The 125,494-nt window shown below is 42.8% G+C and overlaps 2 protein-coding genes across 9 annotated transcripts; one reads left to right on the forward strand and one right to left on the reverse strand.

Annotated features, from left to right (window-relative positions):
- Window positions 1-7,357: 7,357 nt before the first annotated feature.
- gpam (glycerol-3-phosphate acyltransferase, mitochondrial) lies at window positions 7,358-83,476 on the reverse strand. Of its 7 annotated transcripts, XM_078223221.1 has the most exons (23): window positions 63,168-63,266; window positions 56,089-56,175; window positions 53,182-53,304; window positions 51,993-52,115; window positions 46,049-46,122; window positions 42,723-42,836; window positions 38,203-38,352; window positions 36,060-36,159; window positions 32,679-32,815; window positions 31,341-31,440; window positions 30,011-30,223; window positions 29,119-29,232; window positions 28,154-28,239; window positions 26,957-27,072; window positions 25,932-26,002; window positions 22,027-22,291; window positions 20,999-21,135; window positions 20,725-20,802; window positions 19,423-19,548; window positions 18,361-18,481; window positions 16,136-16,204; window positions 14,861-14,919; window positions 7,358-14,004 (listed from the first exon to the last, which is right to left on the reverse strand). In XM_078223221.1, the coding sequence occupies exons 3-23, from the start codon at window positions 53,281-53,283 to the stop codon at window positions 13,891-13,893; spliced, it is 2,469 nt and encodes an 822-aa protein (XP_078079347.1). In that variant the 5' UTR covers window positions 53,284-53,304; window positions 56,089-56,175; window positions 63,168-63,266; the 3' UTR covers window positions 7,358-13,890. The 7 variants fall into 7 exon arrangements, with proteins under 7 accessions (XP_078079347.1, XP_078079345.1, XP_078079352.1 ...); XM_078223219.1 differs by lacking the exons at window positions 56,089-56,175; window positions 63,168-63,266 and adding an exon at window positions 83,276-83,476; XM_078223226.1 differs by lacking the exons at window positions 56,089-56,175; window positions 63,168-63,266 and adding an exon at window positions 83,276-83,432 and having other exon boundaries at window positions 52,014-52,115.
- Window positions 83,477-83,681: 205 nt separating this feature from the next.
- sfxn4 (sideroflexin 4) lies at window positions 83,682-120,306 on the forward strand. Of its 2 annotated transcripts, XM_078223227.1 has the most exons (15): window positions 84,047-84,356; window positions 87,644-87,733; window positions 89,565-89,630; window positions 96,403-96,477; window positions 96,636-96,662; window positions 99,982-100,036; window positions 101,338-101,363; window positions 101,731-101,784; window positions 103,918-103,980; window positions 105,270-105,338; window positions 106,514-106,604; window positions 107,354-107,469; window positions 110,106-110,191; window positions 112,049-112,166; window positions 117,688-120,306. In XM_078223227.1, the coding sequence occupies exons 1-15, from the start codon at window positions 84,321-84,323 to the stop codon at window positions 117,763-117,765; spliced, it is 1,050 nt and encodes a 349-aa protein (XP_078079353.1). In that variant the 5' UTR covers window positions 84,047-84,320; the 3' UTR covers window positions 117,766-120,306. The 2 variants fall into 2 exon arrangements, with proteins under 2 accessions (XP_078079354.1, XP_078079353.1); XM_078223228.1 differs by lacking the exon at window positions 87,644-87,733 and having other exon boundaries at window positions 83,682-84,356; window positions 117,688-120,296.
- Window positions 120,307-125,494: the final 5,188 nt, after the last annotated feature.

Raw genomic sequence — 125,494 nt, forward strand, 5'->3', positions numbered from 1 at the left:
CAGTAAATTGAATGGCCATTTCTTTGGGATCTCAGAGTTTCAGTTCAAAGGCAAGTCAAGAGGGTTTTGCCAGTAAAAGGGAGTAAGTGTGCTACAAACATGCAACTTGGAGAGAGATTGATGATGTGGAACCAATCCATAGCCCTGACTGGCTGTTCTTGTGGACAATTTGCCAATGTTGTAAAATGTTGATGCCAATGTCCAGCATGCAAGAGCCAACTTCTGTGAAGCTAAGGAGAAGGATACACTAAGACAACAATGGTTCAATCAGCTCATTACTTTGGAGAAAGCAGCGTTAATACTGCGATCACATTCAGGATGAGGACTAAAGCAATACATGGATGCCCCTCAGGAACAAACCATCCCATTATAAACTAAGTCAGCACCTGACAATACCTCTATCTTTGCAATTGGTCAGAACATGAACTCACTTCTCTTTTCATACAGTATGAACCGAAACACCTTTAATTATTTTATGGCTTATGCATTGTGTTGAGAGCGAGCGTAGGTGGGAGCCAGTGCTGAGGAGAGGGAGTACTCGGGGTGATATAGTTTAGTTGGTAAGAGGAAGCAGGAGTTTGTCAAGGATAAGGATTTAAAGAGTGAGTTGGTAGTGAAGGAATCAAGGGTTACCTTTCATGTCCTGAATTAATTTAAGTTTCTTCCACACAAACTACATGGTGATCAGACAGGTAGGTGACAATTTTTTTGTGCTCCTAGCTGATCTTGTACATTTAGAACATTGCACCTCCCGTTCAGTGGTGATGGTCTAGTGCCATCTAGTTTCCAGTGCAGCTACTCATCATTCTCAGTGTTTTACTGAAGGCAGAGATACAACTTTGCATTATACATACAGAAAAGTGGTACTCATCGATCATCCTGGATTACTGAAATAAGTTTAGCAAAGCTCCCAAGTTGATAGGAGTACATCTAGCTCTTCAGCTGTCTTCCTTTACTGTTTCTTTGCCTGTCCCCTCTACCCCCATCTGCACCTCAGTAGAAAATTTCTAGTTGCTGTAATTCTGGCAAAGGCTTTGCAAAACAGATGTAGGCAGTTTTTTTTATTTTTTCACAGGATGTAGGCATTTGCCATCCAGGATATCATTTGATGCCCATCCCTAAATGCACTGAAAGAGGTAGTGATGAACCCACTTCTTGAACTGCTGCAATCCACGTGTTGTCGGTACACCAATAGGGTTATTAGTGTTGTAGGGAAATATCCCTTTACCAGTGCAGAATAGAAGTCGAGTCGCAAATCAAGGTTCAAAGCGTGTCTTTATTGTACAATTGCTAGGATCCTAGGGAGATCCAACATAACCCGCTCCATAACAGTGGGCTGGGCAGCTCGATCTCAATCAAATCACATCAGCAGTGTATCTTTATAGAGTTTCAAATTCGAGCGGGAACATTTAATTTGAGCGGGAACATTGGCTATATGTGTGTTATCTTATGTATTAAAATGGTCTATCAGTTTAAAAAGTCCCTAGGAAGTTTCATCGATTAGCATTTGTATGGTGTGTGTTCGTGTTAATGGGATTACTTGGTCCTGCCCCGGTGTCTAAATGCGTTTCCCATTATCTTCTCTATGTGTCCTCTTATCTGAATTGATCTTATTGTTTCGTGTCTGTGTTTCCTGCTTGTGAGATTGAGTGTTAATGTCATCCTGTCCTGTTGGGTGTCTGGAGTATTTCATTCTAACCTTTTATTCTTATATCTTAGTTTATCAGATTTTTATGTCTGCCTTGGCCGAATTGGTAATATTTCAGTGATAGCTTGGTTTTGATAACCCACTCTATGTCTCGTTTCGTAGGGATCTTGATCGTCCTTGGCCAGTTTAAAATGCAGCTGCGCGCTGTTGCTAGGCAGATTAGGGATCTTCCGTAGTCTTTGAAATTCGTGAGTCTCTCAGCTGTGCAGGGGGGGACCCGATCGAATATCCATCCGGGGGTGCCCCTCTGCATTGCTGGCCCATTATGAGTGGTGCCAATTAGTCCAATAAGTAAATATGTTTGATGATATAAAATATGGTTTTCTGGAAAATTTCCTCCTTCATTAGAAAGGGACCTCCAGGATATCGACCCAGCGGCATTGAAGGAACGGTAATACATTTCCAAGTCAGGATAGTGAGTGACTTGAAGGGGAACTTGAAAGTGGGGGTGTTCCCAAGTATCTGCTGTCCTTGTCCGTCTAGGTGGTATGAGTTTGGAAGATGTTGTTGAAGGAGTCTTGGTGAGTTGCTGGCTGCTGTGGATCTTTTAGCATTCTCCCGCTGGCTGTGGTTGTTAGAGGTCAATGATTACTGCCACTGTGTGAAGGGAGTGAATGTTTAAGATGTGGATTGGGTGCCAATCAAGCGAGCCACTTCATTCTGGATGGTGCCAAGCTTCTTAGTTGTTGGAGCTGCACTCATCCAGACGAGTATTCTATCGCAATCCTGACTTGTGCCTCAGACAGGCCTTGAGGGGTCAAGTGGTGAGTTGTTCACTGCAGAATTCCTAGTCTCTAGTCTACTCTTATAGTCACAGTATTTATATAGCTGGTCCAGTTAAGGTTCTATGGTAACCCCTAGGATGGTGATAGTGGGGAAAGTCAGTGATGGCAATGCCATTGAATGTCAAGGATGGTGAGATTCAGTCTTGTTGAAGATAGTAATTGGCTGGCAATTGTGTCACACATGCTGTTTGCCTCTTATCAACTCAAGCCTGAATGTTGACCGGGTCTTGCCTCATATGGACATGGACTCATTCAGTATCTGAGTCATCTTGCATGGTACTGAACAGCATGCAATCATCAGCAAACAACCCTTGTGATGGAGTAAAGCCTATTGCTGAACCAGCTGAAGATGGTTCAGTCGAGGACACTGCCCTGAGGAACTCCTGCCACAATGTCCTGGAGTTATATAGGAGTGACCTATATAACTATCTTCCTGTGTGTCTGGTATGACTCCACCCAGTGGAGAGCTTCCCCGATTCCCATTGACTTCAGATTTGCTAAGATGCCCAAGTCACTTATTTGGGGCTTCTACCGATCTTCCCCAGAAGCTGCAGCAGATCATTGGGAAAAGCCTTATGGAAATTCAGAATTATTACCTTTTCAGACTAATCCATTTCTTTGTCTAAAAGCCTAACTCATCCATATCAAATCTCTTAATGACTTTTTTCAGGACATTTTCTCTGATTGAGGCTCAGATGATTGTTGCCTTGATACTAAATAGTGAAAATACTAAGTGCAAGCAAACAGTTCATTAGCTAAAGCTATTGTATAACTCAGCCAGCAAAACCTGTGCATTTGTTTTTAGGATTAAGTGAACAACAAAGCACTCTTCAGAATATGAAGTCCTTCTCTAGTGCCCAGACTGGAAACTGACATATTGTCACAGAAATTATGAATGGTCAACCACTGTTTACCCACCACATGTTTTGTGCATTACGTAAGTCAAGTCTTTCTCTGGGTGAGCAGACAGTGCTTTGTTACAAAGCCTCTTACAAAACAATTCTCAGGGACCTGAGAATTGTCAAGTGGGCAAAGGGTAATAAATGTCTGGATAGCATCAATAAAGTTATTGTTCACTTTTTCTTCAATTACATTAAATGTTCACCACATGTGCAATGGTACCACTTGTTTTAACACTGACATTTTGCAATGAACTCAAAACTAGTTCAGTCTCGGGTTAACTTAAAATCCTACTTGAAACCAAGGGCGGCATGCTGGCATGGTGGTTAGCACTGCTGCCTCACTGTGCCACGGACCCGGGTTCGATTCCTGGGTTTGATCACTGTTCTGTGCGCAGTCTGCACACTCTCCGTGTCTGCACGTGTTTCCTCCGGGTGCTCTGGTTTCCTTCCACGGTCTGAAAAAAATACTGGTTACGTGCACTGATCGTGCTAAATTCTCCCTCAGTGTACCCGAACAGTTACTGGAGTGTAGTGACTAGGGGATTTTCACAGTAACTTCATTGCAGTGTTAATGTAAGCCTAGGAGGAGGAAGGCAAAGATGACTGATCTGGTTGCTGTTGATATTCACCTCTTCTACTTTTTTTTTAGTCCCTGGGAGCAACTTGCTGTCTTTTTGTGCTCAGTTTCCTTGTTCTCTTGAGGTCCTTAAATCATTATACACAATTGGGATGAGTTACATGCCCAAACTACAGTTGCAATTTCTCTCTGCCATTTCCATGAACTGATACGAATTCTCCTCATGCCAGCACAGCATTTTCTGCAGTAATGTGATTGTATTTTAGTTTACTTTTTATTCTAGACAGGATGATTTTGTAATAGCTAAATGTCCACAACAGTGATTGGCGACTGAGAATTAAAAGCTGAGGAAAGATGAATCCAGCTCTGTACATTATGCTCTTTACAAAAGCCGGAAGCAAATACTGTGGAATCAGATGATCCGCAAAGATCAGCATGAAATTGTTCAGGAATGCCAGGTAGAAAACCTGGAAAAAGTTCATGATAATGAAAAGCAAGAGGTTCTTCTGCGTGACATTAATAAATAAACTTTAAAAAAAACTTAAGACTACATTTGCTCTGCCACTTTGCAGGAGCGAGATGAGATTCTCTCCGTACATCACCATGTTAATTGACTGCAATATTTGAGCACAGCAAGTTTTGCGTCCAATCTGACATTAGCTCATATTGTACTGCGTCGCTGAGTATGGCTGGAAATGGAAAATAGATACTGCAATTTATTTAGAAAAACTGGTGAAACTGTTTAAATGCATTGGAGCATGGATCATCTCAATTTATACTGCTGGCTTTTAATGATTCCATTTTATATCTTCAAAACGACTCTGTCATACACTTGCTGTGTGACTCCCATTATAATTTTGATCAATGTGCAGCCATTAAATCTTATCCAATTTAGCTCACCCAATGGCTCAGCCTGTTTATGTCGATACAGATCGGGAACAGCCCAGGCATGAAGTGTGCTGAGTTTGCTCATCTCCATAACAGTTGGGTTATTGCAAAGTTACTCCATTGCTTGGAGTCATGCCAAGCATGAAGGAAGATGGTTGCGGTTGTCAGCGGTCATTGATCTGAGTCTGGAACATCGCTGCAGGAGTTCCTCAGGGTAGTGCCCTAGGCACAACCATCTTTAGCTGCTTCATCACCTTCCTTCCATCGTCAGGTCAGAAGTGGGGATGTGCAGTGATGATTGCACAATGTTCAACACCATTTGTGATTCCTCAGATACTGAAGCAGTTCATGCCCAAATGCAGCAAGGCCTGGACAATATCCAGGCTTGGGCTGATAAGCAGCAAGTAATATTCACATCACACAAGTGCCAGGCAATGACCATCACCAACAAGATAGAATCTAACTACCTCTCCAGATGGACATTCAATGGCATTACCATCACTGAATCCCCCACCATCAACATCCTGGGAGTTATCACTGACCACAAACTGAATTGGGCCAGCCATATAAATACTGCGGTTCAACAGCAGGTAAAGGCTAGGAATCCTGCAGTAAGTAACTCACTTCCTGACCCCCCAAATCCTGTCCACCATCTACAAGACACAAGTATGATAGAATACTGTCAACTTCCCTGAATGAGTGCAGTTCCAATAACACTCAAGAGGCTTGACAATCCAGGACAAGCCGTCCGCTTTATTGGCACCACATTTAAAACCTTAAGCAATCACTCCCTCCACCCGACTGATGCACAGTGGCAGTAGTATATACCATTTACAAGATGCACTATGGCAAATCATCAAGCCTCTTTCAACAGCACATTCCAAACCTGTGACCTCTAGCACCTAGGGCAAGTACAGTAGACACATGGGAACACCACGACTTGCAAGTTCCACTCCAATCCAAACATCATCCTGACTTAGAATGATATCACCACTCCTTCACTGAGTCAAAGTCCTGGAACTTTCTTTCGAACAGCACTGTGGTGTATGCACAGTATGAACAGCACTGTGGTGTATGAACCTGGTGTTGTTAAAACTCTTACTGTGTATGCACACCACATGCACTACAGCAGTTCAAGAAGGTGGCTCACCATCACCTTCTCAAGGGTTATTAATGATGGGCAACCAATGCTAGTTGAGCCTGTGAAAGAATAAAACAAAAATGTTGTTACAAGTTTAGAGTCTTACCTCCAATATCTTCTTGGGTAGTTTGCCATTCATGCAATGTTGCTAATCATCTATTATTTAGGGTATGGTCATATTGTCCTCGGTGACAATGTAAATGGAAGTATGTAACAACATGACTCCCTTAATTTACAAACTAGATATTCAATCTTCTGAATATTTTAAAAAACAAAAAAGTACAGCACAGGAACTGGCCCTTCGGCCCTCCAAGCCTGTCCGATCATGATGCCCTAACTAAAATAAAACCTTCTGCCCTTACTCGTCCATATCCCTCTATTCCCTCCCCATTCATGTACACATCCAGATGCCTCTTAAATGCTGCTCATGTGCCTACTTCTACCACCTCCTCTGGCAGCACGTTCCAGGCACCCACCACTCTCTGAGTGAAAAACGTGTCCTGCACATCTCCCTTAAAAACTTTCCACCTCTCATCTTGAACCTGTGCCCCCTTGTAATTGACACTTCAACCCTGGGAAAAAGCCTCTCATAATTTTGTAGACCTCTTAACAGGTCTCCTCTCAGCCTCAGTCTTTCCAGTGAAAACAATCCTAGTTTATTCAACTTCTCCTCCTAGCCAACACCCTCAAGACCTGACAACATCCTGGTGAACCTTCTTTGCACTCTCCCCAAAGCTTTCATGGCCTTCTGGTAGTGTGGTGACCAGAACTGCATGCAATACTTCAAATGCGGCCTAACCATGGTTTCACGTAGCTGCAACATGATTTCCCAACTCCTGTCCCGGCCGATGAAGGTAAGCATGCCATATGCCTTCTTAATCGCGTTGGCCACCTGTGTAGTCACTTTTAGGGAACTGTTGACCTGCATGCCCAGATCCCTCTGTATATTAAGGTTCCTAAGGTTCTGCCACTTACAGTATAATTAAGTTTTAATAGTGTCGCAAGTAGGCTTACATTAACACTACAATGAAGTTACCATGAAAATCCCCTAGTCATCACACTCCGGCACCTGTTCGGGTACACTGAGGGAGAATTTAGCATGGCCAATGCACCTAACCAGCACATCGTTCAGACTGTGGGAGGAAAGCGAAGCACTCGGAGGAAACACATGCAGACATGGGGAGAACATGCAAACTCCACACAGACAGCGACCCAAGCCAGGAATCGAACCTGGCTTCCTTGCGCTGTGAGGCAGCAGTGCTAACCACTGTGCCACCTTGCCGCTCCATGGAGTGTTTGAATCTTTTTGAGGGTAGATGAGAAAACACATGTCAAGACAAACTACATAAGAATTGTTAAGCTGCTTTATTCCACAGCAAGTGAACATACAGAACAACAGTTTTGATTGGTCACTTGTTTCAATCAGTACAACTCATCTTCGTACAACACAGAATAATAAACATGCCAGTCTCCATATAAATGGGTGCCTTTACTTGACTTAAACAAAATAGTTCCTGCCTGCCTGCCTGCATGCTAATTTCCCAAGCCTACCAAAACCTGCCTTGGTTTTAAAATGGTTTTTATTCCAGAATTGTGTTCATTGCCAAAAAGGGAGTTCTGACTGGACCAGAGACTTCCCAATGGATGTGAGGTGCTCATTAAATTACTGGAGACAAGCTTAAAAAAAAAAATCAGTGTTTAGTGCCTTTTTGAAAAGTTTCCATTTTAACCACCTTTTTCTCAGCGTCTTTCTGTTCAAAATTGAGTACACTTTGCTTCAAATGCAATCTTTAAGCATAACTGTGGAAAAATGGTCAAAGACCCTGAAGGTGACCGCAGTCACCAGAAGTATTATTGTAACGCAAATATTTAAAGATCAATGTCATTAGGTTGGTCAACAATTTCTGAAACTTACTTTGACAGAATCAGAAAACGTCGTACAAATAAAGGTAATTTGGTCCATCTCACCAGCGGCAGCTCAAATGAAACTCACCCAATCAACTCCACTTCCCTCTATTGTTTTATATTGCTCTTTTTAAACTATCTAGTTTATATGCTTAATGTGGTAGTCGCTGCCTTATTGATGTCACAGTAAAATATTCCAGTAACGCTCTGCGTAAAAGGAATTCTAACTTTTTTTTAATGCTCTTATTCTTCAAGTAATAATCCTGAGTCTGCGTTCCACTGTTGCTGATTTGCCAACCAAGGAAATAGCAAAGTTGGTCTTTTCATGAGGGGCTCTTCTGACCTCCCACTGTAACTTTGTTAGAAACATTGTAGAAATGGGCATTTGGGTAGTAAGGATTATTTCTCCAGGGTTTCCAATCACGGAAGGTTGGAGAAAACTCACAAAATTCTCCCCCCATCTGTTTATGCTTTAAAAACATTCTCTGCACCAGCTAAAAAAAAACCTTTTAACTTTTCAAGTCTTTCTTCACATCTATGAGCTCTGAATTTGGTGAAGAGCTAATTGCCTATTTTGCTGGGTTGCTACAAAGTAAAACTGCCCAAATGCTCATCACATGAAATCTAGGGGAAAAAACGGAGCAGGAGTTAATGCACACTTAAAGAAGCTTTTTTTTCTTGTGTGTAAATTCTGAAAAGAACTATCCGTGCCCTATGTTTTTAGATGGATTGTTACTGAAAATCAGCTGGTGTAAGAAACGTAGGTTGCATATTGAGTAGTGCACAAACCACTGACAAGTAACCGCTAGACCAGAAACAAGCAGCACAAACCTCTTTTATAAAATTTTATTTTATAAAAAGTGTCAAACAGTTCTCTTCAAACCAGATGTGGGATCTTTGAGATCCGTCTCCTCCAATTTGCATTTCAAACATAAAGATCACAATTAATTATCCGAAAAAAAAGGTTCCAGCGCTTGCACATATTCCCATTCTCCCCTTCCCCATCCCCAGAAAGAAAACTACATACATATAGACAACAGCCCAAAACTGTACAGAAACAATGTCACAGCCCTTTTTTTTTTTTGGTTCTGCAGTAATGATTATGTCCTGAGCAAGAACTAAGTTTCTGTGTTGCGTCCTCAAGACTCCTGTCAAGGGCAAAAGCAGCTTTGTTTTGCACAACTGAGCTTCGGTGGTTAATAATGTCCAAAATGCATCGCACTGCCCCAAAGTGATTTTGCCGAACAATATATACCCATCTAAAAAGGGTAAAATAGCTATGCTTATATAATCATTCATATAACCAAAAAGGTGCAAATCTGAAAGAATGTACATTACTCCCCTTCAACCGATGGCAGGCATTAGTCAATCGCCAAAATCTAAATCCATGCAGTAGCTTAGACCAGAATTGATATGAATACTGCAGTTACCAGTGCTGGTAGCAAACTAGGTCTAGTCCAACTCCTCTAGGTCCAAGAACACTGCAGCCCTCAATCTTAATGTCTGATTTTAACATTTTAATTTCCACCCATTACTAATTTGCAACATCCTTGGACTGAATTTTCACACAAATACAATTTTGCAATTTTCATATTAGGCCAGTCTATCGCCACTTTGCACCATGAAGGAAACAGCAACCTCCTCAACTGAATGTGTCCCTCACCAAACCAGAACTGAAAAAGTGTATGGTTACAGCCGTGTCAAAGAGATTGACCCGATAAGGTGAAACCTGACTTTTGCTTTCTAAATGAATGGAAGAGTTTGTCCTTGAAGTTGTCAGTTTGGTCAAGATCATTCGCCAGAACGTGGATAAGATCACTAACATAATATCCTAAAGACTGAGTTACACCTTTTCCTGTTTTGTACTTTTACCTACGTTTATTCACTTCATATGACGTTAGACAAAAGTTGCAGTAATGTAGTTAGCATACATTGGAAACTTAAAAGTACATAAGATGAAACATTCAGCTATCGTCAAACATGTATTTGATAGAATTCCCTCAGTGGTTCACTGAATATACAATGTGCTATATAATCAAATGCTCTAGTCAATAAAGTTGCTGGGATTAAATTCCTAGTTTGTGCTGATTCAGCTCTTCTCAGCCTCAAGTGCTGTTGGGGGAATAAAACTGGCTGGGATTTCTGCTCTTGATCTCAGTCCGATCACTCCCCCGTCTCCACAGCACAGACCATCTGTTCGGACGTATGCAGTTGCTGCTGTCAAGCAAGTGCAGGATAGGCCTAGGCTGCAAAAACTTGTACAGTTGATATACAGCCTAAGCTCAAGAACCAGGCCCACTCATAAAACGAGGCCATTTTCTGGAAAGTTTATGATCTGATACGATACTGCATCCCAAAGCCTTCATGAGGCTAAGATTAAAAAATAAAACTGGTGCTGGGGAGGGGAATTACTTTATCTCAGGATTTGTTTAAAGTTGTTAGCCCATTGGTTAGCTGAATTTGTGACACTTGCCATCTTGAAAGCAGATAGAAAGTCAAAATGGGTGAGAGGGTCATCGCCACAGAATTTAAATAATCTTGAAATAGATCCAGATTCTATCTATTTTTTAAAGAAACAGAACATACCAAAATGCAGACAACATAGTAAATGTGGTATAAAGACAGCGAACGGCTATTAATGTTTTGCGTGTTTTCATCCTTGACACATTTATTTCCTGTATGGCTTTAAGAAGGATTGGAGCTCTTTCTTACTTTTGGAAGCACCATATAATTAAGGCTTCTAGTAATCTAGGTTATTTCACAGTCCTGAGCCTAACAAATCAGTGCAATTGTTTCCAGCTAGTTAAAAACCTGCTGCATGTTCACCTCATTGTATAAAATATATTTCAATTCACATCACTGTTTTAGAGAATGTGAGAATTGTGTTCTCACCAACACTCGCAACAAAAACAAAACTTATATGAGCCAACACCTTTAAGCTGTCTGTACTTCCAGACTATCTGACTGCTAGAAGGAAAACCTTTACTCTTTTCTTACCCTGGTACTGTAACGCAAAACTGATTTCAAAAGGCTAAAAGCAAGTCAAAAGAAAAGACACTTGGGATATAAATAAACTAGAAGCCTGAACAAAAACTGCTGGAAATACGCCAGCAGGTTAGTCAGCGTCTGAAAGAGAAAATACAGGTTAAAGTTTTTGCTTTTATTGTGTATTTACAGCATGTATTTTCTTCCTCTAACCCCTTCCTTGTGCCAGAAGCATGCGATACAATTCTGCCCCCATCCAAGCATGAGGCAGAAAATCAACTTGAGTTCCCGCAGTCACTCACTCATAAAATTGAAACATCAAATAATGCAGCATGTAGTCTCCTCTTTTTACATATAACAACATATTGCATATATTAGAACTGGGACGTACACAAAAAAAATGAACAAAATGTGCTAAAACACAGTGCAACTAAGTTGTGGAAACTCTTTGGTCTAAGACAAAGGTGATGTTTTCCACAAGAGTGATTTGGGTAGTTATTCAATTTACATAATGTGGAACATTAACCATTAAGGCCGAGCTTCTTTTCTCTCCCCACACCCACAACCCCCCCCCCCTCCCACCCCCACATTCCCCTTCCCCCCTAAAGATTCAATCAGCATGAATTTGTGTTAACCCTATGAAGAGGGAACGGCTGAGACCTTCAATAAATAGATACACAATAAAATAACATGTACAAAATGTTAATGTTTTACAGTATTTACACATTTCACAGCAATAAAGTTTTTTTTGAATCCCAGCCTTTATAAATGATACTGAAGTGCTTTTTTTCCTTTATACTTCTATAGTATGAGGTGGTCCACCATTATAGGATTTACCATTCTATCTCTCCAGAGATTCAAGCTGGAAATGCAGCTCACAGAAATGAGCTTCTCTTACTGAGAATATTCCCAGCATAAAACTTTTAGTTAGAAAGCCTCTTCTTTCACAGGGACAAGACAAAATATTGTGGATTGTACAAATTTTATGCCACACTGTAGTAATGGTAAATACTCTTGAATTTCAGATTGATGAGTGTCATCAGAGGAATGAGTTGGGTTCTGTGTTGCGAGTGGTTGCTTCAATAAGATAGTGCAAAGCTCAAAGTGGTTCCATTCACTGGGGCACCATCGTTTCCAATGTTTCGAAAACTGTCAGTGCGAATGCTGCAGACTTCACAGGTTCCAATCATCTGTAATCATGTAGCTACAGATGCACATTCAAAAACTTGGGATGATTCAAGCCCCCCTCCCTCCCGCAGCTAAGTACACTGTCACCACATAACGAGCAATCTGAATGTTCGGGGAAGCACCTTGCAATGGATGGTTAGTTACAATAGTCACCAAAGCAGGGATTTGAAGTTAAAAGTTAGTAGCCGTGCACACTATTCTTACAGCATGTTGCTTGCCACAAAATAGATACAACTACTGGAAGGACTACCTTACTGCCAAGATACAGTTCATGTCTACTTGTAAACATTTGGCCTTTTTGAAGTTATATGGCTTTTTTTCTTGGTCACTATGTACTACAGATTTAATCTAAGTTCTTAAGCTGAATGTGTTTTTTCAGTTAACCTAAAGCAGTCTGCAATTTGAGATGCAACACACACACACACACACACACACACATCAAATAAATGTCAGTACAACTTGACATTAATGCAGGGCAGTGCGGTTGAGCATGGATCGGCAATTTTGACTCCTCAAGCAGCAAGTTTCCCAATGTTAATTTGGCCAGGCTCAGTACTCTTCACTAAAATAGCTTTGGGGGGGGGGGGGGGGGGGGGGGGCGTTGAGGGAGAAAAGAGAGAAAGCTGCACATGGAGGAGGAGTAATCAATCCAGATTACTCTTTTATATCTCCTCACAGCTGAGGCCACATCAACCCACTAACTTGTTGCATACTTCTTAGCTTAGCTGTTTCAAGCAGCATTGGCAAAAAGCAGAGACCAAGTCAGATGCTGTCCCTATTTAACTGCCATTCATGGGAATGGGTTGCAGCCACAGGGTGGATAGAGGAAGAAAATATCTTTATTAAGGTAACTGTATTATGACCAACGTCAGCCAGCTGGAAGAATCGGAGCTGTATATAAGCATTAAGAGATTCCCTAAAGGTAGCAGATCTATTGAAAGTACATTCGGTAGCATACATTCTATGACTGCAATGTCTCAAGTTATTCCAAAGACTGTCATTTTTGCAAATAGCTGATCTCAGGAGAAGGTGGATGGTGTTAAAGATAGATTGAGGTGAAGATCTCTTATAAAGTCCATAGCAAGCACACAGATTCACTGCTGAGTACAGAACAATCGGACTGCACCAAAGGAACTGAAATGAAGTCTGGAGAGTGGCAGATGTCGATCAAAAGTTATTTGCACGGGAAGTCCACAGCCTAATCTCAATAGAACTCACAGTGACGGATCACTTAGGTTTTAGCGCAGCAGAACATTTTAGCAAATGGCTTTCTTGCATGGCAACAATGCTCCCCAGTTTCCGAGGAACCCAGGATAATTTGATACCTCATTCATTATTGCTGAATTTTGACACGAGTGTCTCTGGCCTATGACACGACTTCTCAGGAATAGTGTACAATCTCTTCTAAATTAAATTAGCATAAATTACACGAGCACTAAAGGTCAGACAAACTTTTGCAGTTTCTAGGGTTATCGTAAAATATCACCGTGTTCAACAAGCCAGCAGCAATGATGGCCGTCGCCTTTTAGTGGAAAAACATTCTCATTTACCCGCATCAAAAGACACAGAGAGGCGACACTGAATGGAATGGTGTGTTAGCTCAGACTGCGTGGGGCGGGTGATGGGGGGGGGCTGGGGGGAAACTATATTCAGCCATGTACTCTTCACTAAAACAGTGAAAAGAAACCAAATCAGAGAATGTGGCAGGTAAAATATTCATTTCTGCTTTTTAAATGTCAATTATCCAATTCAAATGGATTAATCAGTCCATGTCGTCGAATCACCAGCTGTGCCACCTTGCCCAGCGATTTCTATGCTACAGTAAAATTAAGGATGTACTCCAGCAGTTTCTGTCGATTGATGAGAGGTAGAAAAGTTTTGCTCAGTTCCAAGGTGGAGCTCCCGCTCTTCTGCACTTTGAAAACCTGGAGAGGCAGAGTTGTTCATATTATATATAAAACACTTGAAATTTTTAGGCAGGCACACAGCTTGCAGCAGTGACAATACTCTCTTCTCACAATCACATCTGAACACCTTATAATGCTGCAGCTCTGATAATGCCATTGAAAGATAACACACCATCAGCAGGTCTTGAAAGCTTATTTCCAGAGACCTTGGTTTATTTTTTTTAAATCACGAGCAGGTATGGTGGCAGCATAGTGGTTAGCGCTTTTGCCTCACAGCGCCAGGGTCCCAGGTTCAATTCCGGTCTTGGGTGACTGTCTGTGTGGGGTTTGCATGTTCTCCCCATGTCTGCATAGGTTTCCTCCCACAGTCCAAAGATGTGTGGGTTAGGCAGATTGGCCATGTTAAATGCCCTTTAGTGTCCCAAGATGTGTAGGTTAGGTGGATTAACCATGGTGAATGCCATGGGGTTACGGGGATAGGGAGAGGGAAAGTGCCTGCAAGAGTCAATGCGGACTTGATGGACCAAATGGCCTCCTTCTACACAGTAAGGATTTTATGATTCTACTATACAGGCAACAGTGGGGAAGTAACATTTTTGACCAGTAAGTAAAGACTGTAACTACATAAGCACTAAGCTAGTTACTGCCTCTGTCGCTTCAAGAACCCCACGACTATCACCACCATATTGGCGGTGCACACTGTTTCTGGAAGATCGAGGATCTCTTCTTTACTAACTGTGGAAAATTAAGTGGGGTATAACTTGACAGTTTTTGCCTGTATTTCACACTTTTAATATAAATTAACTCAGTTAAGAAACCAGCCATGTCGGCGTGCGGAACTGAAATGAAAGCGACGATGGAAAGGATTGCCTACCCCAAGATCTTTAAGAGTCTTCACTGCACTCTTTGCAAGGCAGAAGGTTGCACTCTCACCTGCACGACAAAAGAAAGCATACTGAACCAACAGATCTCCTCTGGTTTTACATGTGGCAAGTTGGAGGAGATGCTATATAATAGGAGTGATACACCATGTAATGCACAATGTGTTATACGAGCGTGAAGATAGAATTGTGTTCCTTTAAGTCGACAAGTCTAATTACTGTAAGAAAACACTGGTCGAATATCAGAATTTAACGTCTTTTGGTGAGAGAAATTTGCAGATGGGATTGTTCTACTGTATTTTCAACTTCAGATGAGGGAAAACAAAGTCAAAGAACGATGCCTCTCCCTCTTTTTCAACAAAAAAAGGTTTGATACTTTCGGATTAGGTAAACAGCTGAAATGAGCCACGAGTTTTCAAACCTCTTAATATATTCTAGCCGACTTAGGCACATTATGCAATGGAACGCAGGATGCATCGTTACTCTGTTGAGAAGATGAAGTGGTTTATGCTGACTTGTCTCAGTGAAGACCACAAAGTCTAATTGTTTTCTGGGGTTAATTAACAGTTCCATTGATGGGAACTTGGTGCATTGGGACGGCTTGCAAATTGACAGGGCCTTAAACATTTCTGGCTCAAGGCTAAAGCCTTTCGTACTCTTCTGTGCAAAACAATTTTAACTCTTTTTTTTTGGATAGGATAATGTGGAATTTATCAGACATATACCAGACATTATCAGTTCACTTTGAGCGTGCAGCCACAAAGCTGTGGGTTCAAGTCCAACTACAACAAAACAGAAAACCTGCATCAATGTTTTACATTCGTACTGAGGGAATGTTGCATTGGTAGGTGAGTATTACTATGGATTAGATCTTTAACCGTAGCTTAATTGACTACGCAGATCAAGCCCAAGATGGGGTGAAATGTCTGATCTTGTCAGCTTGGATCTTGAGTGTCTCTCTTGTGAGGACCGTGAATTGGATTCAATTTGAATTTCGTTTTTGGAGCAAGCAAGGAGATGGATTCCACTCTGCCCAGTCCACTCTGAGCATTGGCTCTGTATCTCTAAGAATGGAGTAAACAAAATGTTTAAACCGTTGATAGGATTTTTACTTTGACAAGCAGACACAAGTCATTGGAAGGAATGGGATCCAAAACATTTGGAGAAAAGTCACCAACAGCTACCTACTTCACAAGTTTATAGATGCGGTTTGCACGCACTGTGAGAAAGGATTTAAATTGGATTGACAGTGTCATGATAGAACTCACCAAATACTGCAATTTTCATTTCTGTTCTGGATAACAGATACTTGTGAAACTTGCTGATGTATTCCGGCTCTGAAAAACAACAGCATTTATAAAAACTGTTAACATAGCCACTGACCCAAGAAAATAATTTATTGCAGAAGATTAGATTGCAGATTTTTGGTCGTCTTCCATTTTGAGAAGCATTCAACCAGCCATTACATACACATGAATAAACCATTGTTTCAAAGGGGAAGAAAAAACACAATAACTCTTTTTATATCCTGCTTACACTGCAGAAACAAAAACTCCCTAATGAAAGCAGCTCCATCTTAGTAGCTGGTCTTATTAATGCTGAATTTTGAGAAATGATGTAACACAGCTGGTTACCAGATTGAACATTGACTGAGAAAAGAAAAGCTATTACAATAGTATGCTGACCTAAACTTTCCTCACGACAGTATAAGCATTCATTCTATGCCAGTTAATAAGTGTGATTTTTATAACTAGTCTTTGGAGGTTTCTGTTATATGTCCAAAACTTTCGAACATTCCCAGTTCCTTTCCAGAATCTCCATACATTTCTCAGCACCCTAATGACCATATCAATGAAAGTTATTCTGCTTTTCTTCATAAAAGCTTCCTTTCTTTACACCCAGTTTAATTGTTTGCTTATTCAGTAATTAAAGGTACTCAAGTAAAATTGAAAGACTATTTGCTGTCAATCACTATTGATCAGAAACTTAACTGAAACAACCATATAAATACCGTGGCCAAACAGTAAGTCAGAGGCTTGGAATTCTGCGGCAGGCAACTCACTCCCCCCATCTCCCCACAGCTTTCCCACCATTGACAAAGCACAAAGCTGCACTGTAATGGAATACTCTCCAGTTGCCTGGATTAGTGCAGCCCCAGCAATACTGAATGACGTGGACGCCATCCAGATCAAAGCAGCCCACTTGATCGGCATACATGTGCTATGTTAAACAATAAAGCCCTCCACCACCAGCACACCATGGCGGCAGTGTGCACTATCTACAAGCTGCACTGCTGTAAGCCGCCAAGGCTTCTTCAACAGCACTTCCCACACCACAATATTTACCACCCAGAAGAACAAGAGCACATAAGAACACCCCACCGTTCAAGTCTCACACCACCTTGACTTGGAAATCCATCGCCATTCCATCATCATCGCTGGGTCAAAATGCTGGGACTCCCTATCTGACAGCATTGTGGATGCACCTACACCATATGGACTGCAGCACCTCAAAAAGGCAGTTCACCATCACATTCTCAAGGGCAAATACACACCATTTGCCCTGTGTTGGAAAATGGGGCACCTGGCCGATTGAGCAGAATCAGAAAGCCACTAAGCCATTGAAGATATTCAGAGAAGGGCTTGCAGAGTCATTCTAATGACCATTGTTACTCCAATGCTTTGCAGTATCGTGGTCTCGACTCATTCAAGAACAGATGCGACCAATTCTGCCCTCCTATTGCAAGATCATCGCCAAGATCCAAACGTCACTATTTGATACTCACAAATCTCAGCGCCCACCAGCTAAAGATCTCAAAACAACTAACTGAATTAAGATATTATAGAGTTATCATAGAATCCCTACAGTGCAGAAGGAGGCCATTCTGCCCATCGAGCCTGCACCGACAACAATCCCACCCAGGCCTTATCCCCCCCAACTCCACCTGTTTACCCTGCTAATCCTCCCGACACTAAGGGGCAATTTAGCATGGCCAATCAACCTAACCCGCACACCTTTGGAGTGTGGGAGGAAACAGGACGAAACCTACGCAGACACGGGGAGAACGTGTAGACTCTGCACAACACCCAAGGCTGGAATTAAATCCCGGGTCTCTGGTGCTGTTAGGCAACGGTGCTAACCACTGTGCCACTCAAATGATAAGTTAAGAATAGTCCAATGCCATATTTCATCGGCACAATGCATAAACTCCAATTAATTTTAAACTTTGAATCCAGACAACAAAGACCTTAATCTAATAATCAAAATGTTATTTTACTCCGCTTTTTTTTGTATTTTACTTGGAAGAATTATAGATCACAAGCCTTGCCTCTATTTGCTTCTTGCCCGTGTTAAGAATTGGTTAAATAAATAAACATTTGATGATGCTGAAGAATTAGGGAAAGGAAATAAACGTTGGCTTTGGCCCCAACCCTCACAAACAGTGAATGAATACATATACAAGAGAGCAACTGACCTCCTCAGTTTAACTTACCTTCCACTGGAACTCTAAAGCTTTGAATAAAAACAGCAGCTGCGAAGTAAGCTTCCAACAAAGGGCCCAACAGTCTGTGTAGGAAGGTGACAAACTCCTGATGATCCTGAGATTGGCTCACCTGGAACAGTTAAATTTCAGGATAATTTGCAGTTGTATAAACAATATCTTAATGCACTGGTTGATCTTGTGTGCTATCGCTCACAGGCAATTTTTTGAATTGATTCTGAACACTTTATAGTACACAGTGAAGTACCCTAGCTTCCCAATCATGCTGCCCTGGAAAATGGTAGCATGAAATAGAAAATCAAATCTAGAAGATGAGCAGGGACCAATTTAAGGCATTTTTTAAAATAATCATTCGTGGGACATGTGCATCGCTGGCCAGCATTTATTGCCCATCCCTAGTTGCCCTTGAGAAGGTGGTGATGAGCTGCCTTCTTGAATCGCTGCAGTCCACGTGTTGTGGGCTGACCCATAATGCCGTTAGGGAGGGAATTCCAGGATTTTGACTCAGCAATTGCGAGGAACGGCAACATATTTCCAAGTCAGGATGGCGAGTGGCTTGGAGGGGAATTTGCAGGTGGTGGTGTTCCCATGTATCTGCTGCTGTTGTCCTTCTAGATGGAAGTGGTCGTGGGTTTGGAAGGCGCTGTCAAAGGATCTTTGGTGAATTGCTGCAATGCAACTTGTAGACAGTACACACTGCTGCTACTGAGCATCGGTGGTGGAGGGATTGAATGTTTGTAGATGTGGTGCCAGTCAAGCAACACATCTACATTTAGCATGGACTAATCAAATGGGAGACGTAAGCAATGTGGTCAGGAGAAAGCAAAAAGTTGCACTAAACTTTGATCAATACATAGAAAAAGTAGTAACATTTTTTCTTCAGTATCTCATGCACCAAATGGCACATCCAAGAATACATTGCTTGCTCTTCAACAGTAACCATGAGTAAGTGTGACTGTGTAAACAACTCTGAACTGTTGGGCACCAAACTACAACCTAGAACGCAATTGTTGAAATTTTAGAATCTAACGAATTGATTTTGTAATACAACACCTTTAAATAACGATCCCTCTGCTCTTCCCCATAATCACTGTCATCTTCTTCATCGCTTCTCCAGGATAGACCATCTGGATATTTATTGGCCCATGTCTCCTCTGTAGGACTGGGGCTCAGATCCTCCTGATCATTCAATAAATAAAGACCTGGTTATGATTTGAAAAACACATGGGCTCTGTGTAGTTAAGATTGCAATGCATTATAACTATGACACGGACAGTTGGATGTTAAGCACATATCTACTTGTGTAAGCAGGAAACTGTTTCTATTTCTCCATCTCTATCAACAGCTCCATATTATATATATGCATCAGCTCAAGAACTGAGCTGCAATTGAGGGTTCCAAAAGATATTATGTCCAATAATCTAAGTCTCAACTGACCAGATGATGCATATGTGTCTCTCTGAGTGAGAGACAGAGAGACACAGTGACAGACAGCTGTCCCCACACTCCAAACACAGGAATAATCCTCATTTGATCTGACAAGATGAAAAGTGACGTAGAGGTGTCAAACCTCCAGGAAGTCATAATAGGGATGATTGAGAAGTCATCCTGGTAGCTGTACCCTTCTATACTGTAGAAAAGATCAAAAGCTATATATTGTATCACTACTTTTTGGACATGCTCATCTCTGTGATCTATCTTTGTAAGAAGTTTAACAACACCAGGTTAAAGTCCAACAGGTTTATTTGGTAGCAAAAGCCAGTCCAACGCCGGCATCTCCACATCACATCTATCTTTGTGACAGTGCCCAATGTCTATGAAAAAATTAAATCTTAACAGAATGGATTACAAGACAGCCTGCGGGGTATCATAAATTAGAATGGCAAAACATAAAAAGATAAAACATTGAAAAAGTTTATGACTCATAAGGCTGGAACTAAAAGATGGCCAACACAGCACAGTGGGAGTTAACCTTCTGAGCAGTTTGCTTCAGCTGTGGAATTTACTCAGCAACATTTTAAGTAAGAGCTGTTCTAATCAATTCTGGATAAGAAGTAATAGTTTTCGGTTCCATTTCAAAACCATAGCCCAAATCTTTAAGAAACTTGCTTAAAGAACTAAAGTCATATACAAGGTTAAGGGAAGCCAAGAGTATGGCATCTTCAATGTTTTCTTTTGTGGTTCAACCTGGATTCGTGTCACCTTATCATTACCCAGCAAATTACAACTGGCAGAGAAAAAAAAACCAAATCAGTGGGTGCGGTATTACATAACGCTTATTTCAGTTCACATCTACGACTGAATTCACAAATGATTTGGTTGTTTGAGTGTTCAAAAGTCCAATAGATTGCTCACCTCTGCCACCATCAGGATTCCATACTGAATAAACTTTCCGACAGCATCATGACAAACCTGGTACACTGCCTGACAGGGCTAGAAATAGAAAGGATCAGATAAGTTAGCACATAACATTGCTTCCAAAATCTATGCATCTTATTAAAAATGCTAAGTCTGCACACCTAATTCCAATTATTCCCAACTCATCACAATTCTTCCATTGAGCCAAAATTATGGGAATCTCAATGGGTATTGATTACACAGGAAGGCTTGTGCATTCACTTTGACTTACCAACGCTACTGTTACTTCATTGGAAAGGAGGTGGCACAGACTAGCAGCTGTGCGAATAAGTCTTTCTTGGCTGACTGTTAGCTCCATTTGGCCAGGCTCTGTAATCTTCTCCTTTAGAATGGCACAGAGGGAACAGGCTGAAATACAGTGAAAGAGAGAATGACAGCTGACTGGAATCAGAAAGGTGGGACTGCCAAGTTACAAGGAAGAATTATTCAGCTCTAAAAAAAGCATGTACCAAAAGACACCTCCTGGAATTGGCTTGGAAACATTCTACAATTATGAAATAGATCAAAACACATTTCACTTTTATATTAAAAACTTAATTTTCCTTTGCCATAAACCGACAAAAAATGAAAAATTCATGAAGTGAACCCACTGAAACTTTGTGCTGAAAGAACCGATGTTAATCTTATCAACACTGCTTTCATATAATGTTACTCCAAGTAAAAATGGTAATGGAATAGAGCTGGCGTTTCCAGTCAGGATCCTGACTCGAAATGTTACTTCTGTTCTCTCTCCACAGACGCTGTCAGACCTGCTGAGGTTTACCAGCATTTTCTATTTTTGTTTCAGATTCCAGCATCTGCAGTATTTTGATTTTATTCTTTTGCCATGCTTTGAAAGAGATATCCAATCAGCTAGACTCCTTCGCTCTTTCCTGTATAGCCCTGTAAGCCGTTCCTTTAGGGGTGAATTTACTGTGGCGTTTAAAATATTGAAGGGCATTGGCAAGATAGGTAACACACTTCAGTGTCAACGCTTTAATGCGGGAGCGTATGGAATAGCAGAATGAAAGTTCACCCCAATAACACTCCACCAAATTTAGAAAAGTTCATAATTCAAACACATCTACACTGCTACCAAGACTCCCCAAGATCCTCCATGTGCATCATTTGTTTGGTAGCCTACACGAGGCTTGAACATTCTGGTTATCTAAGCGACTGGAAATTAAGTTGAACTAATCAGTAAAGAAGAGAAAAGGCTAACTGCCATCCAGTGCTGACATCGTGATACTTAGCACTTACCAAGTATTGCCTCTGTGAGAAAAACCTGGAAAATACCATTGCTGTAGAAATTCAGCTCAAACAGGGCTGGGATTGTCGTGGTTGGAGCAATAAAGAACTCACTGTTGCGCCGGGAGCTTCTGACATTGACGCAATCACCCAGCAAATGCAGCGCATGCATAACAACGTCTTCTGAATTTCCAGAGAAACCCAGGTCAAAATCCCGAGCCAGGACCACCTCCTTCATAGAGAAGAAATCTTCTACCAATTTTGATAAGTGGACACCCTGAATAAAAGTAGCAATTCAGGAAAAGTAAATCTCTAATTAAATCAGACCCTTGCAAATTAGATATGCTCACATTTACAATTCTAGTTACCGATTTGAGAAATTATGAGAATACGATAAAAGTATGTTGCTCATGCCACTGTGTGGGGCAATATACAATGCTGATAGTTAACACACACGTCAAAAACCATCACTATTTGGAGTCCATGACCCTTATTAAGTTGGGCAAGAAATATACACAGTTTTTGTGGAGAGCATTCAACCCAGATCAAAATCATACAATGAAATTAGGGAAAAGCAGCATCATTCCAGACTTTGATGATTTTGCCCCTTTCAATGAGGGAGCACTGTAACGGTATGCAGGAAGACAGGAAATTGGTGCAGGCGTAGGCCATTTGGCCCATCAAGCCTGCTCCACCATTCAAACAGATCATGGCTGATAATCTACCTCTTGTACCATTTTTTTCAACTATCCCCAAATACCTTGAAGTCAGTAAAACTATTCTACACAGCAAATGCTGAGAAGCCAAAATCTAAGGGATTCATATACATCAGGCCCATGATATTAATTATGCTGAGTTAATCCAGCCAGGAGTTAAAACAGAATTTGAGTATTGCTGAAAAGAGAGACATCTTGAAGCTTTTCATCTTGAACTCATCAGGACACATCACAAAAATACCAACATGAGGGAAAAGCAATAATTTATACTGTATGAAAAGAGAATTGTTGATTAGTTGGCAAGTGGAGTCTGACTGGTAGAGGTGTTGCCATGGAGAATGGCAGATAATTGCCAAGAATTGCTTTAAATTTAAACCAAGCAGCTTGACCCTGATTGGTCAAGGCATTGCCCTGGGGAACGATGCAGCGAATGACTGTCACTTATTTTGTTCAGGTGAAACAGGTGCAATGCGTGTACAGATGAAAAGCTTCCACGTATATCTTTTTTCCAGCAAAACTCAATCTTTGTACGGCCAAACGACTATTTCAAACAGAATTCTTCCATTTCTCATATAGGTAGTCTGATTAGTAAGTTTGCGGATGACACAAAAATTGGCAGAGTTGAAGATAGTGCCAAGGATTGTGGAAGGATATAGGCAGATTGCAGACTTGGGCAGAGAAATGGCAGATGGGAGTTTAATTCAGACAAATGTTTTTATAATGATCTTTGCAAGATCAAATTCAGGTGTGAATTATACAATAAATGGCAGAACCCTTCGGAGCATTGACATACAGAGGGACCTGGGCGTACAGGTCCACAGATCCCTGAAAGTGGCAACACAGGTGGTCAAGAAGGAATACAGCATTCTTGCCTTCATGCCGGGGCATTGAATATAAAAGTTGGCAAGTTATGTTACAGCTATATAAAACTTTAGTTAGGCAGTATTTTGAATATTACGTGCAGTTCTGGTCGCGACACTAACAAAAGGACGTGGATGCTTTGGAAAGAGTGCAAAGAAGATTCACCTGGATGTTGCCTGGTCTGGAGGGTTATAGGTATGAGGAGAGGTTGAATAAACTAGAATTATTTTTACTGGAAAGACGGAGGCTGAGGGGCGACCTGATAGCAGCTTACAAAATTATGAGAGACACGGATAGGGTGGACAGTCAGAGGCTTTTTCCAAGGGTGGAAGGGTTGTATTACAAGAGGGCACAGGTTTAAGGTGAGAGGCAGCAAGTTTAGGAGAGACATATGGGGAAAGTTTTTCACACAGGGGGTGGTTGGTGCCTGGAAGCACTACTGCCGGTGGTCGTGGTGGAAACAGGCACATTAGCAACATGCAAGGCGTATCTTGAGAGACTCGAACGGGAGGTGAATAGAAGGATAGAAACTGTGTATCAGTGCAGGTTTGGTGGGCCGAAAGGCCTGTTCCTGTGTCGTATTGTTCTTTGTACACAGAGTGCCCTGTGAGTTTCTAAAAAGCAATAAATTAAACAACAGCGGATATTGGAGATTGCACAAGATCTGATTCCAAGAGTGAAGCAGTCTATAGTTCACAAACCCAATGTCACTTCGAATCACTGAATCATACATTAACAGAAGGAGGCTGTTCAGCAGAGAGGACACGCTGCTCGACCCATCCTGCTTGTGGAATAAAGATTTTGCCCAACCTCACACTGCCTGCATGTATAATGTTGACATTTCTAAGAATAAAATAGGAACACTAGATTATGTACTTGTTGTCCACATATCGAATGCAAGATTTTTCTATTATAGGATTAATAACCAGTGTGTGTCTAGATCGTGATAGGGAATGCCAGTAGAGGCTGCAAAATGGTAAGCGAACATAGAAAACATAGAAGATAGGAGCAGGAGGAGGCCTTTCGGCCCTTTGAGCGAGCCTGCTCTGCCATTCATCACAATCATGGCTTATCGTCCAACTCAATAGCCAAATCCTGCTTTCTCCCCATAACTTTTGATCCCATTCGCCCCAAGTGCGAAATCTAGTCGCCTCTTGAATACATTCAATGTTTTGGCATAACTACTTACTGTGGTAATGAATCCCACAGGCTCACCACTCTTTGGGTGAAGAAATGTCTCCTCACCTCCACCCTAAATGATCTACCCTGAATCCTCAGACTGTGACCCCTGGTTCTGGACTCCCCCACTGTCGCGAACATCCTTCCTGCATCTACTCTGTCTAGTCCTGTTAGAATTTTAGAAGTCTCTATGAAATCCCCCCCTCATTCGTCTGAACTCCAGCGAAAACAATCCTAACCTCGTCAATCTTTCCTCATACATCAGTCCTGCCATTCCCGGAATCAGCCTGGTAAACACAAGGCACATTACAACCATCTTACTGGGTGCAGGAATAGAGTGTGCAAACAGCTGTGAATCATATAAAGGGGAACATATATTAGAATTACCTGATTCACTTTAACTTACTTCTAAATATCAATTTTAAGAAAATATATTCCTTCATTGTGGTTGCATTTTTACTTTTTGGAAGTGTTAATGTATGGACATTAATTAGATCCCATGCATGGACAAAGTCTTTTGTGTGGCCGTCTGAATTTTTTGTGCGGCCGTCTGAATTTTTTGTGCAACTGCAGTATTCTGCACTGCAGGCCGCTTGTGGCAAGCAGGGAACCTGAGGGTGTGTACACATTTGTTTTAAATTATTGCCGCCTCCAGTTTATGCACTCATCAGAATCATAGTATTCTACAGTGCTGAAGGAGGCCATTCAGCCCATCAAGTCTGCACCGACCACAATCCCACCCAGGCCCTAGTCCCCCTGACACTAAGGGATCAATTTAGCACGGCCAATCCACCTCACCCGCACATCTTTGAAGTGTGGGAGGAAACCGGAGCACCCAGAGGAAACCCACGCAGACACGGGGAGGACATGCAAACTCCACACAGACAGTGACCCAAGCCGGGAATCAAACCCAGGTCCCTGGCGCTGTGAGGCAGCAGTGCTAACCACTGTGCCGCCCATGCAATGCTTCAAGCATGGATTTAGTCAAGTGATTGAAAGGCAACGTGTGATCAATAATTTTAAAGTCATCCATCCCCCCAGACTTTTCTCTGAGCCTGTAGCAAAACACTCTAAAGTACTATGTTTAATAAACCTTGCAACCTTTGCTCATGGTATCACGTGTCAACCTCAATACGTGGCTCACGAAGGAAAAGCTCTCACCTTCCTGTGCCTGTAAAGCAGTAAGCAGGCAACAATGTGAGTCGACATCACAGCAGAGCATCTACTGGCAGCTGGAATTCATAAATCAAACACAGAGACATAAATGCAATGCCACAAGACAACTTGTAGATGATTCACACATTATTCGGCAAAGATGTAATTGATGATGTCTAACTTTTCCAAAAGTATCTGCTATAATTTTCTTTCTAAAAGAAAGCTGAATTAACAATAACTAAAAGATTTGCTGAGGGTAATTTTGAAGGCAGACTAGAATAATGAAGGAGAAGGTAAAATATTACTCCTCAAATTTGGAAAACAAAAATCGAGTTAGATTGGCATGTTTTTCTCTTCCTTGCCTGAAGGCAAATGACTCATGCTGAAACGTAACAGGCATTAATATCTCGCTATTACTTTACTCAGCTGCGCATGCCTGAACTGAGAGCATACAGCAGCAAGCTGGTCAACTCTGGGGTGAGAATGTGCATCGCGAGTTGAGCCTGATCCTTTCCTATCCAACATATTTTTCAGTCGGAGACACTTAACAGCAAAACAGGAAGGGAACTCCTGAACGACCTCATCACCCATCTATAGAATACCCACTGCTGCCTTATCTGTGTTTGGCTAATCCAACAGCAGTTACACAGAATCACAGAAACAGACCATTCAGCCCAACTAGCCAAAGGCAGTGTTTATGCTGCACACAAACCACTTACAGTCTTACCATTTAACCTCACCAGCATGTCTCTCTACTCCCGTCATCCTTGTGTACTTACCCAGTTTCCCCTTACACGCCTTTATGCCATTCAACTCAACTACTTCATGTGGTAGGAAGCACCACATTCAATTTGAGTTTGAGACTGTCAACTAAAACGCGTTCTACAATTTTACCCATACATTTATTTACATTTTTAATTTGCATTGCCAATTCATAAAATAGCATTGTTTGGCTTCAGGTAAAACAATGTGCATAATTTGAAAGTTGCCAACAAAACGTCAATGCTCAAATGATTAAAGTCAACACTTACTGAACAATGCATGCTTGGCTACATTGGAAATCAGCTGGCGCCTGTATTGCTCATCTGAAAAATCTCTGGAATTTATAATTGGAACCTGATCAGGTTCAGCGTAGTCAAGGCCTGGTCTACATGGACAAAACAGAGCAAGGTGCATTAAATAGAGATCAAATAATTGTTACTTCATTATGTAAGATAGTCACACAGATCAAACTAGTCACACAGGTCAAACTAGAAAATTGTGAAAACATTGCGTAATGGGCAAGTTTGCAACTTAAATGCATAAATATACCGATGTTAAAAAAGGAGTCAAAATTAAAATGGAAAATCTCCCTTTATGTACATTTTGTCCCTCAGCTCCTTGAAAGCTTCAGTTGATTAGTGAACAATTTCTTTTAGAATCTCAGTGATGGTGTGAAGTTTGGACAGTGCAGTCACTTCTAGCCAATTTGAACACAGCAATATTCAAAAAACAATGAATGCTTCTGAACAAATCCTGAGAGATTGTTAATTAATACAACACAGGATCGTGATGTGATGGTGTATGATAGAGGTCCCATGGACTATGACGCAATGTGGCTAATTCACGGGCTCACGTATGAAATCCCCACAGACTGAATTCCCAAGCTGGATCAAACAACCTTAACGACACAGAAAGGAGAAGCAGAACTACAGATCGACATTAGTGGAAGTCTGAGAACAGGCTCCCTTGTCTGCAGACCTGAGCATTTTAACCTGCTTCAACTACCTGCAGTCAAGAAACATGGCCAATGTCTCCATAGGCAGGCCAGTTTGCTGCTGTGGGAGGCAGGGTCGCAGTTCAAGATGTGGTCATAGAATCCCTATAGTGTGGAACGAGGCTATTTGGCCATCGAGTCCGCACTGACTCTTAAACAGAGCAACTCACCGAGGCCCATCTTCGCTCTATCCCCACGACCCCATGTATTTAGCCCATTAATTTCCACCTAACCTGCGCATCTTTGGATTGTGGGAGGAAACCCACACAGAATCGGGGAGGACGTGCAAACTCCACACAGTCACCCGAGGTCGGAATTGAACCCGGGTCTCTGGCGCTGTGAGACGGTCGTAATCACTTCTTTTGCTGTTGCATGATGGATTCCTGTTTGTGGTTAAACACAGACTGCCATCTTTAACAACGTGAGAGGGCAATTCATTTCACTTCAACAAGCCAAATACTGTAAACGTTACCTATCAGTGATAATAGACGGCAGAAGGATTTCCTCAAGGGAGAGGGAAGCAGGTAATGGACGGTTTCTTTGAGCATCAATGTATTCCTGCAGTAGCAAAAATTACATTTTGGTTTTTACTTTGACAAGTCACTATCTTAGCTATTAAACAAGTTATTTCTTCCATTAAGAAAGCAAACAAAGGAATTTTAAGCAAATGTTAATATGTGGTGAGCGTAATTCCGAAGCGCTTGTTTTTCAAAGCTGATAGAGTTGCCAAAATAATAGCAATATTGAGTCCTGTTTTTGTCTGATAATAAACAAAGACTTAAACTCTTACAGCAACGCGTGAAATCTGAATTTAAACAAACCAATTGATGAAGAGTAACATTGAGGTGCAAGAGAGACTGAGGTTCCCTCTCAGTATTCAGAGGACTCACAATGTACAATGATTAAGAGAACTGAATGATTATTGTCGGAAAAATAAAACAGTATTTTTATTTGTCTTACTTTGGGTTCCAAGATCATCAACCATGTCCTTTAATATCCCTTTTTTCTTTTGCATTGCAAACCCCATATTTGAATTCAAAAGAGAAAATGCTGGAAAATCTCAGCAAGTCTGGCAGCATCTGTAAGGAGAGAAAAGAGCTGACGTTTCGAGTCCAGGTGACCCTTTGTTAGCTTTGACAAAGGGTCATCGGGATTCGAAACGTCATCTCTTTTCTCTCCTTACAGATGCTGCCAGACCTGCTGAGATTCTCCAGCATTTTCTCTTTTGGTTTCAGATTCCAGCATCCGCAGTAATTTGCTTTTACCCATATTTGAATTGCACTGCTTTGCTCCTCCTTAATCTAAAGTGAATTACAATGTATACATTTCCGTTAATAGGGAGAATAAACCAGTCTGTGGAATGATTGGTTTAACAACTACGAATAGGTCATATTTTTAGGTCGTAATTTCAGGTGATTTTCCAGCTTTGTCACTCACCTTAACAGAGAACGGCTGTCCAAAGTCTACTCGGACACAGCCAAAGTTTTTACGAAGCATCCTGAAAACACCTTGTGCAACACCCCAAAGGCTCTCTTTCTTTTTGGGTTTTCCCTAGAAAATAGCACTTTATGTTAGCATTGCTGCAGTTAATTCACGATTCAACCAGCCACTAAAACACTCTAGTTTAAAAACACTGCAAGTTGCTTGCTACAGAACTAAACTGATGAATGCTGCTAAGTCCACCAAACAGCTTTCTAGCTTTCGACATTAAACTTTATATTAAGCCAATGCTTGTGGATTTGGCTCCCATTGCTTCCTGAAATTAAGCAGCACTTTCAAATATTCAGTATATAAAACTGAGACAACCACACAGTCAGAGAATACTTAACAGGAGCTAGATCTATACACTGTGGACTAAAGCATATGTTTAACATGGGGGTTGGTTTAGCTCAGTTGGCTGGATGGCTGGTTAGTGATGCAAAGTGATGCCAGGTCGCAGGTTTGATTCCCGTACCAGCTGAGGTTATTAATGAAGGCCTGCCTTCTCAACCTTGCCCGAGATGTGGTGATCCTCGGGTCACCAGCCAACTCTCCTGCTCAAAGGAGAGAGCAGCCTATCGTCATCTGGGACTGTGGTGGCTTATATTTAACAGCAAATATTGAAATAGTTTTATGGTATTTATCGTGGTGTCCCCCTCTATAAGGTTAACTTACTTATGAATGAGATGGTACAATTGGAATAGATGTTTCTTTGTACCCTGATGCCTTATTTAGATCAAACAACCGATAATAAATGTTTTCGCTTCTAGTCTACATTATAGCAAAGCAAAAAAAAAAGTTCTGTGAAAGCACTCTTGACTATATTCAAAGCAGCATTAATGTTACCCACCAGCTGTTCACTGTTGTAATTGCCTTCAATAATCCGGTCATATGAGATTCCCACTGGAATAATCATAACATCGGCAACAGTGTTTTCATAGAGGCTATCGACCACGATAGAAAGAAGGCCTGTCATGGCCATGTATGGTTTACCACTCCGAGACCGTGTGCCTTCCACGAATATCTCCATAAACTGTCGCTGACGAAGAAGTTCTGCAATATACTGCGAAATGGAATAGATGACACTCAATTAAAAATTAATTAGTCACACCATTTCTTACTCATGCACTATTGAATGGCTGTCCACCAACTCCTTGCACCATTCATTTTTGAACATTTATTTTAATGTTCAAAAACAAATGAATGATACAGACGCTAACCCCACACAGGCCAGCATATTTTATAAAACATTTTCACGGCTTCTGGGGAGTCACTGGCTAAGTATACACCCATGAAACCCTCGATAATAAAGGTGTCAACTTAAAAGAACAGGCTCTCCCCAAGACTAAAAATATTGAAATCAAGTTTAGAAAGTTCTTGTTGCCCCAGTGGATTGCCAGGCAACATCTTAAACTCAGTGTGCCACGAGACTGAAACTACAACCGCGGGAAGGCCATAACCACAAATTAATGCAATAACAAAACTTCCCCCAGGAGGTTGCACACCGATAGGTACCAGAAACCTCTCTGGATTGAAAATAAATTAGAACCATACAACACAGTCAAAGAAAAATCAATTCAGATCTTTTCCACTGTGAATGACACTTAAAATGAGCTTGTGACATACAAACAAGTCAGATTAAAAGTCTGGCCAGCTGCATAACGGTAGTAAATACATTGGGATCCTTCCATAATGTGGTCCACCAATAGTGCAGAATTCATCCATCTTGGACCCCAAAATTTAGGATTTGCCCAGTGTAATATTAAACCACACAAGTTAGGAAGGCTTCCTCTCAGTAACTGAGGCAACATTCCAGTTGACCTCAGCACACCCCTACATTAGGAAAGAGGCAAACTTGCCTAGTGCTGCTGTTGGCAGTAACCCCTGCTGATGGTGTAAGCCTGAGCACTGGGCACCAAGAACAGACACATTGGGCCCAATACACACACACATCCAGCTATCCTGCGATTAATCCAGCAAAGAAAAATACACACAAAGGAAATAAAAATACACAAACTCACCTTTAATACCCAGCCAGGCTAAATACACTGGACCCGATTATAACATGGCCTCAAGATATGGATCCTGTGGACCACGTTATAGCAGGGTCCCAGTGTGGGTGCTGTTCAATTTTTCCGAGAATTGTTTCAAATCTTTCAATTATTCTCATCAAAACTTACCACACGTAGGACGGCTCGATATAGGATGTCCTTCCGTCCATCTGCACCAATATCCAATTTTCGACGGATGAAGAAGCCACCTAATTTCCTTATAAGAGTGCTGTAAAATCACCACATTGCATCTTAAAATACCTTAATCGGAATGGCTACAACACCCTAGTTTCAGTGATAAGCAGAGAACGGACCCAATGACCATGCCATATCTCAGGCAACTAAACACCCGAAGAGTAGATGAATTCCCAACTTCAAGATAAAGCAGCACCTTTTCTAGTTTGTCATGTCAGAAAAGACGATTTCCTAACTGCTGCTGACAATTACAATAAACCGTATTTGCCTATCATTTTAAAGCTTCACATTTTAAAACTTGTCAGTAGGCTACAGCAGTGAATCACCTAAAACCTTCTATTCCATGCTGAACCACGCAATAGGTTTGGCACAAATCGCTGCTAGGAACCAGGTTAGGACAGCGCTAACTAGATGCAAACTAAAGCTGGGTCCCAACAACGTACTCTAACCTGAACATCTAACGTACACACTACTGCCCAGGTGAGACATTTCCGTTTCCCCCCCACAGCAAACACCATTTGGAGTTTGTTTTGTAAAGAATGCCAACTTACACCGAATTATACGGAGTCTCAGGCTGCTGAACCCATTTTCACAAAAAAACGGGAGTCAATTGCTCAAACTGGTTTCACAGAATCCTTACATCCCCCGGGGAAAAGATAATTTAATCCCATCAATCAAAGCAGATAGCCGGGTTCAAAAGTGTACCAATCGACTGCACTTTGCTGTTGCTGATTTTTAAACGTCGTTTTAAACTTCACGCGCAATACGTCATGGGTATTAGTGTAATTAACATACAGCCGCAATCCTTGAAATTTTGCCCACCAAGAAAACTCTTTTAAAAAGCATTCACGCCAACTCCTTTCCTACCCAAACATACAAATAAAGAAATAAAACATAGGCCTTTCATTCCTTTCGGTCTGTTCTGTTATTTTGTTAATTGAGGTTGCTTTGTCCTTTTAAATGCAATTTCTTGCTCTTTTCCATATTTTTGCTTTCCAATTAAGCATCTATCGTCCTCGTAAACACCAACTGATTTGGCATCTAAGACCTTCTAAAAGAGGAGGTTTTGCATCTTCAAACTCCAGTGGGTGAAGATTTTTTTTTTCTGGAGTCGATAAAGAAGTTCAGAACGAACAGATAAATCATTTATGAGCAAAATTTCAAAGGAAACGTCTCACTGGGTTTTTTTAAAAAAAGTCAAACTCTGAGAGTTTGGCCGCCTGGCCAGCTGCTACTGAGAAGATGAAGAGCCTTTGAATTCGCTGAACTCACCTGAAAATGGGGATATTCAGATTATTCCCAGCAGCAATGTGCGGTGCTTTGATATTGTGACAGAACAGAATGAAAGTGAGCAGCAGGTAGTCAATGTGCGATTTGTGAACTGGCAAAAAAATCAATGGGACATTCTGCTGTAGAGAAAGAAGAAAACATGGAATGTTTATCCATATCAGTGGAATATGAACCACTACCTGAGGAATATCATAGAATCCCTACAGTGCAGGAGCCCATTTGGCCCATCGAGTCTGCACCAACTCTCTCCGACAGAGTACCTTACCCAGGTCCTTTCCCCCACCTTATCCCCGTAACCCCACACATTTACCATGGCTAATCCATATAACGCACACATCTTGGGACACTAAGGGACAACTTAGCATGGCCAATCCACCTAAACCGCACATTTTTGGACCGTGGGAGAAAATCGGAGCACTGGGAGGAAACCCACACAGACACGGGGAGAATGTGCAAACTCCACATAGGCAGTCACCCAAGGCTGGAATCGAACTCAGATCCCTGGCGCTGTGAGGCAGCAGTGCTAACCACTGTGCCATCATGCCGCCCTCAAGGTCCTGTGAGACCCTTTCAACAACCAGCCAGAAACTTGGTCAAATGAAAGCTAACCAAAACTATTTCATGCAATATATTCACCATTTATTTGCTTTAAGCACTCTAACATATTATAACTGTAGAAAGAAGTGGTACAACTCATTTTCCTATAACTATCTTGAGCATAAGCTAGCAGTTAGTATCAGAACTGCAAATTGTAAATGGCCATATCATCACACAAGCTGCATGAAGATCTGCAACACATGTACCAACAACTAACTCGGTGTCAGATACATTACACAAAATATATATGTGAATGATTTCAAGGTTTTGGAATCTCACCTCAGACTGCAGATGCATATTACAACCATACACTCATTTCTAAATGTCAATTATTCTCCATTTTTTAAAAAATACTTACGGTGCATGGATTGGCCATGCTAAATTGCCCTTTGGTGTCTAAAGCTGTGTAGGCCAAGTGGATTAGCCATGGTAAATGCTTGGGATTATGGGGATAGGGCGGGAAGGGTGGGCCTGGGAATGATGCTCCTTTGGAGAGTCAGTGCAGACTCGATGGGCCGAATGACCTCCTTCTGCACTGTAGGGATGCTATGAATTCTAAAGTTTATACACTAATAAGCTTTCATTTAGAGGTACGCATTTCAGACATACACCTCCAGTCCCAACAACTATAGTTTCAGTTTGTTCCTATATATAGTAGAAATAAATCCCCAGTTAATGACCATCACCTGAATATAATCAGATACTCAATCCCCATACAATTAACACATGATCTACAGCCGGCAGTACAACAGGAGAACAAAAAATAAATGAAATAAGCACGATTTAAAAGCGAGAGATTAAGAATAATTTTAACTTCTGAAATTCAGACAATGGTTAAAAGATATTTAAGCACTGCTCCTAATTTAGAATGTTATTAAATACCTCAATTAGATTAGAATTTTAAACCGCCCCCAGTGTACAGTGTTCTACAATTAACAGGCACCAATCATTGATATCAACTACCTATAATTAAACTGGCAACTCCCAAATTACATTTACACAAATGAAGGCCTCATTTATTTAATAGGTGAACCAGGTTTGGAATTAAGTCTCTGGCTGCCATCAAAGAGTGTTCTGTGCTTGGAGGACTATGATTTTGCCTTCGGTTTGAACAGGTGCAATGCCCAAATGAAAACTATTACAAGTTAAATATAAGATGTTAGATTTTGTTCTGTGTAATTCAATTCTGGACACTTCCTTTTTCTTCCCGCCAGCTCAATGTATTAGGTTAGACAATTCAGGCAATCTTACTGAGCTGCCAAGAATTCACTTCAGTAGAACTACTTCAGAAAAGTTCAAACTGCTCAGTCTTATTGTACTTCTTGGCTGCCCTCTCCCTCTTCTGCCCCAGACTGTCAGCTCACATCCCCAAACTCCAACATTCCCCCTCCACCCCCCCCCCCCCCCCCCCCGCCCCATCACCACTACCAGAGAAAATATAGCTCTACTCATTTTAATTGCTGACATTCCCTCATTCACTCTTGGTTGGTGTAGATCTGCCCTTGGCAGCAATTTCACTGACAAACTTCTGAAAAACATTTCAAGTTAAAAGAAGGAAATGATGGAGCTAATGCCTTGATGCCAGGCCCAGATGCAACTTTAAATAGGACACAGCGGGGCTGGGAAATCAAACAGCTTTATGTTTATCAAGGGTGCCTGCATTGGTGGTAGAATTGGGGGGGGGGGGGGGGGGGGGAGGGATGGATGAACAAAATCTGAAACCTCATTATTGAGCGACTTTCCAACTTGCCATCCTCAGTGAAGTTTTTCTATTTCCAATCGAGCCATTAGAGGGCAGTATTGTACAGTGGGGAAAGGATTTATGTTGTACAAGTGCATCTTCTTTCATTAAATTCAACATGGCATCATCGGCAGCTGAGAAGACTTAAGCGTCACCCAACATACCACCTTTTAACCGATCAGAAAGTTTGACATTGGAAAGGGCGCTAGAGAATCTAACTGAGAGAAAAGGGCAGATTTTAAATTAAAAGGTCACAAAAGAAACTGAAGGAATAAGCTCCTCCTTGACGCTAAGAAAGCCTCTTATTTCGCCAAGTTATTTAAGAACACTCCTTCACAGCACTGGCCTCTCTCAGATTAGCACCAGATAAAAGGTATTTGGGTCACCTGTCTGCTCAGTCAGCTCACTTTCAATGTAACTTTGCCACACTTGCAAACCGCTTCCAATTACAACCATAATCATTACCCAAGGGCAATCATTTGTGTAGCAGAGTTAAAATGTTGGTGTCAAAAATGAACCTTGGTTGCTAGTTAATAACTAGTGAGTGATATCTTATTGTGGCAGCGTTACAGACGGGGTAAGTTCCACTGGAAAATTACCAGATGAGAAAAGGCTGCACTAATTTGAAGTACGCTGAAAGATAGGCATTTGCATGGGTTCTGAATCCAAAGAAAACACTCCCAGTGACTGGTATCAGGCCTGTGAAGTTCTTATCTCTGGGGATGTTAACCCTCAACAAGCAACAAGTAGCTGTGGAGTGTTGCAGAACTGTCAGCAGCTCATACCAACTGGATACCTGAACAACAACACGCTAAATGTCTCTCAATTCCCCAGAGGACAAGTGAGCAAAGGCAAACAATTAATCTAGAGGCACCATGCGAGATCCAGGTGTTTCCCAACACAAACACGTTCGTCACCCTCATCACTCTCGCTCTCCTCTTAGCAACTAACAGGGAAAGCAGATATAATGCCCTACTCAAGTACACTGCACTTCATTAAGTTTCTGCTTATTTGTATTTGCTTACCTCTGCTGCAGCTTTCTTAACCATGTCAAGCTGCCCCTTGTGAATCTGAATGCTCCAAAAGAAGCCATTGAACAGTTTTAGCAGCACCCAGCCCGTCAATCTGAAAAAAAAACACAACACGGGTTTATTTAAGCCAACTTCTGCTGGACGTAAGCTATCCTTTGCATTTCCCCTCTCATTCCACACAGAAGCTGAAGCCAAAAATCTTGTGGCTATCAATGACAGCTCAGTGCGGCGACAGACAGAAAATGGGAAATGTGAAAGGATATGGGCGTGGAGAACACTTTGTGAAAATGAAACGCAGCCAGAATAAAAAGGGGGCAACCCACCAAGGCTGAGTATTTTTAAGAATTAATTCTCAAGATAAAAGCTTCGCCAGCAAGGCAAGCATTTATTTATTTTTCATTCGTTCATGGGATGTGGGCCAGCATTCATCAGCCATCCCTAACTGCCCTTGAGGAGGTGGTGCTGTGCCACCTTCTTGAACCTCTGTAGCCCATGTGTTGCAGTAACACCCACAGTGTTGTTAGGAAGGGCATTCCAGGATTTTGACCCAGTGAAGACTGGTGATGTATTTCAAAATTAGGATGGTGCGTGGCTTGGAGGGGAACTTGAAGGTGGTGGTGATCCCATGTCCTTGTCCTTCTAGGTGGTAGAGGTTGCACAGTTTGGAAGGTGTTGTCAAAGGAGTCTTGGTGAGTTGCTGCAGTGCATCTTGTAGATAGTACACGCTGCTGCCACTCTGCCTCAATGGTGGTGGCGTCACCCATCCTTAACAGCCCTCGAGGTGGTAAACCTCCTTCTTGAACTGCTATAGTCCTTGTGGGGCTAAGTAGGAAGTTCCAGGGTTTTGTCCCAGTTTTTCCTTCCATTCAGTCTAGTTCCACCCCTTCCCCCCTTCCACAACTATAATGCAGTGACTCGTGCTGGATTTCACAGTGCGAGATATTCCTCAGTACTTGGGCCAAGTGGGCATTCTTTCCAACTGGACCCAAGCAGGAGGTTCCCAGGGTCTATTCAACAGTGGAGTGGATTATAATTGTGGATTCTCCCATATTCTTCAATCATTCTTTTCAGGAGGAGTCACTGATTAGCCATGTGAAGTGGGAACACTCCATAGCCCAGCAGAACCAAGACCCTTTCCTACCCTTCTGACTGACTTAGCAACTAACTTAGCAAACATCAGAAATGGGGCCTCCTAATGATCCAGTTCCAATGTATTTATGCAATGAGGCAGCAAAAGAGATGTGAGCAAATTTCTGATGAATTATACGAGGCTCTCAGCTAGTTACTGATTATCAATCTATTTGCTTTCTCTGTGGGAACAAATGAGAAGAGTATGCAATCTGGTGCGATTAGGATCAGCAGCTCCACTCTGTTTTCTGTGTGCGCTGGCAATATTGTGATTTTGTGCAATTAATGTAATTCTTATCACAATGGCCTTCCATGTATCAACTGATATGGGGGGGGGGGGGGGGAGGGGAGGGGGGCGTGGGGAAGAAGAAACACAAGAGGAGGAAAAGACTGAAAAGCAACAAAATACAATGAAACAATGGCAGGAATTTACGATCAGCAAGCCGGTTTGATGAGCTCATGACCTTGAATTCCATTCTTGAAGAAGGTTTGCCAAGTGCTGTAGTGGAGTACAAGATCGGAATAAACAATTGAATCGCACCGCTAATAAGCACTGTGCTGCATCCATTTTACCTTCAATTTCGGAAACAAAGAGGTGACATTCAAACCTGCTTGTCGCCAGAAATTCTTTCCCACATACTCTTCCCAAATGAAGGCTAACTTCCATTAAGTCTACCAAAGTTCAGAGCTTCAAAATGCCAAGTTCGTTGGAGAGCTTAGCTCACTTGTCAGAGTTCTTGCTTGTGTCTGAAGTGCACGAGTTGAAGGCCTCACTCATGCAAGATACAGGCTGGCACTTCAGTGCAGTCCTGAGACAATATTGCATTGTCAAAAGGTGCAGTCTTCTAAATCAGATGTCCTCCTAAGCAGGCATTTTAAATGAAATAGGAGTGGACATTGGAAATATAATGCAGACAGTTTTGGACAATTGTTTTAAACTTCTATGTTAATTACTCCTGACAAAACTTGAGAGAATGAACTCTGCTTTTGCTACAATCTCATTAATTACCTGATCACAACAGGTGAGATATTGGCCACCATTTGTTGAAGGATTCCTCTAGCTTTTCGCTTGACTTTACCCACAGCTTTAGGGTCTGGCTGAGCAAGAGTCTCCACTGGCATCCTTTCGGTCACTGTCTCCATAATGGCCATTTGCACTCTAGTCAACAGTTCACAGAAATAAATACATTTTAAATTAAAAAACATATTTCAAAATAACCAAGCTCTACCCTGTCTTTAATATGGCATTGAAAATACTCAACTGAGTACTACAAAATAAATTTTAATGCTTACAATTGACTGGGAAATGTAAGCATCTAAAGTTACATTTCAATTTCTTGTGTGTTTAATAAGCATTATAAATGCTCTCTGGGGCATAATATCATCAATGTTGTCTATGTGTGGAGATGGTAGCATAGAGGTAATGTTACAAGACTAGTAAGTTCAAATCCCACCACGGCAGCCAGCAGCTTTTTAATTGAATTAATAAATCTGGAATTAAATGCTACTCTCATTAGTGATGATCACGAAACGACTGGATTGTCGTACAAATGTGTCTGGTTTACGAAAGTCCTTCGGAGAAGGAAATCTGCTGTCCTTTCATGGCATGATTATTTGGTAGCACAAGCCACTAGCTTTCGGAGCGCTGCCCCTTCATCAGGTGAGTGGGAGTTCTGTTCACAAACAGGGCATATAAAGACACAAACTCAATTTACAAAATAATGGTTGGAATGCGAGTCTGCTTTCTTGCATCTTTGTAGAAACTTGATGTCTGTGTCGATATGCGCGATCTTCTTGGAGATCCTCTCCACTTGGAGCCGGCAGTTTGCGGTGTCGATGGTAGCCATGATGTGGAGATGCCGGCGTTGGAGTCCAATGCCGGCATCTCCACATCATGGCTTTCATGGCATAGCAAGCCACTCAAAGTGTATCAAATTGTGACAGAAAATTTGAATAATAAAGCCAAATAGTATCGAACTAGGTATCGGAAATTACAAGGACACGCCCTGCCCAGTTGACCTGTGCGGACTTGTGCCAAAATTGCATGAGCTGTCCAAGTGCTGGAAAATGGGATTATAATAGTTAGGTGGTTTGTCTTTGACCGGCACAGACGCGATGGGTCGAAGGGCCTTTTTCTGTGCTGTAGACTTCTATGACTCTAAACTAGTTGAGCAACAGTCTGATATAATCATACTCACTGAATCTTACCTTACAGCTAGTCATACTCACCAAATCATACCTTACAGTAAATGTCTTAGACTCCCCCCTTCAACAACAGGACAACCCCTAGAGATGGCGGTTTGCACAGTGGTATAGTCAGGAGGCAGTGGCCTCTGGAAGCCCTCAACATTGACTCTGGACCCCATGAAATCTCACAGAATTAGGTCAAATATGACAAAGAAAACGTCCTGCTGATTATTGCTTAGCGCCATCCCTCAGCTGACGAATTAGTACTTCCCCATGTTGAACACCACCCAGTAAAAGCACTGTGCCAGCAAGGTCACAGAATGTACTGAGTAGGGGATTTCATTGCCTATCACCAAGAGTGACTCATGAGCACAACTGCTGAGCAAACTGGCTGAGTCCTTAAGAACATATCTGGGTGCAGCAAGTTGAGTGAGCCAGCACAAGGGAAAAACCTACTTGGCCTTGCCCAATCTACCTGTCACAGATACATCATCCATGACAGTACGGGTAGGAGTGACCATAGCACAGTCCATGTGGCGAAAATGTCCCATCGTCCACACTGAGAATACCCTCCACGGCACTTCTAATATGTGAAATGGGAATGGCTCAGACAGATCCAGCAACTCCAAAGTGAGCATACATGAGGCACTGTGGATTATCAGCAGAATTTGTAACCTCAAAGCCAGGCTTATCCTTAACTCTACCAATACTATCGAGCTGGGAACCAACCTGCAAAAGTGCAAGGGAGCCTGCTGGAACAGCATGAGGCATACCTAAAAATGTAGTACAAACCTGAAGCTACAACACAAGACTACACGCATGCTTAGACATCAGAAGCAGCATGCTGCTGACAGGGCTGAGCGATCCCACCACCAAGAGATCAGATCAAAGCAACAACACTGAGTTCTTCCATCATCTCCATTACCGCATGCACTTCTTTGATCTCCTTCTGCAAAGCAGACCCTTTTATTTGTCTGCAGCATTCCCCCTCTGGCTAGACCCTTCCCTCGGGCCTCTGGCTGTCTAACATTGGGCATAACTATGGTCGTCTCAATTTCTCTGCTCCCCTCACTCACGCTTAAACTTGTCTTTCTCTGAACTTGCTGCACTCCATTCTCTCAGGTCCGACCCAATACTGTCGTCAAATCTGCTGACAAGGATGGGACTGTTGTCTGGCGTACTAACTTTTATCCAGCAAAGGCTGAGCAGCAACTCCTCCACACTTTCTCCTATCTCCCGCAGGCCATGACCCCACCACTGAACATCATTCCTCCCCACCCCCCAGCCAGAGAACATTTTTGCGAAAATGCAAAGATACAAAACACGTATGCTTTGTCTGTACAGTGCGAGAAACACTATTTTTCACTCTTTACTAATACATGCGACAACAATAAATCAAATCAAAAATCATTCTGCTGCTGTATCTCTTTCGAGGCCTCCAGTTCGGCAAGATCAGGGACCTCGGGGTTCCAGATTCTATTTGCTTATCTCTTCTCACCCGGAGTGGCAGCAGAGCTGCAACAATAGGCCACAGTGCTACTGGGTAACAGAACTTTGGAATCAGCCAGGGCTTCCGTCTGTGATAGCTATCCAGGGCCCTCTGCTTGAAAATGTGCACAGATTGTCTGAGGACTGAGCTGTTGTGGCCTCGTTATTGAAAAACCCACACCGTCAAGGCTCACCTGAAAAGAAGGGGAACTTGAGTGACGTAAGAGGGCTGCAGACATCCATATGGCTGGGACCTGGGATCTTAATGATGCGGGAATCGTCACATGGATCTCAAACTAGATGACTAGTGCGCTGACTAAAGCAAGCACGAGTCATATTTTGATATATAAAATTGGAGTCCCATATCCATTGCAAACTGCAGCCTTCCTAACAGTTGGTCCCAAGTGTGGAGTAGCAGAACCAGGATTTCCTGGAAAGGACAACTAATGGCTGCTCCAGAAATAGGCCACATTTTTTCTTTTCCCTTTATTCTGGCCTGCAGGCAGAATCTGTACCCCACTCCCTGGGTTCACCTTCCTACAAGGACTGGACTGGTGGTCAGCTAAGCACAGGTGCTAGCTAATTTCACACCCTCCCAGACCAACTACCTGCCTTAAAGCACTTGTACTTCTTACTGTGTTCACCCCAGTCCAACGCCGGCACCTCCACATCATTAAAGCACTTGATCAGGGTTCACAATTTGTCAGCTGCTGGTTAATAAGGTTCACGCTTCTCACTGGTGCGATCTGGCATTGAGTGAGACCACAGCATCTGTCTCCCAACTATATATGTGTATATATCCATATATGAAGGATATACGTATTATATTACGCACAGACATTCTCTATCTAGTTATCTCTACATGAACTAAGATTAAGTGTATTCTTTTGTGAGGCAGTCCTGGAGTACTAGAACAAAGGAAATCATACCTATACACCATTTCAATTTATTAGGAGCTTCTTGTGGCCTTGAGCAAGGTTCTTGAACACTTTGTGCAAGAAATTATTTTGATTGCATTGGGTCTTAGGTTTTCCCATTCAATTTTCTATCCCCTACTTGCCCAATTTACGTTGCCACTCGCAATACAGACAGACCAAAAACCAGGATTCCTCAATATAAAACATTTGTCAGAACTGTAACAAATCGTTCAACTGGAACTTGCTGCCAATTTCTGTGGTAGATTTCTCCACTTACCCAGTTAAAAAATCTTTTCCGGATTATGAGTCTTCACATTCCAGAAATTCACCCATATTACATACCAGTTTAAGAGTAAAATCATTGCATCAGCATAGAATCACCAGCCAACTGACATTCCAATGACTATCCCACTCCATTGCATCATGAAAACATCTGTGTGTTATCATCTGAAGACACTGGCAATCATCAAGGGTCTATTACCTTGCTTAAGCTGCTTAAAAGCCAACCACAATTAATTTCATTTCAAGCAGTCTCCCATTTTATAATATGAAACAGCAAGAACCGAAAACCTGGACATTTTGTTCAAGATGACAGTGTGATCACAATGATGTCCCTCTATCGCTCTGTTCCATCATGACCCTAATGGGAAATGCCTGGGGTAAAGCTGTGAACTGTCCTGCAAATTGAGGTGCTCATCCTTGGGAAAACATGGTACTGACCTTGCTGGAAATGCAATTTTCTAGGTTAGGGGTCAGAAAGAAGGAATTTCACAATGAGTTTTCTTTTAAATCATAACTGCTCCTATTATTTATACGGGGGTAATACTGACAGATCTTCATGATGCTTTTGATCTCCAATAAAACCATTTAAGTAAATGCGCCACATTGTCCCATGCCTTTTAAACTTTTTCTAATGCCAACGCAAAGCCGTCCATACCTGTTGTTGTTTAAAACATTCTCAATCACATTCCTTGGGAACATGTCACGATGCACATCTCTTTCCTGAACAAACAAGACATAGCAGAGGCGACGTGCCAACCAACCTCGGTACCTAAATCATCAAAAGAAGATATGGTAAATATGGGCACTATCATCACCGTAAGTATACCAGAGCTCACAGCGTTCTCACTACTCAATTTCAACATGGAGCCCTTCTTGCGAGCCTCATAGGATTCAACTTTAAAACTGATTTTAACCAAAGGAAAAATTATCTTTGAATTCAATTACCAGATTTGGGCATCGCTGGCATTTATTATCCATCCCTAGTTAGAATCATGAGGTCATTCAGCCCATCGAGTCTGCACCAACTCTCTGAAAGAGCATTCCACCCAGTTTCTCCCCGTCTTCCTATTCCCATAATCCCAAGCATTTACCATGGCAAATCCCCCTAACCTGCACATCTTTAGACTTGTTGCCCTCGAGAAAGTGGTGATGAGCTGCCTACTTGAACAACTGCTGTCCCTGATGTGTAGGTATACCTACAGTGCTGTTAAGGAAGGAGTTACAGGAGTTTGACCCAGCAACGGGAAGCACCAGCAATATATTTCCAAGTCAAGATGGTCGTGGGATTAGAAGGTGCTGCCTAAGAAGCCTTGGTGAATTCCTGCAGTCATCTTGTAGATGGTACACATGGCTGCCGTTGTGCATCGGAGGTGGAGGGATTGAATGTTTGTGGAAGGGAAATAATCAAACGGACTGTTTTTTCCTAGATGGTGTCGAGCTTCTTTAGTGGTGGAGCAGCACTCACCGAGGCAAGTGAAGGGTATCCTATCACACTCCTGACTCTTAGTATGCATGGTAGGTAATGGACAGGCATTAGGGAGTCAGAAAGGGAGTTACTCGCCACAGGATTACCAGCCTCTGACCTGCTCTTTGTACCACAGTATTTATATGGCTAGTCCAGTTCAGTTTGTAATCGTTGATAATCTACCGGATGTTGGTAGTGGGGAATTCAGCAATGGTAACGCCATTGAATGTCATGGGGCGCTGGTTAGATCCTCTCTTGTTGGAAATGGTCATTGTCTGGCACTTGTGAAGCGCGAATGTTACTTGTCACCCCAAGCTTGGATATTGTCCAAGTCTTGCTGCATTTGGACACGGAAACTACATCAGTATCTGAAGAGTCACAAATGGTGTTTAACATCATGCAATGATCAGTGAACATCCCCACTTCTGACCTTAAGATGGAAGGAAGGTCATTCACAAAGCAGCTGAAGATGGTTGGGTCTAGAAGACTACCCTGAGGAACTCCTGCAGTGATGTCCTGGAGCTGAGACAATTGATTGCCAACCACCATAACCATCTTCCTTTGTACTGGGTATGACTCCATAACTTGCGGAGAGTTTCCCCTGATTGCCATTGACCCCACTTTTGCTATGGCTCCTCGATGCCACACTCAGTCAAATGCTGCCCTGATATCAAGGGCCGTCACACTCATCTTACCTCTGGAATTCAGCTCTTTTGTCCATGTTTGAACAAAGGCTGTAATGAGGTCAGGAGCTGAGTGACCCTAGTGGAATCAAACTGAGCGTCAGTGTGCAGGTTATTGCTAAATAAGTGCCACTTGATAGCGCTGCTGATGACCCCTTTCACCACTTTACTGATGATCGAGAGTAGGCTGATGCAGCGGTAATTGGCCAGGTTGGATTTGTCCTGTTTATTGTGTACAGGACATGTCTGGGCAATTTTCAATAATGAAAATGCTGCTGGACTACAATTTAAAAAAAATATTTTCCATCTTACGCATTGTTAAACCCTGAAGAGTAATTGACAACAAATATATGACAGCTGACTGCTGCAATTCAGGTTATTTTTTTCCCCCCATTATTGGTTGTTTGTTCTCTTTAGCTCCCACAGCGCCACGCACCATTTCCCAATGAAGAATGTGAGTGCACAGACAACCTGTTTCCAGACCTCTGATGAAGTTATTCCCAACGGACTGTGAGGAAATACATGAGAATAATCAGGCTGGCTCGCCATTCCATCTGATGCAGCTGACCTAGAAAAAACTGCCTAGCCTCACAACTGATGCCCCCCTGAGACTGTTCAAGAGCTTGTCATTTTGACAATCATAGGTGCAATCCCACCATACTGCTCATCTGTACCGGTACAAATTTAGTGCAATTTATCCCTGCCAGACTGATGTCCATCATTAATTAAAGAGGCGTCTTGACAAATACATGAATTGGATGGAAATGGAGGGATATGGTCCCCGGAAGGGTAGGGGGTTTTACTTCAGACGGGCAGCATGGTCGGTTCAGGCTTGGAGGGCCGAACGGCCTCTTCCTGTGTTGTAATTTTCTTTGCTCTTTGTTCACATTTCTCTTAAAAACTCGGGCAACTGAATCACCCAGGTGAAAAGTTCTGCAGTAGCAGAGAGAACTTATTTACCTAATTTTTCCAACAAACGAGTTGGGACCTGCTGATCAGCTCGAGCAAGATTAATGCGATGCTTGTTCCTGAGTTCAATTTGGTTGCCTCTGCAACAGGCTTCAAATTTGTAGTTGAACATTTAACATTATTCTGAATTATTGAATGGACCCCTGTACATTTGTTTTCACCGTCAACAAAGTATGAAATCCCCTTCAAGTTAGCCATTCGACCTTTTAACTGTATGGGAGGTTGCGTGTTTTTATTCAACTCAATGCACTACAATTATACACAAGTCACATGTGGTATCTTAACATATTCTAAAATGACATGGGGACAAAACTTGACCATGTTCACACAACCTTCAAAGAAGCATAGGGCGCAATATTACGACCTCGTCCCGACTTTCAGCGAGGCAAGGTGCTAAGATCGGGCGGGAGGTCAAAAAACAGGTTCGTACCTGGTTTCCCCCCCCGCCCCGACCGTACCGGCACAGTTTTGCTGGCGAAATCGGCTCCCCATCCCCACCCACTGACCCTTGCCAGCAATAATCGTAACCTGGCACTTTTTTGCACTAAAGTGCCATAAGATTGCATTTTCAAATTCGCCCCAAAAAAAAACAAGTCTGCCATCTTCTCCCTCATTCGGCACTGAGAATTTTTTCGTAAAATTCTGCCCACAGTCTCAGAAACCATTGTGTAAAAATGGAATGAGGCACGTTAAAATTAGCCCAGGAAAATTTAACAAACGAGTGCGTCATGCAAAAGTGTCATATCAGTCCAAATTCCCCCCAGATTATGTAACATTGGATCAATACTTCATATAAATCTCTATAATAGAAAAAAGTAATCCAGTATCAACCTGGTTAACTTCCAGATCAGATTCAGATCATACCTGGTGTGAGTTTCATTGATATAGATCACGTTCCGTAAGCCCTGGGAAGGGATGCTGATATTGAAAAGTTTATCCTGGGTGGCAAAGAACAAAACACTTCAGTCACATTCCCATACTGTGGGCAAATGCGGGGCTAAATTGTTCAATCACAAAAAAGTTTGGAAGTCTCTTTCAAACTTTTTATTGGAACTGTTGCATTAAGATTCAGAATAGTGAGTTAAAAACACAATGATCAGACAGGTTAAAGCACACTAGCCTTGCATCTCTGAAGAGGGTTAGAATCCAGACTCAATACAAACATCTCCTCTCTGACGGCTTCTAAGCAAAATGAGCTTGGCTACTCTCAAACCTTCCATCATAACTTGATGAATTAGCAATATCAACCAGAGAGAGACAGTTAGTTAGAGTGTATAATCAAGAGGGCACACTGTCACTCACAACCAGGAAGATTTTATCTCTGGCCTGTGATGAATCAACGGATCTCAGTCAGGATGGTGCTCGGACACTGTAATGGTACTGGTTCCCATAGATATCCTGCAGATATTCACCAAAACCTACTTCAACTATGCATGTAGCCCAATCCATCACGCAAACCAGCCTCCCATCCATTGACTCTGTCTACGTTTCCCGCTGCCTCGGCAAAGCAGCCAGCATAATCAAGGACCCCACGCACCCCAGACATTCTCTCTTCCACCTTCTTCTGTCGGGAAAAAGATGCAAAAGTCTGAGGTCACGTACCAATCGACTCAAGAACAGCTTCTGCCCTGCTGCTGTCAGACTTTTGAATGGACCTACCTTGCATTAAGTTGATCTTTCTCTACACCCTAGCTATGACGGTAACACTACATTCTGCACTCTCTCATTTTCTTCTCTATGAACGGTATGCTTTGTCTGTATGGCATGCAAGAAACAACACTTTTCATGTATGCCAATACATGTGACAATAATAAATCAAATCAAAATCAAATGTCTAGACATCAAGCAAAGAGAGAACTGGGCTCAACTATGATACTGACTGACCAGCCGGCTAAGACTATCGTGGCTTAAATACGAACAATAGTTATTTGGGCAGAGTTTCCAAAGCAATTGGATCCATACCACAGCAAGGAGTAAGTGCCTTTAGGAGAGAAAAAGGGAAAAGAAAGTCACAAGGGAATGAATGGGTAGTTGAAGCAATGTTTCACTCTGCCTTTAACCGACACTGAACCTGAACTGTGGGGACTCCACGCTGCCACAGGGTGCAAAATGTGGAAACTGTTCCATCCATTGATTCAGACATTACTTACACAAAATCTACAGAATGCTATAACACACAGGATTAAGTATTAGTGATCATATTTGGGAATTTGGAGCAATGTAGGAATTCGGTGCAGAGGGGAAGAGGTTCACTTTAGCTTCCTAACTTTCTCATCTTCAGAAAGTGGTTTTGTCCTGCTACAGGAGGAGAGGCTAGTTATTAGGGGAGTACTTCAGTGACTGAGGAAGCAGCAGAAAAAGGAAAAATAGGACAACCATGACGTCACAGGAAACTGGATTTGTAAAGAGACATCAGCACAAGGGAGAGAGCTGATTGGTAGGTAGTGGGTAGGTTGTTTTCTCAACTTTAAAGCTACATTAAGGAAAGATAATGGGTTTAACTTTTCAAAAAATAAATTTAATTATTTTCTACTTTGCATACAGAGTTAAGAGTCTTTTAAGCTCAGAGATGACTGGGAGCTCAGTCTGTGTTTTGCATGCTTGCAGCATGTGAGAATTCTTAGACACACCTTGCGGTCTGGATGACTACATTTGCAGGAAGTGCCACCAGTTTGACCAGCTTGAGAGCTGGGTCTCAGAGCTTCAGCATCAGCTGGAGGAATAACGGTGCTTCCGCAAGGCTGAGGGGTTCATAGGTTTTTAGACGTGGTCACCCTGTAGCCTACGGAAGTGCAGTCAGAAGAAAGGGGACAGGCAGGTAGTCAGGAAAGCCCCAGAGTGCATCGCACTCAAGAACCGTTTTTTTCTGTGTAGGAAAATGGTGATTATGACAGTTCCTCTGGGCAGTGCAGCCAGAGCCAAGTTCATGGCACTGTGGGTGGCTCAGCTGCACAAGTGGGAAGGAGTAAGAGTAATAATGGTAAGAGACTCAATAGTGAGGGGTGTAAACAAGCTTTTCTGTGGCCACAGACGTGTCTCCAGGATGGTGTGTTACCTCCCTGGTGCCAGAGTCAAGGATGTCACTGTACATTCTGAAGGGGGAGGGTGAACAGTCAGAGGTAGTCGTTCATGTTGGAACCAATGACATAGGTAGAAAAAGGGATGAATGAGGTCCTGCAGCAAGAATTTAGGGAGTTAGGTTACAGATTAAAAAGCAGGGCATCTCTGCATTACTCCCTGTGCCACGTGCTGGTGTGTATAGGAATAGGAGGACAGAGTAGATGGACATGCGGCTGAAGAGATGGTGCTGGAGGGAGGGCTTTAGTTTTCTCGATCACTGGGTCCATTTCTGGGGAAAGTGGGAACCTGTACAAGTCTGATGGGTTACACCTGAACCTCCTTGAGGGGTGGTTTGCAAAGGGAGACATGTTAAGGCACAAGAGAATCTGGCACGGCTGGATGACATTTATTTTAACTCAAGGTGTCTTGCAGGTAAGGCAGATGTAGTTAGGGCATTAATTAACACATGGGAGTATGGTATTATTGTTGCCATAGAGATGTGGTTAAGGGAGGGGCAGGGCTGGCAGCTCAATATTCCAGGGGGCAATCACATTGCTGGGAGTGTACTATAGGTCCCAAACAGTCAGAGTGAGATAGAAAAGTCGATATGTAGGCATATCTTAAAGAAGTGTAAAAATAATAAGATAGTAATAGTAGGGGATTTCAACGTCCCAAATATGAATTGGGATAGGCCAAATGTGTAAGGCGTCGAGCATCCAGGAGAATTTTTGTAGGAAATCTGACAAAAGAGGGGATGGTACTGGATCTAATTTTAGGGAATGAAGCTGGGCAGGTGGTAGAAGCATCAGTGGGGGAGCTTTTCGGTGATCGTGACCATAACTCAGTAAGACTTAAGATAATTATGGAAAAGGACAAAGATGGACCAGAAATAATGGTTCTGAATTGGGGGAAGGCCAATTTTACTATAAGATAGGATCTGGCAAAAGCGGCTTGGGAGCAGGTACTTGTAACAAAAACCACATCAGAGCAGTAGGTGTTAGTCAGGAACTGACTAAAGGAAATAGAGTGAGTACAGGGCCAATGTGTTCACTTAACACTTAAAGGTAAACGGCGAAACCAAAAAGTCCACAGAACCCTGGATGTTGAGGGATATATAGGATTGGATAAGGGAAAAAAGGGAGGCTTATGGCAGATAAAGTGGGCTCAAAACAGGGAATGATTTAGAGGAGAATAGGAAGTACAGGTACTTAAAAAAGAAATTAGGAAAATGAAGAAAGGGCATGAAAAAACATTGGTATGCAAAATAAAGGAAAATCCCAAGGGGTTTTATAAGTATCTTAAAGGCCCATTAGGGATCAAAGTGGCAACCTGTGTGTGGAGCCAGAAGGCTCAGGTGAGGATTTAAATGAGTATTTTGCACCTGCGTTCATTATGGTTTTGAGTTTATTTATTATGTCACAAGTAGGCTCACATTAACACTGCAATGAAGTTACTGTGAAAATTCCCTAGTCACCACACTCCGGCGCCTCTTCGGCTACACTGAGGGAGAATTTAACACGGCCAATGCACCTAACCAGCACATCTTTCGAACGGTGGGAGGAAACCAGAGCACCTGAGGAAACCCACACAGACATGGGGAGAATGTGCAGACTCCACACAGTAACCCATATTGAACCTGGGTCTTTGGCGCTGTGAGGCAGCAGTGCTAACTACTGTGCCACCATGCGAAGGATGATGTAGGATAGGAAGCAGGGAGTGGGACTGTGATATAATTGAACAAATTAACATTGGAGGAGGTATTAGCAGGCTTAAAAGTGGATACATCTCCAAGTCCAGACGAGATGTATCCTAGACTGCGGGGGGGGGGGGGGGAACCTGTGTCCAGTGGTGCACCCCAGCGATCTATTCTGGGTCCCTTGCTGTTTATAGTGTACATTAATGATCTAGACATGAACGTAGGTGGTACAATCAGTAAGTTTGCAGATGATACAAAAACTGGTGGTGTGGTAAATAGTGAACAGAAAAGCCTGAGATTACAGGACAACATAGAGGGGCTGGGGAGATGGGGAGAATAGTGGCAAATGGAATTTAACCCTGAAAAGTGTCAGGTAGTGCATTTTAGGGGGACTAACAAGGCAAGGAAATACAAAATAAACGGTAGGATGCTAGGAAGTACAGAGGACCAGAGAGACCTTGGGGTGCATGTTCAAAGATCCCTGAAGGCAGCAGGACAGGTAGATTAGGTGGTTAAGAAGGCATATGGGATACTTGCCTTTATTAACTGAAGCATAGAAGGTAAGAGCAGGAAGGTTAAGATGGAGCTGTATAAAATGCTCGTTAGGCCACAGCTAGAGTAGTGTGTGCAGTTCTGCTCACCATACAATAGAAAGGATATGGGATTGCACCAGATAGGGTGCAGAAGAAAATCACCAGGATGTTGCCTAGGCTGGAGCATTTCAGTTATGAGGAGAGGCTGGGGTTGCTTTCCTTGGAGCAGAGAAGGCTGAGAGGGAAACTTTATGGAGGTGTCAGAAATGATGAGGGAGATAGATAGGAAGAAACTTTTTCCCTGAGCAGAGGGATCAGTAACCAGGGAGTTGAGATCTAAGGTTGCGGGCAGGAGATTTAGGGAAGATTTGAGGAAAAACCTTTTAACCCAGAGGGTGTTGGGAATCTGGAACTCACTGCCTGAAGAGTAGTTAGATGAGCACTTGAAACACCACAGCATACAAGGCTATGGGCCAAGTGTAGGAAAATGGGATAAGGATAGATGCTTGATGGCCGATGCAGACACGATGGGCCAAAGAGCCTCTTTTTGTGCTGTAAACTCCATGACTCTAATAAGCCATCAATTTCTCACTGGACACTGAAAGATGTCATTCTAAAAAAACCAAGAATAAGCTTTTATACTGAATACAATTACCTATAAATGTGTCCTGTGCACCTTAAATAAACAGCAAGTAGATAAAAAAAAACTGTTCACCTCATCTCATCCATTTGCTAAAGATTGGATGGAATTTCTTACAGTCACCTCTTATTCTTGATTGTACTCATATTCTCCCTCTCCCCACCTCCTCAAAACAGCTGCTTTATAACTTCTCATACCCAAAATAAGTCAAGGTTTCATATGGCTTCCTTCTGTGCTGTAACCATTCTTTGATTCGATTAAGATTTGCAATACAGCAGTAACTATACTGTGTGACAGTCTGCTCTATACGTTCTAACCGGTATTTCTCTATTTATTTTCCCTTCTCCTCTGATTCTTTAACCTTGGTTACGTTCTAACCTATGGCCATGGCCTTCTCCTAACTTTCCCAATTAAAAAAAAAAGCACATTTGATGTAAAATAATTCTTCCTGTACAACCATGTAATTTTTAGCATTCTCATTCTGCTTCCCTCTGTCCCATAGACTACTTTCAAAAGGAAGGAGAAATCTTGTTCCTTGGCTACTGGAAACCAGCCTCGAAGAAAGGTGCAAGGGGAACCTGATTGATTTCTGTTATGACTTTCACATTCTCCCTTGGGAATTTTGCCCCCCAAATAACAAAAGCAAGCCTATTAAGTCAATAAATGTAAAGGATTAGTCTGTCTCAGTGGTCAATTGAAATTTTTCTTGCTTAGATCGGATGACTCATTATTACATCATTTACATGCCTTCGTTCAACGATAGGGCTAAACACACATCATATGAACGATCCAAGTAATAAACAATTTGCATATGAAACAGATTAAAGGTTAAAAGGTACTTTTATCAACGGCTCATGCTTATCGAGTCAGTACAATTACCCTGCTCATTGGAGAACACACATGACAACACCTTCCAACAAATGGTCGCTTTCTGCACAGGAGTGACTCCTTTCCAGCAGCAGCTGCAGATCGAAACACAGCAGAACGAGGACTGTACTCCACCTGTAAAATATTACAACACAGTAGAAGAGGCATGAAGGGGAATCTGGATGAAGAATACAGCTGAAATTAAAAAGCCTTTAGGGCTCAAGAACTTCAAAATTTCTGAACACACTTTCTGAACTTTGCTTAAAAGAGAAAGCCAAGGGAAGTACAATTTTATTGCACGTGCATATTTAGAGAAAATTGATCCAAAGTTTACAACCACGGAAACAAATTTTGTCTGCATCTAATTATCTCTAAGCCACACTGCTGACGCTAATAATGATGTGGATGCTGGCGTTGGACTGGTGTGGGCACAGTGAGAACACCAGGTTAAAATCACAACACCAGGTTAAAATCACAACACCAGGTTAAAGTCCAACTGGTTTAGTTGGAATCACAAACTTTTGGAGTGCTGCTCCTTCACCAGGTGAGTGAGTGACGTTAATGATGCATCGCAGAGGTCTTGTGTAATGGGGCTATGTGACTTGAGAAGGTCAGCTGGACTTGCTTAGGCTGGGAAATCATACTAGCTAAGATATGCAATATATCCAGCTGGTAACAAAAATGTAGTCCCCATAAACAATCAATGGAATGATTTCTGGGCAAATGGGGCCCTTAACCACCAGGGTAACCCGAAGGGAAGACCACCTGAAAACTAGCAATCCTGATAAATATCAAGGAGTATTAATTAAATGTTATTTTTAAGTAAATTATAGAGGAGCGTTTGAAACAAAAAGTATTGTCCTTCCTGTAAAATGGGTTTTCTTCCGATTGATAAAGGTCGCTTCTTTGACCACGGGGTGAGACTTGAGAGGATGTAAGGGAGCTTTACAGAACAGTTCATTGTCAAATTTATGATCATAAAATGAAAAGATATTCTGGATTTTAATTATTTTGGGGAAGAGGAAGAAATAAAACATTACAATGGAATTTGTAACAGTTATCTTTCTGGGGGTCCCTTTCTGGGCCCGATGGTGAAGTTTTTGTGCTGAATTCTAACATATTTTGCATCTTAGACACATTTGTGCAGAAACATATCAAAAAGGGTTTTTTTCCCCGTCCTTTTGAATCGACGCTTGCTTACCAGCTCATCGTTGGAATTCTTCATTCTGTTGCCAGTCTGTGCTCTTGTGTTTGGCAAACAGGCATTGTCTATGACAGAGGTAATCAGCACCGACTCAGCCATAATCCCTTACCCAGTCGAGTACTGTAAATGAAGTGAAATACACGTTTCAAAATAATGCTTATCTTCAATATGAAAGGTATGAAAAGTAGCATGGGAAATATTTAACTTGCGCATATTCTTACACAGTGATTCCTTAGTTACTGATAAAGCCTGTCGGTCTTGGCTCTGTGGTTGCACTCTCACCTCAGAGGGGGAAGATTCTGCTCCAGAGACACATAAGTGAGGCTGGCACTTTAGGGCAGTACTGAAGGGAGTGCTGCACTGTTGGAGGATGAGAGGTTAAACTGAGGCCCTGTCTGTTCTCTTAACTGGAGGTATACGATCCCATGGCATTTTTCAAAGAGTGATGCAGTTCTCCATGGCGCCCTGGTCAATATTTATCCCTCAGCCAACAACGTTAACACAAATTATGTGGCTCATGACTGCATGTGGGACCTTGCTGTGCACCAATGGATTGTCAGGTCTCCTATGTTACAATAATAACTGCATTTTCGAATCATTTACTTAGCTGCAATGCGATCTGAGACATCCTGAGCAAGTATCGTTCTATTAATAAAAGTTCCTTTTCTTTCATGAGGAAAAGGACAAAATGTAGATTCCTTCTAGCACCTCAAGGACTGCATTAGTTATGTATTCTATCTGCTAGCTTAGTTCGTGAAAGAGCTATAACAGCAAGCATCAGATAAGAAGTTACAATAGATCAAACAATGGGAGTTTATTGTAAACAGTGAGCAGAGATTTGGCACAATTGTATGAATTAAAATACAATGACCACATGGAAAGTATGAAGGACAGACTCTTTGACCTTTCCTGTTGGAACTGTACATTATTCAATCAAAGTATCATTGTGAACTTCGGGGTGGTGTAGGATTGCAACCTTACATGCACTAAGTAAAGTGGAGTCGCTGTTACAGCGTGCTGTATAATCATTAGGCATGGTTCACTTAATCAGAGATCTCTGTTCAAGTTGAAAATTCACTTTCCATTATTAAGGATTTGACTCTTTAAAATCCGGTAAACTTTATCCAACAATACTGCCATGGCAATTTTCAAACACTAAGGTATCTCAGCTCTTGATCCCTTTGAGGAGAGAAACATAGCTTTTCACCAATAAAAACACTCTTGTTGCATTGAGGACATCTTCATAAGTATTCACAAAATGCACCTTCTTCTAGAGATTTACCCAAAAGATCTGAACTACCCATTGAGTCATGTTACAATCCACTGCAATTAAACTGTCTTGCTTATGAACCTGACTGCTATCAATTCAATATTCATGCGAACAAACAAACTTACTAAAAATTTTACTTGAAATGCTAGTTTTTTTTTAACAAGGGGCTTCACCAATGATTAATGCAAGTTGTAAATAAACAATACAAGCCAGGAAGTCCCCAGTTCAATTCCTGATCTGGGCTTATTGATCTAGGGTGGCAATATCTTGTAGTTTCTTTTTTAGCCAAGGTGAGATTCAAGATCATCCCGATCTGCACAGCTCAGCATCACACAGAGGAGCAAGTAAATCAGGTTGAATCTTCGATGCAGTACTAAGGGAGCGTTGTGCAGATCAGGGATTAAACTGAAGCCACTTCTACTTGACAAAATACATGACTGATTCCTTAGTTATTGATAAAACCTGTTAGCTCTGGCTCAGAGGCAGCACTCTCACCTCTGAGACAGAAGGTTTAAGCTCCACTCTCCAGAGACTGAATGACATTACGGAGTCTGGTAATTTAATACAAACAAAAAGTGTTGGTACGGACGATAGGAGAAGACACCCAAAGTGATGCTGTCTTCGGTCAAACAGCCTTATCAACGAGCCCTATTTATGAACAAATAATATAAATTAGGTATCCGAGGACTACTGGTACCAATCCATGCAGACATAACACAAGTCAAAACACTAATAGAATGAGAAAAGTACTAACATCCTCAGCTATCCCAAAGCATCTCTCAGCCAAATAATTACTTTTGAAATGCAATCACTGCTGTTACATAGGCAAATGCAGCAGCCAATTTGCTTGCAACAAAGTCCAACAAAAATCAAAAGGAGATGAATGCTTGTTGACCGATCTGGGGATGTTAGTTGATGGAAAATTGTTGACTAGGGCTTCAAACAATGCCATGGGGCGACTGATCTGTTATTATTGACTATTAAACTGTCAAGAGTTCAGCTTAATTTCTCATCTGAATGAGGGTCTCTCCAAATATGCAATGTTTAATACAGCTTCAGCTACTTTGTGCTTAGATGCTGGAATGGAGCCAACCTACAAGTTTGAGCACAAATGGCAAGAACGCATTGCAAAATACGTTGCTCGGGTTTCATATTGGTTGTACAGGAACCAGTGCTAACGTTCTGCTGAACTAATCAGCCAGTAGCAAAGGCAAGTACTGATTTTTACATTGATCCATTTACATTGCGAATTATGCTTTCTAATGCAGCTAACAAATCCAAGTGTTAAAGCAACCGTGCCAAAACTCCGGCACCGAAACAGGGAAATAAAACCACCTAGATTTTCACTCTCGGCTGCTATCCAATGGCATCAAACTGGTCGATACCCAGTGCTCAACCGCTGGAGCAGGTTCCTGCAGGCAACTGTCAAATTTTTTTTTACCCCTTTAAGAAGTTAATATCTTCAAGAGAGCAGACACTTCAAGTTAAAACTGCTTCTGCCAACCCAATTTTGAAATACTACAAATTAAAACATACATGGAAAAAGCCTTATAACAATGCTTAAACAATCCTGCAAAATGCGTTTTGCAACACTCGCTACAGTGCAAGTTACTTTCTCCGAACCTTGGGCTCACCGCGAAACACTTCTTACAATAGTTGCTGCATGAATCACACCATCGGAGCTGGAATTATGCCCAGCAAGTAAAAGGGCTTGAATTCATCTATTTCAAAAGAACCACAAAGGCAAGGCAATGATTTGTGAGATAATTAATCCCAATTCTCCAAATAGGCTCCCCTCCACCCACCATCCTCCCCCCGAACAGAAAAGCAATGCTTAGAATATGTGGTCTGTACTTACGCTTCAAAAAGATAATAAGGTTCACCTCAATCCTTAATTGCAGTACAGTAACAATACCATTGAGAGTCTTGAGTGGAAGAAATTAGGCAATAAAAAAACTCCTTTATATTCATCATATATTGTGTCATCACAATGAAATCTTCTTACAATGCAATCTTACTTCCTAGCAGAAAGTGTGACCAACTAGCAAGATAATTTGACCAAATAAAACTTCAAGATCAGTCGGACATTAGCTTTAAAACTTGAAAATGCTCCTTTTCTAACAAAGTAAAAGCCTCTGATCAAAAAGGAATGTGGCATTTTCTACTCCTTCAAGGTGTGACCCAAGTTTGAAACTGACTACACATGTTAAAAGGAATCCCAAGGCCTCAGGAAGTACCAGTAGATGAGTACACGGTGGGTTGATATTACACAATCATTTATCTCAAAGCTAGTGATGACGTGCTGTTCCGTCTTATTTACATTGCAGGATAAACTTCACGAAACAAACTACTAAATTTCTCATTTCAACATTTCCATTCATTTGTGGAATGCTTGACCTCAATGTTTTCCTCCTACAGTCTTCAGACAATTAAAGCCGAAGATTAGAATCATCTAATCGCTACTTCCCAATCGCCTCCCTCTCTTTCGCTCAAACCTTGTGCCACAACATGCCTCAGCTGGAGTACTGTGTACGATTTTGGGTACCACACTTAAGGGAGGCTGCCATGACCCTGGAGAGGCTACAGAGGAGATTTACCAGGATGATATCAGGGATGAGAGAATTCAGTTCTGTGGAGGAGCTAAATTGTTTTCAAGTTTAGGGGAGGTCTAATGCAGGATATCAAACCAGAGTTGTTTTGACACATCAAGTAGAGACTATTTCCTCTGGTAAGTGGATCAGTAACTGGAGGTCACAAATTTAAAATAATTAGTAAAAGAACTAGAGGAGAAATTAGATGAAAATTTCTTCATACTGGAAGTTGTGGTAGAATCCTGAGAATCCCTACAGTGCAGGAGACCATGCAGCTCATTGAGTTTGCACCAACTCTCTGAAAGAGTATTTACCCAGGCCCCCCCCCCCCATCCCCATAACTCCAAGCATTTATCATGGCTAACCCCTTAAGCTACACATCTGTGGAAACTAAGGGGAAATTTAACATGGCCATTCCACCTAACCTGCACATCTTTGGACTGCGGGAGGAAACTGGGACACCCGGAGGAAACCCATGCGGACATGGCGAGAACATGCAAACTCCACACAGTCACCCAAGGTCAGAATTGAACTCGGGTCCTTGGCGTTGAGGGGCAGCAGTGCTAACCACCCTCAAGCAATATCAACCAGAATGGGATTCGAACACACGCATGCAAAGAACAATAGATCAGCAAGCTATTGCCTTAACTTCTGTGCCATCTCATCATACACTCGAATGCACTGTACTTAAAGATGGCTGAATTAAATTTTCAGGAACTTTTGAAAGGCACTTGGACATGTAATTTAAAAAGGACTGATTTGGAGGCCTATGTGGAAAAGCTAGGGCATTAAATTGGACAGCTCCATCAAAGAGTTAGCACAGGCATAATGGGCCAAATTGCCTCCTTCGATAAGATTTATGATTCTATGGTCATCGCCTTTCACCTCAATTTATTCTGTATCTTTTTCTCGTCTTCCTTGATGGCTGTGGAGGATTAGTGCAAGCCATCAAGATCACATCACATATGGATGGCACAGTGGTTAGCACTGCTGCCTCACAGCGCCAGGGACCCGGGTTTAATTCCGGCTTGGGTCACTGTCTGTGTGGAGTCTGCACATTCTCCCCATGTCTGTGTGGTGTTTCCTCCGGGTGCTCCGGTTTCCTTCCACATTCCAAAAGACATGCTGGTTAGGTGGCATTGGCAATGGTAAATTCTCCCTCAGTGTATCCGAACAGGAGCCGGAGTGTGGCGACTAGGGGATTTTCACAGTAACTTCACTGCAGTGTTAATGTAAGCCTACTTGTGACAATAATAAACTTTTAAAACTTTAAATCTACAAAAGGGGTAAATGCATCACCATCCTGATGCTGGAAGAGCACCTGAAAACAGCCTCCTCTGTTAAATAGATCAGGCCTCTGTAAGCAACGACACCACCTCACTTGTCGTCATGGAAAGTCGGGGTCAGTTAAAGAATGTGCAGGTGCCCCCCCCCCCGCGCCCCCCCCCCCCCCCCCCCCCCATGAAAACACACCCTCTGGTTAAAAATTTGGATAACTCGTTACTTCTTTGGGTGAAAACACGCACCTTCATTTAAATCTAATTTACTTGGGTAAGCTTGGATTTCAAAGGCTAGTGGTGAACTACACCTAAATTAAATTCTTCTGCCTTTACAATTTTTTCCATTCCCTTTTTGACTAGTGGTTTATTCCGAATCTCACTGTATTCTTTAAAACTATTAGCGATGGTGTCTAAACTGGGCAGCTGTCCCCTCCCTTCTCCCAGTTGCATGACAGCGCTCTTCTCAACTGAAGAGCACAATAAATAAAAAACGTCCAACCATTCTGGTTTTTGACAAAAAAAAGTGAATACAAAATTTGCCCCGGCCGCCCTTGTGTTCCAACCCTGTTTGAAAAAAACGTCATTAAGGCTGAACTCGACACACCAACATAGTGTCACTCACTCCAGATCTGATAAGCATTTGGCATTTTATCATTGCAAGCACATTTCAGTGGCATTTTTCAGCCAAAGCAGACAGTATGCCAAATTGCAAGGAAACAAAAGAAACGCATTGAAATGCTCCTTTCGTAGAGCAGCTTGGGAAAAAAAAATCTGGCTTTCAATCTCCTCGAGGCTGTTCACTTGAACCAACCACCATCATTCCCCCGGGTCTTTCCTAACAAGATAAACTACATGGCCACAATCCCTTGCTCATGGGTAACTGTGTATTACTGCCTTTAAATGCACACAACACTGTTAACAACACAGCTCAATGTATAACTATGTTCCTATAACCATCATACGCGTACACTATATGATTACAGTGCCAAGGTATAGCAGTAAAATACTAACTCAAAAACCTAACTGCCCTGATTTATACAGAGAACACTGACCCAATGGCCTGAGGAGCCACAGAAAGTAAGTGATTAATTTCATTTTTTTCATTTTATTAACCTTTACTTAGAGTACAATGGACAAGTTAACTTGACCGTGCATTATTAAGCTTCACAGGCAGAATAGGAACATTGGAATTAGGAGCCGGAGTAGGCAATTCAGCTCTTCAAGCCCATTCTGCCATTTAACATGATCGCGGCTGATCTTTTCCTGGTCTCAGTTTCCAATTTCCTGCCAGCTCCCCATAGCCCTTTATCCCGTTTTGCATCAGAAAAGCATCTATTTCTTTCTTGAATCTGTTGATTGGTTCTGTCTCCACTGCACTCTGGGGCTGTGAATTTCACAGATTCACAACCCTCAGAATAGTTTCTCCTCTCAGTTTTGGACCTATCTCCTCTCTCTCTGTATTTATTAGCTCCTAGATTGTCCCACAATTGGGAATATGTGTTCAACGTCCACCTTATCCTTTAGCATTTTATATACCTCTATCAGATCCTCCTTCATTGAAGTTACAGAGGGACATAGATAGGATGCAAGACTGAGCGGAGAAGTGGCAGATGGACTTCAACCCAGATAAATGCGTAGTGGTCCATTTTGGCAGGTCAAATGGGATGAAGGAGTACAATATAAAGGGAAAGACTCTTAGTACGGTAGAGGATCAGAAGGACCTTGGGGTCCGGGTCCATAGGACTCTAAAATCGGCCCCGCAGGTGGAGGAGGTGGTTAAGAAGGCGTATGGTGTGCTGGCCTTTATCAATCGAGGGATTGAGTTTAGGAGTCCGGGGATAATGATGCAGCTATATAAGACCCTCGTCAGACCCCACTTGGAGTACTGTGCTCAGTTCTGGTCGCCTCATTACAGGAAGGATGTGGAAAGGATTGAAAGGGTGCAGAGGAGATTTACAAGGATGTTGCCTGGATTGAGTGGCATGCCTTATGAGGATAGGCTGAGGGAGCTCGGTCTTTTCTCCTTGGAGAGACATAGGTTGAGAGGAGACCTAATAGAGGTGTATAAGATGTTGAGAGGCATAGATCGGGTGGACGCTCAGAGGCTTTTTCCCAGGGTGGAAATGGCTGCTACGAGAGGACACAGGTTTAAGGTGCTGGGGGGTAGGTACAGGGGAAATGTTAGGGGGAAGTTTTTCACACAGAGGGTGGTGGGCGAGTGGAATCGGCTGCCTTCAGTGGTGGTGGAGGCAAACTCAATAGGGTCTTTTAAGAGACTCCTGGATGAGTACATGGGACTTAATAGGATGGAGGGTTATAGGTAGGCCTAAAAGGTAGGGATATGTTCGGCACAACTTGTGGGGCCGAAGGGCCTGTTTTGTGCTCTAGTTTTCTATGTTTCTATGTTTCATTCTTCTGAACTCCTGCGAGTACAAGCCCAAGCTATTCAACCACTCCTCATACGACAGCCCTTTCATCCCTAGAACCAATCTGAACTTCTTTGAACTGCCTCCAATGCCACCACATCTTCTTCAAGTAAGGAGAGCAAAACTGGAACACAATACTCCAGGTGTGGTCTCACCAACACCTTAGACAATTGAATAATCCATTGGATGCTGGGGGTGCTGTACTTGACATAAAAATTGCATCAAATAGTAATATATACCACAGTAACAGTAGATGGTCAAATCCAAGACTTTAGTGAAAGCGTTAGTTATTGTACAGAATAGATTAATAACAAAGACAAGGGAAGAAGCAGTCAGAAAAGAGGAAGTTCAATCTTCAATATTTCGAACAGCATATTCTAACTGCAAACAAATCATTGGAATAAAGCTGTTCCTGACATTTGAGAAGTTTTCTTTCTGTTATTTAAGGTCTTATTTTAGCATTTTTGCGTGAGTGGAAAGATTTATATATATTTTTAAATAAACAGCTAATGCAGGGAGCCTGGAGTTCCTTGTTCTGACAGCATGTAATTAATCTGCACCACCATCACCACAAAAACACTGATGGGAGTTTCCCTTGATTCAATTGGAAGCAATCAGAGTCAGAAGGTTGTGGGTTCTGAAGTCCTATTTTGGCACGTGGACACATAGGCCGGAGTTTTACCGCCATGCCCGCACTGGGAATTGTGGCGGGCGCGACTCACAGAACGGAATTCCCCGTTGGCCTCAGGCGGGATTTTACGAGCCTCACTCAAGCGAGGTCGTAAAATACCGGCCATAATCTAGAAATGGCTGCATGGCCTGAGGTTAAACCAAGGTCACATTGGCCGGTTCCATTGGCTCATTTATTTATTAGTGTCACAAGGAGGCTTACATTAACACTGCAATGGAGCTACTGTGAAAATCTCTCAGTCGCCACACTCTGGTGCCTGTTCGGGTACACTGAGGGAAAATTTACCATGGCCAATGCACCTAACCAGCACATCTTTCAGACGGTGGGAGGAAACCGGATGAGGAAACCCATGCAGGCATGGGGAGAATGTGCAGGCTCAGGCGAATGCTTAGAATCCGAAGGCACAATGCAAAATGTAGGGCGTTCTTCCAGCCTCTCCAACGAATGCTATGAAAAATAGATTAAATAGTTAATTACCTTTTATTTCTGGGGCCTTACGTGCAAAAATGTCTGCCATATTTGCCTGTTTAACTACAGACACTGCAATTCAAATTAATGAGCATAGAACATAGAACAGTACAGCACAGAACAGGCCCTTCGGCCCACAATGTTGTGCCGAGCTTTATCTGAAACCAAGATCAAGCTATCCCACTCCCTATCATCCTGGTGTGCTCCATCTGCCTATCCAATAACCGCTTAAATGTTCCTAAAGTGTCTGACTCCACTATCACTGCAGGCAGTCCATTCCACACCCCAACCACTCTCTGCGTAAAGAACCTACCTCTGACATCCTTCCTGTATCTCCCACCACGAACCCAATAGTTATGCCCCCTTGTAATAGCTCCATCCACCCGAGGAAATAGTCTTTGAACGTTCACTCTATCTATCCCCTTCATCATTTTATAAACCTCTATTAAGTCTCCCCTCAGCCTCCTCCGCTCCAGAGAGAACAGCCCTCGCTCCCTCAACCTTTCCTCATAAGACCTACCCTCCAAACCAGGCAGCATCCTGGTAAATCTCCTCTGCACTCTTTCCAGCGCTTCCACATCCTTCTTATAGTGAGGTGACCAGAACTGCACACAATATTCCAAATGTGGTCTCACCAAGGTCCTGTACAGTTGCAGCATAACCCCACGGCTCTTAAACTCCAACCCCCTGTTAATAAAAGCTAACGCACTATAGGCCTTCTTCACAGCTCTATCCACTTGAGTGGCAACCTTTAGAGAGTTCTATGAAATCAATTAGTAATGTTTCTGAGGCCCGTGATAAAGTACTATATAAATATTTCTTTGGACTTCGATTACAGCACACTATAAGAGTGAACGATGGTCGCTTCTTCGCAATCAGTTTGAAAGACTGCACTAAGTTTCACACAAATGTAACTTGGCATCTAAATGCATTTTTACACATGCATGCACATGGGACATCTATTAAACTTCGAGGAATATTTATGGCAATTATATTGAAATGTGGTCATTTACTTGGATCAGTTATAGAATATTCTTGTTAATTACAGCGATGAATTGTGATACTTGCAATGGAAGTAAATAATTAAATACATCCTGAATATAACTGCTTGTGAGAATGGGAAAAGCAGTGCCTTAAATAATACAAACCTAAACATAGATGACCACGAATGCTCTTAATATGAATGGCCGGGTTTATTTTCCAGCAGGACAGCGCACAGACAAGCATTTGGCAGGCTTAATTTCACACTTCACTTACCTTATAGTGCCAGGGAGATTATTTTTAAATTGCTCACGTTATTCCATTGTTGGACTGCGTTGTGTTTGTTGGAACTGGTCTACAGACACTCCTGCAGCACTGCGAGGATGTAAAATTGGTCACTGACCTCATTCAATCAGACCCCACTTAGCCCTGTGATCTCAGCTCCAATATAACTGCACCTCTCATTCTCTGCAACTCAACCGGTAATCGGTAAATTGATAAGAGCCGAAGGGTCCTGAGGCTCAAATCATGATTAGTGTAAAATAAGAGATGTGTAAATAAAGTCAGCCTTTTGAAAAATAAATCCCTGTTTTTCTCTGTAACAAGAAGTTGTCTTCATTTGCATTGCATTTCATTGTAGAAATATCTTCAAACTCTTCACATACAATGAAAGTAACTTGCATTTATAAAACACCTAACACAACCACAGCACATGCCAAAGTGCTTCACAGCAAATTAGGCACTTCTGAAGTATAGTCATCGATGGAATGTGGGAAATGTGGCAGCCAATTTGCGCACAGCAAGCTCTCACAAACAGCAGTCTGACAATGACCAGATAATCTTTTTGATTTGTAACATTAATTGAGGGATAAATTTTTTTTTATACTTTTCCAATTCAATCAAATCAAATCCAATTCAGAGTCTCAACAAGTTGAGACATTTCAGATCCAGGCTGACAAGACAGGGCGAGCGACCAAACCACCCTGTCCTGGGCCTGATCTACATGAGCCAAGCTGATTGGAGATGGGAGAGGTTCCTCCTCCAAGACTTGAGCTCATTTGCATCTTAGCCAAAAGGCTGAGATGCCGCTTTAAAAAATTGCTTCATATAAAACATATGAAGCTTCAGTGTAACCCAATGACCTCAACCAAGCGCGGCCGACCATACTACACTTGACCTTAGCCAAAAGGCCGAAATTGAGGGATAAATATTGGCCAGGCCACTGGGCGTAACTTCCCTGGTCTTCTTCAAAGTGGTGCTAGCGGATCTTTTACATGTAACTTAAGAGGGCTGACATGCATCACTGACAGCGCGTTGAAGCGTCAGCCTTAATTCTTGTGCTCAATTACAAAAGCGGGACATGAACAAAAACGCTGCCACCTGAGCCATGGCGGGCACAGTATTTTATTTACACTTTACATCTACTTTATTTACTGAATTACTTTGAAGTGCAGGTATTATGTGGGGAATCACATTTGGACACATCAAACTCCCACAACAATAAAGAGGCGAATGACTGGTTTAACCAGCCTCTGTGGTGTTCATTAAAGACTGAGTGCCTGTCAGGACATGGGGTGCATCCCCAGCTGCTCTTTGAATATCGCAAGGACTAAAACAGGCACACGTGGCATCGGTTTTAATATCTCATACAAAGGATGACAGAAATACAAAATTTACAGGCTCAGCAGGTACATGCACATACTGGTTTGGCACTGCACTCCAATATCCATCCCAGGTCTGTACTCTGTTAACTGATTTCAGCCGGGGCAGCAGTGGTGACTGTGTACGACAAGGGAGATTAAATAACACACCTCAGGGCTCCTCTCCCTGCTAAATTGAGAGTCATGCTGCAAGGTGCGCAAGGAAAGCTTGGGCTCAGCTGTTAATCCCCCAGCATTTACAAATCCAGATTTATGCTCAAAATACAGCCACTTGAGCCAATAAGTACCAGAGATGGCCATGCAATGCACTGCAGCATAAATTAGTACTTTCAAGATAGTTCCTTGGGAATCAAGTAGATAAGGTTGTTAAGAAGGCATATGGTGTCTTGGCGTTCATTGGTAGGGGGATTGAATTTAGGAGTCGTAGCGTTATGTTGCAACTGTACACAACTCTGGTGCGGCCGCACTTGGAGTACTGTGTGCAGTTCTGGTCCCCACATTACAGGAAGGATGTGGAGGCTTTGGAGAGGGTGCAGAGGAGGTTTACCAGGATGTTGCCTGGTATGGAGGGGAGATCCTATGAGGAGAGGCTGAGGGATTTGGGATTGTTTTCGCTGGAAAGGCGGCGGCTAAGAGGGGATCTTATTGAAACATATAAGATGATTAGAGGTTTAGATAGGGTGGATAGTGATAGCCTTTTTCCTCTGATGGAGAAATCCAGCACGAGGGGGCATGGCTTTAAATTGAGGGGGGGTAGTTATAGAACCGATGTCAGGGGTAGGTTCTTTACCCAGAGGGTGGTGAGGGATTGGAATGCCCTGCCAGCATCAGTTGTAAATGCGCCTAGTTTGGGGGCGTTTAAGAGATCCGTAGATAGGTTCATGGACGAAAAGAAATTGGTTTAGGTTGGAGGGTCACAGTTTTTTTTTAACTGGTCGGTGCAACATCGTGGGCCGAAGGGCCTGTTCTGCGCTGTAATGTTCTATGTTCTATGTTCCTCACAATTAGCACAGCAATATCCTATGCGCAGGAGTGAAGAACGCACAACAAAAGCATGAAGTGGCAGTAATCTTTCTAGGGCTGTCAATTGGCGTCAACAAGCTTTGCAGTGAAGCCATACTTTGCACAAGATGTTAGAATTAAGAGTGATACAGCATAGAAGGAAACCATTCGGCCCATTGCGCCTGTGTCAGGTCGTTGGAAGAGCTCATCAGTGTGGTCCCACTCCCCTGCCATTTCCCCATTGCCCTGTAATTGTTTTTCCCTTTCAAGTATTTATCCGATTATTTTTGGAAACTTACCACCGAATTTGCTTACACCAATCCTACAACCCACACATCCCAGATCACGGAAGCTCACTGTGTAAAAACAATCTGCTCATGTTGCCTCTGGCTCTTTGGCCAATTACTGCTCTTCACTTTCTTCCTGCGCTCCCGCAACTGATTGCAGACCTCAACCCTATTCTTTTCTACATCATTGGTTCCCCTGTGGATCCTATCCTCGCTGTTCTCCTGTTTCACCCACCTCAAAATCCTTCGCGCCCTCTCAATAACAACCTTCACTCTGGCACCTAGAACCCAACACACCGTGCAGGATTCAAGTTGGTGGGTGCAGAAATACTTACCTATCCCCTGACTATCAAATCCCCCAGGACTGCTCTATTTTGACAGTTTTCCGAGCTCCCCAGTCATTTTCCCCTTGGTGCCACAGAGGTGCTCTAGATAGTACTTCCCTAAGGTGCTGTCATTCTAACTGACAGTGTGGAAACTGGTTTGGAATGCCACACCTTCAAGAGAACTCCTACTCTGTCTGCCTTTTCCTACCCTGCCAGATCACCACCCACTTACTTTTCTCAAACTCGCTGTGACTGTGGTGTGGTTAACTTCTGGAATGTGCACTTAAGAGGAAATTCTCAGCCTCCCACGTGTCCTGCAGCCACTCAAACTCAGGAATCGTGAGCTCAAGCTTAAGTCCCTCTCTTTATATCTGGTAATCCGAGACACAGGAAGTCTTGCAGCACGGTGGGTAGCATCCCTGCCCCTGAGCCGGAGGTTCCATGTTCAAGTCCAGGATTTGATGGCCAAGGAAGGTGCGTCAATAATGCAACCAAACAGGTTGAATATTAACTTGTAAATCCTTCCAACACACATCAACGGTAAGAGCTTGAGAGATTCCTGGTCAGCCATGTGATGGAAAGTGGAGCCCTTACCACCAGGTGCACATAAAGTATATGTTGCCACAGCAACTCGGGCTCCTTGTGGGGCAGTTGTCTGGACAGCTGGTGTGGATCAGACTGGTGCCAACAGCACAGGGGTTCGATCCCCATTCTGGCTGGGCTGGATTCGGGACCTGCCTCTTTGCTCTACCTATGGCAGTCATGGCACCATGATGGGACCCTCCTTTGGGCAGAGAACAAGAAACAAAAAGGTCCAAGACACACAAAACATCCTAGAGTTCCCACATAGTGCAGGAATTGCAGGCAACAAGTCACTGCTGGCCATCATTTTGCTCAACAGTTTACAGAATCCCTATAGTGCAGAAGGCGGCCATTCGGCCCAGCGAGTCTACACCGACTCTCCGACACAGCATTTTAAGCAGGCCCATCTCCTGCCCTATCCTCATAACCCCACACATTTATCCCACTAATCCACCTAGCCTCCACATCTTTGGACACTAAGGGATAATTTAGCATGGCCAATCCACAGCTTTGGACTGTGAGAGGAAACCGGAGCACCCAGAGGAAACCCATGCAGACATGGGGAGAACGTGCAAACTCCACACAGACAGACAGCCAAGGCTGGAATCGAACCTGGTTCCCAGGTGCTGTGAGACAGCAGTACTAACCACTGTTACTGTGCTGCCGTATCCACATAACACAACATGCATGTTTTAAAGTTTAGTATGCCCTTAGCTCTATTTATTTCAGTCTGATGTCACACTTTCAGTACTACTTACCAGTGAATTACGACTGTCACTAAACTCCTGTTTAGCAGATAATCCTGACTGTGTTGTTCAGCCAAAATAGACAGCAAACTGGGAAGGTAGCTTCAACTGTAAGTTACCTGACATGAAATGACATCTGTCCCTGACTCTTTGACCAGCTCTCAGTACAGCAATCATTATTTCAACACAGTTGGCACATTTTCAAAGTTTTCTGTCCAGAAAAGTTTTTTGGAAAGTCGTATGTTCAGTGACAAGAGCCTACCCCACCTGCCTCAAGTTGACATCTGACTGGCTGACAGTGATGGCATGATTTATAGTGTGACAGGAACCGACAATTCATGGTCAATTTCATCACTGACATCTTCCTTTTCTTATCATTTTTACATTGATCGATTCTTCCTGTCTGGTTTCCATTGCCTCTCAACATCTCAGCCCATTAATTCCAAAGTTCTCATCCCTCGTGTTCCATGGTCACAGTCTAACTTCCTTCTACATTCTCCGTCAGCCCACCATCACACGTGTGTTCCCCCACCCAGTTATTCCGAGTCTGGGTTACCATATATCCTCCTCGTTCTCCATTAGTGGCAAAGTCTTCAGCCATCACGTGCCTGCATTTTGGAATTCTCTTCAGAATTCCCTTGCTTTGCTGCACCTTCAAACACACACACACCAACACCCACCCCCCCCTCCCCCCGCCCCACCCCAGAGCCTCCCCCCTTCCCAATTCTGACCCTGCGTCCACTCCACCATTTTGGGAAACGTCCTGAGATGTTCTTTTACATTGAGTGACAGTGTTTATTACTAGTGTTAATTAATTTCATGTCTTTACATGTCCCACTGTCCTTATCAATGTTCTATACAAGGTTACAGAACGATTGGGGCCAAAAGGGAGAACTTAATGCTCCTGAAGTATCAAAGAGAGCACCGCAGACTTGCCTCCGGGTAGAAATTGGAGCTTTCACAAAGTTCAGCAGAGTCAGACATTCTTGAGCAAAATAAATTGTCAAATCATGCATCAGGGTTCTGATAACACGAGTCTTTATATGTTAGAATTATGAGCTCTTTGTATATTTTAAGTACTTCAGCTTCAGGAAGAGCGCTGGCTGAAGGGGTAAACTACAGTAACCTCTTGCTGGTATTTTGAAATGAACTGCACCAACCCTTGCCGACCGAGTTACCATTGGCTCTTTCTCCCGCCCAGCTTACCCGGCCCACAAATGACTTGGCTTATCACCAAACACAACTTTCAGAAGTCCAATATACTTCCAGGTAATCATTAAAAATGTAACTGTAAAGAGATCTGGTTAAACTGAGCAAACCGCGACATTACTTTATCCCGTACCATTTTGTTTTACTTCACGTTACCAGAATGTGAACACTTTATAAAGTCAGTTCACAAGAATTAACTGGACTGCTTTGATTTTTTGGAACCAGTGCTGATTATGAAAAGCAGGTCATTATGATATACAAACATTTTATAAACTAGGTCAATTGAACTTCTGAATGACTTGGCAATAGCAGAAGGTAGGTGGAAGCAGATTCAATACTAACTTTCAAAATGGAATTGAATATACATTTGAATAACTAAGTTTCGCAGTGCATTGGGGAAAGAACAGGACACTAATCGAAAGCCCTTTCTAAATGCTAATGCAGACAAAATGGGCTGTAAGATTCTATGATTCTACAGCTGATCATACATCAAAAGTGCACAGTGCACACTGTAAGCAAGGACAAAACTACACACAAACCTTCTTTTGCCAGGTCCCTTTTAGTATAATTTATGGTCCGCTTCAACTAAAAGATCAGCTATTTGAATTGGAAGATGGTGATTTTGTTTAATATAAACTCAATCACCAAGGTAACCTACTCTGTGAAAGGGCAGATGTTACTGTAAATATTTTAATAATATCGTAGCAGCCCAAAGGAATTTAATGTCTATATTCCAGCCACAATCAGAGAAAGGATAAATTGATCTCTCTCAATGCATTATAATGATATATCACTTGAGATAACTACCAATTTTGCTCAGTATCTTCTGAAAAATTCAATTTCGAAAACCATTACTGCATTTGACAAACTATGAAGATGATGAGACTAAATAAATTGAAGCTTTAACTTAATCCTTCCCTCCTCCTGCATAGCAGACAATTAAGGCTTGCAAGTCAATTTTGAAATAAAAAACTCGGTGAAACAAATCTTTATCACACTTTAATTAGGACACAGACAAACAGCCTATTTGTGATGGAATAAAGTGCTAATTATTGGCACTGAGGAAAAAGATGGAAAAACACCAATGAGTGAAAGTCAAGGGCAAAAATAGCGTAGGGAGATTGGAAAGGCAATACAGCCCAACTGAGTTCATCCAGAAATCACGAATCCAAATGTTTGCAAGGTTTCAGCCTCTGCTATTTTACCCAAATAGCAACAACTCGCACTTGTATTGCATCTCTACTGTAGTAAAACAACCCAAGACTGGTAGCAAGAGCCATAGAAAAAAAACATTTTGTCACTAAGCCTTGGTCAGCATGAGGTGAGCTTTGAGGAGTGTTTTACGTAAGAAAGGGTGGTAGAGAGGCAGAGAAGGAAATCCAAAGCTTCACGTTTACCCGTGTCTAGAATCAGAGAAGCACAGAGATCTCGATCTCAAAAGCTTGTAAGGCTAAAGGAGGTTACATAGACAGAGAGGAGTGGGGCCATGAAGAGATACAAAGGCCAAGTTGATGATATGAAAATTGAGTAACTGAGACAATAAATACTAATAATTATTTGTAAAGAAATTCCAGACTTTAAATCTCAAACTTCTTTATTAGTCAAAACCTGTGTCAAACTCCCAGGGGTTTAATTTGAGGCTGCACTTTACTGCCTTAAATTATTCCACATTCCCTTCTTTCATGGGTGAAAATGCCCAATTTCCTTCACTCCTTCCTTATAGCTCAGCCCTGAACTAAGTAAGTCAGCCTCCTCTATTATCATGTTCTTAGTTTGAAGTTTCCTTTTTATCTTGTTGAGCAGAACAAGACAAAGCTAGCACAATATGTTCCAACCATGACTGCCTCTGATTCAAACTTCACCAAGCTGGCTATTTGGTGTAATATTCTATTTGTTTTCAGTTTAATTTGGAGTTGACACATACACATGTAATCTGGGTTTCATGTTTTTTGGGTGAAGACGACAAAATATGATAACACCTCCCAGCCACGCCCCACATTTCCTTCTCCACCCACTGACTTTAATATCTATTTGAAAAGTATTCCTTCTAATTTTCCACTGGTCACCTCCCAGCCTCTATGTTCTGCGGAGTACTTGTTGGTTAATGTATTCACAAAATCCGTTAGCTAATGTATGAACAAAATCCTTTAATTGTTATGAAAGTGCGACAAGACAAATACTCAACTCAGGAAATGACACAACCAAATTCCACCAGGAGTAAAGACGAAAGATAGAATTTGATAGAATAAATAGAATCTCAATTTCATAACCCCTCCTGTTTTAATTGATCCCCAGACAGTACAAGGTGAAGCTGATATGTAGGTTTTCTGGTTTTCTTCTGAATGTTTCATAGAATCCTACAGTGCAGAAAGAGGCCATTTGGCCCATCGAGTCTGCACCAACCACAATCCCACCCTGGCCCTACCCCCATATCCCTACATATTTACCCACTAACCCCTCTAGCCTATGCATCCCGGGACACTAAGGGGCAATTTAGAATGGCCAATCAACCTAGCCCGCACATCTTTGGACTGTGGGAGGAAACCGGAGCACCCGGAGGAAACCCACGCAGACACGGGGAGAATGTGCAAACTCCACACAGACAGCGACCCGAGCCGGGATTCGAACCCAGGTCCCTGGAGCTGTGAAGCAGCAGTGCTAACCACTGTGCTACCGTGCCTCCCCTTCAACCGTGCCGTTTGAAGGGGAGGCAAAAGTTGAAGCGACAATGAATGGATTCGGTACTAGCAAATAATTAGTTAAAAGTAACTCAAAAAGTGCTCGAATCTGGTCATTTTACATATGATGGTTTATCAATGTCCACCATGTATGGCACACTTTAGAAACAGCTGCTGACTAATCTGTGTCCTAGCCCAGCTGCCTGCCACCGTGACCACATTTTTGGAAGTAAAACCTTCCTACCGTCTTTCAAGTGAAATCTCCAGGGGGGGGGGGGGGGGGGGGGATGCGGAAGAGTGCCAACAGGCGACCAGCATTACAATGGTAGTTATTATACACCACGCTATGCAGACATTGGAGGGACATGCGTGCTAACAAATCTGACTCCCTTACTGTGACAAAAACAAGAGCTGAAGACCATAAAACAGCAGGTGTAGCAATGTAGACACAACGAACTGCCGCCCAGCATTGCTCTCCTGTGCTCCAAACTACAGGAGAGCCAAAAGGAAAAGTGCCTGTAAGCTCACTTATGGGGTTAAGGGCCTTGATGGGATTGTCGTCGGTGCAGGCTCGATGGGCCAAATGGCCCCCTTCTGTACTGTAGGGATTCTATGATATTCTATGATTCTCACATCTTTCAGCTCCTCAGCATAGTGGGCTGACACACCAGCTCAGCCCTGCATATTTAATACGTAATGTCACAGGCCCGTAGGCAGCGACCCTGCCCCATTACTCAGGAATAGTGCTGGGAACAGCTGGACGAGCACAGCCATAATTCCCATTTCAAACGATGGTACTGTGCAACTCAGCTTGAATTTACTTCTGAATTACTGCAAACATGTCAGCATCTGGGAAACTATGACGGATAACGCAGGATAATTAGAAAAAGAAATGTGCGCACACTGTGGCTGAAGTCTTAAACATCTGAATCAAGCCAATGATTGGCTGACTGCCTCACTGATCATAGAATCATACAGTGCAGAATGAGGCCATTCAGCCCATTGAGTTCGCACCGAGCACAATCCCATCCAGGCCCTATCCCCATAACCCCATGCATTTACCCTAGCTCGTCCCCCGACACTAAGGGGCAATTTAGCACGGCCAATCAACCTAACCTGCACATCTTTGGACTGTGGGAGGAAACCAGAGAACCCAGAGGAAACCCATGCAGACACGGGGAGAATGTGCAAACGCCACACAGACAGTGACCGAAGCCAGGAATAGAACCCGGGTCCCTGGCGCTGTGAAGTAGCAGTGCTAACCATTGTCCCACTGTGCTGCCCCTGCAGCATCACAATTTCTCAGTATAACTGAGTTTGGACAATGAATCAGGATGTATTTTAGGTTTGCCTGTGTTCCCAGTGCATCTCATCACTCTCAGTAGAACAATGCACACCGTTGGGACCCATATAGCATGAAGACTCGTTTCAGCATTTATCCACCCCCAATGACTCAGTTGGTAATGCATCATTTTGTCTCTAAACTGTTTCCAATCCCACATCCTTCTCATCACCAAAACTGCTAATTTCCACATCTGCAACAATGTCTTGCCTCAGCGCTTGTGTCGGCTTTTCCCACCTCCAGATTCAATTATCGTTGCTGGCCTTGTCTGTATTCTACCAATTCCAGCCATCCTGCGCTGAATTTAAAACTCTCATCTTCAAATCCCTCTTTCAAAATTGTTCCGCCTACCTTTGCTATACAAAAGCAAGTGATTGCACTGTTAAACATGGCACTCTGATCACAGTTTCGCTGTTGGCTCCTGATTCACGCTCAGTGTGTTGATTTGAGACTGCAGCTCAGGCGCTGAACTTGACTTCAGCTCTCTGGCTAAAGAGGGGGCACATACAGCCAGAGGCACCTCCTGCTCCTGATCCCAATCTGATGCTGGATCATAAGTGTTTAAGGATGCGAGCTGAGGGCAGGATTGAGTTTGGCTGTGATGCCACTGGCAATTGAATAGCCTCACTCTCTGTGGCCATGCACAAAGAATGGCCAATTGGGTACAATGGCGGAGGCCAGCTGCCACCCTCCAGCACGATTCAGCGCCTGCACGCAAAGGAAGCTGAAAAGCATTTTCTTAAACCATGAATTACACGCAAATAAATCATTTTATCTCCAAAGATTAAGACCATTTTGCTGCTTCTCAGTGACTGCAACATGAGCAGTAGACAGTGCAGCTCACTGTCCTCTATGTAGCGTTTAAGCTTCTTTTGCTGACCAGGTAGTTCACTGAAGGAGTTTGCTGCAGACCACTGCAGGCTCTTGACTTTGCTGAATGGACAGAGGCAGTACTAGCTTGTACAATGTCACCGGGGGACAGGATGTTCAGCACAGAATTATGCACGAATGTAAAACCTAACACAGACAAATCATAATTTTTCACAATGGGCAAACTACAATTAACAGTTATACTTCAAATCTAGATTAATTTGATATGGTCACTGTCTCACTATTTTCTCATTTTTAAACCTTCTCAGCAGATGTCATTTGGTCTTGCTGAGGTCCAGTTTGAAGGAAACCGGAGACCTATGTTTTCCTCAAATGTGTTATCATTTATTAACCAAGATACTGAGCATCAGTAGGCTGTTCAACGGTGGAGCTAATCTCAACTGAGCCACATCCCATCCTTGTCAGCGCCAGGAAGAAAATGTAATTGTAATACAGGGACAGTTGGGAGTGGGAAACATTCACATTCCCCATGTAGATGTACTCTGTATCCCCTCCCACCACATTGGTTGAGACGTCCTCATCCGCCGATCAGATTGAACCAGGGACTTTCCTGATCCGGGACAATCCATGTTGGCAGGCATGCACTCACTGAACCATCTGGGGAATTCAAAGAGACCACTTCTGGAGGAAGAGCTCACGATGAGCCCTGCAACAACTGTACTCTAAGTACTTGTGTGGAAATGGCAGTCTCATGAATGATTTTACGATATCCAGCCTCCCAATCAATGCTGACAACTTCAAGGCATACTAAAAAAAAAATCAGCCCCAGATCTACATTTTAGACCATCAAAACTATAGCGATTTGATCCGTCATTCAATTATTGAATTCTGATTACTCAATATCTCTATTCAATGATGCTTGATGCATCAGAAAGAAGTGGATCTTTAAATTGCCAAACCTTCTAGCTCTTTATCAGGGCAACAGTGATTAAGAAAGTATGCATAACTTATTCTGGAGGTGAAGAACCAAGGCCAACCAAGCACCTGGCTGGTCTAGGTTAACTGGCCACAAGCTCACTTCACCAGGTTCCCTGAAGACATAACGCTATTTATACTTCATTTATTAATATGTGCCGATAACTGGCATTGGCGCACAAAACAAAGCTCATATTGTCAGTTCAAACAATATCAGGTTTATTCAATATACCAGGGACATTCAGTAACATTTAACTGAAGGTCACAACCATGAAGACTGACTTGACTAGAACCACTTTCACACATCTAGACCCAATTCATCATATACATATTCCAAACTAGGAACTTGGAACGTAGGCTGCTATAGATACGTAATCCAGCAAACTTACAGAAGGGTATGAGAGAGAGGAAAGGAAAGTATAATTATTTTACAAACAATACAGCAGTGTTAAATCACAACTTCTATTTGAAGTTCCTTCTTCTGTGACTATCTAACCCACATGCAGCAGAATGAAACCTGGAATCTCCCCGGTTTGAACGACTCAAACAATCGCTTCCTCTACCTCCTGGTCTTTATGGAGCTTACTACCAAAACTTATCGCTTCTAACTCAGTGAGGGGAACTCCTTACTGAAAAATAAAAATTTTAGTTTAGGATGAGAACAAAGTTTGAGCTATCAAGCCCACCCATCCCAAGTGACCGTGTGTAAATGTGAACCTCATGGTCCTGCCTGCTGCCCATTTGACCCCCTTCAGTTGTGGACTTTGGCCATCTTTACAACTTCACGGAATCCTGGGTCTCCATTCGCAGCCTCTCTGGCTCGAAGATGCTGACCATGCTGCGATTTGGTGCTGCTTTTATTTGCTACTCAGGGACACGGACATCACTGGCTGGTCAGCATTTACTGCCCATCCCGAGTAGGGGAATTTCACAGTAACTTCATTGCAGTGTGAATATAAGCCTTACTTGTGACGAATAAATAAACTTTACTTAATTGCCCTTGGAGGACAGTTGAGAATCAACCACATTGCTATGGCTCTGGAGTCACCTGTAGGCCAGACCGGGTAAGGACGGCAGATTTCCTTCCCTAAAGGACATCAATGAACCAGATGGGTTTTTCCAACAATCGACAATGGTCGCATGGTTATCAGTCGATTCTTAATTCCAGATATTTTTTATTGAATTCAAATTCCACCATCTGCCGTAGTGGGATTCAAACCCGGGTCCTCAGAACAGTAGCTGAGTTTCTGGATTAATAGTCTAGCGATAATACCACTCGGCCACTGCCTCCATCTCCTCCAACATTGGAGGCAGAGGAAATGCTATTAGGAAGCTGGTTTATGACGTATTTAGAATGCTTGATAATACTCTCTCCGTAACTTAATCTCTTGAGTAGAGTGACATTCACAGATGACAGCTTTATGAGGAAACTCAGAATAATCTTCCACTACCCAATTTGCTCCAATGAAACTTAAGGATTTAACATAACGATTCAAAATCCACAAATCTCAGTTCCACAGGCTGGAATCACCTGGTCCTTTAGATTGCTGGATCCACAATCATTCTACTATTCTTCTTATAACCTTCAGTCTCATCTTGCTCACTTCTCCTGAGGGCACCCTCTCACTGCTGGGATGCAGTTTCACAGGTGTTCCCCGGTACCTCACTCAGGTGTTAGATAAGAATGGCTGTGAATGACAGAATGAGCCTGCAGGGCACCATGTTACCAGGGACAGCACTGCTGACCCCCTCACCAGGACCATACAGGAACCGATCAAAAACAAAAGGGCCAGTCTCCTGTCCCCACCCCAGTCGGGGCCACTAGTGTACTCTGCAGCGTCCCCATGCTCTCCAATGTCCACAACCCTGCAAGAGGTTCAACTAACAAACACAGCATGTGAATCAAACCCAGCACAACTTTGGTCCCAAGGCTCAGCCACTCATCAGGTAAACTCACTCAGTCTGGCATTAGGACTCAGAACAATTTAGACTTCACACATCTAGCACCAGCACGCAGCTGCCGTAACTTCATACCAATGCTAAAACTTGCTGTGTGAACATGCTGTAAACCAAGTACTGATTGAGTTTTATTTGACGCAGTTAATCAAAGCCACTATCATGGAATATTGGAGCAGAAGATTAAGATCAAAACACTTTGGGGCTCAAAAACCTTTCGAAACAACTGAATAAGTAGATTATTTGCAATGGGAAACTAATGTGTTTATAAGTAAAAGATCCATAGGCGTAAATTCATTGCAAAACTTCTGGTTAACTCTATGTTTTTATATTTTCAGTTAACCTTTCAGCTATAAATAGGTTAACCGCCACAATAACTTCTATGATGCTAAGAATTGGGTCAGGGTGCATTACAGCTTTATTGTAGCTTAAACCCGTCTTGCTCCAACAGTTTAATTAAATCAAAATGTTAATTGATATAAACTTCAGTCGAAAACTTCACGTTCATGAAATTATTTCAAAAGATCTTACTTATCATTGCAGAATCCCTATTATCAATGGCACAGGCTTTAACATACACAGGAACTCTTTCCTTTGGGTGGCACAGTGGTTAGCACTACTGCCTCACAACGCCAGGGACCCGAGTTCGATTCCCGGCTTGGGTCACTGTCTGTGCGGAGTTTGCACGCTCTCCCCGTGTCTGTGTGGGTTTCCTCCGGGTACTCCGGTTTCCTCCCACAGTCTGAAAGAGGTGCTGGTTAGGTGCATTGGCCATACTAAATTCTCCTTCAGTGTACTCAAACAGGCGCCGGAGTGTGGCGACTGGGGGATTTTCACAGTAAATGTAAATCTACTTGTGACAAATAAATAAGCTTCAACTTTACTTTCACCCTTACAACTTTCCCCACCTTCCAGAGCCTCCTATGAACCCACCCCTTCAAGCTCACTTACTTAAACGCTTCTTTCAAATCCTCCAGGTATCCTGTCCTCTGGAAAATTCAGGGCTGCAGCAGTTTTGTTTTCCCCCTGGTATTTACACTTCAGTCCAGCCTCATTACAACCACATGCAGCTACAGCGAACGTAAGGTCACCATGGTAAGACAAAGCTCGTTTTTATTTATATATTAATGTATTTTAAAACTGCAAACGAGCACATTTAGAGTGGGTCAGATTTCCAACATTCACAGCAAACCTCTGAGCCAACCGAAGGGATCACTGACACAAAACATGCGTCAGCACAGACACACAGCAGATTAATTAGATACGACAGTCTTTTCTGTTTGGAATGCAAACAGGATGCAGGTTGACTGCTGAATGGATCTCATTCTCAGTAGCAGCTTACAGATTGGTGATACAAATTTCCACTGTCAGGGCGGGTCAAGCTCTTTACCATAGGGATGGCGAGATAAAGGGAGAGCATTCGGGAAACCGCCCCACCCCACTGTTCAAAAGAAACACTTATAAAGAAATTGAAAATATTCCGGATCTGGAAATATGAAATAAAAACAGAAAACACTGGAAGTACTCAGCAGGTCTGGCAGCACCTGTGGAGAAAGAAAACAGAATGAACGCTACAAGTTCATAGAATCAGAGAATCCCTACAGTGCAGAAGGAGGCCATTCGGCCCATCGAGCCTACAGTGACCACAATCCCACCTCGGTCCTATCCCTTACTTATTTACCCTGTTAATCCCCTTAACACTAAGGGGCAATTTAACATGGCCAATCAACCTAACCCGCACATCTTTGGAGTGTGGGAAGAAACTGGAGCACCCGGAGGAAACCCATGCAGACACGGGGAGAATGTGCAAATTCCACACAGCCAGTTGAATATGGCTCTTCTTCAGAACTGAAAAGGGATACATGACTGAAAATTTTAAACTACGTTTCTCTCGCCACCGAAGCTGCCAGACCAATTGGTACAAAGAACCTCGGCCCCCATTTTCCAGCTGTTGGTGATGATTCCATTATTCCCATTTAAACCTCCTCTCGACACATCTTTCGTTCCTTCGCTTGTCCCGTTACCATCTCCTTCTGCCTTGCACCATCGGCCCTTTTATCATTTAACCACTCCTGCATTCCACCCTATCACAGACCTTCCCGCTCATCCTTCCAACCAATCCCAGCCTGGCTTAAAACGTGCTTAAAACCTGTTGCGTCGCTGACGTTTTCCAGTTCTGATAGAAAGCTGGCAGCCTGAATTTCATGGGATGAGCGCCAGGCCAGCTTTTGTTACCCATAATGAACTGCCCTTGAGAAGGTTATAGTGAGACACCTTCTTGAACCACTGCAGTCCTTGTGGTGTAAGAAGATAAGAAATAAAAGCAGGGGTCAGCCACTCAGCTCTCCCAGCCTGCTCCACCATTCAATGAGATCATGGCTGGTCTTCTCCTGCAGCACCATTCTCCTGCGCTATCCCCACATCCCCCGATGTTTTAAAATGTAGAAATCTATCACTCTCTGTCTTGCTCATTGAGCTCCACAGCTCTCTGGGGTACAGAATTCCAAACAGTCACCACCCTCTGCATCAACCCTGAGTCCTGTAAGAATTTTGGTTTTTGTTACGTTTCAATGAGATCATCTCGTCTTTCTAAACTCCGGAGAATAAATGCCCAATCTATTTAATTTTTCCTCATCGGACACTCCCTGCATCCCAGGAATGAGTTTGGTGAACCTTTGTTGCACTCCCTCTATGGCAAGCATACCGCTCCTTTTGTAAGACCAAAACTGCCACAATACTCCCCATGTACAATCCACCAAGTCTTTATATAATTGTACTCAGACACCTTTACTCCTACTCAAATCCATCCTCTCGTAATCATGACCAATACACCATTTGCTGCCTTAATTGCTTGCTTTACCTGTATGTTAGTTTCAGTGACACACAAAGAACGTCCAAGCCCCTTCAAAGTTCAACAGTAGGGTGGCGTGGTTGCACAGTGGTTAGCACTGCTGCCTCTCAGCACCGGGGACCTGGGTTCGATTCCCGGCTTGGGTCACTGTCTGTGTGGAGTTTGCACATTCTCCGAGTCTACATGGGTTTCCTCCGGGTGCTCCAGGGTCCTCCCACACTCTGAAAGACGGCTGGTTAGGGTGCATTTACCCGAACAGGCACCAGACTGTGGCGACTAGGGGAATTTCACAGTCACTTCAATGCAGTGTTAATGCAAGCCTTACAGGTGACTAATAAATAAACTTTACTTTACTTTTAGATCCCAGCCTCTCAACATTTAAGAAATCCTCTCCTTGTTTTCCTCCCAAAATGGATACCGTCACATTTCTCCACATTGTATTCCATGTGCCAAATTTCTGTGCACCAACTGAGCCTCTTCAAATCCCTTTAAAACTTCTCTGTATCCTCCTCACAGCTCACACCTCTATTGAGTAAACCAACAATGCTGTTAGGAAGAGAGTGCCAAGGTTTTGACCCAGCGACAATGAAGGAACGGCGATACAGTTCCAAGTCAGGAGGTTGTGTGGTTTAGAGGGGAACATGCAGTTGGTGGTGATCTCATGCATCAGCTGCTCTTGTCCTTCGAGGTGGCAGAGGTCACAAACTTGGAAGTTGCTGTCAAAGGAGCCTTGGCGAGTTGCTGCAGTGCATCTTGTGGACGGGGCACACTGCTGCCACTGTGCATCAGTGGTGGAGAGTGAATGTTTAAGGTGGTGATAGGATGTCTTTTCTCGGATGATATTGAGCTTCTTGAGTGTTGTTGGAGCTGTACTCATCCAGTCGAGTGGAGAGTATTCCATCACAATCCTGACTTGAGCCTTGTAAATGGTGGACAGGCTCTGGGAAATCAGGAGAAGAGTTACTCGCCACAGGATTCTGAGCCTCTGACCTGCTCTTGTAGCCACATATTTATATGGCTAGTACAGTTCAGTTTTGGGTCAATAGTAACCCACAGAATGTTGGCAGTGGGGGATTCAATTATAGTAATGCCATAAAATGTCATGGGTAGATGGTTAGTGGGTGTGAATGTCACTTGCCACTTATCAGCCAAATGTTGTCCAGGTCTTACTGGACCCAGTTATAGACTGCTTTGGATTCTGAGGAGCAATGAATGGTAAATATTGTGTAATCATCAGCAAATATCTAGACTTCTGACCTTAGATGAAACAGTGGAAGATGGTTTGAGCCAAGGACATGACCATAAGGAACACCTGCAATGATGTCCTGTAGATGAGATGATTGGCTTCCAACCTTTGTGCTCGATAGCCAGCCACTGGAGAGATTTCCCCATGATTTCCATTGGCTTCAGGTTTGCTAAGGTTCAGTCAAATGCTGCCAAATGATGGGGCGGTAATTGGCTAGATTGGAGTTGTCCTGCTTTTTATGAACAGGACATACCCAGGCAATTTTCCACGTTGCCGAGCAAATGCAACTCAACCTCTCCACACAAGAAAGTCCCTCCATACCCGGGTTCAATCTAGCAAACCTCAGGACTGCCTCCAATGTCAGTATATCTTTCCTTAGGTAAGGGGACCAAAGCTGTTCACGGCATTCCAGCTGTGGTCTAACTTGTGCCTTGCATAGTTTTAGCAAGAAATGCTTCAACCTTGTCTTTTGCACTGGGCTCACCCATCATTAAGGACGGGGATGTAGATTTTTATTGGGATCAAAGGTTATGGAGAAAAAAGTGGGATTAGGCTACTGAGTTGGACGATCAGCCATGTTCATAATGAATGGCGGAGCAGGCTCAAAATGGCCTCCTCCTGCTCCTATCTTCTATGTATGTTTCTATGTTTGAGGAGGCTTCACTTTCAGTTGGTTGCTTAATTGTCCACCATCATTGAAATGAAGGATGTTGAAATATAATCATGCTTTGATCTGATCCCTTGATTGTAGAGTGGCTTTACTCTGTCGCGAACTACATTTGGCATGCTGTAGCTTCATTAGGTACGTTTAGGAATGGCTGTGCTGCTCATGGCATGCTCTCCAGCACTCCTTACTGAAAGAGGGTTGGTCCCTGGCTTGATGATAATGATAAGACAAGATTGTAGTTGAATACAGTGACTGTGATGCAATACTGATGCCACCTAACCTGAGTATTTCCAGCAATTTATTTTTATTTTGGAGTTCCAACCGCCGTATTTTGCTTTTGCTGTGATACAAGCACACAAAGTCTTTAGGATCAAAATGACCCTTGGACCAACAACAAAATCCAAGAGATTCAGAAACATTTTTTTCATGTCGTAGTACTGGTTTAAAATGGTCCAGTTGTTTCACAAGCAACATCACTAAACATTTATAAGCAATTCACAAAACTTGCACATGATTAGGTGCATTGACCCGAACAGGCGCCGGACTGTGGCGACTGGGGGAATTTCACAGTAACTTCATTGCAGTGTTAATGTAAGCCTTACTTGCGACTAATAAATAAACTTTAACTTTATGATGGAAGGAGTTGTGTGTGTGTCTTTTAAACCTCACCTTACTTTTCTTAAGCTCCCCCAATGTTACTCTATTGAAAAAATAATTCATGAAGCCAGACTGGCAAAGTCAATTTTTCAATAAAATGCACTTTAACCTCTATTTACCACGTATTGCTGTAAATGTGTCACACCCTTTACACACACGCACCTCTACATGTGTTTGCTCAATGTGAATGGGTTTGGAATTGGTCATTCCCACTGATCAGAAACATTACCAATATTTTAATCCCGCTTGTGTTATCATGCTATCAGTGGCTCTCACTTTTATCCTTACTGATGTTTTCACTCTCATTTTCCCTCATATTAAGGGACAGCCTCCCAGTTACTAGAGTTACACAGAAACATAGAAGATAGGAGGAGGCCATTTGGCCCTGCTCCGCCATTCATCACAATCATAGCTGTTCATCTAACTCAGTAACCTAATCCTGCTGTCTCCCCATAATCTTTGATCCCATGCGTCCCAAGCGGATATCCAGCCGCCTCTTGAATACATTCAATGTTTTGGCATCAACTACTTCCTGTGGTAATGAATTCCACAGGCTCACCACTCTTTGGGTGAAGAAATGCCTCCTCACCTTTCCTCCTAAATGGACTACCCTGAATCCTCAGACCCTTGGCTCCAGACACCCCCACCATCAGGAACATCCTCCCTGCATCTACTCTGTCTAGTTCTGTTAGAATTTTATAAGTTCTCTCCCCATCATTCACTCTCCATTATTGTGATATTCTATTGTTTTCTTCATGATTCAATCTCTCTCTCTCTGCATCCCCATTTTTAGGCTTTCTCATTCTACTCTATCCTACCTTTTGAAGATTTTCTGCATTACAGCAGCTCTCATCCCCAGTTATTTCCTGTTTTTCTGCATTTCTATCAATCTCTGCCCTGATGTTCTCTCCCTCACCGTCATCGTTCTGGGAGTAAATCTCTGCCTCTCTATTCTCTAGCTCTCTCTGTTCACTCTAGCTCTGTCCCTCTCTCGCTGTCCACATATCTCTCCCTCTGTTCCCTCTCTCCACATCCCTCTCTATTCTCTCATTCTCCCTATCCCCATCTCTTTTCTCTCCCCATCCTCCTCTCTTCTGTCTCTCTCAATGTCCCCCTCTATTCTCTCTCCATCTTCTTCTCTCTCTCTTCTCTTTTCTCTCTCTCTATACATCTAAACTCTCTCGCTCTCGTCTCTATTCTCACTCTCTCTCTACTCTCCCGTCTCTCTCTATTATATATATTATATATCTTGGGCTCTCTGCTCCCTCTCTCTCTGCTCCCTCTCTCTCTCTACCACTCTCTCCCTGCCTCCAGTCGGCTCTGGCCCGGTTAGTTCAGGCCCCCCCGGTGCCCCCAGGCCGCACTCACCTCCAGGCGCTCTTCAGGACATGCTGCTGCTCTCAGCCCCGACTCCGCAACCGCCAACGGCGCCACCTTCACCAGCTGCCACTGACAGACCCTTCATCCACCCGGCCCGGCCTCACTGGAGCTACCACTTCCAACCGACACTCCGAACAGCATGGAGGAGGCGGATCCTCCCGCTCGCTGCTTCTCCCTCCTCCCAGCCGCACCGTGGCGCTGCTTCCCCCTCCTCCTCCTCCTCCCAGCCGCACCGTGGCGCTGCTTCCCCCTCCTCCTCCCAGCCGCACCGTGGCGCTGCTTCCCCCTCCTCTCAGCCGCACCGTGGCGCTGCTTCCCCCTCCTCCCAGCCGCACCGTGGCGCTGCTTCCCCCTCCTCCCAGCCGCACCGTGGCGCTGCTTCCCCCTCCTCCCAGCCGCACCGTGGCGCTGCTTCCTCCTCCTCTCAGCCGCACCGTGGCGCTGCTTCTCCCTCCTCCCAATCGCACCGTGGCGCTGCTTCCTCCTCCTCCCAGCCGCACCGTGGCGGTGCTTCCTCCTCCCAGTCGCATCGGGGCGCTGTGTCCGCTCCTCTCAGCTGCACTGTCGCGCCGTGTTCCCTCTTAGCCGCACTGTGGCGCCGTACCCACACCTCCCAGCCGTACGGTGGCGCTATGTTCCGACCTCCCAGCCGCACGGCGACGCTGCTCCCACTCCTCCCAGCCGCATGGTGCCGCTGTGTCTGTTCCTCCTAGCCCCACCATGGTGTTGTGCCCACTCCTCCCAAACGAACGGTGGCGCTGTATTGGGCGCCATCCCGTGTCGTTTTAATTTATTTGATCTGCTGCGATGGGGATGTTGTTAATTTGCTGGTATTTTAGAATTATGAAGCGATCCGGGGATGAAGAGCGCTGTCCCTGCCATTGGGAGGGCGCCCCTGGTCCCTGCAGCAGCCTGGCCTCGCTGTCAGTGCAAGATGGCGGCTGTGGGCAGGCTGTGGGCTGCAGGAGGCTCAGTCTGAGTCCCAGCCTCACAGGCAGCAGGGGGAGGTCAATGCTGCTTTCATCCACACCCAATGGAGCTGAATGTCAACCAGTGGAGAAGGGAACAGGTAACTGTGTCGATGTATAATGTTTTTACCATATACCAGCCCTTAAATGGTTGCTAGATTCACCTTTCTTCTCCAAATAATTGAGAATCTGCATTTCCATTATGACAAATCTCACCCTGACTGCTTCACAGCCCTTATCTCTGCAACCAACAGCCCAGTCATAAGGTCCACTCTTCGAGACTGCTGTGTCTGCACTCCTTGTACTCCTATTGTTGGTAAAATAAGACCCCCGCCCCCTGTTAAAGATACATTCCATTACAGTACAATTTGGAAGTTGCAAATTGCTCAGTGCAATACAGATCAGTGAGGTTCCATTGTCTCAAATGTTACAGCCCCAGGGCATTTCATACTGGTTCCAGCCACAGCTTTGATCATAAAATCCTACAGTGTAGAAGGAGGCCATTCAGCCATCGAGTCTGCACCGACCACAATCCCACCCAGGCTCTATCCCCATAACCCCATGCATTTACCCTAGCTAGTCCCCCTGATACTAAGGGGCAATTTATCATGATGTGGAGATGCCGGCGTTGGACTGGGGTAAGCACAGTAAGAAGTCTCACAACACCAGGTTAAAGTCCAACAGGTTTATTTGGTAGCAAATACCATAAGCTTTCGGAGCACAGCTCCTTCGTCAGATGGAGTGGATATCTGTTCTCCAACAGTGCACAGACACAGAAATCAAGTTACAGAATACTAATTAGAATGCAAATCTCTACAGCCAGCCAGGTCTTAAAGGTACAGACAATGTGGGTGGAGGGAGCATTCAACACAGGTTAAAGAGATGTGTATTGTCTCCAGACAGAACAGCTAGTGAGATTCTGCAAGATCAGGGGGAAAGCTGTGGGGGTTACTGATAATGTGACATAAATCCAACATCTGGAGCACTTCAGCAGTCACGGGCATTCAGCCTTGGATCTTCAGGTAAGCGTTCTCCAAGGCGGCCTTCACGACACACGACAGCGCAGAGTCGCTGAGCAGAAACTGATAGCCAAGTTCCGCATATATGAGGACGGCCTAAACCGGGATGTTGGATTTATGTCACATTATCAGTAACCCCCACAGCTTTCCCCCTGATCTTGCAGAATCTCACTAGCTGTTCTGTCTGGAGACAATACACATCTCTTTAACCTGTGTTGAATGCTCCCTCCACCCACATTGTCTGTACTTTTAAGACCTGGCTGGCTGTAGAGATTTGCATTTTAATTAGTATTCTGTAACTTGATTTCTGTGTCTGTGCACTGTTGGAGAACAGATATCCACTCCATCTGATGAAGGAGCTGTGCTCCGAAAGCTTATGGTATTTGCTACCAAATAAACCTGTTGGACTTTAACCTGGTGTTGTGAGACTTCTTACTGCAATTTATCATGGCCAGTACACCTAACCTGCACATCTTTTGGACTGTGGGAGGAAACCGGAGCACCCGGAGGAAACCCATGCAGACACTGGGCGAACGTGCAAATTCCACACAGACAGTGACCCAAGCCGGGAATCGAACCCAGGTCCTCGTATTGTGAGGCAACAGTGCTAACCACTGTGCCATTGGGCCACCTGTGGTGTAATGGTCCTTTAGTGTGGCTTTTCGATATTGAGCCACTGTAACATGTTTCAATGTGTCCCTCAGCACGCAATCTGAGACCTTGGAATGTGTCAGTCTGCAAGACTCGGTTGCAGATAGTTGCTTGCAATGAAAAACCAACAAGTCTCTGGTAGGTTTAAAGGGTATCGTTCACCAAGTTGATAGATTTCCTGGAGCAATTGATGTTTGGCTTGTTGTCTGTTCCTGGGAATAGTCCATAAAGGAATCCTGTGTTACGGAATTTATCAGGATGAACCTTGACAAAAAGCATTGCATCCCTCTCCAGACCCTTTTGACAATTGCACGTTCCATGCAGAGGTGGGTGACTGTTTCCTCCTGACTGCAGTTGCCACGAGGTCAGTGGGCACTGATGCTGAGATGCCCTGTGTGTATGAAGGATCTGATGGGGAAGGCGCATCGCACCACCAGCCAAGCGACATCTTGATGGTTGAAAGTTCTGACGATGAGGTGTTCTGCCGAATGATTTTGGCAGTCAACTCAGAGAACCATCCAACAGGATGCACCGTCTTCTTTTTCCCCAGGGGCTTGAGGATCTCCTGTGGAGGTTCGCCACTGCCTGATGGGACTTGTGGTCAAAATTGTCTTCCTCTACAAACTTTTCAACACTGGGGACACACTGTGATAAGTGATGTTTCTATAACGTGGATCTTTGCACAGCTTGGTGCAGTTATACACAAAGCTGGCCAGTAGGATGGGAATGGTGATGGGGATGATTTATCTTCTTCCCTTATGCGGAGATTTGCATGTTATTTCCCTGAAGGTAAAGTTTTTTTAAAATGGCTCGGGGGGGGGGACTGTCACAGCACAGGAGCAGAGTATGGGCCACATAGAGTGATACTGAAAATACCCCCTCCCCCTCCCCTCCCCCCAACTGATGACGAGGTTCTTACTCACAATTGACACGGAGCATTGCTGCCCCTGTTTCTGTTTCACCATACCCATCTGTTCATCCCAGTTCTCGGTGCACATCCTGGCCCTTCTAAACCGTAGCTTAAGGTGGTCTGACCTGATGGTGAAGAGGGTAAAGGAGACATCCCAGTTTCTACAGAATGTTGCTTATCCTTTACTGCAATGTACTTCTGTTTGCTGAAGCCAGTTTGAACTGATCGCAGATGTTTGTCAGTCTACGGACTGACAACGGATCCGAACAGATGTCAGCGCCATTGCCCAACCAGGGAGGCTTTAATCCTTGAAAAGAAACCTCTGCTTCCGAGGATCACCACCCCTTTACGCTCACATCCTTCCTGAGGGAACAGTTCGATACAACAGCGAGGGAGAACAGCTTTGCTGACTCCTGATTAGATTGGAAAGCATTCTGTTTCACACATGCTGATCAAAACTACGCTCCCGATGTTTGTGTAGAACAGTTGGATCCAATCGTGGATTCCCTCCCCAAGCCTCATGTTTGAGAGCATGTTCAATATGTAGGTGCAAAATGGCCTACAACAACTTCTCCAAGTTAATGAGGTCCGTGTCCACTCTTCTGTCTCACGTGACACCAGTCATATCCCTCAGTAACGCTGGGCTAGCAGAGATCTTCCTGCAGTGTATAACACAAGTCTTATCAGGCTGGATCACCAAGTCCAGAGCAGACTTCAATGGATCTTGGGTGGAATGTTGTAGTCCGTGTTATGCAGAGTAACAGGCCATCAATTTCTGATTTCCTCCGTCTCTCCCTTCCGCTTGTAGATGAAACTAATGAAGCCTCTCCTTGTGGATTGTGACATGCTGCTGGCTGGATACATGCTCCACCCTACAGAGCCCGGTACAGCTCGGCTGGTAAACCATCACCCCTGGGGGTTTTGCTCATTTCAAAGCGCATGACAGCCTTCACCAGCTCGTCCAGAGTTAGTGGTTTGTCCAAACCCACCTGCATGCTGCCGTCTGATAACTCCATGATAGAGGACAGGAAGGATTGGGAAACCCTGCTGTCTCTGGGCCTTGTGTCACGCATCCTGTCTTAAAAGACTGAGCTGTCTTCTTCCTTCAGGCTGCAGATTAGAGAGCTCTCTCTGTGTGTCTTCCTGTGGTTGACAGTCAGGTGCAGTGGGTCAGAGAAAAGACCGGCCTGACGTCAGTGCAGCTGACTACAAAGGTTTGGGGGGAGAAAACAAAATTCTATGCTGGAACGGAGGGACCTGCTTGGTTTTGAACAGGTGTACCTGTGTTGCACTTTGTTTGAAGGGCTGGTGAAGGTGTTGTACAGTTTGGTGCGCTTTAGCACTCCCATCGGGAGTCTGAACAGAGGCTTTGCAGCTGAAACCACTGCCTAGGATGACCAGCTTAGATGCTGCCAGCAGGAATGGAAGCTGCTGCCAGACAACTGGCCGCTTGCTGTTTAGAACCAGGGCGTACACCTTGATTAACAAGAGAGTGGCATTTTTGTGCAGAATGTCTACTTCAGGGAGGCAGCCACCCACTCGCTCCTTTTAATTGAGGGACGGTGAAATTGCCTCCCTGCAACAGAATAGCCAGAGGAACAGCAATCATTCCCTCCTGACCAGGTCAATAGCTCGTGGGACCTTCGCCTGAGGTGCTGTAAGAACCGCCTGATCCAACATCAAAATATTGTGTTCTTAGTGCCATACGCATTGTTATTTTAAACTTTTTTTCAAAGAATAATGCAAAGCCTCTTACAACAATGTTCAAGATTGATGTGATGTTTGGGTGAGTGCTGCCTTAATTGTTTTATATTCTTTGCTGGCAAGACCAACATTTGTGGCTCATCCCTTGAACTGAGCGGCTTGTTAGGCCATTTCACAGGATAGTTAAGAGTCAACCACATTGCTGTGGATCTGGAATCACATGCGGGTGGCACAGTGGTTAGCACTGCTGCCTCACAGCGCCAGGGTCGGAATACCGGCTTGGGTCACTGTCTGTGCGGAGTCTGCACGTTCTCCTCATGTCAGCGTGGATTTCCTCTGGGTGCTCCGGTTTCCTCCCACAGTCCTAAAGACACACTGGTTAGGTGCATTGGCCATGCTAAATTCTCCCTCAGTGTACCTGAACAGATGCCGGAGTGTGGTGACGAGGGGATTTTCACAGTAACTTCATTGCAGTGTTAATGTAAGCTTACTTGTGACAATAATAAATAAACTTTAAAACTTTAAACCAGGTAAGAATGGCAGATTTCCTTCCCCAAGGGTTTTTTACGACAATCGATGGTAATTTCATGATTTGACCTTTGCTGAGACTAGCTCCCAATTCCAGATTTTATTAATTGAATTTAAATTCCACCATGGTGGGATTGAAACCCGTGTCCCCCTGAGCATTAGCCTGGGCCTCTGGGTTACCAGCCCAGTGATACTACCACAACTCCAGTGTCTCCCCACGACTGGCATCTTTCCACATGATCAAACTTCACTAACTTCTGAGTTGTTTAAAAATAAGGAAAAACTTTTCATTGTTGTTGAAAAGAGTGTTTTTGTAACAAATATTTAGAACCAATGGGAAAAACAGCTTAATGAGAATACAGATACTGGCTTTTGGATGCACAGTATTTTCTGGAGAAAATGTTCACAGCCCACAAATAGATCAGAGTCATCATTTTATAAATCGACTTTTGCTATGTTGCATTTATTGCACTTAGTTTGATTGTTGTGTTCTGCAGTCCTTCTTCCCTAGGTTATTTCAATGGTTGGATGTTCTGGACCCGACAACACTATTAGCATCAAATGTAAGCAGAGTTTTCTTTAATTACTCATAGTGTTATGAATGATTATACGTGCTTCTTTTTATTGAAGGGGTTTAAATGCTGTTTAATGATTTGAAATTCTCTTTGTTGTTGCCACATCTGTCCTCGCCTCTCCCTGTCCCCGTAATCTCTTCTAGCCCCACAAGCCTCCGAGACATCAACGCTCCTCGAATTCTGGCCTCTTGAGCATCCCCAATTTTAGTTCCCGCACCATTGGCGGTTGTGCTTTCAGCTGCTGAGGTACTAAACTACTTAAATCTCTCCACACCTTTATCTCATTAGTCTCCTTCAAAAACTCCTTAAAACCGATCTCTGATCAAACCCTGGTTCATCTGTCCTTAATAAAGCTGTATGCTGCTAAATGTCAAGGTTTTCTTTATAATTCTCCTTGGAAACACCTTGAGATGTATAATGTATTAAAGGCATTAAATAAGTACAAGTTGTTGTTGTTGTAAACCAGTGAGTGTCATAGTCCAGGCACTCTCTGCAGCCAGAGGCCAAGGGCATCTTAACTTATTGCCATCTGTGACTCTTGACTGATTTCATAAACTACATGGGTGTGGGATATTCCCAGAACTAGACTTCACCGCTCTCAGATTCTTAACCACTGGTAGGAAGAAGTAAAGTGAAACTATTTGGAAATGGGACAGTCCCAGCATCTATCGAATGAGTGAAAGGGCCACTGCCTGAAGTCACTGGTTAAGGCCTGTGCCCCTTCACTGCGTCAGTCGTATATTAATCGTGTTTAGCTGTAGTCAGGTGGTGGCCTTGTGCTTCTCTGCCTTTTGGCTAAGATCCAGCGTAGGAGCAGGTGTAACGCCTGTTCTTGTCGGCTTGGATCTAGTATGATTCTTTCGTGGGGGAGCCATGAATTGGATTCAATTTCAATTTGAATTGGTTTTTGGAGCAAGCAAGGAGATGGATCAGAGCTTGACGCATCCACTCTGCGCACTGGCTTTGAACAAAGAACAAAGGAAAGGACAGCACGGGTACAGGCCCTTTGGCCCTTCAAACCTGTGCCGATCATGATGCCCTAACTAAACTATAAAATCAATTTTCTGCCCTTACTCGGTCCATATCCCTCTATTCCGTCCCTATACATGTACGCATCCAAATGCCTCTTAAGTGTTACTAATGTGCCTGCTTCCACCACCTCCTCTGGCAGCACATTCAAGGCACCCATTTGTAATGTTAAGAAAGGATTAAAAATAGGAGCAGATTGAAACTGTGGCTGTTGGGTTCAGAGGTGTGTGCTAGTAATGTGTATCTCTGTAAATAAATGCTTATGAATGTATGTAAAAATTGGCTCCAGTCTTATCCTTCAACTACAGGCTTTCTGGAGTGTAATAGCATGTAATAGAGCCTCCCTCCTGCATGGCACTGTGTCATTATTGTTCTCAATCCAAATCCTAGTAAGGAAGAAAGATCATGTTGGTTTGGAGATGCTTTCACTTACTACAATTCAGTATTTTACATCTGAAAAACACAAGAAAGACTTGATATTTTGTCGCACCATTCATAAGCTCAGGAAGTACCAACACTTTGCAGCTAATCAAATGCTTTATAAATATAGTCGCTGTTGTAATGTAGAGCAACATCAGTTTGCACACTGCAAGGTCCCACAGTAATAATGAGTTACATGATCAGACTTTGTTAGTTTTAACTATGACAAATACATTCCTATGAAATGCAAGCCACTCATTTCAAGCTGGCTTTCTCTAATCTAATGGAGCGTCTGATGAATCGTCTGATTATCTGCAAGCGTATCTCAACATTAGCAAGAAATCTAATTGGCCTCATGACTTGTCCTATTTTAAATTCTTTCACGGGATGTGGGCATCACTGGCGAGGCCAGCATTTGTTTTCTATCCCTAATTGTCCTTGAGAAGATGGTGCTGCGCTGCTTTTTCGTAATCACTGCAGTCCATGTGGTATCGGTACACCCACAGTGCAGTCAGGGAGGGAGTCCCAGGATTTTGACCCAATGACAGTGATAGAACCACGATATATTTCCAGATCAGGATGGTGAGTGGCTTGGAGGGGAACATGCAGGTGGTGCTGTTCCTGGTTATCTGCTGCTTTTTTTTCATTCATTCGTGGGACATGGGTGTTGCGGGCATTTATTGCCCATCCCTAGTTGCCTGAGGGCAGTCAACCACATTGCTGTGGCTCTGGAGTCACATGTAGGCCAGACCAGGTAAGGACAGCAGATTTCCTTCCCTAAAGGACATTAGTGAACTAGATGGGTCTTTCTGATGATCGACAATAATTTCATGGTAATCAGTAGATTCTTAATTCCAGATATTTTTTATTGAATTCAAATTCCACCATCTGCCATGGCAGGATTCGAACCCGGGTCCCCAGAACATTAGTGTTTCTGGATTAATAGTCGAGCGATAATACCACTAGGTCGTCGCCTCGCCCTGCCTCTAGGTGGTAGAGGTTGTGGGTTTGGAAGGTGCTGCCTAAGGAACCTTGGTGAGTTCCTGCAGTGCATTCTGTAGATAGTACACACAGCTATAGTGGCGGGAATAAATGTTGAAGGTGATAGATGGGCTGTTGTTGGAGCTGCACTCATCCAGGCAAGTGGAGAGTATTCCATCACACTCCTGACTTGAACTTTGTAGATTGCGGAGAGGCTTTGGAGTCAGGAAGTGAGATACTCATCTCAGAATTCCCAGCCTCCGACCTACTGTTGTAGCCACAGTATTTATATGGCTAGTCTAGTTCCGTTTCTGGTCAATGGTAACCTCCAGGATGTTGATAGTGCAGTACTCAGCGATGGTAATGCCAATGAATGTCAAGGGGACACAGTTAGATTCTCTCTTGTTGGAGATGAAGGTTGCCTGGCACTTTTTTGGCGCAAATATTACCTTAATGTTGTACACGTCTTGCTGCATATACTCGGTATCTGAGGAACATAAGAACATAAGAAATAGGAGTAGGCCATCTAGCCCCTCAAGCCTGCTCCGCCATTCAATAAGATGGTTGATCTGATAGTGGGTTCAGTTCCACTTACCCGCCCGCTCCCCATAACCCTTAATTCCCTTAATGGTTAAAAATCTATCTATCTGTGACTTAAACACATTTAACGAGGTAGCCTCTACTGCTTCATTGGGCAGAGAATTCCAAAGATTCACTACCCTCTGGGAGAAGAAGTTCCTCCTCAACTCTGTTCTAAATTGACTCCCCCGTATTTTGAGGCTATGCCCCCTAGTTCTTGTTTCCATTGTAAGTGGAAATAACCTCGCTGCTTCTACCCTGTCTAGCCCCTTCATTATCTTATATATCTCTAAGATCTCCCCTCAACCTTCTAAACTCCAATGAGTACAGGCCCAGTCTACTCAATCTCTCCTCATAAGCTATCCCCTTCATCTCCAGAATCAACCTGGTGAACCTTCTCTGTACCCTCTCCAAAGCTAATATATCCTTTCTTAAATAAGGGGACCAAAATTGTACACAGTACTCTAGGTGCGGCCTCACCAGTACCCTGTACAGTTGCAGCATGACTTCCCTGTTTTTATACTCCATCCCTCTCGCGATAAAGGCCAACGTTCCATTTGCCTCCTTGATTACCTGCTGCACCTGCAAACTGAGTTTTTGTGATTCATGCACAAGGACCCCCAGGTCCCTCTGCACAGTAGCATGTTGTAATTTTTCACCGTTTAAATAATAGTCCATTTTACTATTATTCCTTCCAAAGTGGATAACCTCACAATTACCAACGTTATGCTCCATCTGCCAGATCCTTGCCTACTCACTTAGCCTATCCAAATCTCTCTGCAGACTCTCTGTGTCCTCCACGCAATTTGCTTTCCCACTCATCTTTGTGTCATCCGCAAACTTTGTTACCCTACACTCGGTCCCCTCCTCCAGATTGTCTATGTATATGGTAAACAGTTGAGGCCCCAGCACCGATCCCTGCAGCACGCCACTAGTCACTGATTGCCAACCGGAAAAACACCTATTTATTCCGACTCTCTGCTTTCTGTTAGATAGCCAATCCTCAATCCACACTAACACTTTACCCCCAACTCCGTGTATCTTTATCTTATGCAACAACCTTTTGTGAGGCACCTTATCGAATGCCTTCTGGAAATCTAAATACACCACATCCACCAGTTCCCCTCTGTCAACCGCATTCGTTATATCCTCAAAGAATTCCAGTAAATTAGTCAAACATGACTTTCCCTTCGTGAATCCATGCTGCGTCTGCTTGATCGAACCATTCTTTTCCAGGTGTCCTGCTATTTCTTCCTTAATGATAGATTCCAGCATTTTCCCAACTACGGATGTTAAGCTAACCGGCCTGTAGTTACTTGCCTTTTGTCTACCTCCTTTTTTAAACAGTGGCGTTACATTAGCTGTTTTCCAATCAGCTGGCAATTCCCCAGAGTCCAGTAAATTTTGATAAATTACAACTAATGCATTTGCTATTTCTTCTGCCATTTCTTTTAGTACCCTGGGATGCATTCCATCCGGACCAGGGGACTTGTCTACCTTTAGTCCCATTAGCCTACCCAGCACTACCTCTATAGTAATAGTGATCGTTTTAAGGTCCTCACCCCCTACAGTCCCATGACCGTCAATTATTGGTAAGCTATTTGTGTCCTCCACTGTGAAGACCGACACAAAAAACCTGTTTAAGGAGTTGCGAATGGTGCTGAGCATTGAGTAACCATCAGCAAACTTCCCCACTTCTGACCTTAGGCTGGTGGGAACATCATTGCTAAAGCAGCTGAAGATGGTTAGGCCTGGGACACCACCCTGAGGAACTCCTACAGCAATGCCCTGGAAGGAAACGATTGACCTTCAACAACCAGAACCATCTTCCTTTGTGCTAGGTGTGACTCCAACCTATTAACAGTGATTACATTTTGCAGCCTTAAGAGGGTCAGTGCAGAATAGATGCAGCTCCACCTTAGCTGCAGTGTTAGCTGTGGGTCAATGGGTATCACTCAGTGCCACACTGTCACAGGTGCTGCCTTTCAGCTGAAAGGTTAAATGTAGGCCCCATCCGCCCCCTTGGGTGAATGTGAAAGATCTTTTGTATGATATAAAAATGAGCAGGGGAGTTATTCAAGCTAATACTTAGCCTTCAATCAACATTGCAGAAGTAGCTTATGGTCATTATCACATTGTTGTTTGTGGGAGCTTGCTGTGCATCATTTGGTTTTCATATTTCTGACATTACACCAGCAACCACACTTCATAATGACTTTATTGGTTGTAAAGTGCTTTGGGATATACCCAGGTTGTGAAAGACACAATATAAATGGAATCAAAAGAGAAAATGCTGGAAAATCTCAGCAGGTCTGGCAGCATCTGTAAGGAGAGAAAAGAGCTGACGTTCCGAGTCCAGATGATCCTTTGTAAGCTGGTCGTTTTCTTGCAGTACAGTGCATTGCAAGTCATAAGGTAAATGTTTCTGTTGTCCTAATATAATGGGTCGGCTGACCTACTTTGAACAATGCCAGATCTGTGTACAGCTGAGAGCGAAATGGAAGCCATGATGATGAAAGTTCAACTCAGAACTGAAGTAACATTGATTGAAGACTGAATGTGTCATCAGCATTTCCGGATAATCTCATTTCATCCACAGGAAGGTGGATTATTTTGAACCAAACTCTTTGTTGGTTGATGCCTGTAAGCTAATTAGAAGGCATGAGTTCAATTGTAGAGACTTTTATTTCTGAATTGCTGCTTGAATCAATTGACAGACAGCCACTTTGAATCAGTGTTAGAACATCTTAGATATTCTGTGGGCAAAATCCCCAAACCATTCGATTGACATGCTGGATCTACTCATTGCCATTTACCAAGCACAAAGGAATGCGAGAAAAGCTCGTATTTCCTTTGAACTGCAACATTATCTTGTCCACAAAGTATGAGGCGGCTTTGTACTGTATTCATTGAGGTTATTGTCATGAACCTATTGTTTAGCCCAGGATTGCCACCTTTACAGGCTTAGAGCAACCGAGATGCCCCTTCTGCTGTTGATAAACTCATTGAAAACATTGAGACACAGGATGCCGTTCACATTTATGAATGCACAAATTTATCATGAGTGAAGGGGAAATATCTGTCTTTCGGTCTTGCTCCCCACGTGGTATTTACTTATGAACATGTGTGTAAATTATGTTGCCACTTACTGTCTTTTGGAGGTGAGATCTTCAGCTCTTTCGGTTTTTACATTATGATGGGAAGATAAAAGAACAGAGTTCTGTTCCCCCTTTTTGCCCAGTCTAATCGGTAGATTCGTCCATTCATATCCAATGGCTGGTAAATCTACCCAAGGGTCTTTCCATGTGACCGCAATGGAGAGGAGTAGGTGGTCTGCTCTCTTCCATGTTTCCATCCTTCGTCAAGAGGTGCAAGGATATTCCCTTGACATTTTCCTGCTTTTGAAACACACCCATCTGTCCAGGTTGTCATGCTGCGATGTCGTTGGTGAAGCAAATCCCCCTCCTTGCCTTCAAGCCCACTATGGAATCTTGTGCCATGAATCTGTGTCCTTCCACTTAATGGAACAGACCTTTGGAGCTGATGCATTCCCAGTGGCCACATCACCCAATGAGCAAATTATTTCCAAGTATTAGGATTAATGGAAGTGATTTGGGGATACCACGTGACACTGTGCAGTGTTCAAGTTGATGAGCGGAAGTTTGTCAGAGGTAATTATAGATGGTTGTTTCTGATGAATTAAAGACATCTGAACTGTTATTAAAAATTGCACTTGTGTATTCTTCAACAGAAGGAAATCGAGAATGCTCAAACTCTGCTTCAGGACAGCCTCCCGAGTCTGAAGGAGACAGTGAAAGATGAAAAGGTGAGTGAGACAGACAGCAAATATCAACTACTGTTAGAAATAGACATCTTCTCGCAGGTTTTCACTTTATAGCTTATTCATTTATTGTAACTTGGTTTTGATTTTGTGTTTATCTGCTCAATTTGTTTTTCAAATCATTTTACCTTTTTCTCTTTCAGATTAAAGAAGCTTTGAAACTTACTCTGGTGAGCAACATTTCTTGAATGCTGGCTGAGCTCGTCAAGGGCATGTTGAATCTCTGAAGAAGATCCTTTCTATAATTCCATCAGTGCTCGTTGTTATCCAAAAATATCAGTAATACATTAAAGATGGCGTAATGGGTCTTCAGAGGCAGAAGTCTCTTCACCAAAATCCCTTTATTTACAATTCCAACAGCAGTACGCAGAGTGCTATCAGTCAGCAGTCTACCTTCGGGAGTGCCAGAGGAACTGACACTCCTATTAAATACAAGGAAAAGACTCCCTGATTGGCCCATCAATTGACTCCTTAAGCAGGGATATCTTTTGTGTTGAACCAAATAAACAAAATCAAATTAACTTAAGGACAACTCAAAAAGGGCAGCTCCCTAAAAGGAGGGGAACCGCCTGAAACAAAAAACAAAGCACTCCTTAATCAGGGAGTTCATATTCCTATAGGCCAACCTCAATGGCCTGATTGAAGTCATTACAGATGGACATGTGAAAGAAAGGATAGGAACATCCAAATTAAGAGGGGGAGAAGGTCATTTAGCCCCTCGAGCCTGTGCCGCCATTCGATAAGATCATGGCTTATCAGATTGTGATCTCAACTCTGTTTTCCTATCTATCCCTACATCCTATGACTCCCTTGTCAATCAAGAATCTATCTAACTCTAACTCAGCCTTCAAAATATTTACTGATCCTGCGTCCACTCTGAGGAAGAGACCTCCACAGACTAATGACTCAGAGAAATTGATGGGCCAAATGGTCACCTTCTGTACTGTAAAGATTCTGCAGTGGCTGCTGGATTGTCAGCAAAGTTGGCAACCAACATGTAGACAGCAAGGTCCCGTAGACAGCATTGAGATAATCAGACTCTTCTTGATAATTTTAATCGAGGAATAAATGGGAAATTCTTGTAGTGTGCTCACATGAACAGCAATCAGCAAGCTGGTGAAAGATACTTCTAATAGAATGCTTTGAATTCTGGCCTGGTCTTTCTGAACAGTTGTTTAAACCCCTCACCTCTACCATTTCCTTGAATCCAAAAGCTTTGGACTTCAAATTGTCAACTTGGGTGCACCTGTAATTCCCACACAGCAACATTATCACTGAATTTCTTTAGTCCTGTGGAGGTTAGACATGACATGAGGATTTGCTCCTTCACAAGTAAAGGAGAATGGATAAATGTGTAGTTTGCACCTCTGTATCGTCTGCTTTTTCACATCTCTTATGGATAGCATTCAGAGAAGCGTATCATAGAATCCCTACAGTGCATAAGCAGGCCATTCAGTCCATCGAGTCTGCACCAATTCATGATAGAGCATTTTACTCAGGCCTACCCCCCTGCCCTATCCCTGTAACCCCACACATTTACCCTGCTAATCCCCTAATCTAGACATCTTTGGGACACTAAAAGAAAATTTAGCATGGCCAATCCACCTAACATGCCCATCTTTGGACTGTGGGAGGAAACAGCTGCATCCAGAGAATGTGCACCAAGGCTAGAATTGAAACTGGGTCCCTGGCGCTGTGAGGCAGCAGTGCTAACCACTGTGCCATCATGCCACCTACAAAAAGCCTTTGCACAGGCTTAAGTTTAAAGTTTACTTATTAGTCTCACAAGTAGGCTTACATTAACACTGCAATGAAGTTACTGTGAAAATCCCCCAGTCTTCACACTCCGGCGCCTGTTCGGGTACACTGAGGGAGAATTTAGCCTGGCCAATCCACCTAACCAGCATGTCTTTCAGACTGTGGGAGGAAACCAGAGCACCCGGAGGAAACCCGTGCAGACACGGGGAGAATGTGCAGACTCTGCACAGACAGTGGCCCAAGCGGGAATCAAACCCAGATCCCTGGAGCTGTGAGGCAGCAATGCTAACCACCGTGCCGCCCACTTAGGCTTAGGATAAGGTCTGCTCTCTGATGCAAGCAGTGATGCAAAACAGGGACAAGAGAATTATTAACCTATTTAATAAATTTAGGAAAGTGGGCTACTTAGGAAAAGAAGCTAAAATCTGATAAACAGAATGAAAATCCACTGTATGAATTGTTTGGCCTTAGACACAGGAGTCAGCCATTTAACCACTCAAACAGCTCCACCACTTGGTTAAATCATATTTGACCTATACCTCAGCTTAATTTACCACTTTTGCTTCATATCCCTTAATACCCTTACCTAAGAAAAATCTTGAGTCTTGAAAACTCAAATTGTCCTAGTATCTGAAGCCTTTCGGGAGATAGAAAGAGTGGTCCAGATTTTTGTGTGGAGAAAATGCTTCCTCGCTTTGCTCCTGAACAGCTCCCTCGACTTTCAAGATTATGTTGCCTTGTTCTGGATTCCCCAACCAGAGGGAATAGTTTCTTTGTATCAAATCCTCTTAACATTTTAAAACCTTGATTAGATTATTCTTCAGTCTTTCATACTTGAGGAAATACCCCGATGAGGTACCGATGGGCGGCACGGTAGCACAGTGGTTAGCACTGCTGCTTCACAGTTCCAGGGACCTGGGTTCGATTCCCGGCTTGGGTCACTGTCGGTGTGGAGTTTGCACATTCTCCTCGTGTCTGCGTGGGTTTCCTCCGGGTGCTCCGGTTTCCTCCCACAGTCCAAAGATGTGCGGGTTAGGTTGATTGGCCTGGTTAAAAATTGCCCCTTAGAGTCCTGAGATGTGTAGGTTAGAGGATATAGCAGGTAAAATATGTGGGGGTAGGGCCTGGGTGGGATTGTGGTCGGTGCAGACTCGATGGGCCGAATGGCCTCCTTCTGCACTGTAGGGTTTCTATGATTTCTATTAAACTCGATACAACCAATACATAACTTCTTCCCCTTTGTATTTCCAGCCCCTTGTGATAAAGGGGAACAGTCTGTTAACCTTTGATCACACAATTCCTTTCTTTATAAGAGACCTGTTGCAGCACTTCACCACTTGCTCTCTGTTTAGCAAGCACTTGATGTAGATGAAAATCTTGTCACTTTATACCTCTTGTTACTGGTACAAATGTCTGAATTAGATCTGATTATAGCAAATACAATTGCTTCTCATTACACGCACCATACAATTTGGCAAAAAATACTCAAATGATTTTGCTTTAAACTCCCTCCCTTACAGCAATGTGGGTGTACCTACATCTTGGGGACTGCAGCAGTTCAAGAAGGCAGCTCACCCACCACCTTCTCAAGGGCAGCTAGGGATGGACAATAAGTCCTGACCTACCCAGCGATGCCCACATCCCATAAATTAATTTTAAAAGTTAGCATTTTGTGTTTACCAATGATGCGGTTAATGTAACATCTATTTCTTTACCATCTTGTTTCCTTAGTCTTCGGTTCACCCAGACACTGGTGATGTGTTGCCAACGATATTCCGTGCTTCAGGTCAGTCTTGTTCAATATTTGTGCATTTCCTCTTCTTTTATTTCAGGATGAGAAGTGATATCCTGTGACGTTGCTAATGACTTATCTGGAACCCGGTTGTGATGTATGCTTGCAAACCTGGCCTGACCCTTTCAAAGTCAAAAAGTCCAGTTGCTGTAAGTTAGCAACATGCAGAAGACCAGTCGGAGGCTATATGCTGGAAAGGTTTTTCTGCAGATTGGCAACTCCTTGTAATAATCCCCTGATTGCTCTTAATGATCAAAAGAAACCAGTTCAAAATGAATGGCTTGTTTTGCAAGCTAGCATGCGTGACAATGTGTGATTGAGACATCTCCAAGCATTATGTATAATGAGAAAGTAGCCAGCTTGTTGGAACAGTGGCAAATGGAATTCAATCCGGAGAAGTATGAGGTGATGCTAACAAGGCAAGGGAATACATGATAAATGGTTAAATGTTGGGAAGTTTAGTAGAACCTTGGAGTGCATGTCTACAGATCATTGAAGATAGCAAAACAGATAGATAGGGTGATTAAGGAGAAAGATGAGATGCATTCTATACCTCCGCTAACAAGAGATAGTAAGAGCTAGAGCTTTATGTGCGGGTTAGGTTGATTGGCCAGGTTAAAAAAAAAAATTGCCCCTTAGAGTCCTGGGATGTGTAGGTTAGCGGGATTAGCGGGTAAAAATATGTGGGGGTAGGGCCTGGGTGGGATTGTGGTCGGTGCAGACTCGATGGGCCGAATGGCCTCCTTCTGCACTGTAGGGTTTCTATGTTTATGGAACACTAGTCAGACCGCAGTTCTGGTCACCACATTTTAGGAAGAATGTGATGGCAATAGAGAAGATACAGAGAAGACTTGTGTTGAGGTGGCTAGGAATGGAGAATCTTAGCGATGAGAAAGGTTTGGATAGGCTGGGGTTCCTTTCTTTGGAACACAGGATTTAATTAGGAGTATTAAATTATGAACGGTCTGGATAGGGTGGATAGGAAGAACCTGTTTCCATTAGCAGAGAGGTCAGTAATCAAGGACATAGATTTTAGGAGATGGATTAAGTCATTTTTCTTTTACCCGGAGATCAGTGGGAATCTGGAACTCGCTGCATGAAAAAATGATATAGGCAGAAACCCTCATCGCATTTAAAAAAAACTTGGATATGCACTTCAGATACTAAAACCAAAAAGATTACAGACCAAGTGTTTGAATGTGGGATTAGACTGGACTGGCACAGACACAATGGCTGAATGGCCGCCTCCTGTGCCATAAATGTTTCTAATTACTCTTTTTCTTTCCTTCTCTCAGCATTCACACCGCTTGCTGCCCCTTTGGTGAGAGCTCAAATTCCAATATATTTATTTGAATGGTTACATTTAGATTAGGAATTAACTTTCTCCTCAGTGAATCAGAGGAGATGTTGTTTATGTCACTTTAATATCACAATTTTCCAAATTCTTTATTGTTCTGCAGTAAACAATGCTCCTGTGTTAAGATTGTGCAGCAATGCCTTGTAAAGCTGTAACTTTATGGAGCTTAGTAAATAGGAAACTATCTTTGGGCATGTGATGATTTTTCACTAAATTCTATGGATTTGCCTGCAGATTTAAACTTGTAGCACTATGTCTAAATAAATAGCCTGAATAAAACATGCCTGTTGTACAATTCCAAATGATCTAACTAATTCCCCTTTACTTTCAGGCGGTGGCCATGCTTCTGCCTCACAAAGGAATGAAGCCAGCTGTATTTTGGCAGGTAATGGTGGTTCCTAGCTGGACCAATTTTGCTTCCCACTATTCGGACATGTAAATTAGTGTGAATAAAATAGTATTTCTGTGAGAAACCAGCAACTGGGAGAATTTGCCCATCGATCCAGTCAGAAAGTAAACAATGTTAAAGAGATTTTTTTTTTATAAGTTGAAACATGACAATGAGGAAAATAGATTAAAGCACAGCTCACTAAGTCAGTGGGAACGTGCCAAGAAGTAGATGTACAAACATCAGGGCAGTAAGAACGTTGACCCTGGTGCTCATTCTCCCAGTAAGTGTAGTCATATGTGTGTCTTTGTCAAGAATTCAGCTTCCTAAGTAGTTTGTTACATTAGCCAAAATACATTTTTTAAAAAGCATTGGCTTACTAGTTTGGGTAACGTCTGGGTTAAGTATCGAAAACAAAATTGAACCTGATCCATTGTCAACCTGAAGCACAGATAAAGTAATTTGACTTTGTAGGTGAAAGGGATTCATTTAACACTTGTACGTTTGTGAAACCTTCATAACTAAAATATGACATGAATTACAGTAAAAGGCAGAGAATCATAAGACAAAGAACAAAATGTTATAGGGAGTCATGACTGAATTGTGGATCAACTATCTTTACTACATCAAAGGGCACAACCTCAGGCTAAAGGGACGATCCTTTAAAACAGAGATGAGGAGGAATTTCTTCAGCCAGAGAGTGGTGAATCTGTGGAACTCTTTGCCGCAGAAGGCTGTGGAGGCCAGGACATTGAATGTCTTTAAGGCAGAGGTAGATAGGAGGTCCTTGATTAATAAGGTGATCAAGGGTTATGGGGAAAAGACAGGAGAATGGGGATGAGAAAAATATCAGCCATGATTGAATGGCGGTGCAGACTCGATGGACCGAGTGGCCTAATTCTGCTCCTATGTCTTATGGTCTAAAAACTACCAAAATGGACATGTAGGAAGAGAGAAACAATTATCTCATTTTATACAAAGCAGGTGAACCCCAATTATTGAAGATAGCTTGGTCATAAAGAACCAGCAAACTGAGAAAAGAAAAGGAAAAAAAGGCTTGCGTTTATATAGCATCTTTTAGGACGACAGGATATCCCAAGATGCTTTGTAGTCGATGAAATTTTTTATTGAAGTATTGTCACCGTTGGAATGTAGGAAACATGGCAGCCATTTTATTCCCATCAAGCTCCCACAAACAGCAGTGATGATGATGACTAGATAATTCTTTTTGTGACGATGATTGAGAGGTAACCTCCCTACTCTTCTTCAAAATAGTGCCATGGGATCTTTTACATCCAATCTGAACAAGAAAATAGGTTTTGCCCCAAATAAAAAAGAACAATCTGTTGATAGTGCCCCCACCCCACCTCCCGTTGTCCCATTCCTATATATAAGTACTGTCCTTCTGTAATTGTTTTCTGTACTTCTGTTCACACATGAAATGTTAACTTGTTTGACTTCTCCTCCGATATTATCTGACCTGCTGAGTCTTTCCACCATTTTCAGTCTCGCTCTAATTCTGAACTCTTAATTGTACGGCACCTAGATTTGACCATAAGATATAGGAGCAGAATTAGACCATTCGGCCCATTGAGTCTGTTCCACCATTCAATCGTGGCTGATAAGTTTCTTAACCCCATTCTCCCGCCTTTCCCCCGTAACCTTTGATCCCCTTACCAATCAAGAACCTATCTATCTCTGTCTTAAATACACTCAATGAGCTAGCCTCCACAACCTTCTGTGGCACTGGATTTCATAGATTCACCACCCTCTGGCTGAAGAAATTTCTCCTCATCTCAGCTCTAAAAGGTCATCCTTTTATTTGAGGCTGTGCCCTCAGATCTTAGTCTCTCCTACTAATGGAAACATCTTCCCCACGTCCACCCTATCCAGGCCTTTCAGTACTCTGTAAGTTTTAATGAGATCCCCCCCATATCCTCCCAAACTCCATCGAGTACAGACCCACCAATGAATAGAAACACTAAACTAAGTCCCAAAAAAAATTCCTGTTTTCTACACTATTTAGGTTGCTGGTTCTAAAGCAATAGATATCTATAACATAATTTGTTTACTGTGTTCAGTAAAGCTTGCCGTAAGAAAATATATTTTTGTTCTTTTCCTCCTTTGCAGTTCCTCTTTCAGTCATATAGCGCAGGATACAACTTGGCAAACAGAAATAAAACCACTTGTAAAGTAAGTGTGTCTTTCCTTTCCACTTGGATCAAAAAGATATTTTTACTGTGTGCAATGATTCCAGAAAACAAGGGGCGGAATTTTCCTGAAAAATTGGCAGCGTGGCGCAGCGAGTGGGGAAAAATGGCACAGGAGCCGCCAGCCCCAAGGCAGCTTTCCCCCATCATGTCATTCAGCTCATAGCCAAACCAAATGAAGGGGCATGTCCCACGACGTCACACTGGTGGGGCAACTTTGATTTTAAAAGAAGGGTGCCTTGATACAAGAAATTAAAAATAGAAGACCCCCCCTCCCCCCAGCCAGGCATGACCTCCCCCCACACCCCCCTCCCCCCCCAAGTGATACAGTCCTCTGGCGGGGGGGTTATGCTCACTAAGAGCATGTCCTGAGAGACCTATTGTGATTCATGTTGGTGTACCCTCATAACAAAGGGGAGATTATCTAACAAGAGGGGAGATTATCAGGTGTAAAGGCCTGATAATAAATGATATATAAATGTGTTCAAATAAGGATCCTGACATTGAACGCCGGGATTCCTGTTACATCCTTGGTGGGGGGATAGGGACAATTGTAATGGGAAATTTCACCGGGGTAAACCGCAGTTTCCGACTCCCATGGGATTTCCCATTCCTGCCGATCCTCTCCCTGATAAAGGGAGAGGAAAATCCTTCCCTACATACAATGGCCATGAAGCTGTCAGATTATCATAAAGACTGTCCTTTAGGGAGGTTGCCTCGTCATCCTGAGCCAGTCTGGTCTGTAAGGGATTCAAGTTCCGCACTAATATCATTGACGCTTAAGTGGCCCAGTAAACCACACTTTTGCAAAGAATGATAAAACTGGATGAACTATTTGACTGAGGTCGAGATATCGAACCTGGACACAGTGAAGGTACAGTCGACCCTTCTGACTCCTCCTTGCTAACATCTGAGTGCCAGCGCCAAAGTTAGGAGGGGTATTCCACAGACTTGGAAAAAGGATGGAAAGATATTGAGGAACAAAGGTTGAAGTTAGCTTCAAGCAAATGGAGGAGGAGAGTTGATATCTGGAGGTGTTAAAATTGATGTTCATAGCAAAGGCTGCAAATTACATAGGAAATGCAGACTCATCACACAGCCAGCTGTATAGAAAGATTGTCTCTTTATAACTCTATGTTCCTGAATATATAGTACTACAAACCTTTAAATGTAAGAAAATTATTAACCTATTCAAAAAGTAAAAATATTTCAATTGTCAATTATTTTATCTGCATATTGAATTTGATCCAATCTAATGCATTTTCTTTTTAGGATGAAAAGATTCCTCTAAAACAAGTTCTTCTTTCGGTTGGAGCTGTGTCCTATACTACATGTTTGGGAGTATGTAATCACAATAGTATGTGTTTTATGAAAAAATATCTGATTTAACAATTGTTCCATGGAGTGTCTCTATTAGTTGTTAGTGTATATTAGGCTCCAAAGAATAATCTTGTTGTCACTACTTAAACAGTGAAGTGTGAGAAATATTTTCTTTCTGGATTGCACTGAGCTAGGTTAGTGCTAAATGCCAGTAATAACCTTCTGTAAAATTCAGACTGTGTGCATATTGTCTGTTTTTCTGACTGTGTTTGACAAAATGCTTTTAGCACGCACTAAGCTCATTTCAGAACACTCCTCTGATTTTTTTTTTGGCCATCATTTATTGCCATCCCTAGTTGCCCTTGTTCAGAGGGCAGTTGAGAGTCAACCACATTGCTGTGGCTCTTGAGTCACATGTAGGCCAGACGAGGTAAGGATGGCAGATTTCCTTGCTTAAAGGACATTAGTGAACCAGATGAGTTTTTCTGACAATCGACAATGGTTTCATGGTCATTTTTATTGAATCCACCATCTGCAATGGCGGCATTGGAACCCAGGTCCCCAGAACATAAGCTGAAATTTTGGGTTAATAGTCTAGTGATAATACCCCGGGGCCATTGCCTACTGCTATTTCTTTTTCATTGTTAAAACATGTTCACTTCAATACCATTCTTTTTTTTTTGTCTGGAAGTGCTTTTTAGAATGCAGTGAAGGTTTGCAAAGGCATGATCAAATGGAATGGATGTACCCACTGTTAATTCCTTTAGGGCTTTAGTCCTGGAACGCTGTGGTCCCAGCATTAATATTCTCTCAACTTTCCCCATGCATTTTTTTCTCTTGTGTAACCTCTTCTCAAGGTGCTAACTTGTGCTATGAACTGGTTCCACACGTACTGACAGTACTTAAGTATTGAAGCAAAAGGTGCTCTTCATTTATCAGCCTAACCAAAGAATGTTGTCCTACAGTTCAATGAAGGAGGACATAATCCAATTCTGTCCTCATCTGATAATCACATGCACTTCAGAATGGATTGCTTGATGGAAAATAATAATCCAGAAATGACTGTGGTTATTTAGCTGTGTCTACTGTTACTTCAATGATCCTAAGTGTGTTCTGCATTGTACATGAAACATTTGGAATGATTTGTATTCACTTTTTTTTCTAAATAGCAATTTTAAAAATCTTATCAATTTTAGGTTTTCCCTCAGTTTGTAATGAATCGCTATGTATCTAACAATCCTGCAGCGTACACTGTGTTCAGAAAGATTCTGCCAGTGCCCGTACTTGGTAAGTAGACAATTGGATGGAGCAGTGAGTCAGGGCACTAGGAACATTGTTCTTTCGAATCACTATGGCAGGTTGGTGCAGTGGGAGGTTGAGATGCAAGTATATTGTCGAAGGGCTCCTTACTCCACATCCTCACCATGTCTACCTGATCATGATGGTGGGGACAGAGTAGGAAGGCATTGCAGCCATCATATCATGGATAGAAATTTAGTTCTGACACAAAAGGAATGGCGTAATTTCAATGGAAGGGCCACATAAAGGCATAAGATCAACTGTGTGACACAGTTTGTTCTTCAGACATTTCAGGTTTGAGCTTTCTGTTTCTTTTCTGTTATAGTTTTCAGTCTAGCTGTTTGGGATAAGCTGGGGAGCTTTCCCGACAGGATCAGAGACAATTGGAGTACAAATTGTCTCGTTGCACTTTCACAAGCCTTTGGCTTTTGTTTGGGAGGAATTGGTAGAATGATTAACGAAGCAGCTAAATTGCCCACTGTCACACTCCAGGGATGGTGAGGAGGGGTGGGTGCCTTCTAATCCCTACTAGAAAGTATGAGGAAAAAGTCAAGGTGACCTCCCCATCAATTTTCCTGGAAAGTGTTGAAGCATGACTAGCTGAAAATTATTGGTGTCTGTCACGCCTTAAGGTTTATATTCAGGCAGAATTCACAGGATAAAATAAGCTACTAATTAATGTTTGATTTTAATACTTGTTTAAGACCGGTTTTGATTTCACTGATCTTTCCTCACAGCGCTTGCAAGTGCTCTGAACGTGGCAATAGTTAGAGGCTTTGAGTTTGATAAAGGAATTGAAGTTGTGGATGAAAATGGAAATGTGGTAGGAATCTCACAATTAGCTGGAACTAAGGTAAGTGTAGTTGTTATGTTTGTGGAGTGACAGACTAGAATTTGTAAGTTCGCACCTCGTCATTTTGTGAAGTTGAATTCAATTTGCATGCTAACACCAGAAACAAAATACCCTAAATATGCCCATCGGAATCTGCACTGCCTTCCTTACTTCTAGTCCTCTGTGTGGTTGACTGCTAATAAAAACATAGGAACTGGAGTATGACATTTAGCCCCATGAGACTATTTCTCCTTTCAAAGGGATTATGGCCAATCTACAGCATAACTTCTTATATGCCCCATATTCTCCCCGTGTCTGCATGGGTTTCCTGCGGGTACTTCAGTTTCCTCCCACAGTCTGAAAGACGTGCTGGTTAGGTGCGTTGACCCGAACAGGCGCTGGATTGTGGCGACTAGGGGAATTTCACAGTAACTTCATTGCTGTGTTAATGTAAGCCTTACTTGTGACTGATAAATAAAGTTTACTTTACTTTTCCTTAATACCTTTGGGCAACAAAAATCTATCCATCTCCAGATTTAAAATTAACAATTGATCTAACATCAGTTGTCATTTGCGGATGGCAATTGTATGTAATCATGTTCTTTAATTTCATTCCTGAAAGGTATGGCTCTATATTTATGCAGCCCTACCTCCAGAGCCAATATGTTATCTCTAAGGTGTGGTGCCCAGAATTGCTCTCAGTACTCCAGGTGTGATCTATCCAGGACTTTTCAAAGTTGTAGCATAATTTCTACCCTTTTTAATTCTATTATACCTGTTCATGACATTTTAATCTAGTTTCCTGATCCCATATGCCTCTTTAGACCATCAGTGTTTCTCCAAGTGCCTTCTGAAGTGACCTAGCAAACAATTGTTACATCAGGAAGAAGGCATGTCACCTTCTAAAGGCAACCTTTCTGTCATCATCCACATCCCAAAAACAAATAAAAGGAACTTCAAATCATAAACTCTTTATTTACCTTATTCCACCCTATTTAAAAGATGAATGCATCTTTTGTCACTGTGTGGCTGCCGTTCCACATCGGCGAAACCAAAGATTTGAAAGTTGATTCTGTTTTCTCAGTCTGATCATTAGACTGTAGCCTGTAATGATTTCTTCATTTGTTTCCCAAGTGCCAGGTTGTCCTAGAGTCCCACACTGATAAATGTTGCAATTGTTGGCCTATTGGTGGCTCGATTTGAAAGTTGTCTACCTCAATGTATTAATATGGAATGAAAGCTAGAAAGATCAAGGAATATTATAGAACAGAGAAAAGCTACAGCACAAACAGGCCCTTCGGCCCACAAGTTGCGCTGAACAATTTCCTTACCTTCTAGGCTCATCTATAACCCTCTATCTTACTAACCTCCATGAACCTATCCAAAAGTCTCTTAAAAGACTCAATCGAATCCGCTTCCACCACCATTACCGGCAGCCGATTCCGCGCACCCACCACCCTCTGAGTGAAAAACTTACCCCTAACATCTTCTCTATACCTATTCCCCAGCACCCTAAACCTGTGGCCTGATAGTCCATTGGAAAAGGAACCCTGTTCCTGATGGTCCATTGGAAAAGGAAGAATCCAAATCCAATATTTACGAGGAATAGATTTATTCGCAGTGAGAAACATTACAGATATATATCTCCTGCTGTGTCTCTGTGTTCAAGTAACAATCTAATCAATGCCCACCACCTGTATGTACTTAACTTTAATCAAGACAATTAACAAGAAATAATTTAAAAATTGTAAACTCCCTCAGGAATGTTCCGAATGTTACCCAATAAGTTCTGACACACACACAACAAATATTAATGATCCAGGTTGCATTCTCGACCTACGTGCCCAAGCAGTAGTTGAGGTCCTTCAATGGCTCTCAGTCACCCTGAAGTAAGGAGCGGAATAAGACAGTTACTGGACTTGACCACTCTTAATTACTAGAAAGGGAAAAGGGTATAAGGTGAGGACAGTATTGTCGTTTTTTCTCTGTAGTCACCCACTCTGGAATTCCACTCTCAAAATCTGATCACCTTCCATTTCTAAAACCCTCCTTAAAATCCACATTGCTCAACAAGCCTTTTATCATCCTCGTATTCTGTCTTTGGCTTGGCATTCATTTTCCTCAACCTCTGAAGTGTTAAGACATTTTGCTTGTATAAATGTATTCTATTGCTGAAGAGGCTGTTAAAATTGTGGGAAACACAGTAAGAGTTTTAACAACACCAGGTTAAAGTCCAACAGGTTTATTTGGTAGCAAATGCCATTAGTTTTCGGAGCGCTGCTCCTTCGTCAGATGGAGTGGAAATCCTACACATCATGAAAATTGTGGGAAATCAGATACTCTTCCCGTAACAGTGCTGTTTAACACTGATATATATTCTCATACTTTAACTTCTAATATGAATCTTTGGTGCAAATTAAATTCCACATATGCACAATCTGATGGGGGGGGTGCAATTATTTGGTTAATCTTAATTGATGTTTACTTCATTATTGTTGATTGATCCCTGAAGTAAGGTAATCTGAAGATTTTGCAGTGTTTTAAGTATGATAAAGAATTAAATAAACTTATGCCTTAGAATCAAAAGGCTTCAAAAGTTGTATCTTTGATTATGAAATTAGCAAAACAATTTTCAAAACATGTTTACTCCTATCTAGGCAATTAAAGAGACAGCACTTTCTAGAGCAGTGTTAGTCGGAGCTACAGTAGCTGCGCCCAATATACTTGTCAGCTATTTACAAAGGTAGGAAATATTTTTGAAAAAACAGTCTTGCATTGCTTTACCGACTCTATCCAAATTATGCATCTGTATTGTTCTCTAAATACTGTGAAACTGGATTTAAAAACTGTCCGTGCATGAACTTAAAACAGTCAGTTTTGATAGAATGTAACCGGTGACAACTTTGTATCGGATGTAATGTGACCAATGGTAACAAGCTGTAAGAGTCAGCTGACCCAGTAAACCATGGGACCAGTTACAGAATGATGTGATGATCAGCTGACTCACTATAAATAAGAACCTGTTGGGAATTGTGGGGAACTTGGATTGGTCCAGAGCGAGGCCCCAAGTTTGGAGTAATGAAGTTTATTTATTAAACCCTTTCTTTGATTTATAAGCTTGAGTATGTTTTGTTATATTTTTATTGTCTGCATTTGAAAAGTTCTTCTGAGGAAACAAGTTTGATTTTATTTCCGGATAAAAGCAAATTACTGCGGATGCTGGAATCTGAAACCAAAAAAGAAAATGCTGGAAAATCTCAGCAGGTCTGGCAGCATCTGAAAGGAGAGAAAAGAGTTGACGTTTCGAGTCCTTACAGATGCTGCCAGACCTGCTGAGATTTTCCTACATTTTCTCTCTCGATTTTATTTCCCCCTACCTTTGTCTCTTTTAGCTTTTTTTACAACATTCAGCATTTTTATAGTGTCTTTCACAAGCACTGGGTATCCCAAAGTGCCCTAGAGCTGACAAACTACTTTTTGAAGTCAGGATTACTTGTAGTCACACTATTGTGACAACAGTCAACCTTCCATGATATAATGACTTTGTTATTTTGTGATGTTGATTGTGGGATAAATATTGGCCAGGTCACAGGATAAACCCCCCTCCTCTTAGAAACATAGAAAACAACAGCACAAAACAGGCCCTTCGGCCCCACAAGTTGTGCCGAACATATCCCTACCTTTTAGGCCTACCTATAACCCTCCATCCTATTAAGTCCCATGTACTCATCCAGGAGTCTCTTAAAAGACCCTATTGAGTTTGCCTCCACCACCACTGACGGCAGCCGATTCCACTCGCCCACCACCCTCTGTGTGAAAAACTTCCCCCTAACATTTCCCCTGTCCCTACCCCCCAGCACCTTAAACCTGTGTCCTCTCGTAGCAGCCATTTCCACCCTGGGAAAAAGCCTCTGAGCGTCCACCCGATCTATGCCTCTCAACATCTTATACACCTCTATTAGGTCTCCTCTCATCCTACGTCTCTCTAAGGAGAAAAGACCGAGCTCCCTCAGTCTATCCTCGTAAGGCATGCCACTCAATCCAGGCAACATCCTTGTAAATCTCCTCTGCACCCTTACAATCTTTTCCACATCCTTCCTGTAATGAGGCGACCAGAACTGAGCACAGTACTCCAAGTGGGGTCTGACGAGGGTCTTATATAGCTTGACGAGGGTCTTATATAGCTCTTCTTCGAATTAGTTTCATAGGATCTTTTACATGCACTTGAACAGGCAGATATGGGCCTCTCATCTGGATGTCCTCTACCTCCAACAATTTTCAAAACATGTTTACTCCTATCTACCTCCAATAGTGCCACACTCCCTCAGTACTGCACTGGTGTGTCAGTCTTGATTTTTGTTCTCAAGCCCTGAAGTGGGACTTGAACCCGGAACCTTCTGACTCAAAGATGAGATTGCTAGTGATTGAACCAAGGCTGGCACACAGGAATTTCTTAAATGAGGAAAAAAGTGGAAAGAATTGCAGAGATTAGGGCCCAAGCAACCAAAACAAAATGCATACAAGTGCCAATTTTGTGTTTTTATACAAATGTGTACATTTTTATTACTGTTAAGTGCTCAATTTTTTTTTTCTCCTGTAGAACGAATTTCATAAGCAAGTTTCCACTTGCTCTTGCTCCTATTAGACATATAATGACTGCCTTTGTACTTGGATTAATGGTACCCATCTCCTTCAGCCTGTATCCTCAGACGGGAAAGGTATGTGATGAGTTTAACACTTGCATCCTACTCCTAACTCTGTTATTGTGTTTATTGCAAGCAATTCCAGCTCTCTCACCAGCCTTTTGATGCCTGTGAGGTTATCAGATTGTTTTCCACTTGCCTTTACGTCTGTTTTTTACTCCATTAGTTGGTTTGATACTATTATTTCTCGCTGTAACTTAAACAGAATTAAAAAGAATGAACTTGCACTTATTTAACGCCTTTCGTGATGTCAGGGTGTCCTAGAATGCTTTATGGCCAATGAAGTATTTGTTTAGCATAGTGTAACTTGAGACATTTGGCAGCCAATTTGCACACAGCAATCTCCCACAAATAGCAATGTGATAATGAGCAGGCTGATTTTCTTTTGAAGATGTTGATTTTGGGATAAATATTGGTACAGACATGAGCAGCCTTTTCCTGCTCCTCTTTGAGATGATGCATTGGGAACTTTAATATCCATCAGAGAGAGCAGGGCCTCATTCTAATGCCTCCCAAAAGACATGACCATGCATCAGTCCCAGAATACTGCGCTAGAGTGCCAGCCTAGATTCTTGTGCTCAAGTCTCTGGAGTAGGTTTTGAATTCCTGGCCTTCTGACTCAGGCAAGAGTAGTCCTTAGGGTAGCTGATGCTGGACTTATCTCGTTTGGACTTGTCCCTGGATTGTGTCGGTATTTACAGAGAGTCCATGGGATATCTGCAGTTTGCAGCCTCTGTATTTTTACCCTTGTCCTTGTCCATATTTGCAGAGTGTCAATATTTGCAGAATGACTAACACTGAAAAGTTCAAATCATTGTTTCAAACTCAACATTTCAAGACACGAAGATAAAACATGCAAAGCTTTTGAAACCATGTAACATGCTATTCAATGTGTTGGCATTTAGGTGCAGGAGGAGGCACCAGATGATCTTGAGTTATAGTAACTCTGAGAATAATTGCAAAACCTGCAATGGATCAAATTGAGAAATGTATTAATGTATTATCGACAGGGCTGAGATTCCCCATGTTTTGAGTTGCCAGTGGGTTAGGCAGTCAAGCGAGATGTTGCAATTTAACCTTGGGCTGAAAGGAGGACGATTAGGTCAGAGGAGGAAGATCTTTTACATTATTTTTTGTTTTATTTATTAGTGTCATAAGTAGGCTTACACTAACACTACAATGAAGTTACTGTGAAAATCCCCTAGTCACCACATTCCAGCACCTGTTCAGGTATACTGAGGGAAAATTTTAGCATGGCCAATGGACCTAACTAGCACGTCTTGCACGGTGGCACAGTAGTTAGCACTGCTGCCTCACAGCGGCAGGGACCCAGGTTCGATTCCCGGCTTGGGGCACTGTCTGTGTGAAGTCTGCACGTTCTCCCCGTGTCTGCATGGTTTCCTCCGGGTGCTCCGGTTTCCTTCCACAGTCCAAAGACGTGCTGGTTAGGTGCATTGGCCATGCTAAATTCTCCCTCAGTGTACCCGAACAGGCGCTGGAGTGTGGCGACTAAGGGATTTTCACAGTAACTTCATTGCAGTGTTAATGTAAGCCTACTTGTGACAAATAAATAAACTTTACTTTACTTTTTGGACTATGGGAGGAAACCGGAATACCCAGAGGAAACCCACGCAGACTCCGGAGAACATGCAGACTCTACACAGGCAGTGAAGTTGCCCAAGGCCGGAATTGAACCCGGGTCCCTGGTGCTGTGAGGCAGCAGTGCTAACCACTGTGCCACCCGGCCTCCTAATGATCATTTAGAGAGCAACGTTTTGTGTTGACACTGGAATTGTGTGGCCCAAGTGTGGAATTCGCTTTCGGAAGTCGGATCAAAAACTGATGAGACACAGGTTTCTCCGCAAACCTTCTTTATTGCATCGGAGGAGAGATCGCTAGACCATGCTCATCAAGCATGGGTTCATGAGTCTCTGTCTGGCTTACAAAACAGTTTCAGTTATACACGACGGAGATACATCCACATACTTCTGTTAGCCAATAAGGGCATAGCTGTATTGTTACATTTTGATTAGATTACTTTCAAGAACAAAAGGCGATAGCCACGTAAGGACATGACTATTAAAGTTTCTGATTAGATTACTTTCAAGAACAAAAGGCCAATCGATAAGGCCCTGTCCTCCGAAGCCAGAACCACAATTACCTATTAGCAGTTTCTTTAACGTGATCATTAGTTTCGGTGAGCCTTGTCGTCCTCGCCTCAGGCCCTTTCCATAACCAGTTTATCCCTCAACTGATTCCTAGTTACGCATCCCAATTTTAACCCTTTCATCTTCTCAATCTACCTTATACACATTCTCACAAGATGACTTAATATGTTTATCTACATCCTGTTTTTCCCGCTTGAGTTCACACTTAGACAAAAAAAATCAAAAAATTTCACCTGTTATCTCTCTGAAATGTGATTATCGACCCCCTGAGGGATTAAAAAAATCCAAATATGGCCCCTTAGTGTAAAAGTTGGACAAGCCTGATCTGGATAGGGCCTGGGATGGGATTGTTGTTGGTGCAGACTCGATGGACTCCTGCACTGTAGGGATTCTATGATTTCTATGAGTGGTATCACAGTTACAGGTAGAGGGAACCCCGGCATACTTAAACTGTCCAGTCGACAACTGGAATTGGGCACTGTAAGATTAACAAAGAGTGACTCAGAACAGAATCTTCCTGAGCAACAGCGTGAGACGGAGAGCAGGAAACCATCTCAAGTAGAGCGGGACTGAGAGGCAGGTGGGTCACAGCAATAGAAGAGTGATAGTGGTAGGAGATTCTACAGTCAGGGGAATAGACAGATTCTTCCACAGCACTGGGTAGATCACAAATGGTAAGTTACCTCTCTCGTGCCAGAGAGAAGAATACCCCGGAACTGGTGGAACCATCTCTGAGAAGGAACAGAGACCAGAAAAGATCCATATTCAGAAATAGTGTCGCAGATGAAATATATTAATAGTGGGATTGTTAAGACTTAAACGCTGGTGTGAAAAACAAACCATGGGTTTATGATGTCAGGTTTATTCTGCACTGTGTTAAAATACTAGCTTATTTCCCAGTATTTTGTCCTGAAGAAGACTATGCACTGAAAATGTCAAGATCTGTTGTTTCCTCTTCACAGACACTGGTTGTCCTCCTGTGCTTTTTCAGCATTTTCTGCTTCCCATTCAACACCAGCTACTTGTATTTATATCGTGCCTTTAAGGATAAACCTGTCCTAAGGTGCTTCAAAACGATCAGTGCTATAAAATAAAATCTGTTACAGAGCCACAAAAGCAGATATTGGGGCAAATGACCAAAATCTTGGTTAAAGAGTAAGATTATAAGGGCCGCTTTAAAAGGAGGAAAGTAAGGTTGCGAGGCAGAGAGATTTAGGGAGGGAACTGAAGAGTTTAGAGCCTGGGCAACTGAAAATGTGTTCACCAATGGAGGGACAGTTAAAATAAGGGATACACAACAGGCCAGAATTAGAAGAGCACAGATATCGTGGAGGATTATGGGGCTGGAGGAGATTACAGAGATGGGGAATGGCGAGACCGTGGAAAGATTTGAAAACTCAAGCAAGAATGTAAATATCAAAGCATTGTATAACCAGGAGTCAATGTAGGCTAATTAGCACATGATGAGTAAACGGTACTTGGTGTGAGGTAGGGCACTAGAAACATAGAAAATAGGATCAGAAAGGTAGGACACTAATAATAGCTTTGGCTGACCTAAAGTTTAGGGAGGGAAGAACATGCAAGACCAGTCAGGAGTGCATTTGAATAGACAAATCTACAGGTATAAAAGGCACGAATGACAATTTCAACAGCAGATGTGGCATAGTGGCACAGTGGTTAGCACTGCTGCCTCACAGCGCCAGGACATGGGTTCAGTTCCAGCCTTGGGTGACTATCAACATGGAGTTTGCACTTTCTCCCCTTGTCTGCGTGGGTTTCCTCCCACAGTCCAAAGATGTGTGGGTTAGGTTGATTGGCCATGTTAAATTGCCCCTTCGTGTCAGGGGATTAGCAGGGTAAATGTGTGGAGTTACGGGGATAGGACTGGGTGGGATTGCTGTCGGTGCAGACTTGAATGGCCCCTTGCTGCACTGTAGTGATTTCATGATAATTCAGGGCAGTTGAGGTCGATGGGTGAAGTTTGCAATTCAGAAATGGAATGTGGCTTGTCCAACATGTGGCAGCCCTCTGTGCTATTGGTATCGAGGTTTCCAGATTAGAAATGTCTTGAGTTTGATCCTTTTCGTTGAGTTTGTCAATGGCAATCTCACAGCTGATTTCAGTATTCCTCGAAGAAGAGGAATAAAGTGAGCCAGGTATTTGTTCACTGCTCCAGTAAAGAATGCACCCATGGATGTCGTAGGATGGGCTGATCACTAGAATGACAGAATTGTTAAAGGTGCAGAAGAAGGCCATTGCACCCATTGTGTCTGCACTGGTTTTCCGAGTCAGCAAGTCATCTGGTTCCATTCTCCCGCCTTCTCTCCGTAACCCTACACATTCTTTTCTTTAAAGATAACAGCCTAATTCCCTCTTGAAAGCTTCAATTGAACGTGCCTCCACCGCACTCTCCAGCAGAGCATTCCAGTCCCTAACCACTCACAGCGTAAAAAGGTTTTCCTCGGTATCACATTTACTAATTACTTTAAATCTGTGCCCTCTCGTTCTCAATCCTTTCACACAAGTCGGAACAATTTCTCCTTTTCTATTCTGGTCAGATCCCTCATAATTTTGAATACCTCTGTCAAATCTTGTCTCGGTCTCCTTTTTTCTAAGGGAATCTACTCCAGTATATCTTCTTTACTGGTTCCTGGGATGAGGAACTTCATTCTTGTGAATTCTTTCTGCACTCTTCGCACCCTTCTTAAAGTACAGCACCCAGAACTGGACGCAGTATTCCAGCTGAGGCCAAACTAATGACTTATACAAGCTCAACTTAACCTCCTTGCTTTTGTATTCTGTGCCCTTATTAATAAAGCTTTATTAGCCACTCTCTCAATCTATCTTCTTCAATGGCTTATGTACATATACCTGTTCCTGAACCCATTTCCATGTTCTTGCTACCAAATGAATCACATCACATTCCTCTACATCGAATATCATCCACCACCAGTTTGCCCATTCCACCAATGTATCTATGTTCTTTTGAAGTTCTACACTATATTCCTCACAGTACACAATGCTACTGAATTTTGTATCATCTGCAAACTTTGAAATTGTGCTCGGTACACCAAGGTATGCATCATTAATATGTATCAGGGTCCCTGCACTGTCCCCTGGAGTACTCCACTACAAACTTTCCTCCAGTCCGAGAAACATCAACCACTGATGCTCCTCTTGCCCCACCTACGTGCCGGTATCTCGATCTTGTTATGTAGAGCCTTGTGAGTGAGGTAGCAGGAAGCCAGTGGAAATTTATCCGGTCATGGATTTGGGGAGCTGGCAGGACAAAAATGAAAGGTAGATAATTTACTCTCCAAGAAAAGTAATCCTTATTTTTAGATTCTAAGCTGTTAATTTTATTTCAGATAAAACGGAGCAATCTTGAACCTTCGATCCAGTCAGCCACAACAGAAGAGGATCTTTATTACAACAGAGGGTTGTGAAAGAGGGTCACAAAATAAGATTGTATTTTGTCTGGAGTCAATTTGTTCACATGGACAGATCTTATCAAGGACAGATGCTAACCCAAAACAAGGCAGCTCAGGAGCCTGAATGCAACAGAAATGTTACTTGATGCAGAACTATTTATAATAATGTGTGAAACATTGAATTCAATTGCAATAATGTTGACTAAATAAATCTCTTAACACAGAAACTGATTTTGCTTCCCTCTATTTTCTGAAAAGGCAAAAAGCTATGGCCTCCTTGTTGTATTTCGAGGTCGTGCTTTTCTGCTTTTAATGAGGTGTTGTCCAATACTCATTCTTCTGGTAGCTTTCCAAGATTTTTACCACCGTCTCTTTAAGGTGGTATCGTGTTCTTGAACACAGTTCCATGCTTGGAGTCCCTCTGCTATTTGTATGTACGCTCAGTCATTTTTGGAAAGACATGAAGATAGGGGCATCACAGTCTATCCCCATCATCTCCTCACTCATTATCCATGCATGTACTAACCAATAGTAGTCACTGGATGGTAATAAAGACCAATAGCTGTGTGCAATTTCTCTAGTCTGGAAGTATAGGAGCCTGTCATATTGGTCTCATTGCTGTCTTGGATGACAGCACAAACCGAATGTGGGACATTTCTGGTCCAAGTCCAGCTCAGTACCACACTGGTCAGTGTATTTAATCATGGAGTTGTTGAGAAGTATCATAGAATCCCTCCAGTGCAGAAGGAGGTCATTTGGCCCAACAAGTCTGCACCGACCACAATTCCACCAAAGGCCCTAACCCCACAATCCCACACATTTACCCCGCTAATCCCTCTAACCTATACGTCCCAAAACACACTAAGGACCAATTTAGCATGGCCAGTCATCCTAACCTGCACATCTTTGGACTGTGGGAGGAAATCAGAGCACATGGAGGAAACTCATGCAGACACGGGAGTGAATGTACAAACTCCACACAGACAGTGACCCAAGCCGGGAATCGAACCCAGGTCCCTGGAGCTGTGAGGCAGCAGTGCTAACCACTGTGCCACCGTGCCGCCCAAGTAGTGTTCCCTTTCTAAGTGAAGAGACGTTATGGCCTAGAAATTCATTGAGGCTGTGTGCGCCTAAGTATCTGATGTGGTTGGTGACACATCATAGAGTTATACAGTACAGAAAAGGCCCATCGAGTCTGCGCTGACAAAACTACACTAAATCTCCACTAATCTAATCCCACTTTCCAGCACTTGGCCTATAACCTTGAATGTTATGACATTTCAAATGCTCATTCACGTACTTCTTAAAGGTTGTGAAGTTTCATGCCCTCCCAGGCAGTGCTTTCCACACTCCCACCACCCTCTGGGTGAAAATGATTTTTCTTCAAATCCCTTCTAAACCTTAAAATTATGCCCCCTTGTTATTGACCCTTTAACTGAGGGCTACAGCTGCTTCCTATCCACTCTGTCCATATCCCTCATAATCTTATATGCCTCAATCACCGCTCAGCTTTCTCTGCTCTAAAGAAGACAACCCAAGCCTATCCAGCATGTCTTCATTGCTTCATCTCAAGCAACAACCTGGTGAATCTCTGCTCTCTCTCCAGTGAAATCGCAACTTTCCTGTAGTGAGGTAACCAGAACTGCACACACTGCTCCAGCTGTGGCCTAACCAAAGTTTTGAACAGCTCCAACATAACCTCCCTGCTCTTATAGTCTATGCCACAACTGATAAAGGTGTGTGTTCTGTATGTCTTAACCACCCTATTAACTTGTCCTGCTGCCTTCCGAGATATGTGGACAAGCACCCCAAGATCCCTCTGTTCCTCTGAGCTTCCTAGTGTCCTGCCATTCATTGAGTACTCCCTTAACTTGTTACTCCTTCCAAAGTGCATTATCTTGCAATTTTCAGGGTTAAATTCCATCCACCACTGATCGGCCTATCTGACCAACTCGTCTAAATCTTCCTGCAAACTAAGACCTTCCTCACTATTATCCACCCTGCCGATGCAACTTGCTTAGTTACCCTAGATCCTATGTGCTTTTACCTCCTTTATCCACGTGGGACCTTGTCAATGGCTTTGCTGAAATCCATAAAAACTACGTCAGCTGCTCTACCCTCGTCTGCACATCCAATCACTTCATTGAAAACCTCAATCAAATTTATTAGTTATGACCTCCTTCTGACAGTAGAGCAGGTGTTCAGGGCTCCTGGCTGAAAAGTATGTTGGATCTGCTACATCTGCAAGTAGTAGACCAAACACCTATTTGACATTTCCCTTCCCAAAATTCCCGGTTGCGTCCTCTTGATCTCCTCCCACCTAGGGCCCGACTGCGAACCATCGCAGAGGAAGCAGCTGCTTGGAATCAGTCAGCGGTCTTTGGACACCTGGTTGGTATCCACAAATTGTTGTCAATTTGCTAATGAGGCCTGAGACATGTACTGTGAATAATTGTCAAAATCTGTAATTTATTGTTGTATTTAGATACCAGCTGTTGTAATGAAGTAAATAAAAGCTCATTTGTGGCACTCTTGGCTAACAAAGGAACTTCAATTGATTCCTCCACCGCTGATTGTTTCAATGCTCATTGAAAACAATCCCACTTACATTCAGGTGCTTGTTCTAATACCCGAATGGATTCAATAAGTCAATTTACTTTAAATGGAGTCGCACTATCAAGGCTTTTAGAGTGGTTTGGTACAATCATGATTCTTCTTCAGTTCTCTACCTGAAGGCAGGTCCTTGGCGATCCTTCATTGAACGACAGCAAAGTGCTGTGGCTTTTTCTATGTGTGGCATGAGGAGGCAGACTCCGAATCTACCTCCACTCCAACAATATTGGGCCCCGTGCTGTAGGCACTAATCTGATCCACACACTAGCTGTCTAGCCAATTGAGCTAGTCAGCCACCCATAATCATGATGAATGACCATCATTTCAGGTGTAAAATATTTTATATACAGTCGATACTAATGTAATTGGAAGAACTAAGAGGTGTTACTGACCCCAACCATTCATGCAATTGCTTCAAGATTAAGGAAGTAATGATGGTCCCGACTGAAAGTAAGCTCCTCAATCTTGTCTACTCTCCTGAAACATTATATGGATGACTGTGGAAATATGCACAATGTGACAATATTTTTAGTCCACATTTTACGAGGGCCCATTGTCATAAGTGGAAAGTGTTGCACTGAGCCCTGAAACCACAGAATCTGCTGGTAAGTGAAAAAGGGGAACCAAAGCCTGCTGACTTTGGTATGAAGCAAAAATTAAATATTACATATTGGTGATTTTAAAAAGTCTTCCAGTGGATCTCATGTTCTCATTGATTTATTCTCACTGGAACGATGGAGGTTGAGGGGTGACCTGATAGAAGTCTACAAGAATATGAGGGGCATGGACAGAGTGGATAGTCAGAAGCTTTTTCCCAGGGTGGAAGAGTCAATTACTAGGGGGCATAGGTTTAAAGGAGATGTACGCGGCAAGTTTTTTACACAGAGGGTGGTGGGTGCCTGGAACTCACTGCCAGGGCAGGTAGTAGAAGCAGATGCAATAGTGACTTTTAAGCATGAATAGGATGGGAATAGAGGAATATGGTTCCCGGAAGGGTAGGGAGTTTTAGTTCAGATGGGTAGCATAGCCGGTGCAGGCTTGGAGGACTGAAGGGCCTGTTCCTGTGCTGTAACTTTCTTTGTTCTTTGTTCTCTAATCACAAACCGTGTTCTATTTTTTTTTAAAGTATCAGTGACAGAGGAATGGGAATAGAATGATTTTTAATGGTGTGTGATGAGTACTATTATGTTCTGGGGCAGATATAGAGCAACACACGCCACTGATCTTTCATAGATGCAATTCTTCAAAATCCCTCCAGGTTTGAGGGGATGACCCCCCTCTAGGGATTATGAAACTGCCTTGTCAACCTGTACCAACAAACTGAAAGTAACTGCTCGCTGCCTGAGACAAGTGGAAAGATGTGATGTTCAACATCCATTTCACATTGGTTGCTGCTGATCTCTGGAGGTATGTTGCACCACCTTGTTCTGTATATATTGTAATATGGTACTCAGTGTAATTATTCTAAATTGTGGGGCTCATGGTGAGATGACAGCCAAAGAGTTCTGAATATGTACTTTTTATTAATTAACAGCATATATTTTACAGTTAAATATCAAACAGATTTTTAAAAATTGTGTGTGCAATGATATATCCAGACTAGGAATAATCACCACTTATTGCCTGGTGGAATTGGATATGGATCAAACCACAAGCCTGAGGTCAGTGTTTTAAAGCCAGACTATTCCATACTGGTAACTTGATAGTGCAGTAAAATAGTTTTTCTCCTGTATGAATTATTGAATTTACTGCCTTTTTATTCAGGATTAAATATAAAATCATATTTTTATGATGAATGCTTTTAGGAACATAGCAGGAGTAGGCCATTGGCCCCATCATCCTCCTCTGCCAGTCAAACAGATCATGGCTGTTGATCTACCTTGACACCAGTTTTTCTCGCTATCCCCATGTCCTTTGATGTCATTAGTAAGGACAAGATTGTATTATAAACTAATGCACCAAAAGGCCTGCTTCTTGATTTGAAGTTTACCTGCATTTAAATGGGTTGGAAGGGCCCAAACTGTGTCTGGATGGATGTGTTCAATTTCTCCGCATATATATAGCATTGAATACTGAGTTTTCTCACAGTGAGCATCCAACTAGTATATAAGCACAGCTCACCAGCATCCCCGGGCCTGAGTAATCAGGAGAAAAACCTGCCTTTATATCGTGCTTTTCACAACCACGAGCTGCCTCAAGGACCTTTACAGCCAGCAAAGTATTTTTTGAAGCGGTGTTCACCGTTGCAGGAATCACAGAAGCTAATTTGAACTCACCGAACTAATGTCGATTGAGGGATGAATGTTGACCTGGGGCAATGAGGAAAGCTCCCCAGCTCTTCTTTGAATCAGTGCCACGGGATCTTTTACATCCATCCAAGCATGTAGATGGGGCCTCGGTTTATCATCTCATCTGAAAGACAGCGACTATAACAATGCAGCACTCCTTCAATACGGCACTGGAGTGTCAGCCTTGAATTTATTTGCACTCAAGACTTGGAGTGGATTCAGAGGAGAGTCTCCTATTAGTTGAACCACAATTGACTCTCTCATTCATTACAATAGAGACCCTATACATACCCTGGTTAGATTTAGAATTTCCTGAGATACTTAACAGCACTCAACAGTACTTTCACAATTTAAGCCAAGCTATTAAAACGTTAAAGTTAAAAACCCTGTTTGAGTATTAATGGCCTGATTTTTTGCAGTCAGCAACGAAGCAAATGTATTCATTGACCTCAAAGAAAGTGAACCTTGTGATGTGATTTTTTTCTCCCAATCACAGTTTAAATCTGGTGCCAAGTCAAGGGGATGTCTTGATGTGCAGCAGCAATGATGTCAGCAAACAGGGAAGGAACCAATCACATTAAAGTATTCACAAGCAGCAAACCAGGAAGTTAAAACATGAACCCCTCACTCATAACTTACATTTTCAGACAGTAAAGTTATAAGTGTCTCTGGGTAAAGATAGAAGTTAAAATAAAGAAACAAACTATATTATATATATTATATCTTTAAAATATGTAGAAGTTTTCCTCAAATGGTGTTGGTGTTGCAGAATGTGGGAACGTCTACAATGTTCTTTCTGGAGAAGTGTAGACTGACTGAGAGCTACTTCTGGATTTCTGTACTATAGTGCAGACTCCACAAGTTACTGTCAATTAGAGAGGAGTGACAGTTTTACTGTCATTACTGCTGTAAACCTTTGTTTCTTTGAAACGTTCAACTTTTGATATTATTTCTGCATGCTGCCTTATTTCTTAATTTCTTTTCATTTGACGCTTGTTTTATTTATCCTGTTGCTCTTTTCTTTAAGGTTTACTAGTAATGAAATATCCAGAAATAGAGTTAATGCCCTGCATAGCAAGAACACTTGCATTTATTTCAACTGCATTTATTTCAGACACAGCACTCCCAATAACTGATCGTACGTTCATATCAACATGGACGCAATGGACCGAATGGCCTTCTTCAAAATGGCCATCTTCTGTGTCTTAGATTTTCTATGATTTCAATGGGGGGAGCCATTAGAACAAAGAAGACCCAGGAAGTCTGCCCGTTCCACAATTGTCTCCTACCTAGCGCTTTGAGAATTGTGTGTGCATGGACATCATATGAAGCCAATTTTAATGTCGTCTATTAGTCCCATACGATGAAATAGATCAAACCATTGTTCATTGCCGAGGGAGAGAATGGCAATGTAGGCATATAACTGGTACCTTTGAACTTTCCCTCAGGAAAGGAGGTGAAAATTGGAGCAATAATTGCAAAAACAATCTCAGAAAACAGTGTGCCTTTAAGGAAACTACTTATTTTAGTTCACATAATTAAAAAATGCTATTTCACTTGAGATCTTATCAAGACAGATGTAAAAAGGCCTGTACCAAGAGATGGAATAACTTCGAGGCACGGAAGGATTCTATTCCAATAATCTCTTTCACACATTTAATTGAATTTCTCTACAAAATGTTTTATGGTGACTGAAGTTTCTTTTGCTCAAATCTCTGGACTTGCCCTTTGCTGAAAATTCAAGGAAAACTTATGAATTATGATTCTACATGAAAAACTAATTAAAATAAAATCCTACAAATTGTAATAAAGTAATGATGTGGAGATGCTGGCATTGGATTGGGGTGGACACAGTAAGAAGTCTCACAACACCGTGTTAAAATCCAACAGGTTTATTTGGAATCACAAGCTTTTGGAGCACTGTTCCTTCATCAGGTGAGTGGACGCTCACCTAATGAAGGAGCAGCACCCCGAAAGCTTGTGATTCCAAATAAACCTGTTGGACTTTAACCTGGTGTTGTGAGACTTCTTACTATAATGAAGTAAGCATGAACAAAGTTCATGTAGTTTTCCAAAGAATTGCCAGGCAGATGGAAAAGCAGAGCCCATATTTGAGATGTCACATGTGCCTTAAACACCGCAATGGTTGAGGCACCTGAGTACCGTGATATTCATAGTTGTCCAAAACCATTAAAACTGCTTAAAAGACACTGGACTATCGTGCACACACCAAATATCAAATTAGAACCTGCCACTTGATATAACCATGCCTCTTATATATAGTCGTGCCAGCATTTGCACAATGATATATTTTGTACATTTGAATAATGCAGCTTCCTTAAACAACCTGCTGCAAAATTGCATACATTTAACAGCACAAAACCGGCCAACTCGTTCACCACAGTGTTTATGTTCCACTCGAGCCTTCTCTCTCTTTGTCTACCGTATCAGCATAAGGTATTTCCTCTCTCCATCAAGTGCTTATCTAGCCAACTCCTAAAAATGTCTCACGGCATTCTCGGAACTGATGGATTCTGTTGAAAGCTTTAAAAAAAAAATGGTGAAAAAAAATCAAACCGTGAAATAACTTTAAGCATCATGTTTGGAGCTGTTAAATTAGAAATACAATCATCCACAAGCCTATTGAATATTGTAGTGTTTTTAAAAAGGATTCCAATTTAACAGGCCACGAACTTTGTGCCATGGGGAGAGGCAAGAAGGTCTGTGTGAGTGTTGCACGTAGGTAAAAAGGGAGAACCTTTGCTCTGTCCCACCTTCTTATACAAAGAACAAAGAAAATTACAGCACAGGAACAGGCCCTTCGGCCCTCCAAGCCTGCACAG

Source organism: Mustelus asterias, chromosome 11 (assembly GCF_964213995.1).
Source record: "Mustelus asterias chromosome 11, sMusAst1.hap1.1, whole genome shotgun sequence".
In the NCBI taxonomy this organism is placed as follows: Eukaryota; Metazoa; Chordata; class Chondrichthyes; order Carcharhiniformes; family Triakidae; genus Mustelus; species Mustelus asterias.

What these genes read in the sequence shown, in the direction of transcription:
- gpam (XM_078223219.1), bottom strand. Translation starts at nt 53,283, where the DNA reads ATGGCTGAGTCGGTGCTGATTACCTCTGTCATAGACAATGCCTGTTTG. An exon ending in ATTACAACAGTGAACAGCTG is followed by an intron (nt 29,233 to 30,010) that starts GTGGGTAACATT and finishes GCTATTTTCTAG; the next exon opens with GGAAAACCCAAAAAGAAAGA. An exon ending in ATGAAGTAACAGTAGCGTTG is followed by an intron (nt 20,803 to 20,998) that starts GTAAGTCAAAGT and finishes TTCTATTTCTAG; the next exon opens with CCCTGTCAGGCAGTGTACCA.
- sfxn4 (XM_078223227.1), top strand. Translation starts at nt 84,321, where the DNA reads ATGGAGCTGAATGTCAACCAGTGGAGAAGGGAACAG. An exon ending in ACCAGTGGAGAAGGGAACAG is followed by an intron (nt 84,357 to 87,643) that starts GTAACTGTGTCG and finishes TTCCGCTTGTAG; the next exon opens with ATGAAACTAATGAAGCCTCT. An exon ending in AGACAGTGAAAGATGAAAAG is followed by an intron (nt 96,478 to 96,635) that starts GTGAGTGAGACA and finishes TTTCTCTTTCAG; the next exon opens with ATTAAAGAAGCTTTGAAACT.